This window comes from Oncorhynchus keta, chromosome 23 (genome assembly GCF_023373465.1).
Source record: "Oncorhynchus keta strain PuntledgeMale-10-30-2019 chromosome 23, Oket_V2, whole genome shotgun sequence".
In the NCBI taxonomy this organism is placed as follows: domain Eukaryota; kingdom Metazoa; phylum Chordata; class Actinopteri; order Salmoniformes; family Salmonidae; genus Oncorhynchus; species Oncorhynchus keta.
Genome location: NC_068443.1, coordinates 18,609,150 through 18,722,219, shown reverse-complemented (window position 1 = coordinate 18,722,219; position 113,070 = coordinate 18,609,150). Strand labels below are relative to the sequence as shown.

Genomic DNA, 113,070 nt, shown 5'->3' with positions numbered 1-113,070 from the left:
GCCCGTTCCTGTAGGTTCATGCTCTACAACATCCGCAGAGTACGACCCTGCCTCACACAGGAAGCGGCGCAGGTCCTAATCCAGGAACTTGTCATCTCCCGTCTGGACTACTGCAACTCGCTGTTGGCTGGGCTCCCTGCCTGTGCCATTAAACCCCTACAACTCATCCAGAACGCCGCAGCCCGTCTGGTGTTCAACCTTCCCAAGTTCTCTCACGTCACCCCGCTCCTCCGCTCTCTCCACTGGCTTCCAGTTGAAGCTCGCATCCGCTACAAGACCATGGTGCTTGCCTACGGAGCTGTGAGGGGAACGGCACCTCAGTACCTCCAGGCTCTGATCAGGCCCTACACCCAAACAAGGGCACTGCGTTCATCCACCTCTGGCCTGCTCGCCTCCCTACCACTGAGGAAGTACAGTTCCCGCTCAGCCCAGTCAAAACTGTTCGCTGCTCTGGCCCCCAATGGTGGAACAAACTCCCTCACGACGCCAGGACAGCGGAGTCAATCACCACCTTCCGGAGACTCCTGAAACCCCACCTCTTTAAGGAATACCTAGGATAGGATAAGTAATCCCTCTCACCCCCCTTTAAGATTTAGATGCACTATTGTAAAGCGACTATTCTACTGGATGTCATAAGGTGAATGCACCAATTTGTAAGTCGCTCTGGATAAGAGCGTCTGCTAAATGACTTAAATAAAATAAATGAAATAAATGCTGTCCGTCTGTGAATCGATATATTCTATATAAAAGTGGATCTCCGTGATTGTATTTTCCTTCCTTTTAGAACACATAATAGGTCTAATAAAATACTTCAAATGGTAGGCAAACCGAGTCTCTCTCTCGCTCGGTGGTAACTTACAAGTCTAAAGTTAAGGCCTCAACATCTTGCTGAATTTATCTGAACTAACATCTGAATTTCTGTCGGTGTCCATTTTGAAAGTACTGAAAGACTAGGCCTACCTCGACACAGCACGTTTGCTTATACTTAGAGCTAAGTGTTAATGATATAAGAATAAGCATTGTGAATTTACTGAACATAACTGTAATAATGTTTGTCTATGGTTCAAATGTCAAAACTCATTTTGGCGTTTGTTATTATTGAAAGAGAATGCGGTTCTTATCGACTTACACAGATTCACAAGGAGTCAGTCGTAATGGAATACAAGTCAGCCATATCAGCTATGGTTTTAAAAAAAGCAGTAAATGAGACTGAATGAACAGTTTTGCTGCCAGACAAGGCTCCGTTGATAACCAGGTGTAGCAGTGGTAAGGATTCACTCCATGGTGCTGAAAGTTTGTGGGAACCGTTTGTCACCGTTATAGTGCAATTAATGCATTGTTTAGTGTTGTGTTGTGTAGTGGCTTTTCTGGCATACATCAACAACAACAAAATGAGTTTGCCCCAACAAGATTTACATGCTAAAATCGCCACTGGGTATTATACATTTTGTATTGTTATCAGGTTTCAGGACAAGACCCAGATGCAGACAGTGTCGAAGTAACAAAAGTTTATTACTAGAACAGGGGGCAGGCAAAACAACAGGTCAAGGGCAGACAGAGGTCAGTAATCCAGATCAGAGTCCATAAAATACAAAACGGCAGGCAGTCTCGGGGTCAGGGCAGGCAGAGGTCAATAATCCAGGGTGGTGTGACAAGGTACAGAACAGCAGGCAGGCAGGCTCTGGTCAGGCAGAATGGTCAAAACCGGGAAAACTAGAAAACAGGAACTAGAAAAAGACAGGCGCAAGGGGAAAACCGGTAGTTTTGACAAACAAAACAAACTGGTAACAGATGAACAGAGAACACAGGTATAAATACACTGGGGATAATGGGGAAGATGGGCGACACCTGGAGGGGGGTGAAGACAAACACAAAGACAGGTGAAACAGATCAGGGTGTGACAATTGTAGGTATGTAGTGGTGTAATCATGTTGTATGATGTACTGTTTTATCTTTTGTCATATGTGTAATGTAATTGCCTTAATGTGTTTAGACCCCAGGAAGAGTAGCTGCCTTGGCAGAAGCTAATGGAAATCCTTAATAAATATATCTGGATAATCCATTAACATTTAGGAGATCCTTTAGTCCAGTAAGTCTTTACAGTCAATGAATTAGATTTAATCAGTATGCACATAGTCTGCCTAATGCACCTTCACATTCAGTCTAAATCCCTGATCTTATCACAATCATTCAGATCAGAGATATCTTAGAGAGAAAGAAAGGAAGGATACTTTAAATAAGGGCCACAGGATCCTCAATGAAAACCAGTGACTATAAGTTGTTTTCCTAAATAGGTTGTGAGTACATTATCCCAGGGAAGCAAATATATGGAGATGTATCATAGGCTACAGGTCACTGGAATATAATAGAATATAATACAATAGAAAAGATGCTGCTCAAAACACCAAAAACAACCAAACAATAGGCCTATGATCAATGTTTTACAATAGGATATGTGTTTCTGCACACATAGCAGTGTCACGCCCTGGCCATAGAGAGCCCTTGTTTCTCTACGGTGTAGTAGGTCAGGGCGTGACTAGGGGGTATTCTAGTTTAAAATGTCTATGTTGTGTTCTAGTTTATATTTTCTATGTTGGTGTTTTTTATGATTCCAATTAGAGGCAGCTGGTAATCGTTGTCTCTAATTGGGGATCATATTTAAGTAGATATTTCTCCCACCTGTGTTTGTGGGATATTGTTTTGTGTATTTGCAACACACAGTCACATTTAGTTGTTTTATTGTTTTTGCTTTAAGTTTCACTTTACAATAAATATGTGGGACTCAACATCTGCTGTGCCGTAGTCCCGTTCTTTCGACAAGCAGCCTAAAGTAGCTTGTGGGCTTACATTTCTTTGCTTGTTCCCTATGCACCTGCTTCCACTTCACACACACACAATATATAGGCCTAAATGAATGCAAACCCCAAATCATCAAGGGCTAGTCTATTTGCATGTGCATATCATAGGTCCATGGAATGTAGACTATAGTCCATATGCCTAGGATGTGTACTTGCAAATAGCCCTTGATGATTTGGGTAGGGTAACCACAAGTCCCACATTTTGGCCCTTTGCCCCACGTCCTACAACCAAAACAATTAGCTTATGCATTTTATCAATAAATTCAAACACCACCAATTTAGAAAAAAAGGGTTGATTTGTCCCCTAACCCTACTGCAGCCACGTTGCACTAATGAATATATATAATATGAAGCTGACTGGTTTTCTGATCCACGCTCCTAACTTTTTTAAAGGTATCTGTGACCAACAGATGCATATCTGTATTCCCAGTTATGTGAAATTCATAGATTAGAGCCTATTAAATTAATTTCAATTGACTGATTTCCTTATATGAATTGTAAATCAGTAAACGCTTTGAAATTGCATGTTCAGTATATTTACAAAAGCATGCATCTGTCGAAGAGGTCCAAAAGTAAGTAAATATCCATATTATATTAGACTGAAAGATATTACATAATTTCGTCAAATTTGTGAGGCTCTCCATGTTCATTAGTTGCTCATTCAACGAGTTTGCTGTTACTTCACTCAATCCCGTTTTAAAAGTATCCCATCCTAACTGGTGTACACTCATTCATTCCCTGAGACCAACCAGAAATGTTTCCTTGGCCAAATATTCCCCGATTTTCATAAAACAGCCACATATGTGATATCTCGTTTCTGCGTCGCCAAATGTTGCGCAATACAAAATAGTTGTGTACGCTGTAATTGCTCGTTCAGTGCAGCGTCGTTCCGACTCTTCTCACAATGGTGATTGTCTTGTCAAGTTAGATAAAAGCTGAATCGATGTCCTGGAAGATCACATAATGATTCATTAGTATTCTTCATAAAATAACCAATTATAATATCATAATAAAACGTTACTGTTGCACCAAAAAGAACAACCTAATTTCTTATGAGATGGCTATCTGAATAGTTTTTTAAAAAACTCACCGCGCACGACGTTAGGCAGAATATACTTTGATTGAAACAAAAATACAGGAAGGCTATATAGATTGTTGACACTATCTGCTCTAACTGGCTCACGAAACAGTAACTCAATAAGATCTAAATGCATATTCACATGAATCTGATGGAGATCAAATGATTGGCATGCAGACAGACGAGGATCGGACATTTCACTGGCTAAATCTTTAGAATTATCATTCGCGATTGACAGTAACGATGCCATGGCCTATTTCTAAATGAGGTATGCCTCACTTGGTATTTGAGGGTATTAAACATTTTAAATGTTATTGAGACTACTGCAGACGCTCCAATTTTATGCATATTCTATAATTAAATTATATTTCTGTCGGTACAAACCTTGTTTGCTCTCCGGCCCTTAAAATGTTTGCACTTTACCATGAACAGGAGGGGGATTTGTGTGTGTGTGTGTAGCTATTTTAAACGTTGTCCCCTAGATTTGGTGTTTGCATATGGGAGCAGGTTGGGAAGACATTATATTTGAATTATCATAGTAAACTGTGAAAATCGGTGCTTGAAACCAACATCAACTGTGCAGTCTTTTGGCCAGGCCTATGCTGCTTCAAAAAGTGCAACAAAATTTGGCAAAAAAAAGTTAATTTCGCAAGGAATTATATGTATTCAATTCAAGAAACAAAATACTTATAAAACCAGTCATTTTGCATTGAAAACCTTTTGTTTAGCCTCGCCTTATTGCTTTATTTGTCAAATGACGCTACGAGCTAGCCAAACCCTCATTTTCCAAATATCTTCATTGACCGCTGGTCCACCTCCGTCTGCTTGATGATTTACAATAATGGCGACGCTTTTATTCTGAGTGCACTTCTGCAAGCCATTTGACAAAATAAATACATTTGAGGAGAACAATCAAATACATATGATAATAAACGTAGCAGGAAACAATTATTCCAACAAAAAAAGGACTAAGCTACACTACCTGGCTAATGTGTTACTTAAGTTGTAGAGGTGGCATTCTTGCGGAGGCACAAGCGCTAACGTTAGCTAGCAGCTAACAAAGGTCTACAATTTCGTGACGATGTGGCTACTTTACAAGCTCTTGGGGTGACACTTTCTTGTGGTCTTGGGACGAAAAACAACTTAAAGGGGATACTGAGACGTATCAGTTATTTCCACAACGTTACAGAACAGCTTGTGGAGTGAAAAGTGCGTTTCATTCAACAGCTTACTTTGTCAGTTAACGTTAGCCTAAATGCTAGCTAGCGAGTTATCTTGGCTTTGCTTCCCAGTTCACTGCGTTGTTGTTTTTAGTTGGTTAACTTAACGTATAACATTCACATTACGATACATTTGACTAATACCTTTGTCGCTAGGGTGTTTCTGCTATCTTGTTTTTGAACGTTACGGTAAGCAGGCTAGCCACACAGTTCGTCGTGCTACTTGCAAACTAACAAGATATTGCTGAATTGTGTTCATCTGGACAACAGACCGATTTTGCATCGCAAAAATATCCTGCCGAACACAGATAACGTTAGTTAGCAATCTAACATTCTGCTAGCTGGCAATTTGCGAGACCGTTTCGTAAATGACTACCGGCAGGAATAACCGTGTGATGATGGAAGGAGTTGGTGCAAGAGTGATCCGCGGACCCGATTGGAAATGGGGGAAACAGGATGGTGGAGAGGGACATGTCGGCACCGTCAGGAGTTTTGAAAGTCCGGAAGAAGTGGTTGTTGTCTGGGATAACGGGACTGCAGCCAACTACCGGTGCTCTGGTGCATACGACGTGAGGATATTTGATAGTGCTCCCACAGGTAATGTGTGCCTTCAGGTACTGCGATCCAAAACATCTTGTTTTCTGTTTTCGTGTTACATTTAGCTTATGTATTTGAGTGTTGATGTGATGTGTACGCTACACAGTTATTTCGCAACCGCATTTCAAGCATTTGCAATGCACCAAGCGTTAGCGACATGGAAGAGCCTAACATGGTAAACTGAACTCCATACAGATCATGTGGCATGTTCACTTTTTTACTGAACAAAAATATAAATGCAATATCCAACAATTTCAAAGATTTTTCTGAATTAGACTGTTAGATAATACAGTTCATATAAGGAAATCAGTCAATTGAAATACATTAATTAGGCCCTAAACTGTGGATCTTATATAATCACTTTGTGTCCCCAGCACAAGATGCACCTGTGTAATGATCATCCTGTTTCATCGGTTTCTTGATATGCCAAACCTGTCAGGTTGTCTTGTCTTGGCAAAGGAGAAATGCTCACTAACTGGGATGTTAACAAATTTGTGTCCAAAATTTGGGAGAAGGAACATTCCGTGAATCTTTTATTTCAGCTCATGAAACATGAGACTTTACACGTTTATATTTTTGTTCTGTGTATTACCTGTTGTTCACCTAACACATTTTTTGCACTATTGGTTAGAGCCTGTAAGTAAACATTTCACTAAGGTGAATTCGGCGCACGTGACAAATGAACTTTGATTTGATTTAGTTTGTGAATGATGGTATGAAGATGGCAAGTTGAGCAACCCCAGAGCCTCGGGTCCTCTTACCATTTCCTAACTGCCTTATTAACACTCCCTCTCAGGTATCAAGCATGACGGCACCATGTGCGACACCTGTCGTCAGCAGCCTATCATCGGGATCCGCTGGAAGTGTGCTGAATGCAACAACTATGACCTCTGCACCACCTGTTACCATGGAGACAAGCACCACCTGCGACATCGCTTCTACAGGATCACTACCCCTGGTAGCGAGAGGTGAGTACTGTCCACTGCCCCGTGAAGCCAATGGTTGCATTCCAGGACCTCTTTAATGCAGTCACATTACGCGTTGTGAGATCTGGGGTGTATTCCTTATACAGATTCAGTTGTAAAATGTTTTGCAACCAAGAGTTTACTCCAAACAGAAAACATTTTGCAACAAAAATGTGAGTCCCTCGATGTTTCATTCTATTTGCTGTTTGCTTCCGTTTGGTTTTTAAACGGTAAACGACTTCCATTGCAATATGTAATAAATGCACCTCTGATTATCTTCACAGTATGATGGCAACAAAGGTAACATGGAACACAAGCCCTATGCGTAGGGGTGCTTCGTCAACTAAGCCCCACCTCTATGACAAAATCTATGGTTTAGTGATGCGTTTAATGATAGCAGTTCCTATCTACATCCATTGGTTGGTTATGTTGAGGAACCACCAATTTGACTCTCCCTTCTGTTTTCTGTTGCTACCTGGCTGTCTCTCTGTGATATTTGAGTTGTAATTCCTGAGCCCAGCCTGATAGGCAGACTCAACATGTGGCAACCGATCCTGGCTCTTTGTTGCCAGGCGACCACTCAGCCTCTCTTTCAGAAGCAGTGATGTTGTAGGGGCCTCAGCCAATCCCATGTTACTGGCTATGTCTGTTTTTTTCTGCTTCCGTTGAAGATTTACAAGTAAAAGACCAAGCACAATTGAAAAATCAACACAACCAACCTATCTTGAGAATGTTATGATGGGAAAGGAATGTAATAGTTTGAAATAATAATAAAAGTTGCTGAGAATAAGTTACATTTAAGAGGTTTTCAAAATGAACCAACTGACTGAAACAACCAAGACATCTTATTGCGTTAGGGCTGACCCCAATTAGTCGACTGGTCGATTGTTTGGTCATAGGCGGTTGGTTGACCAAGATTTTGTTTTAGTCGAGCATTAACAACACATGTATACACGGCCATCTCGGTGAACTAATCCATTGCAGAGGCCTAGACTAAAAGCCAATTTATGCTTGATCCGAGAAATGTGGTCAGAGGCTCCATATGGAGGGGAGGGTGTGATGCAATTGCGGAGCCTCCAGAGGCCAAATCGAGCTCCGCACTGCATCGCCATGCACCTCCCAAATGTTTTAACAATGTGGAGGGCTCTGTATAGCTCCTCATTGACATGATTTGTTGAAGGTAGGTGGTTCCTTGACAACTTCCTTCACAACAGCACTGCTCAGCGAAGCGCAAGAAGTATGAATCCCTTGATTTCTGCTGAGGCTGAATCACTGAAAATCCTTAAGATTGACCATGCACCCACATACGTAATGCACTTCTTATCTCCAGAATACTCTCCCTCGTGCCAATGTGTGCACATTCATTGTTTCATCATTTAATTACATAATGTTACTTGCCCTACATTATTCATCTCATATGCATACGTATATACTGTACTCTACATCATCGACTGCATCCTTATGTAATACATGTATCACTAGCCACTTTAACTATGCCACTTTGTTTACTTTGTCTACATACTCATCTCATATGTATATACTGTACTCGATACCATCTACTGTATGCTGCTCTGTACCATCACTCATTCATATATCCTTATGTACATATTCTTTATCCCCTTACACTGTGTATAAGACAGTAGTTTTGGAATTGTTAGTTAGATTACTTGTTGGTTATCACTGCATTGTCGGAACTAGAAGCACAAGCATTTCGCTACACTCGCATTAACATCTGCTAACCATGTGTATGTGACAAATAAAATTTGATTTGATTTAATTGTGTAAATTGTTAGTGTATATCAATTCCAGTATTTTACATATATCACAAGTACTACATTTACTGTTAATGCCTATAATTTCTAATCTATGTTACTTTGGTTACGGTAATTTCTGTTAATGCATTCAATATAATTTTTCCAGTCTTACCGTTCTCATTGTCAGAGTGGACAGATTGTTTGCGGTGCGCAAAACCTATGCTACACTTGTGAATAACACAATTTGGTTTCTTTCAATCCATTTACAAGTTGACTATTTAGACATTGTCATTTATTTGGAGTGCCCCTGTCAATGTTGAGTAAGTATGCATAGAAGTAGGCTTATAGGCTACTTGGCCTGCGCACAAATGTAGGCATATAATTGTGCCCATTTGGGGATCTGATAGTATTTCTGATTGGCTTAACGCACAACCACTAATGTGGAGCTGTGGAGCTTCTCAAAATACATTTTTCTTCACCTCAAACAGCAAGCAAACAGTCTGTTTTTACATCCATTGAGAATTACAAGAGTTCATGAATGTATTTGAAAGCATCTTTCCAGCTCTCTCCCGTTTGATAACCACTTGAAAGGGAAAAATGTAATTCTCTGATCCAATGGAAATGTCATAAAATAGGCCTACCTGATTACTTCTCATCAGTGCTTGACTTGGAGTGAAATTGGTTCCAGTACTTATTTTGGGTGCTGGTACTGTTTTATATTTAGGTGCAAGAGCTCCACAATACTTGAGTTAATACTCTATAAGAGGAATATAACATTTTGAGTCTCTGGTACTCTGCTACGGTGAGCTCCTGCCCAAGTCAAGCGCTGCTTCTTATCCCTTGCGTAAATAGCCTACAGCTGTTTGTACTGAGCTCACTGGCACAGGAAACTTTCAGTGCCCAGAATATTTAATACAATGTTGCAAGTTCGCTAGCAACTAAGTTAATAGTTTATACAATGTTTCAAGTTCCTTGCAGACAGGCCATGCATAGCCAGCCATATGATTTATAACATATTTATTTTTATCAGGATATTTTCTACCTGCAGGCTGTAATGTTTTTATTTGTTTGCTTTCTGTAGGCTATTTTTACATAGTTGGCAATATTCCTTTTTAGGTTTGTCTCATTTCAGATTTGGATAGAATTTGGATTACCCACATGACAATGAATTTGAGATATGAAAACGTTATTCTAAATTAAACAGTTCCACAAAAATGTGCATATGAAAACCCTAACTGGCACGCAAATCGGTAGAAATGGTAAGATAAATTGGCATTCCACATGAGAAAGTTTGCCGAGGCAGAATCTGCAAAAGCCAGCAGGAGAGGGGGGGGGGGGAATGGTTGGTCAGGTTTTCTTCTTCTGGTTATCGAGATCTCTGGCTCCCTTGAGGCATTTGTGTCTTTCATCAAACAGTAAGCTTAAAGTGTCAGAAGCTCAATGCATATAGTTGATTTTATTAAAACATGGAAAGAAATGGAATAATACACGTTTAAAAACGTTGACCAATTGATTGGTCGAAAGAACAAACGACTTTCAAACAATTTTTTTGCGTGTGTCGGGGACAGCCCTATATTGCAAACAATATGTTTGCTTGCTAAAGCAGTCACTCCATCCGCTTCAAGCCCTTTGTGAGATTCAAAGGGACAAACAAAACGCATGGCGCAACAGCTGGCACCTTTTCAAGTACATATGACCTCAGTTCCCCTGAGACAGTTATTTCATGACTGCAAACAAAGGCAGCAGGGGGGTCCCTGTCCTCCCTCAGACACTGCTCTGAACTGAGGGCATGGTGGACTGTTTTTTGTTATGCCACATTAGATTATTTCACTGACTGTGGGAGGGGATGGGGGGGGAGTGTCCCCAAGACAGCAGTCTGTTTACATTGGTTAGGCCTACAGTGTCCAGCTGCTCTGTCTAGCCTCTAGGGCTCTACTGTGGTTAGTTAGACCACTGCCATGAGGCTTTGGCCTCTCTCTTGACCAATTACCAGTAAAGGAGCATGGATGCATGCGTCGTCGGTCAAGTAATGGCAGTGCTATGGAACAAACAATAGGATAGGATGCCATCTTTCCAAGTCAGTTCCACTCATTTCTGCCCTGCTAGAGCTGCCCCGGTCAACTGTGCGTGCTGTTGTTGTGAAGTGGAAATGTCTAGGAGCAACAACGGCTCAGCCGCCAAGTGGTAGGCCACACAAGCTAACAGAACGGGACCGCCGAGTGCTGAAGCATGTAAAGATCGCCTGTCCTCGGTTGCAACACACACGATAGAGTTCCAAATTGTCTCTGGAAGCAACAAACTGTTCATCGGGAGCTTCATGAAATGGGTTTCCACGGCTGAGCATCATGCGCAATGTCTAGCGTCGGCTGGAGTGGTATAAGGCTTGCCTCCATTGGACTCTGGAGTAGTGGAAATGCGTTCTCTAGAGTGATGAATCACGCTTCACCATCTGGCAGTTTGATGGACGAATCTGGGTTTGGCGGATGCCAGGAGAACGCTGCCAGCCCCGACTGCATAGTGCCAAATGTAAAGTTTGGTGGAAGAGGAATAATGGTCTGGGGCTGTTTTTCATGGTTCGGTATAGGCCACTTAGTTTCAGTGAAGGGAATTCTTAATGCTACAGCATACAATAATATTCTAGATGATTCTGTGGTTCCAACTTTGTGGCAACAGTTTGGGGAAGGCTCTTTCCTGTTCCAGCATGACAATACCACAGTGCACAAAGCGAGGTCCATACAGAAATGGTTTGTCGATCGGTGTGGAAGAACTTGACTGGCCTGCACAGAGCCCTGACCTCAACCCCACCGAACACCTTTTGGGATTAATTGGAACGCCAACTGCGAGCCAGGCCTAATCCCTCAACATCAGTGCCCAACCTCACTAATGCTCTTGGGGCTGAATGGAAGCAAGTCCCTGCAGTAAGTTTCCAACTTCTAGTGGAGAACCTTCCTAGAAGAGTGGAGACTTTTATAGCAGAAAAGGGGGGACCATATAGAGTTGGATGTTAGACGAGCAGGTGTTGTCATACTTTTGGTTCTGTAATGTATGAGGACACCTGCTTGTGTAACGGATGTGAAACGGCTAGCTTAGTTAGCGGTGGTGCGAGCTAAATAGCTTTTCAATCGGTGACGTCACCTGCTCTGAGACCTTGAAGTAGTAGTTCCCCTTGCTCTGCGAGGGCTGCGGCTGTTGTGGAGCGATGGGTAACGATGCTTCGTGGGTGTCAGTTGTTGATGTGTGCAGAGGGTCCCTGGTTCGCGCCCGGGTATGGGCGAGGGGACGGTCTAAAGTTATCATGTTACACTTGACCAAGTAGACAAGCATCCCTATATGAGACAAGGAGCCACAGCCTATTTATTATTTTGAAGTGCTGGTGATATTCCGGTCAAAGAAGACCAGACACGTTTACCTGGTGGAATTTGGCACAGATGACGTTTGACACAAATTATTTTATATACAGTTGAAGTCTGAAGTTCACATACACCTTAGCCAAATACATTTAAACTGTTTTTCACAATTCCTGACATTTAATCCTAGTAAAAATCCCCCGTTTTAGGTTAGGTAGGATCCCCACTTTATTTTAAGAATGTGAAATGTCAGAATAATAGTAGAGAAAATGAATTATTTCAGCTTTTATTTCTTTTCATCACATACCGGGTGGGTCAGAAGTTTACATACACTCAATTAGTATTTGGTAGCATTGCCTTTAAATTGTTAAACTTTGGTCAAATAAATAATTTACGGATTGTGGCCGGACGATATTTCACAATTGGTTTGAACGTCGTCATAAACAAGACGTGTTCGTATTTATTTATTTTTCGGACTAATTATTCAGTTGAAAAATAACGGACTTGGCGAGATAGGGCCTTTACTGAAAATAGGCCTTTTACAAGATTAAATCATGACATGAGCATTAAATTCTAATTAGAGATCATCCAGACAGGCTACTTTAAGAAACATTCTGAATGGTTTTATCGGCCTGTAGAGAGAATCAGCGAACTCATACCTGCTCACCCCTGTAAAAGGACCTGTCAATCAAGGCCACCAGCATACATTGAGTGTATAGAACATTAAGAACACCTTCCTAATATTGAGTTGCACCATTCTTGATACACACGGGAAACTGTTGAGCGTGAAAAACCCAGCAGCTTTGCAGATCTTGACACAAACCGATGCGCCTGGCACGGACTACCATACCCCATTTACCCCCTGAATGGAACCCAATCCATGTCTCAATTGTGGATTTAATCGGTGATTTCACCTGGTCGGGCCACCATGGAAATAGCTGGTGTCCTTAATGTTTTGTACATTGTGTCAGACACAAGACTATTTGTCCTTACAAAAACCTAGGCCTACCTTAGGCTTTCCGAAAGTAGGCTACAAGATAATGAATTGATGGGGAGAGAGACAGCTAATATGAAATTGACAATCATTAAAATAGAAACGAATACAAGCAACATGTCCATATACTATTTATCAGTGTTGATTTAGTCTATAAATTAAGAAAATATTTTATCAAATTATACCATGGCTGGTTGGATAGAATTGGCTCTTTGTTCATTTGACACATTTTTCATCGGAGCCAGAAGAACCTTGTCGATGGCTGGTGAATAATTGAGGTCAGACACATCCAACCTGTTTTAAAATAATTTATTTACTAGCAAGCAATGAAAACGTGCATAGCCTATAGACGAGTGCTTCTACACCCCCTGCACCTGTACCGGATTAGCTGCTCCAACGTCAAAAGACTGTTGGAAAGAAGAGATGTAGACAGCAAAACAAGGCCCATTTAATCAGGGTTTCTTACGATTATTTTATTTTCAATGCAGTCTTAATCCATAATGTCAGTTACAGGGTTATTCTATTACCGTCACAGCCCTATTTCAGAGTACCCAATTGTTGTGCTGGCAATGGCCTGTAGAGTTTAAAAAAAACATTATTTCACCTTTTAATTTAACCAGGTAGGCCAGTTGAGAATAAGTTCGCATTTACAACTGTGACCAGGCCAAGATAAAGCAAAGCAATGCGACAAAAACAACAACACAGAGTTACACATAAAGAAACGTACAGTCAATGACATAGTAGAAAAATCTATGTACAGTGTGTGCAAAAGAAGTAAGGAGGTAAGGAAATAAATGGACCATAGAGGTGAAATAATGACTATTTAGCATTAATACTGGAGTGATAGATGTGCAGATGATGATGTGTAAGTAGAGATACTGGGGTGCAAAAGAGCAAGAGGGTAAGTAACAATATGGGGATGAGGTAGTTCGGGGTGCTATTTACAGATTGGCTGTGAACAATCGGTAAGATGCTCTGACAGCTGATGCTTAAAGTTAGTGAGGGAGATATAGTCTCCAGCTTCAGTGATTTTCCAATTCTGTTATGTTTACCGATGTATCGTGTATCCCTAGTCCAGTTCTTGAAAAGGTCTAAAATGGCATGTCAACATTGATTTTTGGCTAATAACAGTGAATTAACATTTCAATGACTGATATAGATTGACTAACACATCAACTGCATGATTTGCTCGTAGGTCTTTCAATACCACAAAAAATAAATGGCCAACTTTATCCAGTATTGGTTATATATTTCCAAACTTCACATCCATAAAATGACAACTACTATTATTCACCCACTAAGTCAGTAAAATAAACGTAGATGTGCATGTGTCTTTTTTGACAGAGTCCTGTTGGAGTCTCGCCGTAAGTCGAAGAAGATCACAGCCCGAGGCATCTTCACCGGTGGCCGGGTGGTGAGAGGAGTGGACTGGCAGTGGGAGGATCAGGATGGAGGCAACGGAAGGAGAGGAAAGGTACTCGTTCTGTTGCAACACATATAACATGTGAAAAAAATATTTATATATAATTTGCTACGGTGTGACCATTTAATCATGACCCTGTACCTTGTTCAGTAGGGCATGCTGAAGGGAAATGTTTTGCAATTTAAGATGGAAATCTGTGTTCTTATTGGACCGCCAATAAGATTTTTGCTAAATTTAGCTGCCTGTTGTAGATGACACAGGCTTCTCATCAAATATGAAATGTATTACTATGTCTATTTGGGATTTAATTAGGTTCCCCATTAGCTGTTGGGTAAGTCACAGATACTCTTCCTGTGGTGCACACAGAACATGAAACATGACATAATACAGAACATTAATGAACAGACAAGACAAGAACAGCTCAAGGACAGAACTATATATATTGAAAAATGGCACAGAGCCTAAATATCAAAACATACTGTATGTATTGCTGTATCTGATGTTAGAAACCAGGTTTCCTGATCATTTGAGCAATGTGAGATGGGAGTTCCAAGCAATTATGGCTCTATTTAATAATGTACCCGTGCGTGAATTTGTTCTGGATTTATGGATTGTGACAAGACTCCTGGTGGGGTAAGTGTGTGTCAGCTGTGCGTAAGTTGACTTCGCAAACAATTTTGAATTTTCAACACCTTGACTGCATCACTTCTTTTTTATAAGAAACAGTCTCTCCAAACTCTTAGCCAAGAGAGACTTGCATGCATGGCATGCATGGCATGCATATTAGCCCTCTGATTATAATGTAGAGCAAGACGTGCAGCTCTGTTCTGGGCCAGCTGCAGCTTAACTGTCTTTATTAGCAGCACTTGACCACACGGCAGGACAATTATCTAGATAAGACAACTAGAGCGTGCAGGACATGCTTTGTGGGGTGTCAAAAAACACATTTCTTTATTACGGACAGACCTCTGCCCGTCTTTACAACCATTGAATCTATATGGTTTGACCATGACAGTTTGCAATCTAAGGTAACACAAAGTAAATTAATCTCAACTTGTTCAACAGCCACACCATTCATTACAAGAGTCAGCTGAGGTCTAGAGCTTAGAATATGGGAATGATGATTTTCTGATTTCATCATTGGATCCAGGAAGGTGATAAACATTTGTGTGCATGCCTGCATTTATGGGTGAGATTTAAGTGTGGAGAATGTGGGGACCAGCCTATAAGTTGGAAAAGTTCATTTGTTCTAAAGAGTACAAAGGACCCCAGTATTCAATTTTAAGATTCCCCATACAACATTTTAAAGTAGTGATGCACCGATATGACATTATTGGGCGATGCCGGTTTCCGGTATTTTCCTTGCCGACAAAAACCTGATACTGATAACCGATATTTACAATTTTAGTGACCTTTTTAAGCATTCTAGTACAGTTAAATAGTTAACACACATAAGGATGCTCCGGTCTAAGGCACTGCATCTAAGTGCAAGAGGCGTCGCTACAGTCCCTAATTCGACTCCAGGCTGTATCACATCTGGTTGTGATTGGGAGTCCCATAGTGCGACGCACAACTGGCCCAGCGTCGTCCGGGCCGTCATTGTAAATAAGATTTTGTTCTTAAAACTTGAGGTTAGGGGGCAGTATTTTCACTTTGGATGAATTGCGTGCCCATAGTGAACTGCATCCTACTCTGTCTTAGATTGCTAATATATGCATATTATTATTACTATTGGATAGAAAACACTCTGCAGTTTCTCAAACTGTTTGAATTATGTCTGTGAGTATAACAGAACTCATAGGGCAGGCAATCCTCCAAACAAGAAGTGAAATTCTGAATGTGGGGCAACTTTGACCTCATCGCCCCTTTTTCCAACAAGATATGGATCTGTTAGCACTTCCTACGCCTTCCACTGATGTCCTCATTCAGTATAACGTGGAATTGAGCTTTTGGTGTGAACTTTGACCGAATGGGAGGGGAAATAGTCACGGTCTTGGCTGAATGCAATTTCCCTGTGGTGCATTTCTCTGTGGGTGCCACCGTCGTTCCATTTGGCTGCAGCTGAAAACGTATGATCTGGTTGGAACGTTATTGGATATATATTAAAATAACATCCTGAAGATTGATTCTCTACTTATTTTGACCAGTTTGTTTATTCGACCTGGAATATAACTTTTTGAAGTTTTCGTGCGAGTTGTCCTGGACCAGCGTCAGCTTTTGGGCACGTGAGCTGAAAGTGCTAGCAAATGCAACTATTTGGTCACTAGTATTGGGACATTATGGAACAAAACAATGATTTATTGTGGAAGTTTATGATGAGTATTTCTGTTATCTGGCGTAGCTTTCTATAATTCCTCCGGATATTTTGGAGGCATTTCTGAACATTGCGTCAATGTAAACCGAGATTTGTGGATATAAATATGCATATTATCGAACAAAACATAAATGTATTGTGTAACATGTCATATGAATGTCATCTGATGAAGATTTTCAAAAGGTTTGTGATTCATTTATATCTCTAATCCTGCTTTTTTGACTATCTTTGGCTGGAAAAAGTGGCTGTGTTTTTCCTTTGATTTGGTGGTGGTCTAACATAAATATATGTTGTGTTTTCGCTGTAGAACATTTTTAAAAATCGGACATGATGGGTAGATGAACAAGATGTTTATCTTTCATTTGCTGTATTGGACTTGTTAATGTGTGAAAGTTAAATATTTCTAAAGAATATTTTTTAATTTCCTGTGCCACCTTTTCAGCTGAATTGGGGGTGGAGTTCCCCTCCAGTTATTGCTTTGCCATAACAGGTATTAACTGACTTGGTTACACACACACACCACACTGACCAAAAAGTTATTTTGTTGGCATTTAAGTATGTTCCCATTACCAGTAAAACATAATTAAAACCTTTTTTTTTTCACCCTCTTGCTGTGCTGCTTCGTTGTTCATTTGTTCAGTTTCATTCTCAACCAGGATTTCTATGGAACGCCGTTCACTAGCCAGATGAAGCTACCTGGCTGCTTATAATGTTAGCTTTGGGCAACAGGTTTAAGTAGCTGGATAGCTATTTTTTTCATGAACTGAAGTTCAATTTCAATAGGCGAACAACAAGTGGCAACTTAACTAATATTTACTCAAAATCATTGCTAAGAATAATTCAAATTACTTCAGGTTGTTTTGGTCATTGTTTTCAGGCTGGTTGTTTTGGTGCTAGCTACCCCAGAAGTTGCGGTCGATCACATTATGTGCAATTAGGGCAACATCTGAAAAATAGCACACTTGGTAGTGTGTACCAGTGCTCGACCAGTCGGCGAAAGCCAACATCACCCACGACAGAGAACGGTTGATTGTCATGAATTCCATTATCTTGGCTTTAATGGACTTCGCCTTTATGTTGTCTTGCTGAAATGTTCTTACTCTTTCAAATGACTGCTCAATCCACACAGCAGACATTGTGGGCTAGTTTAGGAATGCTGTGTTGGATGTATAGTGCAACATTTTATGTGACGTCAGGTACTTACGTTATACAGGTTTTGCATGTCAGCTTTGACTCTATTTTGTACATTGGCGTTAAACTAGACATCGGCCGAAATTCCGTTGTTGGCGATTTTAGCTTATATCGTCTGATTCCCATATGTTCTCCCATACATGGTGCATCCCTATTCTGGTGCTAGGGGGCAGTATTTTCATTTTTGGGAGAAAGAAAACGTTCCTGTTTTTAAACAAGATATTTTGTCAGGAAAAGATGCTAGAATATGCATATAATTGACAGCTTTGGATAGAAAACACTCTAACGTTTCCAAAACTGTAAAGATATTGTCTTTGAGTATAACAGAACTGATGTTGCAGGCGAAAGCCTGAGAGAAATCCAGTCCGGAAGTGCCCCAGGTTTTGAAAGCGCTGCGTTCCAATGACTCCCTATTCAGCTGTGAATGTACCATCAACGAGCTTACGCTTTCTACGTATTCCCCAAGGTGTCTACAGCATTGTGACGTAGTTTTACGCATTTCTGTTGAAGAATAGCCGTAGGCGGTCACATTGCGTAAGTGGTCACATGGTGGCTCCGACAGAGATTCTCGCGTAAAATACAGAGGTAGCCATTACTCCAATCGGTCCTAGTGAAAAACGAATCGTCCCGACGGATATATTATCGAATATATATTAGAAAAACACCTTGAGGATGGATTCTAAACAATGTTTGCCATGTTTCTGTCAATATTATGGAGCTAATTTGGAATATTTTTCAGCGTTGTGGTGACCGCAATGTCCAAGCGATTTCTCAGCCAAACGTGAAGAACAAACGGAGCTATTTCGCCTACAAAAATAATCTTTTGGGAAAAAAATTAACTTTGGCTGTCTACCTGGGAGTCTCGTGAGTGAAAACATCCGAAGTTAATCAAAGGTAAACAATTGAATGTGATTGCTTTTCTGATTTCTGTGACAAGGTTGCCTGCTGCTAGCAAGGCATAATGCTATGCTAGGCTATGATAAACTTACACAAATGCTTGTCTAGCGTTGGCTGTAAAGCATATTTTGAAAATCTGAGATGACAGGGTGATTAACAAAATGCTAAACTGTGTTCCAATATATTTCACTTGTGATTTTCATGAATAGGAAGATTTTCTAGGAAGATTTATGTCCGTTGCGTTATGCTAATTCGTGTCAGGCGACGCTCCCGGATCCGGGTTTGAGAGTCACAAGAAGTAAAGGGTTCATTTGCTGTGTTATTTAAATGTCCAGTGCACTAAAATGTTTTTTTTTCTGTGTTTTGAATCATATTGTAAAAGCTGATGAAATGAACACTGTAAAAATGTGGAATACATTTGATCAGTGTTATTTCCTGATAGTTGCTGGTTGAAAATACTATCTATAAATTGATGAAAATTACAGGCCTCATCTTTTTAAGTGGGAGAACTTGCACAATTGGTGGCTGACTAAATATTTTTTGCCCCACTATAAGTGCAGAGAGGATATGTATTTTTCCTCCTGCCTCTGTTTCGAGACCGGGACATGATAATGGTCCATTCTAAATCAAAATTAATTTCACACTCAGATTTAGTATATTTTAAAACAGATTAAATCAAGAATAGTCTGGGTGACAATATTGGCCTTTCACTTGTGAATTATACAGTATATTATCACTTAAGCTTAAGGCAAACAATGGCATTTTTGTGACTTTTTTAAATCAGTCACACGCCTCATGAGGCCTAGGCCATAGGCCTATATGTTTTGATAAAGTTCATCTTAACTAAAGTGGCCAAATAACTTCTTAAAGTGAAGCACATTAATTCTCTTTACAACAGGTGTAGCGCCTAACACATCTCTTTACAACAGGTGTAGTGCCTAACACACCTCTTTACAACAGGTGTAGTGCCTAACACACCTCTTTACAACAGGTGTAGCGCCTAACTGGCATGCAAAACTGTATGCAACGCCTTAGTTTCATGCTTGGGAAGAATTTTCCCTGTAAAAATTTACGTTTTTTAAAATAATAAAAGCGTTACAACCTAAACCTAAGACAACCTAATTGTTAAACAAAATGTTAAGCTCAATGTTCTGACCTCTTGCGTCAGCCTCATTGCGTAACATTTTAACTTTTTATGCTAGTGGTTGTATAATTTGTTGTTGTATAACAACGGTCCCAGACTATGTTTGGAATATTTATTTAGCTAATAGAATAGGTCAACTTTTGTGCTATGGGGGATAGCAGATTGACATAGGCTAGTGCTTTTGCTGTTCGTTAGGCCTACTCATCTTGTTGGCTGACAAAGTAAATGTGGACAGTTCCTGTATCTTCAATACGCACCTCGGAATTGGATAAGGACACTCGCAGTTGCATCCCCGATGTGTCTGTCTTCACTTGTTGACTGTGAGAAAGACCCGATCATGTGATGGAGAGCCATGTGAGTGAAAGGTGCTTCGGAGCAGGAAGCACTCAGGGAGAAGGGCTGCACAAGGCATGGAGTTTTTTAGGGTGCACGATGGCCACCAAAGGGGGTGCCACTGGGAAATTCAAGGCATTTATCAAGTGCTTTTCAAATTGTGAATGAAAGACTGACGAAGTGTTTACAGCCTGCGCAAGAAAACTAAGCAGAGTTCATGCCTTTTCAAGCAACCCTTTTCAAGCAACCCTTTTCAAGTAATCATTAGTTGCATCATGCAGCCTTACAATGTATTAAAAATCTAAACATGTAGCTCAACGTTTGTAGAACAACTAAAGTTACATTAATAACTCTAAGCATATAGGAGGACCTATTTCTTTGTGAACCGCTCAACACAGAATAGCCGCATGTGCGCACTACCTCACAGTTTGGAGAAAATATCCTTGCTTTTTTTCCAGCTTTGTTTAATTGTAATCTTCATACTATAAAATAATGCCACAGAATTCTAAGTCTGCTTAAGGAACTAGTGTAGCCCACAGCCCTATGACAGCCTGATCAGGACCTAACATAAGGATAACTCAAGAGTATGCTTTTATTTTCTTCTGAAATAGATGAAATTTTCTTCATATCATGTTTCTTTAGACCTGTCTAAAATAATGGATTTATTGTGAATTTGTAGGCTATATTACATGGACTTATTAGTCTTTTTAAAATGTAGATGTTCCAAAGGTCAGCATCAGTGGCTTGTAGGCCATTTGTGGAAGCCAGGAGGTGCTAAATGTGTTTGTTAATAAATGGTCAATTACCGTGAGACTGACTGTTATTTGCTTGACAATCACAGCTGTCAAAATTTCCTGGCCGCCACAGCCCTAACTATAGCCTGTATTAGAGATACTAGACAGCATAATTCGAATCCCTGTATTATTAGGAAGATACAGGATGACTTGTACTTTTCTGAACTTTCCTCCAAGTGTATATCAGACCCTGAATTAGCTCTTGAGCATTTCTCATCTTTTTATATCACAGATAAACACGCTCCTTTTAAGTGCTATAGAGACTTTAAAATAGATACAATTCTTGGTTTTCTTCAGAACTTCAGCACATATTTGGAATCATTGATTATACTCAGCAAGAAATACTCAGCTTAGATCACTTTCAACTGCTACATATTTTCTGAATATATAACTTTCAGGGTTCAGACCATAGTACCATCTCTGCTACTTCTATGGTTTTAAATGTCATTAATTGTTTAGATACAAAGAAACGGTGCTGCCCTCATTTATTTTATTTCTTCACTTACCTATTGTTCACCTAATACCTTTTATTTTTTAGAAATTGCACTGTTGGTCAGAGCCTGTAAGTAAGCATTTCACTGTAAGGTCTGTAATACCTGTTGTATTCGGCGCACGTGACAAATAAACTTTGATTTGATTTCCTTGACCTGTCCAAGGTATTCAACACTGCATCACAACCGTACTTATTCAGAAACTCTATGATTGCCTTAGATCGGGCTGTTTGTACCTTGTTTGAGAATTATTTAAAACAGAACAGTGTGTACTTAATGATGGTGTTAAATCAGGATTTCTAGAAATAACGAAAGGTGTCCCACAGGGTTTGGTTCTTGGTCCAGTTCTTTTCACTATTTATATTAATAGCATTGGTCTATCTGTTCAAAACTGTAACTGTCATCTGCGTACAGATGAAGTTCCTTACTCAATATGCTACTGCCCCTACGGCAGCTCAGGCTCTGACTCTTCAATCTGCTTTTACTACCTTGCAGGAAGCCTTGGATGACATGAAATTGTTAGTAAATGCTGGTAAAACCAAGTACATGTTTTTTGCCAAATAATGTAACTGATGATTTGTGCATAAGTACGTTAGATGGTCCATCCATTGATCATGTCCCGCCTCTAAATATCTGGGCATCTGGATTGACGAAAAGCTATCTTTTTAAAAGCATGTTGACGAGTTCGTCAAGAAATTAAGAATTAATTTGGGATGCTTCTATATATTTTACCACCCCTGTGACCTAGTGTTGTAATCAGAGTTTCTATATTTCAACAATAATGTTAAGTAAATTGGTAGTTTATTGAGTAAGGCTTTAGAAACAAAAACAGAATAATGAAGTGACCTGTGTGTTTTTAGCGAGGGCCAACCAACTTTATGATAAAGGATGCAGTGGTGGATGTCAAAACTGTCAGGTTATATAAAATGATGTGTGCTATGATAAATTGCATCCAAGGGTTTCAAAACACTGGTAGCTGCATTCATGTATATAATATCACCATAATCTATAACAGGAATAAATGTAGACTGAATTATCTGTAATCTACTATTTAATTAAAGGCAAGACCTATTCCTATATATATATATTTTTAAATGTATAAATAATTTAAAAAATATATATATTCAAATATCATTGAAGCTTTATACAGAGGGTACCTCTACCGAGTCAGTGTGCAGGGTTACAGGTTAATCAAGGTAATTTACATGTAGGTAGGGGTAAAGTGACTTTGCTTAGATAATAAACCTCAAGTAGCAGCAGTGTAAAAACTAATGTGATGTCAATGTAAATAGTCCCATGGCCATATTATTAAATGACATATGATATTTGTGACATTATTTGTTGATGTGCCAGAAACACACAGAATACATTTCGCATTATAGCCAACAGATTGTTAACCAAGAGGCATGCCTTTTAGAATTATTCTTAGATGGGAATGCCTTGGCTAAGTTCTCGACTCTTCATCTCTCCTCTTCTCTACTTCTTCCTCTCCAGGTGACAGAGATCCAGGACTGGAGTGCAGCCAGCCCCCACAGTGCAGCCTACGTCCTCTGGGATAATGGGGCCAAGAACCTCTACAGAGTGGGCTTCGAGGGGATGGTGAGTAAAGCAACACACACACAAAATATCAGGTGTTCTTTGTTTGACCACTGAGCTGGGGGTCTTTCTTGTGCTGCCAGGCCTTTGTAGTGGAGAGCCGCGCAGCCAGCCAGTAGCCAGAGCCCCATTGTGGCAGGCAGCTGGAAGGAGGGAGGGAATCTACATGAGAAATGCAATCTGGTCCCTTCTTTCTTTATGTGGAAGAGGGTGAACACAGAGGTCAGCTTCAGGGGGAGGAGGAGGAGTCTTAAAGTCCCAAAGAGCTACAAATGACAGGCAGTGTGCTGATTGGTGGAGAAGACTCCTGCTTTTTTATGAACGCTGACAATCAGAGAGCTGGTTTATGTAACAGATTTGTCCTTTGTTATTTTAATATGTCTGGTAGGATTGAGGGGTTGAGGTAGACGACATCTGCTTCTGGATGAAGTAAAGCATGGATTATATATGCTGCTCCCCCAAAAATAATGAAAAACCACAGCCTTTGTGGCAAACAGACCAAATCCATCTGTTATATGGTATATATTGATGTCCTGGTCATTGGCCAACCTGGTTGTTATGTAATCTGTTACTTTGTATGCTTTGTAACATTTAATATTATTATTGAAAATCAAAGACTACAAACAAGTACTGTGGACATGGTGAAAGACACTGCATTTTTGTGCACAGTATCAACTAACTTTTTGTTACTGGGTAGTTTGGTTCAAATACAGTTGAAGTCGGAAGTTTACGTACACTTAGTTTGGAGTCATAAACTCGTTTTTCAACCACTCCACAAATTTCTTGTTAACAAATTATAGTTTTGGCAAGTCGGTTAGGGTATCTACTTTGTGCATGACTAGTCATTTTCCAACAATTGTTTACAGACAGATTATTGAATGCACCAATTTGTAAGTCGCTCTGGATAAGAGCGTCTGCTGAATGACTTAAATGTAATGTAATAATTCACTATCACAATTCCAGTGGGTCACAAAGTTGACTGTGCCTTTAACCTCTCTGGGGTAGGGGGCGGTATTTTGACATCCGGATGAAAAGCGCGCCCAAAGTAAAAGGCCTGATACTCAGGCCAGTTTCTAAAACTGTTAAAACTATGTCTGTGAGTATAACAAAACTGATATAGCAGGCGAAACCCCGAGGACAAACCCCCCCCCCCCCCAAAAAAAAAAAAAAAATCAGCTTACCACTATTTTCAAGGGCTAGTACTATAATTATAAGCCCAAGTCCTCCCAAATTTGAGTTCCTATGGCTTCCAATGTAAACAGACTTTAGAAAGAGTTTCAGGCTGGTTTTTGGAAAAATGACCCAGAAATTGTACTTTTTCTAGGTGGCTCTCATTTTGGCTGTAGTGTTTCCAAGCGCGTGGAGGAAAGCGCATTCTTTCTTATTTATCTCCAGTAATGAACATACTATTCTCAGTCTTAAATTTGATAGGTATCCTAATACGCAAATAAACTAAGGTTTGATTATATACGTTTGACTTGTTTAGAAAAGTTTATTAGTAACGTTTGAGATTCATTTTGTATGCATTTTGCTGGAGGGAAACTGGGTGCATTATTGGCTGAAGCGCGCCAGCTAAATTGAGTTTTTATGGATATAAAGAAGGACATTATCAAACAAAGGGACCATTTATGATGTAACTGGGACGTTTTGGAGTGCCAACAGAAGATCATTAACCTCTCTAGGGTAGGTGGCAGCATTCTGAATTTTGGATGAAAAGCATGCCCAAATTAAACGGTCTGCTACTCAGGCCCAGAAGATATGATATGCATATAACTGGTAGATTTGGATAGAAAACTCAACTCAAGTTTCCAAAACTGTTAAAATAGTGTCTGAGTATAACAACTTATTTGGCAGGTGAAAACCTGAGAAAAATCCATTCAGGATGTATTTTTTTGTGGGTTTTGTAGTTTTCTATTCAATGCCATTTCAGTATCCATTGACTTAGGACTCAATTTGCAGTTCCTATGCCTTCCACTAGACGTCAACAGTATTTAGAAATTGTTTCAGGCTTGTATTCTTATAAATGAGGGAGTAAGGCCAGTCTGAACGAGTGGACCCTGACATGTCACAGGGCTTTTTCATGCGCAATCCAGAGAGAGTGCATTTCTTGTTTACCTTTTATATTGACAACGTTATTGTCCGGTTGAAATATTATTGATCATTTAGGCTAAAAACAACCTGAGGATTGAATATAAACATCGTTTGACATGTTTCTATGAACTTTACAGATACAAGTTGGAATTTTTGTCTATATGTTTTGACTGCGTTTGAGCCCGTGGATTACTGAAGAAAATGCGCAAACAAAAGAGGTTTTTTGATATAAAGAGACTTTATCGAACAAAAGGAACATTTATTGCGTAAATTCTTCTGAGTGCCACCATATGAAGATCATCAAAGGTAAGGGATTAATTTTATCTCTATTTCTGAGTTTTGTAATGCTTCTACTTGGCTGGTTACTGTTTGTAATAATTTGTCAACTGGGCTATGTTCTGGGCTAGGTATGCTTTCGCCGAAAAGCATTTTATAAATCTGACACCGTGGTTGGATTAACAAGAATTTAATCTTTAAACCTATGTAAAATAAGTTTTGTTTTCTGAATTTTTATAATGAGCATTTCTGTATTTGAATTTGGTGCTCTGCAATCTCACTGGATGTTGGCCAGATGGGATGCTAGCATCCCACGTACCCTAGAGAGGTTAAATATTTTAATTTAGTAATTTTGATTTTCGTGCTCTGCAATTTCACTGGATGTTGGCCAGGTGGGACACTACTGTCCCACGTACCTGTAAGAAGTTAAACAGCTTGGAAATTCCAGAAAATTATGTCATGCTTTAGAAGCTTCTGATAGGCTAATTGATATCATTTGAGTCAATTGGAGGTGTACCTGTAGATGTATTTCAAGGCCTACCTTCAAACTATGTCTCTTTGCTTGACATCATGGGACTGGTGCACTTCACAAAATAGATGGCATCATGAGGGAGGAGAATGATAAATATATATTGAAGCAACATCTCAAGACATCATCACCACACTGGATGATTCCGACCTTGAATATGTGGACACCTATAAGTACCTAGGTGTCTGGCTAGACTGCAAACTCTCCTTCCAGACTCATATCAAACATCTCCAATCGAAAATCAAATCAAGAGTCTGCTTTCTATTCCGCAACAAAGCCTCCTTCACTCACGCTGCCAAGCTTACCCTAGTAAAACTGACTATCGTACCGATCCTCGACTTTGGCGATGTCATCTACAAAATTGCTTCCAACACTCTACTCAGTAAACTGGATGCAATTTATCACAGTGCCATCCGTTTTGTCACTAAAGCACCTTATACTACCCACCACTGCGACTTGTATGCTCTAGTCGGCCGGCCCTCGCTACATATTCGTCGCCAGACCCACTGGCTCCAGGTCATCTACAAGGCCATGTCAGGTAAAGATCCGCCTTATCTCAGTTCACTGGTCACGATGGCAACACCCATCCGTAGCACGGGCTCCAGCAGGTGTATCTCACTGATCATCCCTAACGCCAACACCTCATCCGGCCGCCTTTCGTTCCAGTACTCTGCTGCCTGTGACTGGAACGAATTGCAAAAATCGCTGAAGTTGGAGACTTGTCTCCCTCACCAACTTCAAACATCCGCTATCTGAGCAGCTAACCGATCGCTGCAGTTGTACATAATCTATTGGTAAATAGCCCACCCATTTTCACCTACCTCATCCCCACAGTTTTTATTTATTTACTTTTCTGCTCTTTTGCACACCAATATCTCTACCTGTACATGATCATCTGATCATTTATCACTCCAGTGTTAATCTGCAATATTGTAATTATTCGCCTACCTCCTCATGCCTTTTGCACACATTGTATATAGACTCCCCTTTTTTTCCTACTGTGTTATTGACTTGTTAATTGTTTACTCCATGTGTAACTCTGTGTTGTCTGTTCACACTGCTATCCTTTATCTTGGCCAGGTCGCAGTTGCAAATGAGAACTTGTTCTCAACTTGCCTACCTGGTTAAATAAAGGTGAAATAAAAAAATTAAAAAATCAGTCAGGAAGTTAAAGCTAGGTCCAAATGGACAATGACCCCAAGCATACTTCCAACGTTGTGGCAAAATGGCTTAAGGACAACAAAGTCAAGGTATTGGAGTGGCCATCACAAAGCCCTGACCTGAATCCTATGGAAAATGTGTGGGCAGAACTGAAAAAGCATGAGCGCACGAGGAGGCCTACAAACCTGACCGTTACACCAGCTCTGTCAGGAGGAATGGGCCAAAATTCCCCCAACTTATTGTGGGGCGCTTGTGGAAGGCTAACTGAAATGTTTGACCCACGTTAAACAATTTAATGGCAATGCTACCAAATACTAATTGAGTGTATGTACTCTGACCCACTGGGAATGCGATGAAATAAATCAAATCTGAAATAAATCATTCTCTCTACTATTATTCTTACATTTCACAGTTTTGTGGTGATCCTAACTGACCTAAGACAGGGATTTTTTTTCACGGATTAAATGTCAGGAATTGTGGAAAACTGAGTTTAAATGTAGTTTGTTAACCTTCCGACTTTGACTGTAGCACCAAAAGGCCACCATCTGGTCTCTTGACTTTCCTTTCCTCAATGTGTTTTCTTTTTTCCTTTGCTTTTTACACATCTGTTTTGTACAAAATGACATCAAAAAGCCAATATCCCAAATTGCACCCTATTCCCATTATGATGCACTTATGGTGCGCTACGTTGAACAAAAGTAGGGCATTATGTAGGGAATAGGGTCCAATTTGGGGGCGCAACCACTGTTAGTGAACCCTGCTCTGTCAGAGGAGCAGTATGCCTTTTAGTCAACATGGCTGCCCTCTGTCTGACAGTGGATGCCCATCTGCATCTGTTATCATTTCAAATGATATGATGCGGTTCCTTCCCTGCTGAGCCAGAGTCCTTAAGGTAATGCCATTGTTGCCACCCCGCCCTAACTTTAACACAATGTCACACGGCATGTCACTGCAGTGTGAATTTACTCTTACGTCGTTGTTAATCTACTGTACTTCTAATAGATTGAATTAAGTAGATCATTAGCTGATGCTTTTTTCCCTGTCTCTCCCTTTCAGTCGGATTTGAAATGTGTCCAGGATGCCAAAGGAGGCTCTTTCTACAGAGACCACTGCCCTGTTCTCGGTGAGTACAGTACTCGTGATCCATTGCACTACGCCGTAATTATTGCACCAATACTTCCCCAGCACAGTGTTCTGCAGTTGAGTCCAAGGGCATCAGGAGCACGTCTCTGCCTGCCTGCTGTTACTGGTACTGTCCACTAGGTGGCACCACCACACCAATACAGGCAATATCAGGCTGCATGGAGACAGCCAGAGTGCAGTCACAGGCCACACTGGCACAGCATTTCCGCAATCTCAAGGATCGTGTCATCTCTCAGATATTCCTGGCCAGTGATACCTGGGTTTTGTTTAGCAGCACTGCAGCAACCAAATGAACTCGTCAAGTTTAATACAAGTAATCAAAGAAGACTATCCGTGATCTGATTTGTCCACCCTATTTTATCTTAGTGAGACTAACCTACATAAATAAAGGTGAAATAAAGTAAATAAATAAGAATGTGTTACCAGTATGTATTCCACCTGCCCTCTCCCCGCAGGTGAGCAGAATGGCAACAGAAACCCAGGCGGTTTGCAGATCGGAGACCTGGTCAACATCGACTTGGACCTGGAAATAGTCCAGTCCCTGCAGCACGGCCACGGAGGCTGGACAGACGGTATGTTCGAGACTCTCACCACCACCGGTACCGTGTGTGGCATCGACGAGGACCACGACATTGTGGTGCAGTACCCCAGTGGGAACAGGTAAGCTCTATCAGGTCTTAATTCAGGCCTAGTTAAATTAAGGTTCAATAAAAAAATAAAGACCAGTACACAAGCAGAGTCCTGTCATAACACCACAACTTCTGTCATAACAAGAATAGGACATGGACTTAACCTATTGGTCCTAATGAAAGATATTTATGACACTGTAATTTCGATGATGTTGGTGCCACCTCAAAGTGTGTGTGTGTCCAGGTGGACATTCAACCCTGCAGTGCTGACCAAGGCCAACGTGGTGCGTAGTGGGGAAGGTGTTGCGGCGGGAGCAGAGGGAGGCAGCTCCCAGTTCCTGGTGGGAGACCTGGTCCAGATCTGCTACGACATCGACCGAATCAAGCTGCTGCAGAGAGGCCATGGGGAGTGGGCTGAGGCCATGCTGCCTGTAAGACACACATGGGGAGTGGGCTGAGGCCATGCTGCCTGTAAGACACACATGGGGAGTGGGCTGAGGCCATGCTGCCTGTAAGACACACATGGGGAGTGGGCTGAGGCCATGCTGCCTGTAAGACACACATGGGGAGTGGGCTGAGGCCATGCTGCCTGTAAGACAGCATGGCGTCAGGGTAGCCTAGTGGTTAGAGCGTTGGACTAGTAACTGGAAGGTTGCAAGTTCAAACCCCCGAGCTGTCGTTCTGCCCCTGAACAGGCAGTTAACCCACTGTTCTTAGGCGGTCATTGAAAATAAGAATTTGTTCTTAACTGACTTGCCTAGTAAAATAAAGGTTAAAAAAATTAATTACAAATAAATGGCTGAGGCCATGCTGCCTGTAAGACACGCATGGGGAGTGGGCTGAGGCCATGCTGCCTGTAAGACACGCATGGGGAGTGGGCTGAGGCCATGCTGCCTGTAAGACACACATGGGTAGTGGGCTGAGGCCATGCTGCCTGTAAGACACGCATGGGGAGTGGGCTGAGGCCATGCTGCCTGTAAGACACGCATGGGGAGTGGGCTGAGGCCATGCTGCCTGTAAGACACGCATGGGGAGTGGGCTGAGGCCATGCTGCCTGTAAGACACGCATGGGGAGTGGGCTGAGGCCATGCTGCCTGTAAGACACACATGGGGAGTGGGCTGAGGCCATGCTGCCTGTAAGACACGCATGGGGAGTGGGCTGAGGCCATGCTGCCTGTAAGACACACATGGGTAGTGGGCTGAGGCCATGCTGCCTGTAAGACACACATGGGGAGTGGGCTGAGGCCATGCTGCCTGTAAGACACGCATGGGGAGTGGGCTGAGGCCATGCTGCCTGTAAGACACGCATGGGGAGTGGGCTGAGGCCATGCTGCCTGTAAGACACACATGGGTAGTGGGCTGAGGCCATGCTGCCTGTAAGACACGCATGGGGAGTGGGCTGAGGCCATGCTGCCTGTAAGACACGCATGGGGAGTGGGCTGAGGCCATGCTGCCTGTAAGACACGCATGGGGAGTGGGCTGAGGCCATGCTGCCTGTAAGACACGCATGGGGAGTGGGCTGAGGCCATGCTGCCTGTAAGACACGCATGGGGAGTGGGCTGAGGCCATGCTGCCTGTAAGACACGCATGGGGAGTGGGCTGAGGCCATGCTGCCTGTAAGACACGCATGGGGAGTGGGCTGAGGCCATGCTGCCTGTAAGACACGCATGGGGAGTGGGCTGAGGCCATGCTGCCTGTAAGACACGCATGGGGAGTGGGCTGAGGCCATGCTGCCTGTAAGACACACATGAGGAGTGGGCTGAGACACACATGCGTTTCCTTTGTAACATAACATCCTTTTTCTTCCACATCTCATCTTCCACGTAACAAGGACCGTATGTCATGACTACTAAGCCCTAAAACCTGTTCATCGGTACCTACTGTTGCTGCTGCTCCCCTCCTCCCGTTGCCCTTAGCCCTCCCCCTCAGTTTTGAGTGTTCACGAAAGGCTCCTTGAGTCAGACTGATGTCCCGATTCAACTTTAAGCTAGGTGTAGTGCCTTTTCAGCTCTTTAGTTGACTCTCCAAACAGAGTGAATCAAGTTGCAGACTTGCTAGTGAATGGTATTCAAATTACGCATGACGCTCTGCGACACTCTGCTGGAAAAGTTTGTGTAGGAAAGATGGCTTCCAATGAAGCAATGTATTGGTCATGCATTCTAATTGGTAAACTAGTGTTTACATATTGTAACGACGTGTTAGTCTGTTTCAATATCCACGTTGGCATAGTACTCAGAATGCATTCCTGATTAGAGTAAATGTATGTATCTAGTATGCTGGAGACCGTGGATGTTGCAACGTAGCCTCAGTCTTATCAAAGAACAGGGAGACGGCCACAAAACGCCTTTCCTTTCCTCGCTCAAAAACTTGACATCAACAAGGCCCCAGATAATTGGCTGTGTAGATGAGAAATGTCTGGCTCTCACTCAGCCCTTCAACTGCCCTTTGAATGAATAATCAGAACAGTGCTATAGACTCATCTACTCTTTCCTGTCATGTTTTTGGAAAGGAAGGGCCGTGTCTGTTTCTGAAATGGGAACGAATGGCTTTGTAGAAATTAAATACACAGATGCGCATCTCTTTTAGGTTTGTTCCCTCTCAAATTGTATTTGTTTTTTATACCTTGGTTATATCTCAGATCATTTAACTTCCCTGTGTAAGAGACACTAGAATTCTGAAAGGAGGTTCAGAATTCCCTTAATAATATTTGGTACTTAACAGATTGTAACAGAATCTCTTAACAGTATGGCATGTTTATGCTCTTTTGAGGTTGTAATAAAAAATACTATAGTAAAGAATGTATTGTATTCCTCAGACCCTGGGCAAGGTGGGCCGCGTGCAGCAGATCTACTCTGACAGCGACCTGAAGGTGGAGGTGTGTGGAACGTCATGGACCTATAACCCTGCTGCCGTCACCAAGGTGGCCCCCACTGGCTCTGCTGTCACCAACGCCTCCGGAGGTAGTCAGAACACACACATTTACAGCGTGTACACACCGATACACAAACCATAAACCAATATTTTTTTCCATATCTACTACTAGCCTGTTTATAAGTGGGCATACACATACACTGACCCCTCTTACACACCACACACAATCTTCACTCCTTGGACCTAGAAGATGACCCCCATGTAACGTTGTGTGTAGAGCGTCTGTCTCAGCTGCTGAAGAAGCTGTTTGAGACCCAGGAGTCGGGTGATGTCAATGAGGAACTGGTCAAAGCAGCAGCCAATGGAGACCTGGCCAAGGTGGAGGACATCCTCAAGAGACCTGACGTGGACGTAAGTGATCTCTTCATTCAACACAGCTTCAAGCTTGGTAGGTGTCTATCATAGTTTAGTTCCATGACGCATCCCCCCCCTCGAGGATATATTTATTGGTAATTGAGATGGCAAAATGATGATATGAAGACAGGGGCTCAGTTAATCCTTAACTGTCCATTGACGCAGCGGTGCTGCCATCTATACTGAACAAAAATATAAATGCAACAATTTCAACTATTTTATTGGAGACTTCTCATTCAAAGGTTTTTCTTTATTTTTTATATTTTCTACATTGTAGAATAATAGTGAAGACATCAACACTTTGAAATAACACATAGAATCATGTGTTATGTGCCTATCGATGACAGCTTTGCACATTCTTGGCATTCTTTCAACCAGCTTCATGAGTTAGTCACCTGGAATGCATTTCAATTACCAGGTGTGCCTTGTTAAAAATTAAATAGTAGAATGTCTTTCCTTAATGCGTTTGAGCAAATTAGTTGTGTTGTGACAAGGTAGGGGTGGTATACAGAAGATAGCCCTATTTGGGAGAAGACCAAGTCCATAATATGGCAAGAACAGCTCAAATAAGCAAAGAGAAACGACATTCCATCCTTACTTTAAGACACGAAGGTCAGTAAATCTGGAACATTTCAAGAACTTTGAAAGTTTCAAGTGCAGTCGCAAAAACCATCAAGTGCTGTGATGAAACTGGCTCTCATGCCACAGGAAAGGAAGACCCGGAGTTACCTCTGCTGCAGAAGATAAGTTCATTAGAGTTGACTGCATCTCAGATTGTTCCCACCGTGAAGCATGGAGGAGGATGGGGGTGCTTTGCTGGTGACACTGTCAGTGATTTATTTAGTATTCAAGGCACACTTAACCAGCATGGCTACCACGGCATTCTGCAGCGATACGCCATTCCATCTGGTTTGCACTTATTTGCACTCAATTGTTTTTCAACAGGACAATAGCCCAACACACCTCCAGGCTGTTTAAGGGCTATTTGACCAAGGAGAGTGATGGAGTGTTGTGTCAGATGACCTGGCCTCCACAATCATCCGACCTCAACCCAATTGATATGGTTTGGGATGAGATGTACCGCAGAGTGAAAAGCAGCCAACAAGTGCTCAACATATGTGGGAACTTCAGGTGAAGCTGGTTGAGAGAATGCCAATAGTTTTTAAAGCTGTCATCAAGGCAAAGGGTGGCTACTTTGAAGAATCTAAAATATATTTGGATTTGTTTAACAATTTTTTTGGTTACTACGTGTTATTTCGTACTTTTGATGTCTTCACTATTATGTAGAAAATAGTAGGAAATAAAGAACAACCCTTGAATGAGTAGGTGTCCAAATTTAGACTGGTACTGTACATTCATTAAGCCCTAATCTATGGATTTCACATGACTGGGCAGGGGCGCAGCCATGGGTGGACCTGGGAGGGCATAGGCCCTCCCAAATCAGAATTATTTTTTCCCCCCACAAAGGGGCTTTATTAGAGAAAGAAATGCTCCTCAGTTTCATCAGCTGTCTGGGTGGATGGTCTCAGATGATCCCGCAGGTAACGAAGCCGGATGTGGTGTTCCTGGGCTGGCGTGGTTACATGTGATTTGCGGTTGGGAGGACAGTTGGACGTACAGCCAAATTCTCTAAAACGACTTTGTAGGCAGTAGAGAAATGAACAATACATTCTCTGGTGGACAGTCTTGCAGTCAGCATGCCAATTGCGCTCTCCCTGAAAATTGAGACATCTGTTTTGTTGTGACAAAATTGCAAATTTTAGTAGCCTTTTATTGTCCCCAGCACAATGTGCACCTGTGTAATGACCGTGATGTTTAATCAGCTTCTTGATAAACCATCCACCTGTCAGGTGTGGCATATCTTGGCAAAGAATCTAGCAGGGATATAAACAAATTTGTGCACAACATTTTAGAGAAGTAAGCTTTTTGTGCATGTTTAACATTTTTGGGATCTTTTATTTCAGCTCATTAAATGTGGGACCAACACTTTACATGTTGCATTTATATTTGTGTTCAGTATATTTAATAATAAACACAAAATCCCAATCAATTTCCATCAATTTAAGCTCAAATCAGGTTGTTTTACATGGGTTGCTTTCCTCCAGACCCGATACTTGGCATTCAGGCCAAAGAGTTCAATCTTTGTTTCATCAGACCAGAGAATATTGTTAAGTACCTTTTGAGTACCTTTTGGGAAACTCCAAGCGGGCTGTTGTGCCTTTTACTGAGGAGTGGCTTTCGTCTGGCCACTCTACCATAAAGGCTTTATTTGGTGGAGTGTTGCAGAGATGGTTGTCCTTCTGGAAAGTTCTCCAGAGCTCTGTCAGAGTGACCATTTGGGTTCTTGGTCACCTTCTTGAACAAGGCCCTTCTCCCCCGATTGCTCAGTTTGGCCAGGTGGCCAGATCTAGGAAGATTTTGGTGGTTCCAAACTTTTTCCATTTAATAATGATGTAGGCCGCTGTGTTCTTGGAGACCTTCAATGCTGCGGAAGTTTTCTGGTAAACTTCCCCAGATCTGTGCCTCGACATAATCGTGTCTCGGAGCTCTACGGACAATTCCTTTGATCTCATTGCTTGGTTTTTGCTCTGACATGCACTGTCAACTGTGGGAACCTTGAGTCGCCCGATCTAATATCCCTGGAGATACCTGAAAATAGCCGTGCAGCAAAGCTCCCCATCCAACCTGACAGAGCCTGAGAGGATCTACAGATAAGAATAGGAGAAACTCTCCAAATACAGGTGTGCCAAGCTTATAGCGTCATACCCAAGAAGACTCAAGGCTGTAATCGCTGCCAAAGGTGCTTCAACAAAGTACTGAGAAAAAAGGTCTGAATACATATGTAACTGTTATATTTCAGTATTTTTGCAAAAAATTATTTATAAAAAGCAGTTTTTGCTTTGTCATTATGGGTTATTGTGTGTAGATTGATGAGGGGGGAAACGATTTAATTAATTTTAGAATAAGGCTGTAACGTAACAATGTAGACAAAGTCAAGGGGTCTGAATACTTTCTGAATGCTCTGTAGATAGCAAGTTAAACTTGGGTCTTGTTAACGCAGAGTTTTTCTCCCAGGAAAAATAAATAAACTGCATAGTCCTAAACATTAGAAATATGATGGCCATGTGTCGTTTTTGAAAAAAATACCCTTTTCATTGTAAGCTCATTTACTTTCCTCATCTGATGAAAATTAAGCAAATTTCTGCCGACTGTGTTGAACTAATGTATTTTCTTGCTTAGGAAAACTATAATTGCTTGTCCCTGATCATTCTATTGAAGCAAAAAAACACTGACATTCAATATAAAACGAGACCCCTGTCAATACACACAGCTGGACTCCCCTGATCCCCATTTTTCCCATTGTGCTATTTACAAACAATCACGTGGCTGGCTCAACTGTTCAGGGGAACTACTTAAGCTTCCTAATGTAAAATAATTTGACAGGTGAAATGAAGTTGCACAAGTCGACTGCAGGTATTTACTTAAATAAGAGCTACAAATAAGGTTGCAAGTTTTGGGGAATATTCTGAGGTGGTACATTTCTGTGGGAATTACAACATCTACAACATCCGCAGAGTACGACCCTGCCTCACACAGGAAGCGGCGCAGGTCCTAATCCAGGCACTTGTCATCTCCCGTCTGGATTACTGCAACTCGCTGTTGGCTGGGCTCCCTGCCTGTGCCATTAAACCCCTACAACTCATCCAGAACGCCGCAGCCCGTCTGGTGTTCAACCTTCCCAAGTTCTCTCACGTCACCCCGCTCCTCCGCTCTCTCCACTGGCTTCCAGTTGAAGCTCGCATCCGCTACAAGACCATGGTGCTTGCCTACGGAGCTGTGAGGGGAACGGCACCTCAGTACCTCCAGGCTCTGATCAGTCCCTACACCCAAACAAGGGCACTGCGTTCATCCACCTCTGGCCTGCTCGCCTCCCTACCACTGAGGAAGTACAGTTCCCGCTCAGCCCAGTCAAAACTGTTCGCTGCTCTGGCTCCCCAATGGTGGAACACACTCCCTCACGACGCCAGGACAGCGGAGTCAATCACCACCTTCCGGAGACACCTGAAACCCCACCTCTTTAAGGAATACCTAGGATAGGATAAAGTAATCCCCCCCCCCCCTTAAAAGATTTAGATGCACTATTGTAAAGTGGCTGTTCCACTGGATGTCATAAGGTGAATGCACCAATTTGTAAGTCGCTCTGGATAAGAGCGTCTGCTAAATGACTTAAATGTAAATGTAAATGGAATTAATGGGAATATATGCAAATTATTAATACCATTTTAAATGTAGATGTTTTTTTGCATTGGATATAATTACCATATCATATGGAGACAGAAACATTAACCTTTTACCTTATCATAAGTAGACCTAATTGTAAATTATTAAATCCATCCAAAAGAAATAAAAGAAACATTTAGTTTCGAATTGAACTTTAATTAAATGAGTTGACTCATTGATTTCACTGAACAACAAAAGAAAGGGAATATTGAATGATTCCCGATGATCCATCGCATTTCCCAAAAACGTTTTCAACGTACATCTGTAAAATGATAGTCTAGAAACTAAAGCTTTGGTTGTCTTCCTCTCAGGCTTCCATGTCTTCTCCCTGGACCTCCTCAATGTCCACATCTTGAATATCAGACTCTGAGGCTTCATCTTCACTGTCACTTTACAACCTTCAAATTGTATTAGTCACATGCGCCCAATACAACAGGTGTCTCTACCTTAGTGAAACGCTTACTTACGAGCCCCTCACCAACATTGCAGTTTAAAAAAAATATGGGTAAGAATAAGAAATAAAAGTAACAAGTAATTAAAGAGCAGCAGTAAAATAACAATAGCGAGACTATATACAGGGGCGAACCGGTACAGAGGGGAGGGGGTACCAGTTAGTTGAGGTAATATGTACATATAGGTAGAGTTATTAAAGTGACTATGCATAGATGATAACAGAGAAGCAGCGATGTAAAAGAGGTGGGGGTGGGCAATGCAATTAGTGTGGGTAGCCATTTGATTAGGTGTTCAGGAGTCTTATGGCTTGCGGGTAGAAGCTCTTTAGAAGCGTCTTGGACCTAGACACCGCGCTCCGGGTACCACTTGCCGTGCGGTAGCAGAGTGAACAGTCTATGACTAGGGTGGCTGGAGTCTTTAACAATTTTTAGGGCCTTCCTCTGACACCATAACCCTGTTGAGGTTGGCTCGTTGTCAGCCTCAAAAAGCCTCAAATTTGACCGGATGGTCACCAATTCTTCAGCCCTTGTATTGGTCAGCCTGTTGCGTGCTTTGGTGTGTGTGTTCCTCAACAAGGACCAGTTGCGCTCTGAGGCGGCTGATGTTGGTGGGATTTGGAGAATGATGTAGGCAACAGGGGAAACAGCCTCGGGTCCACAAAGTCCCTTAATCCAGTTGGCTTATGAGATATGTTGGCACGACTGCCATATTGCATCTCCATCCCAAAGCCCTTGCTTGGAAGTGTACTTCGCCAGACTGCCAAGAACCTTGCCCTCATCCAGGCCAAGTTTGCGAGACACGGTAGTGATGACACCATAGGCCTGGTTGATCTCTGCACTAGACACGATGCTCTTGCCAGCATACTTGGGGTCTAACATGTACGCTGCGGCATGTGTGGGCTTCAGGCAGAAGTCTTCCAGAACTGCATAACTGCTTGGAGCAACAGTGAAGTGGGCAAGGCAGTATGGATTTCTTCTCTTACATCTGCAAGCTGAGTCTGAACATCAGACAGGATGGCATTGTTTCCCTCAATATGTGCAATTGCTACTGCTATATGTTTCACGAGTTTCAATTGCTTACCACTCTCTCCCAAAATGCATCATCCAGGAGGATCCTCTTGATAGGGCAGTCCATATGGGTAGACAGATATGGCCATTTCTTGGAGAGACTCCTTCCCCTCCAGGAGACTGTCAAACATGATGACAGCACCATCCCAACAGGTGTTGTTGGGCGGCTTCAATGTGGTGCTCTTATTCTTCTCACTTTGCTTGGTGAGGTAGATTGCTGCTATAACTTGATGACCCGTCACATACCTAACCATTTCCTTGGCTCTCTTGCAGAGTGTATCCATTGTTTTTAGTGCCATGATGTCCTTGAGGAGCAGATTCGATGCATGAGCAGCACAGCGAATGTGTGTGATGTGAGGGTAGGATTCCTCCACTTTGAACCAAGCCCCGTTCATGTTCGCAGCATTATCTGTCACCAGTGGAAATACCTTCTGTGGTCCAAGGTCATTGATGACTGCCTTCAGCTCATCTGCAATGTAGAGACCAGTGTGTCCGTTGTCTGTGCTCTTGTAGAATACTGGTTGAGGGGTGGAGATGATTTAGTTAATTATTCCTTGCCCATGAGCATTCGACCATCCATCAGAGATGATTGCAATGCAGTCTGCTTTCTCTATGATTTGCTTGACCTTCACTTGAGCTCTGTTGAACTCTGCATCCCCAGCAAATTAGTAGATAAAGCATGTCTGGTTGGAGGGGTGTATGGTGGGCAAAGAACATTCAGAAATCTCTTCCAATACACATTGCCTGTGAGCTTCAGAGGTGAACCAGTTGCACACACAGCTCGAACAAGACGTTCATCAGCATTTCTCTGACATATGTTACTCCATTGAGTCAAAAAACCTTTTGATTCCAGGAGGACTGTGAGCTGCTGCTATCGATAAGGTGTCTGATTCATCATTTTCACCTCAGAATAGAGACTTTTGTCAGAGGTTGTTTGTTGTGAGCACTGAGGGAACTTTATTCACTTCACCAGATGATTCTGCATCTTTGTTGACTTCTTCACATTTGATTTTGCACATTATTTGCAAATGTACACAGCTTTTCCTTCTACATTAGCTGCAGTGGAATGTCTCCACACATCAGATAGTGACCATGGCATTTTCCTGTAAAGATTATGAAAAATGAGTTTTAAAAAACCAAATACATTTCCATGTACAGATAAATAGTTAAGCAGTTAGATTAAACAACTCCTTTGTAAAATAAATGTTTTAAAATTAAACATGTATGGAAACAGGTGAATTAACACCTTAGTTAGCAGGCTCAAGCAAGTTAAAACCCACCTGGTAGCAAAAACTAGCAGAATAGTTTACAAGTAAGAAATGATTTAAACACACTTTGCTGTAGGCTACTATTTACTAGTTAACAAAAAATCACGTGTCATATAAAATGTATTCACCCCAACCAGTATTGTAATCAAAACTTACCAGAAAGCATATTGTCCTTGGCTCAGACCGTGTAGTAGTGTGGGCTCAATAGCATCTCATTAGTGTGCAAGATCTTGAGAATCAGCTGAATATGTGAAGGAAGAGTGCACTGCACATGTGATGGAAAAATGCACTGTGCATGCAGAGTAGAGGTCGACCGAGTAATCGGAATGGCCGATTAATTGGGGCCGATTTCAAGTTTTCATAACAATCGGAAATCTGTATTTTTGGGCACCGATTACATTTGAAAAATTATACCTTTTTATTTAACTAGGCAAGTCAGTTAAGAACACATTCTTATTTTCAATGACGGCCTAGGAACGGGGAGTTAACTGCCTCGTTCAGGGGAAGAACGACAGATTTTCATCTTGTCAGCTCAGGGGATCCAATCTTGCAACCTTATAGTTAACTAGTCCAATGCAATAACGACCTGCCTCTCTCTCGTTGCACTTCACAAGGAGACTGCCTTTCACGCGAATGCAGTAAGCCAAGGTAAGTTGCTAGCTAGCATTAAACTTATCTTATAAAAAACTATCAATCATAATCACTAGTTAACTACACATGGTTGATGATATTACTAGATATTATCTAGCGTGTCCTGCGTTGCGTATAATCTGACTGAGCATACAAGAAGTATCTGACTGAGCGCTGGTAGGCAGAAGCAGGCGCGTAAACATTCATTCAAACAGCACTTTCGTGCATTTTGCCAGCAGCTCTTCGTTGTGCGTCAAGCATTGCGCTGTTTATGACTTCAAGCCTATCAACTCCCGAGATTAGGCTGGTGTAGCCGAAGTGAAATGGCTAGCTAGTTAGCGCGCCTAATAGCGTTTCAAACGTCATTCGCTCTGAGCCTTCTAGGAGTTGTTCCCCTTGCTCTGCATGGGTAAGGCTGCTTCAATGGTGGCTGTTGTCATTGTGTTGCTGGTTCGAGCCCAGGGAGGAGCGAGGAGAGAGACGGAAGCTGTACTGTTACACTGGCAATACTAAAGTGCCTATAAGAACATCTAATAGTTAAAGGTTAATGAAATACAAATGGTATAGAGAGAGAGTCCTATAACTACAACCTAAAACTTCTTATCTGGGAATATTGAAGACTCGTGTTAAAAGGAACCACCAGCTTTCATATGTTCTCATGTTCTGAGCAAGGAACTGAAACGTTAGCTTTCTTACATACCACATAATGCACTTTTACTTTCTTCTCCAACACGTTGTTTTTGCATTATTTAAACCAAATTGAACATGTTTCATTATTTACTTGAGACTAAATTGATTTTATTGATGCATTATATTAAGTTAAAATAACTGTTAATTCAGTATTGTTGTAATTGTCATTATTACAAATACATTTCTAAAAATCGGCCGACTAATCAGTATCGGCTTTTTTGGTCCTCCAATAATCGGTATCGGTGTTGAAAAATCATAATCGGTCAACCTTTAATGCAGAGGTTTGCTATTCCATTGAATTGGGGATAGTCAACCAAAATATGCCACAAGACCTAGAAATACCTTGTGTCTATCTCACAAAAAAGGTTCACTGTTAATAGCTAACTTTTTAAAATGAATTTAAGCGAAAGTGCCCAAATTCCAGGGCTGAACTCCCCATGGGAAATTTTCCGGAACGTTTCCGACACTTTACAACCCATGCTACAAATATTACAATGTTTGGAAAAATGTGAAATAAATAGTTTTGATGGTATTGAAAAAAACATACTGTGGCTATTTCCAAATATTCTGGTATGCGGTATATACGGTATACCGCCCAAGCCGAGTGAATATACCCCATTTTATGGTCTAGAGCCAATTTTCCACATGACTAGGAAAACTCTGCTGCCTAGTTATAGGTGGGGCACAGAGTTTTTCCTTGTCAGGTTGTTAGTCAGGAATAACTCTTGTCCTTCCATCAACCAGGCCAACAACCTGCCCCTAAAGGGAGCTGTCTGCTGTCTGCGCTCTCCTATTTCCTTAGAGAGCTGCTTAGAATAGAGAGTAGAGCGTCTTAGCCTCCCCCCCTCATTGTAAGCGTTCTGCAGCATTGTCTCTGCGACCGTGTGTGTGAGCACGCGTGTCTCAGTGCGGTGAGGGTTGGCCAGGTTCCTCGGTGTCTTTCAGTGGAATTATTACTTAAAGGCCCAGTGCAGTCGCACTTGATTTTCCTGTGTTACTGTGAAATTGTGACGATGATAATTCCCTTTCAGTGTAAGAGCTGCTTGAAAAAGAAATGCCTGACATTTCAGCTGGTTTTGCATGAGTGGAATTTTTGCCTGCCTGGCAGTATAAGTTAATAGACCAATAAGTGTCAAACTTCTCTGCCAATAATAGCTACTTTTCAGTTTACATGTCCCTCCCATTAGGCTCCTCCAGTTAGGCCACCCACTCCGACTGCTCCCAGACAGTTCTGGCATAATTCTTCCTTGAGAAATCACTTTGCCAAGAAGCATTTTTTGTTTCTTTTTGACCATTTGTAATTTAAACAATCACATTAAGGTACATAATTGTTACCCAGAATTGATTTGATATTGTAATAAAAATGGCTGCATTGGACCTTTTTAAAGCACAGTGAGCTGGGCAATGTGATCCTCCCACCAGGGCAAGATATGCTCTGTGACTCCCAAAGTACCACACATGAATATTTATGCCCCAAGTATTCCAGTACCTCCAGTTGGCGATGAAACACACACACAACCCCTTCTTGTGTATGCGGGTGACGAGGCAGTGCACTGGATGGACTCAAAATACAAGAATACACCTAACAGTGCTACATTGTGTGTTTGTAGGTGAACGGGCAGTGTGCTGGACACACAGCCATGCAGGCGGCCAGTCAGAACGGACACGTGGACGTCCTCAAGCTGCTGTTGAAACACAACGTGGACCTGGAGGCTGAGGTTTGTACAGGCAACAGTTCTTCCTCAATAATAACGTCTATCCTATAGCCCCATCTCAATACTTATATATTTAAATCCTCCCCAAGACCAACAGTGCCACAAATGATATCCCTTTGACACTATATCAGGGCTGTTTAAATTCCAGTCCTGGAGTGCCAAAACACTTCTGTTTTTCTTCTACCTGGTAGTTAATTGCACTCACCTGGTGTCCCAGGTCTGAATTAGTTCCTTATTAGGAGAGGATGAAAACCTGGAGTGTTTCTTTCCAGGATTGACATTGAACAGCTGTGCTCTAGTGAAACTAATCCCTTTTTTCTTTTCAGTCTTCCTATACTGGTCTCAATTCATACTCTTAAAAAGCTGACTGTATCAGTCATAGTTGGATGCTCGCTGAGGTGTAAACAGTGGAGACATTGGGTCAGTCTGTGTATAATATCCCTCCCAGGACAAGGATGGAGACCGGGCGGTGCACCACGCGTCCTTCGGAGACGAGGGCTCTGTGATCGAGGTGCTGCAGAGGGGTGGTGCTGACCTGAACGCCAGGAACAAGCGCAGACAGACCCCACTGCACATTGCTGTCAACAAAGGCCATCTGCAGGTGGTCAAGACCCTGCTGGACTTTGGCTGCCACCCCAGCCTCCAGGTAACCACACACACTTCCATTTCACACATGCAAATAATACACACTTGTACATTTGTGAAACAGGACAAATAAAATATAAGCATCCACTCTAACCAAAATATTTGGGTGGCTCTCTTTGCACTCAAGTGTTTGTGAAATGTAAACATCTCCTTCACATAACCAGTATAGGCCTTTATTGTTAGTGATAGGATTTTGATTTGATAATGATGGTTCCTGCTAGATATTGTGGTAACGGTATGTATGTCGCCCCCGTACAGGACTCCGAGGGAGACACGCCCCTGCATGACGCCATTAGTAAGAAGAGGGACGACATGCTCTCTGTGCTGCTGGAGGCAGGAGCTGACGTCACCATCACCAACAACAATGGATTCAACGCCCTGCACCACGCAGCCCTGCGAGGGAACCCAAGGTACGACCCTGACCCTAACTGCCAAACCAGGGCTAGTGATGAAAAAGAGGATTACTTCATTGTTCACACAATGTTGAAATCTGCCTTTGGCTTCACAGGAAACTGGCCTCCATACAGTTAGACTTGTGGCTTGCAAAGTTGTAGATGTGTTTCAAACTGGTTTTATTCTCATTGAGTACAAGTTAACTAATTGAATGGTACTGCTGATAAATGGTTCATGACAACACTGAACCCTATTGCTTTTGAGGTTGATGGGTTTGGTCCTTTCTATCCAAGGCTAGCCTACATCCTAGCCTACATCCTAGCCTACATCCTAGCCTACATCCTAGCCTACATCCTAGCCTACATCCTAGCCTGCAGCCTAGCCTGCATCCTAGCCTGCATCCTAGCCTACATCCTAGCCTACATCCTAGCCTACATCCCAGCCTGCATCCTAGCCTGCATCCTAGCCTACATCCTAGCCTACATCCTAGCCTACAGCCCAGCCTGCATCCTAGCCTACAGCCTACATCAGTTCTGTCGGCGTCCTCATCCTTGGCCACAGCTATTTCTAGCTCCACCTGGCTGCTACTGCTCCACTCTTGCGATGGGCTATTCTAGTCTCTCATACATACATGAGGCACACAGTAAGGCTAGTAGCTTAGAGAGACTATACTATACCCATCAGCATGAAAATCCTGGGGTTATAGAGGCCACAGTCTCTCTGGAGTGTACGCCACACACATTAGCAGCTGCCTTTTGGCTGGACTGTAGGTCTGGCTTGTGGTGTTGTCTGGTCAGAGCCGGCTAGGGGACATTAGTATCATTTCACCTTAGCTTACACACATTCCATTGGCATGAGGACAGAGAGAATTGGGGTCAGAGGGCTCTGGAGCACCTGCTATTTCAGCTACCCTGTCCCGGCCTGGTCCACTGGCAGTGGCACGCACTGACGGTAGCAGCACAGTGGAATAACACTGGAACACCCCTCAGTCTTCATCGCTACTCTATGGCACTGCCTGCCACTGATAGATAGCCAGTTTGAACAATAATCTGGATTGCAATCTGCTTGCCTTGCTGTGCCGGCCTGACAGTCTATTACTGAACAAGCCCTATGGCCTCGGTCAGAGATGCATTGAAGTCATTTGTCATCATAATGCAGTGATTTCACCAGTTAATGGCATCAAAAGATGGGGGGCGAATGTTTCTGCTTTTGTTATTAATGTTATTATTTTTAAATATTGTCAGTCTATTTATTGTATAGGAAATTTGCTTTAAAACGGAAACATTTTCTCTCTGAGATTGTCAGCGAAGAATGTGTGGAATTATGGGAAATTAGCTTTAAAACATCAACATTTTGTCGCTGAGGTCAAATGTTCAGTCTGCAACCGCACTATTTGCCACGCCCATGGCAACGTCCCCACCACCTAAGCCTCATTTTGATATCAGAAAAACCCTGGTACTGTACATTGCATTCCCTCCCTCCATTTCGCTACACCTGCAATAACATCTGCTAAATATGTGTATGCCACCAATAAAATTTGATTTGATCACCAGTGTGCAACAGTGGGAACTGTTAGTTTCATATTGACTACAGTAAAGGTGAAAAGTGCTGGAGTCTGCCTTGCTTTCCGCCATCACTCTGCACCCCTCGTCTTTCGAGAACTCTGTTGTCCCACTCTTCAATCTAGCCATTTACTGTTATTTCACACTCAAGCTCATCCACAATATTGTAGAGAAAGAGAGCGGGAGATGGACATCTGTACTCGACCAAGTCTTAAACCCCTTGAAAATGACGTTTCCCTGGTTTGGCGGGAAAGTACTTATTTTAGTAGTGTTTTATTAGAGTGACGTTTGCGTCCCCACTGAGTGCTTGGGACAGGGAGTAGGTTCTGACTGCAGTAGTGAGTCATATTCCTGCAAAGCACCCTAGGTGGTTGTCAGAAGGACAGAGTTAAGTGGCAGTTGTACTTCTAAATGGTACAATACGACTCAAGATTCTCTTCAAACTATTTATGTTCAGCTATGGATGAAAACTGACTGTCACATGATGTTTTATTGATTGTACACAAATGCAAGTTGCAAGTGTTGTGCGTCATCTGGGATCAAATGATCACTCGGACGATCCCTCCATATACAGTAGGCTACCCCTCAGCTATATGATCTGCAGTGTTGTCTCTTGCAGTGAGCTTAAGACATCAGACGTCACGGCAGCCACACTGATCAGTCAGAGGGGTTCTGTGTGGTAGGGCCCTCCAGGGGTAATAGGTGTTGAGGGTGAAGGGGGAAACGGAGGAGGATCTGAGGTGACCGATGAGTCTGGCTGTGTGTGTGGTGGGGGGGCAGGCAAGCAATGCAAATTGTCTGGGTAGCCATTTGACTAATGTTCAGGAGTCTTATTGCTTTGAGAATTTTTAGGACCTTCCTCTGACACCACATGGTATAGAGGTCCTGGATGGCAGGAAGCTTGGCCCCAGTGATGTACTGGGTCGTTCGCACTACCCTCTGTAGTGCCTTGCGGTCGGAGGCCGAGCAGTTGCCATACCAAGCAGTGATGCAACCAGTCAGGATGATCTCGATGGTGCAGCTGTAGAACCTTTTGAGGATCTGAGGACCCATGCCAAATCTTTTCAGTCTCCTGAGGGGGAATAGGTTTTGTCGTGCCTGCTTCATGACTGTCATGGTGTGCTTGGACCATGTAGTTTGTTGATGTGGACACCAGGGAAATTGGTGTGGACACCAAGGAAGTTGGTGTGGACACCAAGGAACTTGAATCTCTCAACCTACTCTTGGTCCAAGAGACTTCTAAACAGCTTATACCCCAAGCCCCGTCGATGAGAATGGGGGCGTGCTCGGTCCTCTTTTTCCTGCAGTCCACAATCATCTCCTTTGTCTTGATCAAGTTGAGGGAGAGGTTGTTATCCCGGCACCACACATCCAGGTCTCTGATCTTCTCCCTACAGGCGGTCTCGTTGTTGTCGGTGATCAAGCCTACCACTGTTGTGTCATCGGCAAATGTAATTATGGTGTTGGAGTTGTGCCTAGCTGTGCTATCAGGCATGAACAGTGAGTATAGGAGGGGGCTGAGCATGCACCCCTGAGGGGCCCCTGTGTTGAGGATCAGCGTGGCAGATGTGTTGTTACCTACCATTACCACCTGGGGGCGGCCCTTCAGGATGTCCAGTATCCAGTTGCAGAGGGAGGTGTTTAGTCCCAGGTTCCTTAGTTTATTGATGAACTTGGAGGGCACTATGGTGTTGAATGCTGAGCTGTAGTCAAAGAATAGAATTCTCACATAGGTGTTCCTTTTGTCCAGGTGGGAAAGGGCAGTGTGGAGTGCAATAGAGATTGTATCATCTGTGGATCTGTTGGGGCGGTATGCAAATTGGAGTGGGTCTAGGGTTTCCGGGATGGTGGTGTTGATGTGAGCCATGGCCAGCCTTTCAAAGCACTTCGTGGCTACAGACGTGAGTGCTACAGGTCAGTAGTCATTTAGGCAGGTTACTTTAGTGTTCTTGGGAACTGGAACTATGGTGGTCTGCTTTTAACATGTTGGCATTACAGACTCGGACAGGGAAAGGTTGAACATGTCAGTGAAGACACTTGCTAGTTGGTCAGTGCATGCTCGCAGTACACATACTGGTAATCCATCTGGCCTTGTGAATGTTGACCTGTTTAAAGGTCTTACTCACATTTGCTGCGGAGAGCGTGATCACATAGTCTTCTGGTACAGCTAGTGCTCTCATACATGTTTGTTATTTGCCTCGAAGCGAGCATAGAAGTAGTTTAGCTCGTTTGGTAGGCTTGTGTTGCTGGGCAGCTCTTGGCTGTGCTTCCCTTTGTAGTCTGTAATGGTTTGCAGTCCCTGCCACATCCTACGAGCTTCAGCCGGTGTAGTATGACTCAGTCTTAGTCCTGTATTGACGCTTTGCCTGTTTGATGGTTCGTTGGAGGGCATAGCAAGATTTCTTATAAGCTTCTTGGTTAGAGTCCCGCTCCTTGAAAGCAGCAGCTCTAGCCTTTAGCTCAGTGTGGATGTTGCCTGTATTCTTTGGCTTCTGGTTGGGGTATGTACGTACTGTCACTGTGGGGACGACGTCCTCGATGCACTTACTGATGAAGCCAATGACCGATGTGGTGTACTCCTCAATGCCATTGGAGGAATCCCAGAACATATTCCAGTCTGTGCTAGCAAAACAGTCCTGTAGCTTAGCATCTGCTTCATCTGACCACTTTTTTTATTGATCTGGACACTGGTGCTTCCTGCTTTAATTTTTGCTTGTAAGCAGGAATCAGGAGGATGGAATTATGGTCAGATTTGCCAAGTGGAGGGCGAGGGAGAGCTTTGTATGCATCTCTGTGTGTGGAGTACAGGCGCTACAGAGTTATTTTTCCTTTGGTTGCACATTTAACATGCTGATACATTTAAAAAAAAAATGATTTAAGTTTCCCTGCATTAAATTCCCCGGCTACTAGGAGCGTTGCCTCTGGATGAGCATTTTCTTTTTTGCTTATGGCGGAATACAGCTCATTCAATGCTGTCTTAGTGCCAGCCTCAGTCTGTGGTGGTATGTAATATAATAATAATAATATATGCCATTTAGCAGACGCTTTTATCCAAAGCGACTTACAGTCATGTGTGCATACATTCTACGTATGGGTGGTCCCGGGGATCGAACCCACTACCCTGGCGTTACAAGCGCCATGCTCTACCAACTGAGCTACAGAAGGAGCAGCTACAAATGTAAACAGCTACAAAGAATATAGATTAAAATTATCTCGGTAGTTAGTGTGGTCTGCAACTTATCATGAGAAACTCTATCTCAGGCGAGCAATAGCTCAAGACTTCCTTAGATATCGTGCACCAGCTGTTGTTTACAAAAATATTTGGACCTCCGCCCCTCTATCCTGCCGCTGTTCTATTCTGCCGGTACATCATATAACCAGCCAGCTGTATTATATTATAATACATTATATATTGTCGTCGTTCAGCCACGACTTCGTGAAGCATAAGATGTTACAGTTTTTAATGTCCCATTGGTAGTTTAATATTCCAAGTAACTTGTCCATTTTATTGTCCAAAGATTGCATGTTTGAGAGAAGGGCCTGCTGTGTCAGACTGCACCGCCACTTTTTAACATGCCTCTCACCCCTTTTAATACAGTTTTCAATATCCGCTTTAACTTCTTGGTGACGGGGAAGTATTTTCACTTCCGGATGAAATGCATGCCCATATTCAACTGCCTGCTACTCATCCCCAGAAGATATGATATGCATATTATTAGTAGATTCTGACTAATGTTGACTCCACAACATGGTGGATATCTCTTTGGCTGTTTTGGTCTCTGAGTGCCATACTCAGATTATTGCATGGTATGCTTTTTCCATAAAGTTTTTTTGAAATCTGACACAGCGGTTGCATTAAGGAGAAATGTATCTAAAGTTCCATGTATAATAGTGTTATCTTTTATCAATGTTAATGAGTATTTCTGTAAATTGATGTGGCTCTCTGCAAAATCACCGGATGTTTTGGAACTACTGAACATAACACGCCAATGTAAAATGAGATTTCTGGATATAAATATGCACTTTATCGAACAAAACATACATGTATTGTGTAACGTGAAGTCCTATGAGTGTCATCTGATGAAGGTCATCAAAGGTTAGTGATTAATTTTTATCTCTATTTGTGCTTTTTGTGACTCCTCTCTTTGGCTGGAAAAATAGCTGATTTTTCTGTGAGTTGGTGGTGACCTAACATAATCGTTTGTGGTGCTTTCTATGTAAAGCCTATTTGAAATCGGATTGGTGGGATTAACAACAAGATTACCTTTAAAATGGTATAAAATACATGTATGTTTGAGGAATTTGAATGATGAGATTTCTGTTTTGAATTTGGCGCCCTGCACTTTCACTGGCTGTTGTCATATCGATCCCGTTAACGGGATTGCAGCCCTAAGAAGCCAACTTTCACATGACTGCGCGTCACGAGCTCGTGGCAATCTGCCAGGCAACTGGCTCAATCCCCTCTCATTCGGCCCCTCTTCACAGTAGAAGCATCAAACAAGGTTCTAAAGACTGTTAACAGTTAGTGGAAGCCTTAAGAAGTGCAAAATGACCCCACAGACACTGTATATTGGAATGACAATGAGTTTTCCCACTTCCTGGTTGGGTTTTTCTCAGGTTTTCGCCTGTCATATGAGTTATGTTATACTCATAGACATCATTCAAACAGTTTTAGAAACGTGTGTTTTCTATCCAAATATACTAATTATATGCATATTCTAGCTTTTCTGGCTGAGTAGCAGGCAGTCTACTCTGGGCACCTTATTCATCCAAGCTACTCAATACTGCCCCCGTCACCAAGACGTTAACACACCAACAAACAGTTAGGACACCCTATATAGTAGTAATTACTTCACCTGCTGGGTTACAAGGCGTGCACACACCATTGTGAAAAACAGCCTTCAAGGAATCCTCTCCATCTAATGTATGGTTCACTCTGCCAGAACTAATGGAGACTGGAGGGAGGAGAAGTGGCTTTATTGTTGGTCGTCGTAACGGGGGTTGTAATCACTGACAACCTAATGTTATGGGGGACTGTATAGAAGACTACTGTGAAATGGTTGTGTTGGATGGTTTTGGGGTTTCTGGGATGGCTGCTGCAGGGCAGACATTGCTGCAATTAGTGAGGGTTTTACCACCCTGCCCTGACTGAAGTAGTACTACTACTAAAAAGTGACTGTATACTTTTGAATGATCTGTTTTATAGAACATTCTTCAATGAGTCTTGATGATCGTCGCTGTGCTTTTTGGCTAACTCTTGGACTTGTCTTAATAGAAGGAACCATGAATTCTGGTCTGTATCAGAGAATTCTACAGGAGAATGTCAGGCCATCTGTCGGTTTGCTGAAGCACAGCTGGGTCATGCAGCAAGACAATGATCCCAAACACACAATCAAGTCTACATGAAAATGTCTAAAAAAACAACACATTTAAAGTTTTGAAATGTCCTAGTCAAAGTCCAAACCTAATCCCAATTGCGATGTTGTGGCAGGACTTGAAAAGAGCAGTTCATGCTTGAAAACCCACAAATGCCGCTGAGTTAAAGCAGTTCTGCATGCAAGAGTGGGCCAAAATTCCTCCACATCGATGTGAGACTAATCAACAACTACAGGAAGCATTTGGTTCCTGTCATTACAGCTGAAGGTGGCACAACCAGTTGAGTGTAAAGGGGCAATTACTTTTTCACACAGGGGAATTGGATGTTGCATAACTTTGTTAATTAAATAAATAAGAGAATCAGAAACGGTATACCGCCCAAGCCTAGTGCCTTACTTCCAGACTAGGTTACTAGTGGGCCTTGTTCAAGGAAAAAGGATCACTGTCAATTAATTACATCTGTATAGTCCTTGGAAGAAGAATTGACAGACTGTTGCAGCTGAAAACTTGACCATAGGTTTTTAAAAAAACATTTTTTTATACAAGCTAATGAAACACTTGACTTGTGGTTATAATAGTATTCTACATTAGCACAGTTGTTATAACCCCTCAATTACACCTGCAACACTTCAGGTTCTTGATAAGCTTGTATTTTTAACCTTATGTCCCCTTTTAGATCTCTGTTTCAACCAGAATTTGGCTCATTTGAGTAATTTATATCCATGTTTTTAGTAGTGTTGCACCGATATTACAATTTTGGCCGATGCCGATAACCGATATGAAACATTTTAGCTGCCTTTTAAGCATTCTAGTACAGTTAAATACACACACATATGGACACAGCAGTCTAAGGGACTGCATCTCAGTGCAAGAGGCAATACAGTTCCTGGTTCGAATCCAGGCTGTATAACATCCGGCCGTGATTGGTAGTCCCATGGTGCAGCGCAAAACTGTCCCAGCGTCGTCCGGGTTTGGCCGCAGTAGGCAGTCATTGTAAATAAGAAGTTTTTTCTTAACTGACTTGCCTAGTTAAATAAAGGTAACACACACACCACACTGACCAAAAAGTTATTTTGTTGCCATTTACGTACGTCCCCATTACCAGTAAAACATAATCAAAACCTATTTCTTTCACTTACTTGCTGTGCTGTTTCGTTGTTCATTTGTTCAGTCGTTTCATTCTCAACCAGGATTTCATCATACATGTCAAGCAGTGAAGTTTCAGCTGTCTGTCCATGGCTTCTTTTCCTCTGTGTGCACTGTCACTGTGTCTGTTTCCATCTGGTCCAGCTGTGTATGTAACCTTTCACATAAACCCTGTTTCTTGTCTGCATCTAAGTAGCGGTCCTTGTACATAGCATCCAGCATGGTGGTGACACAGGAGAGAGGCGCAGAGTGCCACCGAATCATTCGCTTGTTCACAAGCCTCAAGTACTTTTGTAAGTTTTAACCTCACGGTCTGCGTCTGCAGTTTTGTTGACAGGCGTTTCAATGCCATGACAGAGGGAATCACGTCTGCTGCAGGTGCAGTTGATGAGCTTATTTCTCCAGTCAGTTGTTTGAATGGAGCTAGCTAGTGTGTTCACGTTTCAAACATGTTGTCAAATGCCATTGAAATGGCAGCAGCTGTATGACAACCAGCACATTCATGAGCATGCAATACAGCTTTCCTCAGTAGGAAGTCCTCGTCAACCCACTGTGCTGTCAGACTCAGCATGCTCATGGGGCTGACATCGCTGGTCCAAATGTCAGTCATGAAGCTAATAGCAGTGACACTCATGGATGTGAAAATATTGTGTACCGGGGCTCAACCAGTCGGTTAAAGCCAACATCATCCACGACAGAGGACAGTTGATTGTCAAGGGCAATGAATACCATTATCATGGCGTTAATTGATTTCGCCTTTGAGTTGTCTCGCTGAAATGTTCTTACTCTTTCAAATGATTTGAACTCTACTTGAACCTGTTTAGTTGTTTGAAGTGTGTGCTTAGTATTTTTCTGCTTTTCTGTGTAGCGCTGTATTTTTCATGGTGTCATTACGCCATATACCTACGTTTATATAGGTATGCACATCAGCTTTGACATCGGTTTTGCACATCGGTGTTAACTAGACATCTGGCCGATGCTGGCATTTTTAGCTAATATCGGACGTTTCCTGTATACTCACCAATATATCGTGCATCTCTAGTATTTAGGGTGTGTGTAGTCTCAGCTAGAGTACAGGGCAGATTGGCATTAAGCATGAGACAAATTGGGAAGGCGAAGTGTGATGCATGTGAGAGACTGGAGAAAGAGGGAGGGAAAGATGCAGCGACAAAGGGGTTTGGTTTGATCTGCCTGCATGTACTGCGGCAGCGTATGTGTGGTGTGTGTCAGTCTGCGAGGGCTCTGCGCCTTGTGATTTGTGTGTTCAGCTCCCATCCTCTGGAGCATTTGGCCTCTCACCGCCTCATGCACACAAGGCTACTTGACACTATCACACTGTGTAGTAGTTATTCTACTCCTCCCCTCTCCTCAAAACCTTCCCTTAGATCTGAACTTTCAAACCTTTTTATGTGGCCCCACTGTGCTGCGTTGGCTTGCCTCCCCACATCTCAACCCCTCCACACTGTAATTGTCTGTTGTTATATCACCCTGTGCTAGTCGGTTGGAGTTAGTTGTCGTGTGGCCCCTGGTCTTCTGCTGCATTCTTTCCACAGCCATTGAGATAAAGATGGTGCTGGAGGGGGAGGGCTGCCATCTTATCGGCTCTTTGCCAACCATGCTTTTTTTTTTCTTTTTTTTTTTCGTAACTTGTTTTGTACATAATGTTGCTGCTACTGTCTCTTATTACCGAAAATAGCTTCTGGACATCACAACTGGGATTACTCACCTCAAATTGGACGAGGAGTTCTTCTTCACTGAGTCGGACACGAGGGATATACTACAGACACTCGACCAGGCCCAGATCCCCGTGATTCGCTGGAAAAGGATGCAGGGAAACTAAAATCTGTTTTACCTCATTTCTATCGGCATGTGCAACAAGAGGGGGGAAAAAATCTAGACCACCTTTACTCCACACACAGAGCCACGTACAAAGGTCTTCCTCGCCCTCTATTTGCTAAATCTGACCATAACTCTATCCTCCTGATTCCTGCTTACAAGCTAAAATTAATGCAGGACGCACCAGTGACTCGGTCTATAAACAAGTGGTCAGATGAAGCAGATGCTAACATACATAACTGTTTTGCTAGCACAGACTGGAATATGTTCCAGGATTCTTCCGATGGCATTGAGGAGTACACCACATCAGTCACTGGCTTCATCAATAAGTGCATCGAGGACGTCGTCCCCAACCAGAAGCCAGGGATTATAGCAAACATTCACAATGAGCTCAAGTGTAGAGCTGCCGCTTTCAAGGAGCGGGACTCTAACCCGGAAGCTTATAAGAAATCCCGCTTTGCCCTCTGACAAACCATCAAACAGGCAAAGCGTCAATACAGGACTAAGATCGAATCGTACTATACTGACTCCCGATGCGCGTCAGATGTGGCAGGGCTTGCAAACTATTACAGACTACAAAGGGAAGCACAGCCGAGAGCTGCCCAGTGATGCAAGCCGACCAGACGAGCTAAATAACTTCTATGCTTGCTTTGTGGCAAGTAACACTGAAACATGCATGAGAGCATCAGGTGTTCCAGATGACTGGGATCATGCTTTCCGCAGCCAATGTAAGACCTTTAAACAGGTCAACATTGACAAGGCCACTGGGCCAGTATGATTACCAGGACCTGTACTGCGAGCATGCGCAGTCCAACTGGCAAGTGTTTTCACTGACATTTTCAACCTCTCCCTGTCCGAGTCTGTAATACCGACATGTTTCAAGCAGACCACCATAGTACCTGTGTCCATGAACACTAAGGTAACCTGCCTAAATGACTACCAACCCGTAGCACTCACGTCTGTAGCCATGAAATGCTGTGAAAGGTTGGTCATGGCTCACATGAACACCATTATCCCAGAAACCCTAGACCCACTCTAATTTGAATACCACACCAACAGATCCACAGATGATGCAATCTCTATTGCACTCTACACTGCCCTTTCCCACCTGGACAAAGGGAACACCTATGTGAGAATGCTATTCTTTGACTACAGCTCAGCATTCAACACCACAGTGCCCTCAAAGCTCATCACTAAACTAAGGACCTTGGGACTAAACACTTCCCTCTGCAACTGTATCCTGGACTTCCTGAAGGACCGCCCCCAGGTGGTAAGGTTACGTATCATCACATATGCAACGCTGATCCTCAAAATGGGGGGCCTCTCGGGTGTGTGCTCAGTCCCGTGCTGTACTCCCTGTTCACTGATGACTGCACGACTCCAACACCATCATTAAGTTCGCTGATGACACAACAGTGGTAGGCCTGATCACCAACAGCAATGAGACAGCCTATAGAGAGGTCAGTGACCTGACCGTGTGGTGCAAGGACAACAACCTCTCCCTCAATGTGATCAAGACAAAGGAGATGATTGTGGACTGCAGGAAAAAGAGGACCGATCACTCCCCCATTCTCATCGATGGGGCTGTAGTGGAGCAGGTTGAGAGCTTCAAGTTCCTTTGCGTCCACCAACAGACTAACATGGTCCAAACACACCATGACAGTCATGAAGCAGGCACGACAAAACCTATTCCCCCTCAGGAAACTGAAAAGATTTGGCATGGGTCCTCAGATCCTCAGTTCCACAGCTGCACCATCGAGAGCATCCTGAGTGGTTGCATCACTGCCTGTTATGGCAACTGCTTGGCCTCCAACCGCAGGGCACTACAGAGGGTAGTGTGTATGGACCAGTACATCACCGGAGCCAAGCTTCCTGCCATCCAGGACCTCTATACTAAGTAGTGTCAGAGGAAGGCCTTAAAAATGGTCAGACTCCAGTCACTCTAGTCATAGACTGTTTTCTCTGCTACCTGTGCTAGGTCCAAGAGGCTTCTAAACAGCTTCTACCCCCAAGCCATAAGACTCCTGAACATCTAATCAAATGGCTACCCAGACTATTTGCATTATCCCCCCCCAAACTGCTGCTACTCTCTTTACCTATGCATATATATTTTCTTAATACTGCATTGTTGGTTAAGGACTTGTAAGTAAGCAGTTCACTGTAAAGTCTACCTATACCTGTTGTATTTGGTGCACGTGAAAAATACAATTTGATTTGAGTGAGCTCAGGCCCGCATGGTGTGTGTGTGTGTCTGAAGTGCCCTGCATATGTCTCCTGCTATTTTTAAAACAGCCGTTGAGTATCTGGTTGGAATATCAATCTTGTGTATATATATGCATTCAATGGTAACGGAACGATTGAGTCAGAGTCCGGGAGAAAGGGACGCTACGCCGTTTTGTTGTAAACTATGTTGGGATCCTTTTTATTAGTCATGATGGAAGAGCAACAATTTTAGCAGCAATGAAACATGACACTCAATCAATAATCACTTACTGGAGATGTAGAGAGCAGATGTGAATGATATGTCTTAAGTCACCAAGGTACGGCGCTACAGCTGATCATTGACACAGGTCATCCAGTCAGTCAGAACACTTTGGAAGAGAGAGAAGCTCCAGTAGGACAGTATGTAGTCATCAAAGCATAGCTACAGCTGGTTGAAGGGGACCAAATCCATTCAAGAGGTGATTTGGTTCCTTTTTACCAGCTTTAGCAAAGCATTGGGGGTTCACTGTGTCAGGGTCAAGGACTGGAGTGGAGCCGACCCAGATGGAACAAGCTGGAAACATGAACATATACAGTACAATCGTATAGGGAAGTGTGCAGTGTACACTCGCTCTCTCACCCACCACAGTCATTGATGCCTAACCCCGCCCCCCATCTCCCCTATGCTCTGCCCTCCAGCCGGTCTATTTATCCTCATTGACATTTTTAAGTTGCGTTTCCAACCTCTGAGTGAAAAAAATGGTTCCCTAAGAAAAGGATAATAATCTGTTGAGGTGCACTTGAGTCAAATGTCCCAGAGTCATGTAGCAATTACAGCCTGTGACAGATGGGACCGTGTGTGTGTGTGTGTGTGTGTGTGTGTGTACCAGCCAGGTAACAGAGAGGGAGATGTGGAGCGCAAGAGGGAGCTGTAGAGCGGGAGAGTTCAGTACAGGGGCAGGTCGATATGGCACAGGAGAGAGGCTATTTGCAATACACGCACACACTCGTCAATTTCGATGGTTGGGCGGGTGGCAGCCAGTTGCACCATCCTGTCCACTGTCTATAACAGAGCAAAAGCAGGGGGGCTGCGGGCAGACAGACAGGCACTGAGCATTTGATAATGTCAGCATCTGCTGTGTAGTGTCAGTCAAGCAGCAGGTCACGGCCAGAGGGAGGGAACGGTGGGAGGAGGAGAGAAAGCCATGCCCCCATAGACAGTTAGTGAAATAGCTGCTATAGGTCTTTACAGGGAGAGAAAGAGAGACATATGGAGATGTGAAAGACTGAGCAAGGTTAGAGACTGACTGTAAAAAGGACTAGGACACAGCAAGGGGGTAATGAAAGCGCAAGACAGGCATGTTGTAGCCTAAATCTTCTGTCCAGATAATGTCTCTTGAAGTGAAATTTGAGCTTGATCTTTTTACCCTGCTCTCATTGACCTTTTCTTAGTCATAAACCCCCTCTAAGCACTAATAGCTTAGCTTACCCTAAAGCATAGCTGCACCCTGAGCTAGCGTGGACTTCATTGAAAAGCATTGCAGGTCTGTCTGTCTGCAAGCCTACTTGCGTCTAAGAGGAGTTTAGCAGCACAGAGAATCCGAGTGCCTCTACTACCAGTTTTATCTTCATGCATCAAATATGACTGCACTGAGGTAAAAAGATAAACCTGAATGTATTAAAAGGGGACAAGTAGGTTACAAATTCAATTTCTCTCTTTCTGAAGTCTAAAAACTCTGGTGATTTTAATTTTTTTTTTCTGTCTTGATGTCACTGGAATGACACTGGTGCAGATTGTCGAAGACCGCATTAAGAATTTAGCTTCTGCTCTACCTTGTTTCTCTCATGGATAGAAAATGGAATGTCTTCGCAGCACCATCCTCCTTAGCATATTAGTCCAACCATAATGTCTTTGTTGTATTTCATTAGAATAGTGCCATCACAGAGCTGTCCCATAGGGAGTACTAGACTTTTCCAATGCTTAACTGCTACTCTCTGCACTAGCATGGTGCTAGTGCTGAGAGCACCATGCTTGTGGTATGAGCTGTTCTGCTGTTAGCATACCACTCAGTTCAGCTCTTCTACAACAACTTCCACAAGCCTTTGTTTTCCACTGCAGAAAAACAAAACAATGAATGCTTTCTTAGTTTTGTTAGACCTTTTTGGGCAGCCACCCCCATCTCTCTCCCTTTCATTTGTTGGAAGCAGTGATACAATTGGAATCAGCTGACCGGTCCGAAGCAGGCCCTGATCCTACATGGTCACTTTCCCATGGTCCTAAGCTGCACTGCCGACTGCCGTGCTGCGCAGCAAAGCATTTGGCGAGCATAGCAAACTGAACAATGAGGCCAGGAATCAGCGGGGGAGGCAGGCAGAGGGGTTTTCAGAGGGGTGGGGTTATGTTGGGGGAGACTGTGTGTCCTGTCCAGCTACAGCACTAGCAAAGTAGGGTTAACACCACACCAGCCATATGATATAGCATTGGGGCAGAGCCAGCCAGCAGCCTTTTAAACAGCGATGTTGTTGCCTCCCTCAATCTCTCTGTGCACCTGCCTTTCTGATCTGCCTCCTTAGCAACTATTTTGCTGGCCTTCCATCCCATTTGGCTGCTTTGATAAAGCAAAGATGGTAGCAGTTTGCCACAATTCACCTTCCTTATTTTCCTATCCCGAGCCGGGAGACCTTTAGAAAATATTATAGTATTAATTGTGGAGCTCTGGCCTGGCTCTCTCTGGCATGGCTCTCTCTGGCATACCGCTCACTCGCTGCCTCTCTCCCCTCTCTCGCTCGCTGCCCTTTTCTCCTGAACTGAAGTGGAGAGCTATGTTGCAGCTGACTGTGATTGAGAAGGCCATAATGCAGTAAAACCCAGTAATGATGTAAGGAGGCCCTGTCGTATGGCGATGTCCCAGGGTGATTAATTCCTCCTGAGTTTGTTGAGGTGACGGAACTAACTCATGCCTTCCTGACTAGAACCAACTCATTCCTAACTCATACCTAATAAATAGAACTAACGCATTCCTTAACTGACTAGAACTGACAGAACCAACTCATTCTGTTACACAGGAGAGTAATACAAGCCAAGCACACTAACCCTACATCTCACCTCTGGTAGACACCGGCTTAACCAACTGGCAATAATAATATTTGTTAAGTCAGCCATTTGGAGAAAGCAGCGTTAACGACGTATTTGCAACGGTTATATTGCTGCAGTGAGACTGCCCAGAAACAGTATAGCTAATGTATTACCCCCTACACCACTCACTCGCTCTCCACTCCGCCCGCTATTCTCATTTACATCCTGGCATTGTTCACAATCATCTCCACACAGACACAGATTGTCAAAAAAACCTGACTCATCAATCAGAAAACATTCCCCGTCGCCCTGCACCTCACCAAGAATACATACTTCTTTACATTCCATAGCTATCATATGTTCATATGGGTACATAAAGAAGTATGTACACCAAGTCGGCAATCCCAGTGAATTCACAAGGTCGCACGTAGCCGTTAGTAGTAGTACTAGAAGCACAGAAAATTCATTTTTTTCCTCACCGTTTTCCCCTTAAGAATGCAGTGAGAGTCTGCACCGTAAGGTGACTTTGAGCGTGATTTCAGTTCGGATCAACAGTCAAGGCCGCTTTCCTTTAGCTACCAGGTGACGTTAAACTGCCGCCCCCCCAGTAAGTGAAGGTTGTCCTTGTATTCTTCCAGAACAAGAAGGAAGGGGAGAGATGTAGAGGGGTTGGGTCAAAGTTCGAAAGCAGTAGTGGACTTGTTCCTGGTTGGTGAAGCGTCTTTGGTAGATGGTTACCCTCGGTACATCTGGTCTTGAATAAGGCTTGATCCTACTCTCCTCGGAATAGGGGCGCATTTTGAAGCTACATAAGGTACACAGTTACACATTCCTGATCCTCCCCCTTCTCTCTTTCTCGCTTGCTCTCTCTCTCTCACTCCCACCCTCTTTATCATATCCCTTACCCGTTTTGCACATTGCTCTTGTCCAATGCATGTCTCTGGTGTCACTGTCAGTCCCCCAGTGTCCACCCAGCCCTCTACTGCTCCGGTGTCGCCGCTGATGTTTCACAACGAGGGTGGTATCTATCCAAGTGGAACAGGAAGCTATTGTGAGCAGGATTTGGGTTTTAGGCTCATGCACAGGCAGGCAGACCAGAGGTCACATGCTAGCGCTAATACTGCTAGCCTGCCCACTCAGCACTTGTATGTGGATTGGCCCTGGGTGGTGCTCTTTTCTCCACCTCCATCTCCCTCTGTTCCTGTGTTCTGTGGGGGGTTCTCTTTGTCATTCTTTTTAAAAATCAAATCACTCTCTTCCTCCTTGTCCCATGTTTAAGGCGGCAGCAGCTGTTCTGTTGGAGGGGGTGAGGCAGCAGGAGGCGATAGATAGATGGCCATTTATGTGGCAGTGTGAAATGTTCAGTGAGTCTCTAATGAATCTTTACCCCAGCCCAACACATTCCACAAGTCAACACTGCCTGGTGGCAGCTTGTCCCCCTAACCCGCTAGCTTGGTGCTGCCTGATTGACCTGACACAGACCAACCGAGGCTATGGCTTGGTAGGGGGACATTTGTCTTTGTGTTACCACTAGGACATTTTGGAATGTTTGTTAATATGTGTGTTAATGCCAAATATAGTGAAATGTATTTGGGGGTTATGGTTCTGGAAATATGAATTAATGAATATTTGGACAGAGAGAGAATTGGAGGTGTCCTACCCAGTTGTTCTCGGCATAAAGATAGTGCTGGCTAGCTGGCTGGGTGGATGAGCCAGCGCTTCTGTGTTGGAGGTGTCACGTCCCATTTAGGAAATGTCACGGCCGCCCGAGAGGGGGTTGGAATTCCTTCTGGTGGACTAGCTAGCAACTGACTGACTGGCGTGAAGGGAGTGAATTAGCTGAGTGGGTGGCTGTCATCTGGCCCTGGTCTGGTCTGAGCTGAGAGATACAGTAGCACCGCAGTACCTTGTGCCCTGCCTGCCTGCCCCTAGCAAGCATTCAGAGAAAGGGAAATTGTGAGGGAGAGAAACTGGGTTACTACCACCAGTGCTATGGGTTCAGTGACACATATCCACTCAGTCAGCCATAACCCCCATCCTCCTCCCCCATCCTCACCCCTCCACCTCCCCCTATCCTCACCCCTCCACCTCAGTGTTAAGCGATGTGCCGTCAATCTGCGCTCTTCCATACTCCCATGTTCTGTTTAAAACTCATGTCTCGTTCGTTCACCACACAAACTGCCGCTGTTCTTTATTGCTGCTAAAGCCTCGTTATCATTCACCACCACAACCCTGACGACATCATCCACATTCCAACCGTCCATCCAGAAGTCATCCTCGGGACTTTGATGTTGACATGTCCTCAAAACGTACCCCTCGATTAAATAAATGATGACGTTGATGACCTCCATTTATAAAATGCAGTCTTCTCTCTTATCTTGCAGTGAATGAAAAGGCAAGAGGGTACACTCAAAAGTGGGCGGTAAAAACAGAGTTTCCAGTAAGGTAGGACAGTGTGAAAAAGAAAATTAAATGGTTGTCTTTGGCTCAGTCTCAGGCAGTCTCCAAGCCGGTGCGGGTTTGAGTTAATAAGTCCGTCATTAGATAGCGACAGGGCTGCAACTGCGATGCCTAATGAGCCAGGCAGAGAGAGACCTCTGCTGCAGCATGTCCAGCCACAGCACAGCGGGGAGAGAGAGGAGAAGAGGGAGAAAGCAGAGAGAGGAGAAGAGGGAGTTAAGAGGAGGAGGAGAAGAGTTAAGAGGAGAAGAGAGGGAGAAAGCAGAGAGAGGATAGAATAAGGCAAAAACAAAAGATCCATGTGTACAACTGAACAGACAGCAACTTTCTCCCCTCGTTCATTCCACCTTCCCTTGCTTTACTCCTTTTTAGTTTTTGTTCCACACTCCTCCCCGGCCGGTGTTCCCTTTCTCTTCCCTCCTGGTGGTCTATCCAGGCAACCCCAGCAGAGAGGGAGAGAGAAAGAGAGAAGCCCCAAGGTGTTGGTTAAGTTCTCTTCTGTCCTACTGGCTGGCTGCTACTGTGTGCTGCTTCTGCAGAATAGTAAATTCCACTCCCCCTCCCGACTGACGACACTACTCACGGCCAAGCCATGCTCCTCTGCTAGAGGAGGAGCGAAAGAGGACGGAGGAGAGAGACGTCAGGGCCCATCAGGGGTGAACTCCTCATCCAAATGAAGAAGAGGGAGCATATATTACCTGTCAGATCAGTTTCTTATCTGGGGCTGCTACTGTTCTCCCCCTCTCCTTTCTTCCTCCTCCTCTTTCCTAGTGAGGAGAACCATAATGACCTAGAGCTTGCGCTGCTACTGCAGCCATCGTGTGCTGGGTGCACGCCTGACTCGCTGATTCAGCTCTCTGGTTGGGGGAGGGGGTGAGTGGGGATTGCCATAGTCACCGAGGGGGAGAGTCACACACGCTCACACACACATACTCACCCCCTACCTTTAGGAGGGGAAAGACATTGCGCTGACATGAGGAGCTTGCTGCCGTTTGAAAAAGGCAGAGGAAGAGAAACTGCAGCACTCCTTTCCTTTACACCGTGTGCATTCTGAGGGAGAGAGATGGATGGGAGGATGGCCTGGTCTTCAGGAGCACCCATTCTCCCTCCCACACTCGCTCCCTCCCCCTCTTGCTCCCTCCTTCCCCGCTCCCTCCCTCTCGCTCCCTCCTTCCCCGCTCGCTCGCTCCCTCGCCCTCCTTCCCCCCTCCCTCCTTCCCCGCTCGCTCGCTCCCTCGCCCTCATTCCCCGCTCCCTCGCCCTCATTCCCCCTCCCTCGCCCTCCTTCCCCCCTCCCTCGCCCTCATTCCCCCTCCCTCGCCCTCCTTCCCCCTCCCTCGCCCTCCTTCCCCCTCCCTCGCCCTCCTTCCCCCTCTCTCTCCCTCCTTCCCCCCTCTCTCTCCCTCCTTCCCCACTCTCTCTCCCTCCTTCCCCACTCTCTCTCCCTCCTTCCCCACTCGCTCTCCCTCCTTCCCCACTCTCTCTCCCTCCTTCCCCACTCTCTCTCCCTCCTTCCCCCTTTCTCTCCCTCCTTCCCCCTTTCTCTCCCTCCTTCCCCCCTCTCTCTCCCCCTCTCTCTCTCCCTCCCTCCCCCTCTCTCTCTCCCTCTCTCCCTCCCTCTCTCTCCCTCCCTCCCCCTCTCTCTCCCTCCCTCCCCCCTCTCTCTCTCTCTCTCTCCCCCTCTCTCTCCCTCCCTCCCCCCTCTCTCTCTCTCTCTCTCCCCCTCTCTCTCCCTCCCTCCCTCCCTTCCCCCTCTCTCTCTCCCTCCCTTCCCCCTCTCTCTCTCCCTCCCTTCCCCCTCTCTCCCTCCCTCCCTCCCCCTCTCCCTCCCTCCCCCTCTCTCTCTCTCTCCCTCCCTCCCTCTCTCCCTCCCTCACTCCCTCTCTCTCTCCCTCCCTCACTCCCCTCTCTCTCTCTCCCTCCCTCCCTCCCTCCCTCCCTCCCTCCCTCCCTCCCTCCCCCTCTCTCTCTCCCTCTCTCTCTCCCTCCCTCTCTCTCTCTCCCTCCCTCTCTCTCTCTCTCCCTCCCTCCCTCCCTCCCTCTCTCTCCCTCGCTCTCGCTCTATCCCGCTCCTTCCGCCCTCACACTCTTTCGCCCTCCCGCTCCTTCCGCTCCCTCCCCTCCCGCTCCCGCTCCTTCCCCTCCCGCTCCTTCCCCTCCCGCTCCTTCCCCTCCCGCTCCTTCCCCTCCCGTTCCTCCCCTCCTTCCCCTCCCGTTCCTCCCCCTCCCCTCCCGCTCCTTTCCTTCCCCTCCCGCTCCTTTCCTTCCCCTCCCGCTCCTTTCCTTCCCCTCCCGCTCCTTTCCTTCCCCTCCCGCTCCTTTCCTTCCCCTCCCGCTCCTTTCCTTCCCCTCCCGCTCCTTCCCCTCCCGCTCCTTCCCCTCCCCTCCCGCTCCTTCCCCTCCCATCCCGCTCCTTCCCCTCCCATCCCGCTCCTTCCCCTCCCATCCCGCTCCTTCCCCTCCCATCCCGCTCATTCCCCTCCCTTCCGCTCCTTCCCCTCCCATCCCGCTCCTTCCCCTCCCATCCCGCTCCTTCCCCTCCCATCCCGCTCCTTCCCCTCCCATCCCGCTCCTTCCCCTCCCATCCCGCTCCTTCCCATCCCGCTCCTTCCCATCCCGCTCCTTCCCATCCCGCTCCTTCCCATCCCGCTCCTTCCCATCCCGCTCCTTCCCATCCCGCTCCTTCCCCTCCCGCTCCTTCCCATCCCGCTCCTTCCCATCCCGCTCCTTCCCATCCCGCTCCTTCCCCTCCCGCTCCTTCCCCTCCCGTTTCTTCCCCTCCCGCTCCTTCCCCTCCCGCTCCTTCCCCTCCCGCTCCTTCCCCTCCCGTTTCTTCCCCTCCCGTTTCTTCCCCTCCCGCTCCTTCCCCTCCCGCTCCTTCCCCTCCCGTTTCTTCCCCTCCCGTTTCTTCCCCTCCCGCTCCTTCCCCTCCCGCTTCTTCCCCTCCTGCTTCTTCCCCTCCCGTTTCTTCCCCTCCTGTTTCTTCCCCTCCCGTTTCTTCCCCTCCCGTTTCTTCCCCTCCCGTTTCTTCCCCTCCCGTTTCTTCCCCTCCCGTTTCTTCCCCTCCCGTTCCTTCCCCTCCCGTTCCTTCCCCTCCCGTTCCTTCCCCTCCCGCTCCTTCCCCTCCCGTTTCTTCCCCTCCCGTTTCTTCCCCTCCCGCTCCTTCCCCTCCCGCTCCTTCCCCTCCCGTTTCTTCCCCTCCCGCTCCTTCCCCTCCCGCTCCTTCCCCTCCGCTCCTTCCCCTCCCGCTCCTTCCCCTCCCGTTTCTTCCCCTCCCGTTTCTTCCCCTCCCGTTTCTTCCCCTCCCGCTCCTTCCCCTCTCGCTCCCTCCCGTTCCTACCCCTCTCGCTCATTCCCCCTAGCTCCCTCCCGCTCCTACCCCTCTCGCTCCCTCCCGTTCCTTCCCCTCCCGCTCCTTCCCCTCTCGCTCCCTCCCGCTCCTTCTCCTCTTTGTAAACTACTTCATAATGCAGCTCGAGAGAGGGAGTCCGCCAAATAATGGGGACGTCTTTGAGTTTTGCATGTTACACTTACTTCACACAGTCAAAGGTAAACTAAACTTTAACCAGGTAAAACTGTAAGGTTAAAAAAACAACTTTTGCTAGGGTGACCTGGAGCTATTGATGCCATTCATAGTTCATGGCTGGTCTTTACAGTAGAAGGGACCACACCTCTTTAGGCCAAACCAACCCAGCAGGGTTTCTCTCTTCAGAGGGTGAAGGTCACGGTCTAGAGAGGATGAGGGATGGTCGTCTCCCCACAGTTCAGAAAGTGAAGCTACCATTCGTTAGCTAGCTCTTCGTTTATGGCTAGCCAAGCATTTGAAACACTCATTCAGAATCAGTCCTGGCTTGTGGAGCTGCTCCGGTGTGTCTCACACACCACCTCTCTGACCATATTTAGTCAAGTAGTGCAAAATCTAGTCCACCCCCCTCTCCGCTTCACTCCCCTCTTCCCTTCATAACTATTCTCAGCAGCTATTGGCCACAGCCTCTGGTAAGCCTCCATCCAGTTCCCCTGCCTAGCGATTGCATCTCCTGTCCATCGGTCCGTCCTGCGAGGTGTATCGTTTGGTTCGGCCCGGGAGGCGAGGCCCACACTGCCAGCTGCTGCCATTTTCTGCTCTCTTTTTAGTACCACCAAATAAACTGATATCCCTTTTATGGTTCTTCATGTATATTCCTGATTATTTTCTTTCCCATCCCGTTTTACAACTCAACCCCCCCCCCTTTTCTCTCTCCCTCTTTTTGAACTCCCTTCACTCTCCCTGGAGAATGCTGCTTACGGTAGAGCTGATGTCTGCTCAAACTCTATACTTAGAAACGCTGTGTGTTGGAGAAATGGAGTAGGAGGAGTCGGGTAAAGAGTGATGGTGAGAAGTGGAAAGGGTACTGGAGAGCAACTGATATAATTACGCTTCCAAAGTGCTAGTGTGTCCTTTTTGGCAATGCACACACATGCGCGTCAGACAGCCAGCCTCAAGGCACAGTGCAACGTTTTCCCCACAAGGGTTTTCTCTTCTCTCCTTTTGAGCTGTGGCTTTTTCTATCTTTCCCGAGGCACGGTGGCCACTGAGGAATATCTGTTTAATTAGTTGGTCTCATCACGGGGCACATCTACTGTACTGCCTGGAATGTCCTCTGCTCCCTCCACTCTCTCTCTCTCTCTCTCCCCTTGTCCCCCTCTCTTCCTATCTCTCTCTCAGTACCTGTCTTTGACTGTTTCTGCTACTGCCCGTAGTGACTGTGCAACCCCTCCTCTCACATTGTAACTTTATTGCCTGAGGATGTGTATTTCATTATTCCAAGTCCATGTTTTTTCACACTATTAACTGTCATGTCCCCTTTAAGTAATCATATATAAATGTCTCTGAGGTATTTGTCATCATAAAAGAGAATGGAACCTCTGAGACACAGTTGCTGAGATGGAAAGGGGCTCATGTGAGGAAAGTGTGTTGTCATCAAAAAGACTTGTCTAGCATCGTGCGTTAGCCTAATGTGCTTCGTTCCACATATCTGCTGCTGATTGATTTATATATTGTCACTAACAAGCTCACTTGCATCACTTCCTCAACTCCACAATAGCAAAATTATATCCCTTGCTTTTTATGTGGCGGTTGAGAGCAATCCTTGCGTAGATTTTAAGTATGCAATTCAATTTATGTATTGTCAGTGCAATTTATAGCCATTCAATTACATTAACTTTATGGCTGTTACAAGAATTGACCGTTTGCCAGGTTGGAATGGATTCATTCCAGGCTAATGTGTCTGCTCAAAGCTTGACCTTACCTGGCCAATGAAAGTGCAGAATTGCAACTGTATAAATGGCAGACCCGGAATGTCACATGTTATTGGGCTCTAAAAAGTAGTTCTGCTGCAGTCTGTCTCTCCACTTTCCTTTAGCACACAGGCAGGGCCCTCTTTAAATCAAACCAGCCATAACTCCACAGCTCACAGCCATAATTTATTCCCAGTGGTGATCTCACTTAGTGTCATCAGATCCGAGAGAAGGAGGGCTATATGTGTGGGGGATAGTTTTGTTTTAGTTCTGTTCTGCTCTCGACTGGTTTTGTCTCAAATCACCTTCCCTTGAAGTCATATGTTTATTGTGTGTGTCCCAAATGGCACCCTATTCCCTATGTATTGCACTACTTTTGACCAAGGCCCATTTATGTTGGGATTAGACTACATGACCTTCACTTCTTACTTAACTAACTCCACTCAACCTCTGTAGTTACATCCCTCCACAGTCAGTCTCAGCAACCCCTACACACTCAAAATCTATTAATTTCCTTCATTAAGGGTGGCAGGTAGCCTAGCGGTTAAGAGCGTTGGGCCAGTAACTGAAAGGTTGCTGGTTGAAATCCCCGAGCTGTTCAAGTCAGCTTATCATTCGGGGACATGGAGGAAATTCTGTCGACGTGCCCTTGAACAAGGTAATTCACCCTAATTGCTCCAGGGTCTCTGTTGATAATGGCAGATCCTGGACTTGACCTCACAATCTGAGGGTTTCTCAGGGAGAGTTGGGATATTCAAAAAAACGCATTTCCAATTCACACATGCATATTAATACACACTTGTGAAATAGGACAAATACAATGCATTCGGAAAGTATTCAGAAACCTTGACTTTCAAAATGTTACGTTACAGCCTTATTCTAAAATTGATTAAATCTGCACACAAAACCCCATTTGTGTAAAACATACACTATCACATTTACATAAGTATTCAGACTTTTTACTCAGTACTTTGTTGAAGCATCTTTGGCAGCGATTACAGCCTCTAGTCTTTTTGGATATGACGCTATAAGCTTGGCACACCTGTATTTGGGGAGTTTCTCCCATTCTCTGCAGATCCTCTTGAGCTCTCCCAGGTTGGATGGGGAGCGTCGCTGCTCAGCTATTTTCAGGTCTCTCCAGAGATGTTCAATTGGGTTTAAGTCCGGGCTCAGGCTGGGCCTCTCAATGACATTGAGATTTGTCCTGAAGCCATTCCTTTGTTGTCTTGACTGTGTGCTTAGGGTTGTTGTCCTGTTGGAAGGTGAACCTTCACCCCAGTCTGAGGTCCTGAATGCTCTTGAGCAAGTTTTCATCAAGGAAACTCTGTACTCTGTGCTCCGTTCATCTTTGCCTCGATCCTAACTAGTCTCCCAGTCCCTGCTGCTGAAAAACATCCCCACAGCATGATGTTGCCAACACTATGCTTCACGTTGGGCTGGTGCCAGGTTTCCTCCAGATAATCTTGTTTCTCATTGTCAGAGTCCTTTAGGAGCCTTTTGGCAAACGCCCGGGCTGTCATGTGCCTTTTTACTGAGGAGTGGCTTCCGTTTGAACCCTCTACCATAAAGGCCTGATTGGTGGAGTGCTGCAGAAATGGTTGTCCTTCTGGAAAGTTCTCCCATCTCCACAGAGGAACTCCAGAGCTCTGTCAAAGTGACCATTGGGTTCTTGGTCACCTCCCGACCAAGGCCCTTCTCCATCGATTGCTCAGTTTGGCCGGGCGGCCACATCTAGGAAGAGTCTTGGAGGTTCCAAACTACTTCCATTTAAGAATGATGGAGGCCATTGTGTTCTTGGGGACCTTCAATGCTGCATAAATGTTGGTTACTCTTCCCCAGATCTGTGCCTCGACACAATCCTGTCTCTGAGCTCTACGGACAATTCCTTAAACCTCATGGCTTTGTTTTTTGCTCTGACATGCACTGTCCACTGGTGAGGCCTTATATAGACAGGTGTGTGCCTTACCAAATCATGTCCAATCAATTGAATTTACCCCAGGTGGACTCAAATCAAGTTGTAGAAACATCTCAAGGATGGTCAATATAAAAAATGATGCACCTGAGCTCAGTTTGGAGTCTCATAGCAAAGAATCTGAATAGTGAATATGTGAATAAGGCATTTCTAAAAACCCGTATTTTCTTTGTCATTATGGGGTGTTGTGTATAGATTTTTATTTTTTTTATTTTTATGTAATCATTTTTTAATCAGGCTGTAACGTAACAAAATGTGGAAGAAGTCTAGGGGTCTAAAAACATTCTGAATGCGCTGTGTAAGCACCCACCAGATAAATTATCATTTCCACAGTCCTCCAGTCAGGCACGTGGCATGGTACTGCATCCCACAGTCACTACTGCGTGTGAGGTAGGTAGGTATACTGTGCAGTAAATATCAGGAGAGAGGAGGCTGCTGTCCCAGTACCCTGTAGGGAGGCTTCAAGCATGACCCCACTTCACCTGTTAAACTAAAGGTGCCCCTCTGAATTAACTCGAGAATCAGCACAGGCCAGCTCTTTCTTCTTAGCAAACGTTGTACATCAGCCTTATTCTTTCATTACTCTGTCTTTACCTTGATGTGATGCTAACTGTGTTTACTATGATGTGATGCTTGTTTAGCTCCTACTCCCACTTTAGGTCCCCTTGACGTTTGGCTTGACATCATCTGTGTGTTGATTGACTGAATTAAGATGGAGTGGTCTACACACTTTACCATGTGTGTGTGTGGGGGTGATGGGTTTTGATGCTGCGGGGTTGTTAACTCCTTAATAACTCCAGGCCGTACTTATTAGCTATAGGGATTTTTGTTTTTTCTTGGTTAGGTCACATTGTCAGGAGGAGAAACTCGATGTCATGTGGTCAAGAGAAACTCCTGTCCCTTAATGATAAGGGAAACACTTTTCACGCCACTTCGATACCGAAGTGACTTTTTTGTAGCATGTTAAGAGAATTAACGTAGCAGGTTAGGAGACTGAGGTTAGGGTTAGCGAAAATATTCTCCTAACCTGCTATGAAAATCACTTCCTGTCGAAGTGGCGTGAAAGTGTCCCCTAATGATCAACACTCTGTGTTGTCTGACTGGTCCCTCTAGTCTTCACCCTGCCCAGCCCAACCTGAACCAAGCCCAGCAGTTTAATCAGCGGACAGGCATCCGCCTCTGCAGCCCCACCACAGCATCACCCAGCAGCCTCACATGCATCCTGCCTGCCTGGGTGATGAATAGTATGGGCTGGATGTGTAGCTGAACAGATAATCAATAAGAGAAGGAAGGGGCTGGAGATGGATGAGTTTGGTTTCAGCTAGATAAAGGTTTCCCTCTACTGTCTTAATTAAAGGGGCAATCCACAGTTGAAACAATAACATCTTTCCCCGCCACTGTTTTGGTAACAAGGTTAGGGATGCGTCTGGAGAAATGTATCCACACTCAAATTCATACACAGAACTTTAGATGTTCTCTCTATATAGTGTTGTTTTGTTGTGATGTGTTTTGTCCTCTATTTATATTGTATTTTTTTATCTCTGTCCCCGCAGGAGACCTTTTGGTAGGCTGTCATTGTACAGAATAATTTGTTCTTGCCTAGTTAAACAAAGGTAAAATAAAAATGAATAAAAAATGCATGGACTGACCATGTTTTGAGGCAATACAGTGTTAGGTTGCATTTATTTTGTTTCCGAACATTGGAGTAAAACAATCATATATTTTGGGTTCTGATGGGGTATGACAGTTGAACTAAGCTTATGAAGCATTTTCATGAAGCACACCCCTTCAAATTAGTGGATTCGGCTATTTCAGCCACACCTGTTGCTGACAGGTGTATAAAATTGAGCACATAGCCATGCAATCTCCATAGACAAATGTTGGAAGTAGAATACTAAAGAGCTCAGTGACTTTCAATGTGGCCCCGTCACAGGACACCACCTTACCAACAAGTCAGTTTGTCAAATTTCTGCCCTGCTAGAGCTTCCCCGGTCAACTGTAAATGCTGTTATTTTGAAGTGGAAAAGTCTAGAAGCTACACCGGCTCAGCCGCTATGTGGCAGGCCACAAGCTTACAGAACAGGACTGCCGAGTGCTGAAGCGCGACAAATTTTGTCTGTCCTCAGTTGCAACACTCACCACCAAGTTCCAAACTGCCTCTGGAAGCAATGTCAACACAAGAACCTTTTTGTCTGGAGCTTCATGAAATTAGTTTCCATGGCCGAGCAGCCGCACACAAGCCTAAGATCACCATGTGCAATGCCAAGCGTCGGATGGACGGTGTAAAGCTCGCCGCCGTTGGACTCAGGAGCTGTGGAAACTCGTTCTCATCCTTCCCCATCTGTAAGTCTGATGGACAAAACTGGGTTTATTCAAGAAAAACACTGCCCGCCCTAATGCATAGTGCAACAGTAAAGTTTGGTGGAGGAGGAATAATGGTCTGGGGCTGTTACTCATGGCTCGGACCAATCCCCTTAGTTCCAGTGAAGGGATATCTTAACGCTACAGCATACAATAACATTCTAGACGATTCTGTGCTTCCAACTTTGTGACAACAGTTTGGGGAATGCTGTTTCCGGTTTCAGCATGACAATTGTGACGGCCCTGAATTTTTCTGAACCGTCTCAGTGCAGCTCCTTCCAATAGGGCGCTTTCCCTTTAATTCCCAATTAAATAGCCAGCATCAGCTGCCCAAAAGTGGGGTTGTGATGGAGACGTGACTGCGGATGTGTTCAACCCTCAGTTCCCGAAGCTTCTCTATTCCGTTGTTTTGTTGCCGTTAAACGTGTGTTTTGTTGCCTAATAGAGTTTAACCAGGATGGGATCCACTCTTTGCGTCCGTGGACTACCCCTCTCCGTTCTTCGTGGCCTTTCTCCGCTGGAGACCTATTGGCGGATTGGATTGTCTGACTGACCGACTGACTACAACCTTTTTGTATACGTTATTTCATTTGTTTTGATGTGAGGTATACTGTGATGATTTATGTAGTTAGTTGTAGTTGAGGACTTAGTAAGAGTTGATACGCTTTAAGTTCTATGGTAAAATAATTGTTATATTGATGGTATGTTTAATACTGGGTTTGCGCTACACTGAATGAACGGACAAACATTGAGTGACAAAAGTCGCTTGAGTTCACTGAACTCCTTTACCGGGCTGGACTCTTTTTAGGCCTGAGGTACAGGACATTTCTGGAGGAACCAGAACTCATTGTGATATTATTATATATGTGTGTGTGTAATCATTGTTGTTGCTAATACGACCCACGCAAAATAATATAGTTGTTTTTGAAGTTCTTTCCAATGTTTTAAGGGTTTATGAAAAGTTTATTTCCATCCTGACTTTTACATAAGTCCTTTGTATTGGTGTAGACTTGACGGACCAGATGGGACTCATTCCCACCCAAACTAAAAGGAGAAACCAATGTTTTCTCTGGTAGGCACAACCTACCTGGCACCCCTATAAATAATAACCTCAAGTCAAAACCGTTACACAATGCCCACATGCACAAAGCGAGGTCTATACAGAAATGGTTTGTTGAGATCGGTGGGGAAGAACTTGACTGGCCTGCACAGAGCCCTGACCTCAACTCCATCAAACACCTTTGGGATGAATTGGAATGCTGACTGTGAGCCAGGCCTAATCACCCAACATCAGTGCCTGACCTCACTAATGCTCTTGTGGCTGAATGGAAGCAAGTCCCTGCAGCAACGTTCCAACATCTAGTGGAAAGTCTTCCCAGAAGAGTGGAGGCTGTTGTAGCAGCAAAGGGGGGACCAACTCCATATTAATGCCCATGATTTTGGAATGAGATGTTTGACGAGCAGGTGTCCACATACCTTTGGTCATGTAGTGTATATCATTAATTTCAAGTCCAAAAATCAATGTAGCAACTACAGATTTCCCCTTTTAGAATCCCTCGACTACATTCAAACAAGAGCTCCAATTAGACGGGCGATTTTATAAGAGATCAAGGCGGGTTTTGGTTTGTCTCTCAATGTGGTTCCTTTCTGGAACCAAACATTTCAAAGGGGCAGAAACATAACCTTTAACTCTCTAGTCATGATCTTGGGTTTAGACTTTGGATTTACCATTAGATATTTGTAGTTAGTGGATGACTTTCAGTGATGTGCTCATCATTCACGTATTTCAGTGTGTCAGGTTGGACTGATTTCTGCCCTACTTTTGACCACAGCTTCAGTCACACGTCTCTGGACTGAAAGAGATCCTCTCACACTTAAAGGAATGCGTGAGCTTTCAGATCGTGATCTTGATGCTTTTTCAACGTCTGACTTCAGATCCTGGCTGTTGAAGTCTGACATGTGAGGCTTCTTTCAGCGGTCTAACTTTCCTCTGTACATCCCAACCTATCAGCTAACACCATAAAGGGCTAAGAGTCTCTTATTTCTAATGAGTCCAGTTTGGAGTGTGGTTCCAGATCTGTTTGTGCTATTTTACCAACTCTGTTGGTGACAACCACGTCACAAACATAACTGGCACCAGGCTATGCAGTTAATGCTTTTGATGTAAATCTGAGAATGACGAGTGTGCAAAGCTGTCATGAAGGAAAAGGGTGGCTACTTTGAAAAATCTGAAATATAAAATATATTTTTTATTTGTTGAACACTTTTTTTTTTTTTGGTTACTTCATGATTTCATACGTGTTATTGCATTTTTTTAATGTCTTTGCTATTCTACAATGTAGAAAATAGTACAAATAAAGAAAAACCTTTGAATGAGAAGGTGTGTCCAAACTTTTGACTGGTACTGTAGTTACAAACAGGCATGGTTTGTGTGTTTTTATGATAGGTTTGTTGTTTATCTGCAGTGTGTATGATCGGTCCCTCTTTACCCAGTTGATGTGGTCTAATTCCAGGATACTGAGGATGATACGGTGGCTGGAGGAGGAACGGGATAAGTGCTCTGGTGTATTTCATTAAAAGAGAAGTGATCTCACAGAGATGCGTAACTCCAGTTAAGCTTTGGAATGTAGATGAGATGAGATGTACTCAAGGAACACCTTTCAGTGTGTGTTCATGTCCAGATCCTAATCTGAAATATCAATCTATTCCCTTTATAACCGCGGCGGGTAGCCTTGCGCTTGAAAGCGTTGCAGGCCAGAAGTAGTGCGTAAAATAGGGAATCGGCCAGGGTACTGTTTCGGCCAAGTACTAGTTTGAAACTTCTTTGCTGTATCATATTAGACATTTACCATACAGCTAAATGACATCCACGTCCAACCTCTGAGGTAACCCATGTGGCGTGCAGAGAAGACTTAAATTCCAACATCTCTAACCAAACCCAGCCAACCACAGTGTCCAGACTCTCTGTCATCCTCGCTGTCGGTCTCAGCGCTGGGATCTTTCCAACAGATCAGTCAGAGGACAAGCCGATACAAGCCTGAATCCCCCTCTGTCAAATCAGAATGCCCACACCACCTCCGCGGGCCGGGCCAATTGTGGCTCTGGGCCAATAGATAAGCTTGGCCGTGCTGTATATATATATATATATATATATATATATATATATATATATATATATATATATATATATATATATATATCTCTCTCTCTCTCTCTCTCTCTCTCTCTCTCTCTCTCTCTCTCTCTCTCTCTCTCTCTCTCTCTCTCTCTCTCTCTCTCTCTCTCTCTCTCTCTCTCTCTCTCTCTCTCTCTCTCTCTCTCTCTCTCTCTCTCTCTCTCTCTCTCTCTCTCTCTCTCTCTCTCTCTCTCTCTCTCTCTCTCTCTCTCTCTCTCTCTCTCTCTCTCTCTCTCTCTCTCTCTCTCTCTCTCTCTCTCTCTCTCTCTCTCTCTCTCTCTCTCTCTCTCTCTCTCTCTCTCTCTCTCTCTCTCTCTCTCTCTCTCTCTCTCTCTCTCTCTCTCTCTCTCTCTCTCTCTCTCTCTCTCTCTCTCTCTCTCTCTCTCTCTCTCTCTCTCTCTCTCTCTCTCTCTATTATGTAGCACTACTGTACAGTATATATGAAACGGTGGTAGGGTCTGTGCTGATCTGACAAACCTAGAAGGAGCGGGATTTATTTGTGTTAGTTCCCTTTAAGTGCTTCAGCGATGCATGTGATAAATATGGGAGCTGAAAGTGATGTATTTCCACTACACGGCTGACAGGGGTCTATGAATATTTTCTCACTCCATTTAAAAACAAATGTTTATATATTCATTTGATGTATTGGAACGGCTGTCGGGATTTATTAGCATGCGCAACTTGATGGTGCTTTATCGTCAATGATGGTGTTTCAGCGCGTGGTGTTGTGGTGCGTGTCCTCTTGTCTGAGGTGGAAGGACACTGTTGAGTGTTATCATTGGTATTTTATTCATGATTATTGTAGGTAATACAATTCTGACTTAATGACTTTGTAGCTAGGTTAAGAAGTTTTGTGCTCAAAGCTTCATAATGGGGATTGAGCTTATATCATGTTGTGCACATGAACCCAAATTCACCACACTGTTTTAGTAGTCCATGTTACATGCACGCAGACACATACTAGATCTGAATGGATGAATGTCACCCCCAGGGCTCTCATCCATCCCTGCAATACGGCAGCCTTTTACTGCACGGTGCACATTCAGATCTAATACAGAATGATCTCGTGTGTTTAGAATCTGACCGCCGCTGAATAATTCAGTGGGTTGCCATGGTAAGTGTAATTATTCCGTGGGTTACCATGGTAAGTTTAATTATTCATTGGGTTGCCATGTAAAGTGTAATTATTCAGTGGGTTACCATGGTAAGTGTAATTATTCAGTGGGTTGCCATGGTAAGTAATTATTCAGTGGGTTACAGCTAAGTATAAATTCAGTGTGACAGGTGAAGGAAGTAAAAGGCGTGTGTTGCATTGCTTATAAGTAGGGCAGTCTCCCCATCTAAGGCCCATCTTATTATATTGGGACACATGTAGCCTCCACACCAGTGAAAACTTTGCTGATACACTTTGAGGAAACGTGTACTTAATAGGATTGTGATATGTGGTTGTCTCCACTAGCTATCTTAATATGAATGCACTTAACTGTAAGTCGCTCTGGATAAGAGAGTCTGCTAAATGACTCAAATATAAATAAGAAACATGAATAAGGAAAACGTTTTATACAGAACTAATCTAACAACAAAAAGTCCATTATTTGGCCTGTGGTTTGGATACATTGGAAAACGTGAGAAACATGTTGTAGTCGTTCTTTATCTCCAAACCACATGGATCTGGTGGGCTGTAGTCGTTCTTTATCTCCAAACCACATGGATCTGGTGGGCTGTAGTCGTTCTTTATCTCCACACCACATGGATCTGGTGGGCTACAGTCGTTCTTTATCTCCACACCACATGGATCTGGTGGGCTGTAGTCGTTCTTTATCTCCAAACCACATGGATCTGGTGGGCTACAGTCGTTCTTTATCTCCAAACCACATGGATCTGGTCGGCTACAGTCGTTCTTTATCTCCAAACCACATGGATCTGGTGGGCTACAGTCGTTCTTTATCTCCAAACCACATGGATCTGGTGGGCTACAGTCGTTCTTTATCTCCAAACCACATGGATCTGGTCGGCTACAGTCGTTCTTTATCTCCAAACCACATGGATCTGGTCGGCTACAGTCGTTCTTTATCTCCAAACCACATGGATCTGGTGGGCTACAGTCGTTCTTTATCTCCAAACCACATGGATCTGGTGGGCTACAGTCGTTCTTTATCTCCAAACCACATGGATCTGGTGGGCTACAGTCGTTCTTTATCTCCAAACCACATGGATCTGGTGGGCTACAGTCGTTCTTTATCTCCAAACCACATGGATCTGGTGGGCTACAGTCGTTCTTTATCTCCAAACCACATGGATCTGGTGGGCTACAGTCGTTCTTTATCTCCAAACCACATGGATCTGGTGGGCTACAGTCGTTCTTTATCTCCGAACCACATGGATCTGGTCGGCTACAGTTGGAATTGTTTAATCTTGCTTATATGGGCACTCTTGTCTTTACTACAATGTACATTTAAACGATCCCGCTCCCTTGAGAGTCACAACTAAGCCATTATACTACACCCATATACATTCTACTGCTCTGGGCCATGTGGCCCCATTTTTTTCAGAGCTTAAGGGGGAGACGATGGCTGATACACAGCCCTTTACTCCCCATCATTCCTCTGCAAACAATGGATTCATTTTACTATGCTAAATGGGCTGTCTTCCACCCGTGTATCTTCCTTCCCTGTGTATTTGTAGTGGGTAAGAGGGCGAGTAGACCTTATCCATCCCCGCAATACTGCAGCAGCCTCTTTAATCTCATGTTAGGAGCTTCTTCCTACAGTTACTGCACTTTACTTCAGTATGGACTCTGATGAAGGGTTGACCTATGTTATTGGTTTAAAGTTGTTGGATTATTATGGTGTAGTGTAACAGGTACCCCTACAGCTCATCTACTACAGACTAAACTCTGACATCTGTTAGAGTGTGAACGGTGTGTGTGTGGCCTGGGGCCGAGGCAGCCAGCGGTCGGTGATTTAGAGAGGTAGATTTACAAGCATGCTGTAGATCATTGGTGTCTCAGATGCTCACCCCATATGGTGACAGTGTAGCAGGCAGGGAGGAGGAAGGCTGCCTGGTCTACCTGGCCGTCGATCGAAGGCCCTCGCTTCGAGCATCTGAATTCTCAATCACCACTCTGTTCTGCTCTGATAACCCCCAACAATCCCTCTCGAAACCTGGCTTCTTTACCTCGGTGTGAGACAATAGCATGAAAAATCCCCACAGGCAAGAGTAGGTTCTTATCTTGTACTGTATATGTTGTTCATGCCATGTTTGATGCACAGAGTCATGGATATTGTGGTGAGGAAATCAATCAGTCATGATGGTAAGGCTTGTGGTGAAAGAAAGCGTAGTCATATCACTAGGCAGGGACAGAGTAGTGAATGCATGTTTCTGTTGACGTTGTGTTGTCATCGACATACACACGCCCTTGTATTTCCCCTCTTCATGGCTGGGTGTGTATAACGGCTATCGTGGCTGGGTGTGTATAATGGCTATCGTGGCTGGGTGTGTATAACGGCTATCGTGGCTGGGTGTGTATAACGGCTATCGTGGCTGGGTGTGTATAATGGCTATCGTGGCTGGGTGTGTATTACGGCTATCGTGGCTGGGTGTGTATTACGGCTATCGTGGCTGGGTGTGTATTACGGCTATCGTGGCTGGGTGTGTATTACGGCTATCGTGGCTGGGTGTGTATTACGGCTATCGTGGCTGGGTGTGTATTACGGCTATCGTGGCTGGGTGTGTATTACGGCTATCGTGGCTGGGTGTGTATTACGGCTATCGTGGCTGGGTGTGTATTACGGCTATCGTGGCTGGGTGTGTATTACGGCTATCGTGGCTGGGTGTGTATTACGGCTATCGTGGCTGGGTGTGTATTACGGCTATCGTGGCTGGGCGTGTAGTACGGCTATTGTGGCAGGGCGTGTATCGGCTATCGTGGCTAGTGAATGAGAGGAGTTGGTAAGATGAGAATTTGTTTTTTTCAAGGCGCTGAAGAGAGTAATGTGCAAGGGGAAGAGGAGCATTGTGGGCAAATAATTGGGTCATCTAGAACCAATGGGACATTAATGTGCCATTCAGCACTATCACTGCCTGCCTGTGTCTTCATAAATCCCTATGTGTCAGGACGTTCCACAATGCAAGGTGATTTAAGGATAATTTAGGCTAATTCAAAACGAGGCATTAGTATGCCTACTTCACAGATGAACAAAACCAGACATGGCCGGCTGGATTGCTTTAAAAATGCACCTGCTTTAGAAATGTCACCACAAACAACTACACGCTATATGCATTGTGATTTATTATCTAACCAAAACATAATATAAATGCTTCTGTCAAGTCACTTTCTTCCCATCTTGGTTAATGAAAATGCGCACAAACAGCCTACTCTGTTAGACAAAGGCAGCGAAGGTCACATTTCAGGGAGAAATATTCTAGCCACGACAGCCTAATCAAAGGCTTTAATATGAAGCTGGAGCCTGGGTCATCTGATGTGCTTCTTTACCCTCCTCTGGTTTATTTACCCTGTCAGTCCTCATTGGGATGTGCCCAACCTTCTAGTCCCCTAAAATTAACATCTGGACCTCAAAGCCAGTTCAACTGCTTAAAAAAAAGTACTTTCATTTTCCACCTTTTTATTAGGCACTGCTTTAGACCTGGGAGACCAGGTGGGCACAATTAATGGTCAGGTAGAACAGAAAAGCAGCTGGCTCTGGACCTCGTAGGGTCAGAGTCGAATACCCCTTCTCTGGTCCATCTTAATGGTGAGACTCGGTCAGTGGGCGCATCCATCCCCCTTTTGATAGCCAAGACCAATATGTGGGGCTCTATTTACTTATTTAGGCTACATCATCATATATTTACATCCTCTGGCTTAGCTGTGACTGAACACTGTCACCCCCCAGTCCACATACCAGATAAAAGGACACTGAAGCCAAGGGCTAAAACAGACTGGCCTTTCACGGTAGGGCTAAAACAGACTGGCCTTTCACGGTAGGGCTAAAACAGACTGGCCTTTCACGGTAGGGCTAAAACAGACTGGCCTTTCACGGTAGGGCTAAAACAGACTGGCCTTTCACGGTAGGGCTAAAACAGACTGGCCTTTCACGGTAGGGCTAAAACAGACTGGCCTTTCACGGTAGGGCTAAAACAGACTGGCCTTTCACGGTAGGGCTAAAACAGACTGGCCTTTCACGGTAGGGCTAAAACAGACTGGCCTTTTACGGTAGGGCTAAAACAGACTGGCCTTTTACGGTAGGGCTAAAACAGACTGGCCTTTTACGGTAGGGCTAAAACAGACTGGCCTTTTACGGTAGGGCTAAAACAGACTGGCCTTTTACGGTAGGGCTAAAACAGACTGGCCTTTTACGGTAGGGCTAAAACAGACTGGCCTTTTACGGTAGGGCTAAAACAGACTGGCCTTTTACGGTAGGGCTAAAACAGACTGGCCTTTTACGGTAGGGCTAAAACAGACTGGCCTTTTACGGTAGGGCTAAAACAGACTGGCCTTTTACGGTAGGGCTAAAACAGACTGGCCTTTTACGGTAGGGCTAAAACAGACTGGCCTTTTACGGTAGGGCTAAAACAGACTGGCCTTTTACGGTAGGGCTAAAACAGACTGGCCTTTTACGGTAGGGCTAAAACAGACTGGCCTTTTACGGTAGGGCTAAAACAGACTGGCCTTTTACGGTAGGGCTAAAACAGTCATCAGTAATCAGTGCATTAGGAGTCTGGCTTGGTGGCTTTTGGAATGATTGGTTGGGAACGGGTCATTATTTCAAAGAATGATCCTGTCTCCCTGTCCTGATGAGTTTGACTCAGCCATGTTTCTTCTGAGGAAGCCTCATCTGAGACCGGTGTTCTGATAGGGCTTGGCTTCACCTCCTCCATGCATCACAAATACTACATGACTAGTACAGTCCACATTGATGTAGTCAGTAGCCATGTTTCCTTCTAATCATTTTTATTCAGTGAAATGGCATGCCTGTCACAGAAAAAAACTCACGACAGACATGTTGGAAATGGCAAATTGTCTGTTTACTTTCCCAAATATCGACAACCCAAAATATGCTCAAACGTGGAAGAAATGTTGTCAGTGAAACATTATGGGACACTTCATATTTAGCTTTGTCCTAGTAAAGTTATTTGCCCCCTGCCCTCCCGTTGAATGGTTGGTACCAGGTACTGACCACCACACAGATGGCTGTCAGCTAGGCCGGGGCAGCAGAAGGGCCCTGTCGACCCTTCCCCAAACACATAGTATACAGGTTCCTGGTCAAGGACAAACTGGTGGAGTGCTCCTGAGGGACTCCTGGCATCTCTCTCAGGGTGACCCAGTTCATCACGTCTCTGTCTTCACTTCCTCTCTTCCTCCCTCTTTCTTGCTCTCTCTCTTCTGATCTATCTTTCTCTCTCCCACCTGTTCTCCTTCCTCCGCTATGTGCCCTTCCTTCTGCATTGAGGCACTCTCTCTAGCGACCTGCAAGCTTTAACACCAATCGTAACAAGAGGAGCTCCCATTTTATTTCTCCAGTTCCCTCATCGTTGTAACTTGCTCTCTCTCCCTCTTCCTCTACTTGCCCCAGAATCTCCTGCCAAGCCTCCCTGGTTTTAATGCCCATGACAAGTTTATTACCTGTTACTACTTGAGGGCTGGAGCCTGACCTGCCCATCCCCACTCTCTCCCCCTATGCCTTCACCCCCTCCCCACTTTCCCACAGAGCCCCTTTATTGCAGTAAAAATCCACTCGTACACGGACAGGAAAAAGTATTTTCTTCTTTCGTTTTCCCCTTTTTTTCATTGTATATTTCTGTCAAATAGCTAACTGCATTGCAGCAGTGCCTGCCAGGCAGGCCGTGTGGCTGGGGCATTAATATTAATGTCCGCCCATTTCACCCAGCGTGGCATGGAGCATGTCAATTTAGTCAGAAAGAGAGAACACCTTTCTTTGCCTTGATGGCTTCCTTGAAAGCTCTCAATGGCGCTGCCCATGCAGTGTTCAAGTGCGTCCTCTATCCATCTCTATGGTCAGATTTCTTCTTACTGGAGAGGCTCTCCTCTCTCCATCCCAACCAGCACAGTGCCGGAGTATCACCTAGGAAACAGCAGAGGGCGCCAGTCTATCAGTCCCGAGTCACTATAGGGGACTCAGGACTGGGGACACAAGCAGGGCTGTCATTGGCTAGGTTGTCTGTTGAGGGTGTTTCTCGATCCAGTGGGTCTGTGCGGTGAAAGAGAGACTGGGGTTCAGTGTTTACTGCAGCACTGTAGTAGTAGTACTGCAGCCAGCCCCAGCTCTGTACATCTAGGAGGGTATGTTATTACTCTAAAGACAGAGGGAGAGAGAGACTGGGTTTATCACAATCCACAATGCAGCTATCCAGTACTCCAGAGAGCTGCAGCTATCCAGTACTCCAGAGAGCTGCAGCTATCCAGTACTCCAGAGAGCTACAGCTAGCCAGTACTCCAGAGAGCTGCAGCTAGCCAGTACTCCAGAGAGCTGCAGCTAGCCAGTACTCCAGAGAGCTGCAGCTAGCCAGTACTCCAGAGAGCTGCAGCTAGCCAGTACTCCAGAGAGCTGCAGCTAGCCAGTATTCCAGAGTGTTTTTTTCCCACTACTACATGTGTATAAGTGCCTAACATCTACCTAGCAACTACTGCACTCTTTTCCTGTGTGCTCGTGTGTGCTCGCTCCAGTGCCTTGCCAGAGCTCTTCAGCAGTGTCCAAACCCTTGTGAAATTGGCTGCTGCTTTTCTGTCGCAGTTCAAAGATGCACCCTACGGCTACGCCATTACATTGTGCCGGCTAAGTCTCCCCACAGAAAGTCAGAAGACATTAACCTACATATTGCCGTTTTTAGTCTTTTTTTTTTACAAAAGTAACCTGGTTGACTGTGTAGTAGGTAGGTTACAGTGTTGCCTCACTACATGCAGTGTGTGTTGGGATGAGACCCACTGGTCTGCTCAGGGGCTGTTCACCTCTATCCCAGGCTGCTTACCCAGGGCTGGGATGGGGGAGAGGAGACAGAGATAATGGATGAGTGTTGGCTAGCTGAGGAAGTTGCCATGATGGGACAGGATGGAAGACCAAGTCTGCTCAGCACGGAGATTGTTGTATGCATGTTTTCCTCCTCCTATCCCCCTCTCTCTCCTTCCACCGCTCTCTTTCCTTCCACCGCTCTCTTTCCTTCCACCGCTCTCTTTCCTTCCACCGCTCTCTCTCCTTCCACCGCTCTCTCTCCTTCCACCGCTCTCTCTCCTTCCACCGCTCTCTCTCCTTCCACCGCTCTCTTTCCTTCCACCGCTCTCTTTCCTTCCACCGCTCTCTTTCCTTCCACCGCTCTCTTTCCTTCCACCGCTCTCTTTCCTTCCACCGCTCTCTTTCCTTCCACCGCTCTCTTTCCTTCCACCGCTCTCTTTCCTTCCACCGCTCTCTCTCCTTCCACCGCTCTCTCTCCTTCCACCGCTCTCTCTCCTTCCACCGCTCTCTCTCCTTCCACCGCTCTCTCTCCTTCCACCGCTCTCTCTCCTTCCACCGCTCTCTCTCCTTCCACCGCTCTCTCTCCTTCCACCGCTCTCTCTCCTTCCACCGCTCTCTCTCCTTCCACCGCTCTCTCTCCTTCCACCGCTCTCTCTCCTTCCACCGCTCTCTCTCCTTCCACCGCTCTTTCTTTCTCTTGCGCTCTCTTTCAGTCTCTCGCTCTCTTCTCGCTCTTTCTCTTTTCTGCTCTCTCGCTCTCTTTTTCTCTTGCTCTTTTTTCTCTTTCTCGCTCTCCAGCCATTTACCTCTCTACCCCTCCTTCTCCTCCTCCCACGTTCACATACGGTCTGCCCATGTACTACGGGGGTAGTTTACATGATAATTGTTCTCTCTCCCATGCTCTCCCTCCCATTTTGGTGTGGCATCATAGTCAGTCAGTTGTCCTTTGCAAGTGCTGTGCAGATTGTCAATTGGTTTTATTCTAGTCCAGAGTCAGACACTGTACTCCTTGCGTTCTTCTCATACCATGCAGTTTCCTATGCAGCAGCCATCTCTCTATAAGGCATGTAGCCTCCAAATGACCTTCAAACAGGAACACAACCAGTCGCTGCTGCCTCTCATCACAGCACTCTTAAACAACCCTGTTTAAACAATATCACACAGTTCATGAGAGCTGACTGAATGCAGCGATCTGTGGTGTTATTACCAGTTTGTCTCCATAACTGGGGCTTTTGTGCTGCTTCTTTTAACTGGGTTTCTAAAATTGCACAACGCTTGTATCATTAACCTACTACTCCGGGTTATGCTACCAGCCCATCCCTTGGTTTATTTAGTATGCGAGTCATTTACGTGTCAGAATAAATGTGCTGTTTCAGCACCATTCTGTATCTGTCCTCAGTGTAGTGATGCCTTGCAATTGGACTTTTAGATATAGAATCTAAAGATGCATTGAGATGGATGTTATATCATATAAAATAGATTCTGACCTTGACTATAGGAGTCTAGTCAAACTTAGTGCACTAGATAGGGGCACAGCTGCCATGTGTGGTGCATCCCTCCTCAAATCCAACAATGATTAATTGATTGCGCCACCTTCCTTCCATCATAGGTTCCTGTTGTCATGCACCTGCAGTCACCTTCCAGTCATCCCTCTGTCCCTCTCTTCCTCCCTCTCTGATCAGTGCCATGCGTGTGTTGCTGGCCAAGCTGCCGAGGCCCTGGATCGTAGATGAGAAGAAAGATGACGGTTACACCGCCCTGCACCTGGCGGCGCTCAACAACCACGTAGAGGTGGCCGAGCTGCTGGTTCACCAGGTAGGACACGCTAGCATTAACCTAACCACTGACACCCCTGGTTTCATACTGATGGTCCATAGCAGCCCTAGTGTCTCCATCTTGGCTCGCACGCACACAGTAAGTGCTGGCCTTATTCTTAATTGTATAATGCTGTATAGGTTTGTGCCTGTGTAGGGTAGCAGTAACTGCTTTCATTGTTTATTGAATCCATATTATCCTTTGGGTTCCTAGTGGTGCACAAGCACTGTTAGCCTATAACCTGCTTCCTCAGGATCATGCTCTGCCTATCTGAGATATCTGAGACAGTATTGGTGCAGACCTCTATCTAACAGGACCACAGTGTAGTAAGTAGCGTCCCACCAAGCAGAGCAGGAATTGGGCTAATGAGGCTGCTGTATTTCAATGGCGTGAGAGATGTTATTGTAACATTCCAGAAATGTTGTCAAAATACACGAGGTGGTACATTGCAGAAGGAATGTGTTATAGCCTACTGCAGAGTTCAAACAGGTCTTTTTGAATGCCAACGCCGTCTTTCTTTTCTCGATCTGTTCCCTCGCTTTCCTCCTCTCAGGGCAGTGCCAGCCTGGACATCCAGAATGTAAACCAGCAGACAGCCCTGCACCTGGCTGTGGAGAGACAGCACACACAGATAGTCAGGGTCAGTCTCCTCTCCTCACTTCCTCTCTCCTACAGCTACATGAAGATGCTATCTGCAGTTATCTCCCCATCTGTCTGTCACTCCTGACGGTGCACTAAAGGCTGGTGAGAAGATGAAGACAACAAAGTTGTTACGTCGCCATCTTTTGGAGTGGTTTGGAAGTGCAGCTTCAGTGGTGCAGGAACACAGTCAATATGCAGGATCTCTAGCTGTGATGACATGCTAGACTTATTTGGATGATTATCATTTTTTTTTAAATGTACTGGACTGTTATGCAAATAAATGCTCATTTTAAATGATTACCATGTTAATTTGGAATGCTCTGTGTGTGTCTCTCTACCTGTCTGTCTCCAGCTGCTGGTGCGAGCAGAGGCAAAGCTGGACGTGCAGGACAAGGATGGGGACACTCCTCTCCACGAGGCGCTGCGTCACCACACGCTGTCCCAGCTCCGCCAGCTGCAGGACATGCAAGACGTCAGCAAGGTGGAGCCCTGGGAACCCTCCAAAAACACGGTACAGAATACACCTAACATATACCTGTAAAACCATCCTAAATCAACTAATATACCTCTAGAACCCTCCACAAACACCTAACACATACCTCTAGAACCCTCCAAAAATACTGTAGGGGATTGAGCATTTGAGTGCCTCACTCGGCTGGCTGGGCCATTTTCAAAGCCCCTGTCTCCCCAGTCATTTATTCTGAAATGTCTTCTACTCTTTCTAACTTTCTAAAGTGATGCTATGGGAGAGCTCTACTCCAAGGCTGGGCGATATGGCCTGAAAATCATATCTAAATATTTTCAACCGTCATTCACAATATATCTGTTTTCTCTGAATAAACTTTGTTGCACAATTAAAGGTCAATACACCAAGTCAGGAATAATCTGATGAATCCAGAGCTTGGATAAATAGAAGCCTTCCACAACCATAATACCCACTGGTATATATTATTTATCAAAATAGTTGAACCTGCTTTTTGTTGTTGCAATAATCACTGATCTAGCTTTGGTCTATCTATGAAAACGCCCTTTTTAACCAGAACAATGCACATCCACCAGTAATGACTAACTTCTGGTAAGTCATTATAGAAATGTAACACAGGTCTCAGAAACAATCTCTCAAGCCAAGCCCACGTGCCAGTGAGTAGCCAACTTAACTTTATATTCCATGTGTCGCCAACGTGGATCTATTTACTCTCCAACATTAGAACAGTTGAACTGTTATGAAGACACCTTCCTGTCTGTCTCCAACTGTTTGAACAGCAGCCGGTTCACCTTTACATATTGAAATCGCGTGGCCTACCTGGAGAAGATGCTTATTTCTCAGAATAAGAACAAGTTGCCAATTCCTTATTTAAGTGCCTTTTTTAATGTTCATTGCACATGTATTAAACACAGACGAGACAGCTTGCACATCAGTCTGTGGCTACCGCAATGCCGTGCGTGACAAACTGAGCATCCATTTTCCACAATCATGTTAATTGATACGGGTTTTAGTAGGGTCTGCTCTGTTCTACATTTTGGGAGATGAGACAATAAAAGGGGGTCGTTAAAAGGTTAAGTTATTGTCTATTACAGTAAAATGTCTAAGCATTTCGGTGTCCATATGACCGATTCTGTTGGACCACACCTCCAATGCAAATGGTGAGTTTAAACTGCTTGTTGTCAGGGAGGAAGAAGTTATCTTTGGTCTTTTGTTGTAAGTGGAAGGGGGAGGGGCTTGGTGTCTCTGAGTGGGAAGGTGCACAGAAGGAGACGAGACCAAAAAGACACAGAACTCTCATAAAAACAGGAAAAAAATAACCAACCTCGATTCTTGCGATACAGGAACATCGCGCTAATCAAATTAATTTGATATATAGCCCAGCCCTACCCAACACACTGCATATGTCCCAAATACACTGTATTCTGCCCTGTGCTCCTCTGTCTGGTGGAGCTGGGGGGAGGGGGAAAGAGAAAGGGAGACAAAGTGTTATTGACTCCTGTGTGTGTTGGTCCTCCACAGCTGATCATGGGCCTGGGCACCCAGGGAGCAGAGAAGAAGAGTGCAGCGTCCATCGCCTGCTTCCTGGCAGCTAACGGAGCAGACCTGACCATGCGCAACAAGAAGGGCCAGTCCCCTCTGGACCTCTGCCCCGACCCCAGCCTCTGTAAGGCCATGGCCAAGTGCCACAAGGAGAAGATCAGGTAAGAAACCCCAGGTCTAGGACATGGTTTACACTCTTTTCGATGAAACAGCTGGTGAGCTTCAACTTGTTTTCTCCCCATCTTCCTTTAATATGTCCCGTCGTCTTTTCTTTCTCACAAACTCCCTTTTCTCTCCGCATCCCTCTCTCTCTTTCTCTCTTCCAGTGGCCAGGTGGGCTCTCGCAGCCCGTCTCTGAACAGTAACGGTGAGACCCTGGAGGAGTGTATGGTGTGTTCTGACATGAAGAGAGACACCCTGTTCGGACCGTGCGGACACATCGCCACCTGCTCTCTCTGCTCCCCCCGCGTCAAGAAGTGTCTCATCTGCAAGGACCAGGTCCAGTCCAGAACCAAGGTATTGTACCAAACCCGGCCTCGTTGGTTTAAATAATAACGTTACCGGACGGTTTCTCAAACAGATTAAGTCTGGTCTTGGACTGAAAACTTGTGAATCTCCATTGAAATAACGTTGTAGTACAGGACTAATCTGTGTCCGGTATTCTGATCTGAATGCTTTTCACTCCCATTTTCGCTCAAGTCTCGCTTTGATGTCAATGAATGATTTAGGCCAACTGTTGGGGTGCTTCGACTTATCAAGTTGTGTAAGTTGACTTAGTACATTAATGGATGCTTTGCATTGGTTTTGGGTGTAACGACATCCTCCAATTAGAGGTATGACTTCCTCTTCTCTTTCTCTTCACTGACATCAGATGTTTGTCTCTCCATACAGATCGAGGAGTGTGTCGTATGTTCTGACAAGAAGGCTGCCGTGCTTTTCGAGCCCTGCGGTCACATGTGCGCTTGTGAAAGTAAGTACACTGAACCAGCTATGGTTGCTTCCTCGTACGGGGAAACCGTTTTGAAGTGGGGAGGTAGCCTACTGAACACTTATTTTTTCTCTCTCTGTTGCAAAATGTTTTGCTATGGTGTGTCCTACCGAAGACCCTGCCTCGCTGCAAGAACGCAACAATTCTCCAGAACCTTTGATGCGTTCTAGTGGGCCATACTGACCTTCCATTCTGTCTTTGTGTTCCCTTCCTCCGTACAGACTGTGCCGGCCTCATGAAGAAGTGCGTACAGTGCCGGGCTGTTGTGGAACGCCGCACGCCCTTTGTCCTTTGTTGTGGAGGGAAAGGTATGGAGGGTGATGCCGCTGATGATGATGATGATGATGATGATGATGATGAGGACCTTAGTGAGTGAATCTTCCACACGTTCCCTTTTATCCCCCTTTCTCTCTCGTTGTCATGACTGTCCATCTTGTTGTTTCCCCCATGATGAACTTGTTGTGTTTTTGTTTGTTTGTGTTGGTTTGTTGATTCACAGCTGTCTTGCTCCTGCATTATTTTAATGTTAATGTTGTCATTGTTTTGTGTGTTTTAGTTGAATGTGTCATTTTCCCAGACTGGAAAATAAACCTCCCTAGTTGAGGTCATTAATGCATAATGCATGATCTTTAACTTAATCAGAAGAGAATGTATTTTAATCATAACATGCAATTCAATCACATGTTATAACATTTCCGCAGCATGCACTAATTTTATTAAAAGAAATTGACCTCCATAACCGGCTATTAATTCTCCCTTAGCTGGCTCCTAAAAGCCCATTTGGCCAACTGATTTAATATCTCCATCAGTCCATTGCTCGATCCAATTTCTCCATCCAATCTGTTAGCTAAGTAGTGACGGTACAGTGTTGGTTATTTCAATGTGTGAGTGTGTATTAAGGCTTATGTTTACCATCGCTAGTGTTGTCTTTAAGTTGCACACACTCTTATCACGTTATTATCTGACCTTTATGACCGCAGTTCCCTTTAGTTTGTTTTCCTTATTATTTTATGTTGTGTTAAAAGGGAAACTGTTGTAAGTTCACAGATTTTATAATGATTTGCCAAAGATTTGCCCGTCGAAAGATCTTTGAGTTGCCACACAAACTCTCACTCACACACACAGAGATCTCTTCAAATACAACGTACATTATTTCAATCTCACACACACACACACACAGAGATCTCTTCAAATACAAAGCACATTATTTCAATATCACACACACACTCATTCCCTTATGTCCCTGGACATTTGGAGACGGATGCCAGTGCCATCCTAGACCACACTGGTAGCACTACGAGTTGGCATGTTACCTGCTGAGTACTGATGACGAAACAGCTTTTGTCCTGGTACCTTTCCTTCTAGTAGTACTACTTAGTGTGTCAGATTTTTAGACTTTGAAGGACGCGGTTGCAGCTCACTCTACCTAGAAGAGACTCCTCCCCCACCTCCCACCTGACGTGTTTTAAATCTAATAACCTCATTGTCCTTCCTCTGTCTCCAGGCCTTTAGTAGTGAGTTGTACCAGGGGCCCCTGTTATAACACTGTGACTGGTTATTCTCAGCAGGTAACTCTAACTCAGCTCTAATGGCAGGGGGCTCGCTGGATCTGCTCCAGCCCAACAATCTGGCACTAAGTTGGTGTAAGTATCACATCCTCTTCCCTGGTTCAAAACTCCCCAAACCAAAAATCCCCAGTGCTGTCTGCCCTGCTTGGCCTATGCCCTGCCTAGCCTATGACCTGCTGCCGAAACACCCTTTGCAATGATCCTTCGCCCACCCCTCAACACAAGACACAGAATCACACACATACAAATGTTTAATGATACTGATTTCCACCATTCAGAAAGGTTGTGCTCTCAAGCACAGGGCCTCAGACCTATTTCAGCCAAATACTGTCTGAGGACGTACATGTCTAACTCTGAAATTGCTGCTTGTTAAAAACGGACTGGGTTAAAGTGTAGCATCTCGCTCGCATTAAATCGTCTCGGGGGCCACTAGTTTGAGAACCAGCATATGTTTGTTAGTTTCTCAACGTTGTGTGTGTGTTCCCCTTCTACAGCCAGCGGTAACATCCCAGCCATGCAGAGAGACAAAGACAACACCAATGTCAACGCTGATGTTCAGAAGCTGCAGCAGCAACTGCAGGACATCAAGGAGCAGGTAAGCGTGGTGGTATGTACTAAAGACGACATGGTTGTATGTACTAAAGACGACATGGTTGTATGTACTAAAGACGACATGGTGGTATGTACTAAAGACGACATGGTTGTATGTACTAAAGACGACGTGGTGGTATGTACTAAAGACGACATGGTTGTATGTACTAAAGACGACATGGTTGTATGTACTAAAGACGACATGGTGGTATGTACTAAAGACGACATGGTGGTATGTACTAAAGACGACATGGTTGTATGTACTAAAGACGACATGGTGGTATGTACTAAAGACGACATGGTGGTATGTACTAAAGACGACATGGTGGTATGTACTAAAGACGACATGGTGGTATGTACTAAAGACGACATGGTGGTATGTACTAAAGACGACGTGGTGGTATGTACTAAAGACGACATGGTGGTATGTACTAAAGACGACATGGTGGTATGTACTAAAGACGACATGGTGGTATGTACTAAAGACGACATGGTGGTATGTACTAAAGACGACATGGTGGTATGTACTAAAGACGACATGGTGGTATGTACTAAAGACGACATGGTGGTATGTACTAAAGACGACATGGTGGTATGTACTAAAGACGACATGGTGGTATGTACTAAAGACGACATGGTGGTATGTACTAAAGACGACATGGTGGTATGTACTAAAGACGACATGGTGGTATGTACTAAAGACGACATGGTTGTATGTACTAAAGACGACATGGTGGTATGTACTAAAGACGACGTGGTGGTATGTACTAAAGACGACGTGGTGGTATGTACTAAAGACGACGTGGTGGTATGTACTAAAGACGACGTGGTGGTATGTACTAAAGACGACGTGGTGGTATGTACTAAAGACGACGTGGTGGTATGTACTAAAGACGACATGGTGGTATGTACTAAAGACGACATGGTGGTATGTACTAAAGACGACATGGTGGTATGTACTAAAGACGACATGGTGGTATGTACTAAAGACGACATGGTGGTATGTACTAAAGACGACATGGTGGTATGTACTAAAGACGACATGGTGGTATGTACTAAAGACGACATGGTGGTATGTACTAAAGACGACATGGTGGTATGTACTAAAGACGACATGGTGGTATGTACTAAAGACGACATGGTGGTATGTACTAAAGACGACATGGTGGTATGTACTAAAGACGACATGGTTGTATGTACTAAAGACGACATGGTGGTATGTACTAAAGACGACATGGTGGTATGTACTAAAGACGACATGGTGGTATGTACTAAAGACGACATGGTGGTATGTACTAAAGACGACATGGTTGTATGTACTAAAGACGACATGGTGGTATGTACTAAAGACGACATGGTTGTATGTACTAAAGACGACATGGTGGTATGTACTAAAGACGACATGGTGGTATGTACTAAAGACGACATGGTGGTATGTACTAAAGACGACATGGTTGTATGTACTAAAGACGACATGGTGGTATGTACTAAAGACGACATGGTGGTATGTACTAAAGACGACATGGTTGTATGTACTAAAGACGACATGGTTGTATGTACTAAAGACGACATGGTGGTATGTACTAAAGACGACATGGTGGTATGTACTAAAGACGACATGGTGGTATGTACTAAAGACGACATGGTGGTATGTACTAAAGACGACATGGTGGTATGTACTAAAGACGACATGGTGGTATGTACTAAAGACGACATGGTTGTATGTACTAAAGACGACATGGTTGTATGTACTAAAGACGACGTGGTGGTATGTACTAAAGACGACGTGGTTGTATGTACTAAAGACGACGTGGTTGTATGTACTAAAGACGACGTGGTTGTATGTACTAAAGACGACATGGTGGTATGTACTAAAGACGACATGGTGGTATGTACTAAAGACGACATGGTGGTATGTACTAAAGACGACATGGTGGTATGTACTAAAGACGACATGGTGGTATGTACTAAAGACGACATGGTTGTATGTACTAAAGACGACGTGGTGGTATGTACTAGACGACATGGTGGTATGTACGAGACGACATGGTGGTATGTACGAGACGGCATGGTGGTATGTACTAAAGACGACATGGTGGTATGTACTAAAGACGACATGGTGGTATGTACTAAAGACGACGTGGTGGTATGTACTAAAGACGACGTGGTGGTATGTACTAGAGACGACGTGGTGGTATGTACTAGAGACGACGTGGTGGTATGTACTAGAGACGACGTGGTGGTATGTACTAGAGACGACGTGGTGGTATGTACTAGAGACGACGTGGTGGTATGTACTAGAGACGACGTGGTGGTATGTACTAGAGACGACGTGGTGGTATGTACTAGAGACGACGTGGTGGTATGTACTAGAGACGACGTGGTGGTATGTACTAGAGACGACGTGGTGGTATGTACTAGACGACGACATGGTGGTATGTACTAGACGACGACATGGTGGTATGTACTAGCGACGACATGGTGGTATGTACTAGCGACGACATGGTGGTATGTACTAGACGACATGGTGGGTGTGTGATGAAGACACCATGGTGGGTGTGTGCTAAAGACAACATGGTGGATGTGTGATGAAGACAACATGGTGGATGTGTGATGAAGACAACATGGTGGATGTGTGATGAAGACAACATGGTGGATGTGTGATGAAGACAACATGGTGGGTGTGTGATGAAGACAACATGGTGGGTGTGTGATGAAGACAACATGGTGGATGTGTGATGAAGACAACATGGTGGATGTGTGATGAAGACAACATGGTGGATGTGTGATGAAGACAACATGGTGGATGTGTGATGAAGACAACATGGTGGATGTGTGCTGAAGCGGCATGGTGGGTGTGTACTGAAGACTGCATGGTGGGTGTGTGCTGAAGGCGGCATGGTGGGTGTGTGCTGAAGGCGGCATGGTGGATGTGTGCTGAAGGCGGCATGGTGGGTGTGTGCTGAAGGCGGCATGGTGGGTGTGTGCTGAAGGCGGCATGGTGGGTGTGTGCTGAAGGCGGCATGGTGGGTGTGTGCTGAAGGCGGCATGGTGGGTGTGTGCTGAAGGCGGCATGGTGGGTGTGTGCTGAAGGCGGCATGGTGGGTGTGTGCTGAAGGCGGCATGGTGGGTGTGTGCTGAAGGCGGCATGGTGGGTGTGTGCTGAAGGCGGCATGGTGGGTGTGTGCTGAAGGCGGCATGGTGGGTGTGTGCTGAAGGCGGCATGGTGGGTGTGTGCTGAAGGCGGCATGGTGGGTGTGTGCTGAAGGCGGCATGGTGGGTGTGTGCTGAAGGCGGCATGGTGGGTGTGTGCTGAAGGCTGCATGGTGGTATGTTCAGATTAAATTGTAATAACCAACGTTAACTGTGTGTGTGTGTGTGTGCGTGCTAGACACATCAATAAACATTAAAGTTCCAATGCAGCTGATTTTATCTCAATATCAAATCATTTCTGGTTAACAATTATGTCCTGTGATTTTGACCATTTTTTAAATGAAAACAAAGAAACAAATAGCTTGTTAGCAAAGAGCAATTTCTCAAGCAAGAATATAATTAGGACCGTCTGGGAGTGGTCTGAGTGGGGAGGGGAAAACTGAAAATCTGCTAGAGATTTGGAACTCTCTCGCTTATTGGTCTATGAACTAATGTACTGCATGGTGATGTTACCAGGCAGGCCTGAACTCCATCCCACCAAAACAGGCAGAAATGTAATGCAGTATTTTCAAACAGCTCTTACACTGAAAGGGCATAATTTGTCATAACATAATTTTAGCAATTTCACAGTATCATTCCAACCACTAGTGTAAAAATATGTATAAAATATTTTATAAAGGCCCCCCGAATGGCACAGTGGTCTAAGGCACTGCATCGCTGTGCCACTAGAGATTCTGGGTTCGAGTCCAGGCTCTGTCGCAGCCGGCCGCGACCGGGAGACCCATGGGGTGGCGCATAATTTGGCCCAGCGTCGTCCAGGTTAGGGGAGGGTTTGGCTGACAGGGATGTCCTTTTCCCATCGCGCACTAATGACTCCTGTGGCGGGCTGGACACAGTGCACACTGACACGGTCACCAGGTGTACGGTGTTTCCTCCGACACATTGGTGCGCCTGGCTTCCGGGTTAAGTGGGCATTGTGTCAAGAAGCAGTGCGGCTTGGTTGGTTTGTGTTTCGGAGGACACACTGCTCTCGACCTTCGCCTCTCCTGAGTTGTCTGTATGGGAGTTGCAGCGATGAGACAAGACTATAACTACCAATTGGATACCACGAAAACAGGTTTTAAAAAATGAACATAATGTTTAATAACAGTGTGTGGATATGAGACACCTTTTCCTTGCCCTAAGACAAGCTGTAGACCATTTTGGAATCTATAGCCATGTCTCAAAGCAACCATTTCTCCAATGCAATGTGTTTATATCAGAACTGGGATGACTCCACTAAGATGAGTACTAAGTGTTGTTTTGTGTGTCTCTCCAGACCATGTGTCCGGTGTGCCTGGACCGGCTGAAGAACATGATCTTCATATGTGGCCACGGCACCTGCCAGCTGTGTGGCGACCGCATGAGCGAGTGCCCCATCTGCCGCAAGGCCATCGAGAGGCGCATCCTTCTGTACTAGAGTCCCAGGCTTCAGTCTGAGCCTTCTACACCCCCACCACCTCCCATGTCAAGGCCCTTCGAGAGGCGCATCCTCCTGTACTAGAGTCTCAGGCAGGTCTAGGCCTAATCCCCCATCTACAACCAGCCACACCAGCTGCTGCTCTCCCATCTATCTCGGCGTCTTTACACCAGAAAAACAAAAACATCAGAATTGCCAATGTTGCTTCTTTTAAAAATTGAAACTTTGTTTTATAACAATCAAACATTGTACTGAAAGAGGTCTTTGGTGTTGTAGCTCAGCTGAAAGCATGTAGCAGCCTGATTCTTTGCTTTTCTCCTCAGAATGCCCTTTCTCCTCTCTCTCTCGTATCTCTCTCTCGCTCTTCTCCCCCTCCTCTCTGTTGTTTTCCTGTTTGTGTGAGAAGGCCTCTTCCTGTTGTTATTGTAGTGGGGTTATTGGCACACATCCCAACACTGCCCTATGTTGGCCTTGGGATATGGACTGAGGGATATGGTCAGAGCCACTTAGTCCCATTTACAACGTCCTATTCATTAGGGCACACTCTGCCTCTCCTGTCGAAGGGCTGCCTCTCCTGTCGAAGGGCTGCCTCTCCTGTCGAAGGGCTGCCTCTCCTGTCGAAGGGCTGCCTCTCCTGTCGAAGGGCTGCCTCTCCTGTCGAAGGGCTGCCTCTCCTGTCGAAGGGCTGCCTCTCCTGTCGAAGGGCTGCCTCTCCTGTCGAAGGGCTGCCTCTCCTGTCGAAGGGCTGCCTCTCCTGTCGCTAAACTTAAAACCCATTTATCATTGATTCTATTTGTATTTCTTATGCAAGAGTATTGGTAATAGAAGCTGCTGACATGGATATTCACTACTTTTGTAGTTTACGCAACATTTCATGATAGCTACAATATGATGACATATTTTTGTACATGCAAAAAAAATGCGATGTCCAGCACTTTTACAAGTTCAACCAGTCTTCTGCTACATGTGCATATTTGAGATGGGTTGTTGTGACATGTTGGCGATTTTGGCAATGAGGCCCTTTATTTCCCCAGTCAGATGAACTTGTGGATACCATTTTTATGTCTCTGTGGAGTTTGAAGGAAGTTGCTAACTAGCGCAATTGCTTACTAGCGTTAGCGCAATGACCTGAAGTCTGCATACTATTCTAGCAGATACAATAGACTTCAGTCATTGTGCTAATGCTAGTTAGCAATGGATCGCTAAAACTACCTCTAACTTCCTTCATACTGGACACTGACATAAAAATGGTACCCACAAGTTCATTGGACTCTGGGGCAGTAGACAAAGGTCATTGCCAAAATCCCAAAGTATGCCTTTAAGACCTGCACAGGGCAGGTTAGCACAAAAACTGCTGATTGAACAAAAGCAAAATTGCTGTTCTGTTTGTCTAGACTTTGGAGGTCCAAATCCACCTTCACTCTGACTGACTGATAAGGTGGTGATACCGCTGCAGTCCAATCGTCTGCTAACACCTCATCACCTGTACCTTGTTTACCAACCTCTCTCTCTGGAGAAACACAGACCGGCCAGGCAGTACAACTTCAGCATTACAACACCCTTGGTCTGCAATTGTTAATACTTAAGTACAGTAGACCCAGTATAGATGCAAGTGAAGACAGTGTTTCATTCAGCCTACTTATAAGTGAATACTATCATGTACCTGCTGGACATTTCTGAGGATAAATTAACTTTATTGAGCATTTGTACAAACAGAGTATGTCATCATGAATGACACAAGTTGTTTTAGAGCTGTTCCAAGACTATAGATTGTATTACCTGTCTGGTATACAACCATCCTATGATTCTTATAAGCATCGCTAATAACCATTGATTATTCATGTGCCATTGCTTCCAAAAAATGATTTACCTGTTAAATGTTGTTTGGGGATACGGTGCTCTTAATCTGGTATTGCTTTTATTTAAATGTATTTTGCAGAATGTTTTGTAATAAACACATTTATTGAGCTAGAGAATACAATCTAATAGAAAGCCAAGATGATAAAATGTAGAGTAACTTATTTTGTATTGCTGCCCACAAATAGGATTTAGAAGTGTATCTCTATAGGGCCTTAGCTATAATGTAATGTAGCCGTCCACTCTTACCCACACATCCTGCTTCAATATCAATGTTGAAATGTGTCTTTTAGTTCGATAGACATCAAGCAAAAAAACACTTAAGCATTATTTGATCTTGTTTTGTCTGCAGGTCTAACATGTTCAGAGTCAATAATGAGACTGGTGATGAGGGAGACAATGTTGTCAGGTTCTACATGTATTCTTCTGCCAGTGTTTTGGGGGATAGAAAGAAAATGGTTCCACTGGTCCAGTTGACACTAATAAGGCAGATCCGTCTGTGTGGAGCTGTTCACCTCGGTATAAGATGACCAGCTTGACCACGCAAATAAGCAATTTTATAGGAAAGAACGAAAAGTAGCTTCATACTTTTTACTCTTCATTTTTATTTCACGGATGGCGTTAACATTCTAAAAGCACTAATGTTGCTTTATGGTAGTATTGTCTTGTTAGTTGTTATAAAGGCCTATTTTGTACCTTGTGTTCAAAACTTATTATACCCGTCAAGATTTAAAGGTTTCAATAGTATTCTTTCCCTTTTTAGGCATGAATATTTTATTTATGCAGTATGACATGTATTATAGAAGCTGGTCACTCTGTATTGCTTAAGTGCTTTTCAAAGCACCATGTAACTGAAATAAAGTTCTGAATGAATCTTGATACCTCTACCCACACTCTTGTTTTTATTCCTTTGTTTCTTGTGAAAGTAAACAAACTGAAGAATGACATTGTAAACTTGTTTGTTTAACGTGTTTGGGCAATTAGCATGTTGTTGACTTGCCCCCTGCAGTGTAGGCTGGCATCGTATTTACAAACATTTAAATGTATTTTGCTGACTGAGCATATGTAACCGATGTGAAATGGCTAGCTAGTTAGCTGGGTGCGCACCAATAGCATTTCAATCTGTGACGTCACTCGCTCTGAGACCTTGAAGTAATTGCGATGGGTCACGATGCTTCGAGGGTGGCTGTTGTCGATGTGTGCGGAGGGTCCCTGGTTCGAGCCCAGGTAGGGGCGAGGACAGGTACGGAAGCTAAACTGTTACACATACCAATATTAAAAACATTCAGTCAGAAGAAAACCCTGAAGGGCTGCAAACCAAGGTACAGTGCCTTCAGAAAGTATTTGTAGTCCTGGACTTTTATTTCACATTTTGTGTTTCAGACTGCATTCAATATCATATACATAATGCCCCATAATGACAGTGAAAACATGTTTTTGGACATTTTTGCAAATTTATTGAACATGAAATATGGGACACTCCGGAGCATTCAATGTTGTCTTGGTATGCAACTCCAGTATATATTTGGCCTTGTGTTTTAGGCTATTGTCCTGCTGAAATATGAATTTGTCTCCCGATGTCTGTTGGAATGCAGACTGATCCAGGTTTTCCTTTAGGATTTTTCCTGTGCTTAGTTCTATTGTTTCTTTTTATCCTAAAAAAAACTCTAGTCCTTGTCGAAGACAAGCATTCCCATAACATGATGCAGCCACCACAATGCAAGAAAAAAAGAATGGTACTCTGTGATGTGATGTGTTGTGATGGATTTGCCCCAAAACAGCACTTTGTATTCAGGGCATAAAGTTAATTTCTTCACCATTTTTCCAGTTTTACTTTTGTACCTTATTGCAAACAGGATGCATGTTTTGTAATATTTGTATTCTGTATAAAGCCTCCTTTTCACTCTGTCATTTAGGTTCGTATTGTGGAGGAACTACAATGTTGTTGATCCATCCTCAGTTTTCTATCACAGCCATTAAACTAACTGTTTTTAAGTCACCATTGGCCTCCTGGTGAAATCCCTAAGCGGTTTGTATCTCTGTAGTGACTGGGTGTTTTGATACACCATCCAAAGTGTAATTAATAACTTCACCATGTTCAAAGGTATATTCAATGTCTGCTTTTTTTATTTACCAATAGGTGCCCTTTGCGAGACGTATGAAAACCTCCCTGGTCTTTGTGGTTGAACTGCTTGACTGATCTGTATGTGTGGGGCACAGAGATGAGGTAGTCATTCAAAAACCTTGTTAAACACTACTAGCGTGTGTGAGTCCATGCAACTTATGTGACCTATTTAGCAAATGTTTACCCATTAACTTATTTAGGTTAGGCATAACAAAGGGGTTGAATAATTATTGAGAAGACATTTCAGCTTTTCATTTTAAATTAATTGAACACAATTCCTACTTTGACATAATGGGGTATTATTTGTAGGCCAGTGACACAAAATGTATGGCTGAAAAACAACATGCTTATTGTCCTGCCAGAACATTATGAAGGGAAATCAATTGCAACAATCTTTGAAAATAGTATTTCCCCTAGATATGTTCAGAATAAGTGCTATTTATGTGTTAGTTTCAATTCAAACCTGCCATGTTGGAAATCATTTGTAGGCCAGTGAGACAAAATCTCTGGCTGAAAAACAGCAAAATGGGGAAAAAGGCAATGGGTGTGAATACCTTCTGAAGGCGCTGTAAATCATAAGACACTAGGGATGGTCACAGCACAGTCATGAGGGGTCAAAGTCAGTGTCCTGGGGTGACGCACGTCTCCATTCTTCTCCCCAGGCTGAACTGATGGGCTGCTGTCACTCATACCCAGCATGGGTTAACTGACAAATTGACCACCTGGTGGGGGAGTAACAGCCCCTAACCCCTCATGGCCCAGTCAGCAAACAGCCCTCCCTAGGCAGCTTAGCCAGCCTCCCCAGGCCAGAGGAGATAGTGCTGTCTCCAACACCCTGACGGGACAGCAGGGCTGTAGCCAATCAGTCAGGGTGATGGATGTCTGGCTGGGTCTGAGCCATGGTAGGTGATCAGCAGACTGCCTGTTTGGGAGCCTATCTGCTGCTGATCAGCCATCCATGGATCAGGGGGGTATACTACAAAGCAACATGCCTAAATATTCTGAAATATATATTTTGCTTCTTCTGATGTGAATGAAATGGGCATGGTTTGATTGACAACAACCACATACACATATCTAGGTTTAGCTTTTTTTTATGAGCCAGAATATCAGTAGTTATTTCTGGTTGTTTATCACAGTTAGCTGGCTAACTCGCTAACCCTGCTTGGTAGTATATACCCCTCTGGTTGTTTATCACAGTTAGCTGGCTAACTCACTAACCCTGCTTGGTAGTATACCCCTCTGGTTGTTTATCACAGTTAGCTGGCTAACTCACTAACCCTGCTTGGTAGTATACCCCTCTGGTTGTTTATCACAGTTAGCTGGCTAACTCACTAACCCTGCTTGGTAGTATACCCCTCTGGTTGTTTATCACAGTTAGCTGGCTAACTCACTAACCCTGCTTGGTAGTATACCCCTCTGGTTGTTTATCACAGTTAGCTGGCTAACTCACTAACCCTGCTTGGTAGTATACCCCTCTGGTTGTCTAGGGCTTGTCACATAACATAGAACATAACCTACTGTATAACACAATAGAAACACCAAAGCTATGTTTAAAAGGTAGTTCATCCAACTGCGAACTATCCCTTTAACCTCACGGTGGTCTGTTTTACCCGCCACACAGACGGTCTGTATATATAACTAACTGGTGTCCTTCCCTCCTATCGTCTGAGTACTGAGCTGTCTGCTCTGATCGAGAAGCTGCAGAAGAAGGCTGACACTGGTGGAAAAGAACCTCAAGGTACAGAACCTCATAGAACATTACAGCGCCTCACCGTTTCCCTTTAAGAAAATGTAGACGTTAGGGTGAACTTTATTTTTTGTAAATATAGATTTCCCTTCTAAGTTAGTGTAAGGAGCATGATGAAGGCTTACCTGTCTAAACTCATATCCTGAATAGAATGTGTTTTGGGGTTTTGTGTAGAAAATAAATCTGAAGTTTTCATTATCCCATCACTTTAAAATGATGGATTCTATTTTTCTAAACTAAAGAAGGGTGAGAAGAACAATATACACAGTGTACAAAAGATTAGGAACACCTTCCTAATATTGAGTTGCAGGCCCCCTATTGCCCTCAGAACAGCCTCAATTTGTACGGCCACGGACTCTACAAGGTGTCAAGCGTTCCACATGGAGGCCGGCACGTTGACTCCAATGCTTCCCACAGTTGTGTCAAGTTGGCTGGATGTCCTTTGGGTGGTGAACCATTCTTGATACACACGGAAAACTGTTGAGCCCAGCAGCGTAGCAGTTCTTGACACAAACCGGTGTGCCTGGTACCTACCACCATACTCCGTTCAAAGGCACTTAAATCTTTTGTCTTGCCCATTCACCCTCTGAATGGCACATATACACAATCTATGACTCAATTGTCTCAAGGCTTAAAAATCCTTCTTAGACCTGTTTCTTCCCATTCATCTATACTGGATTAAATGGATTTAACAAGTGACATCAATGAGGGATAATAGCTTTTACCTGGATTCACCTGGTCAGTCTATGTCATGGAAAGAGCAGATGTTCCTAATGTTTTGAATCTTTACTGTAGTTGACGTGCATATTCTTGAACAAACCACAATGTGGCAGTATATCCAATGCCCAGTAAGCATTTAGGCCTCTTGGACATAGCTTTCTGAGCTGCTTCTTGCATATTGTCCTGCCAGAACATTATGAAGGGAACTCAATCGCAACCATCTTTGAAAATAGTATTTCCCCTAGATATGTTCAGAATAAGTGCTATTTATGTGTTAGTTTCAATTCAAACCTGCCATGTTGGAAATCATTTTTTCCTTCCTCTTTATTTGGGAGGTCAACCCATGTCATCCCAATTCCAGGTAAGAGTAATGTTTTTTCATAACTGTATGTGCGTGTTCAGCATTTGTCAGTGTATGTGCCTGTCTTGAATCTGAGTGCTGTGTTGGAGGCATTGATCTCTCTCGGTCTGAAGGTCCTCTCACGTCATCCAGTTCATAAGCAGAGCTGTATTTATGGTCGGGTTTATGGCTGGCCTGGGCAAAGTGCACTCTGTCTGGAAAGGCACATCTTGGATCAGAGAGTGCCTTATACTGGGTTGGGGGCTGTGTGTGTTCATGGAGTTCAGCCTGGAACCACCGCCAGTCCCACCTCCAAAAAGTCGGTGTGTGTGTGTGTTCATGGAGTTTGGCCGCCCCACCTCCACAGTAAAGTCATAAAGGAGCTATATTCTCTTCCTCACCGACCCCACCTCTATACTAACTGACACACTGATTGCTTTAATGATCAGGGCAAAGATTCCCGGCCCTCTCATGTGGGAAGCATATTACACATGTAACATGGAGGGGGAATAAAGGACTGAACAACTCAATGATGTGGTGACTTGTGTCCCCAAGTTGTTGTTTGAATGCTAAAGTAACATTTTATTAGTTTACACCTATGGTTGTATGTGCAAGGAGATCGTTCAATATTGACGTCGAAATTGGACATCTGTCCATGTCCTGAGGACATTGGGAAATGCCTTCAAAAACCGGCCACTAGGGGCAACAGTGAGTGCTATTACCATCAAGTAGGTTTGGGTTTTGCTAGGGTGTTGTGGACTGGGGTGGTGGATGGGCATAATCCCATGATCCAGTGACTCTTGATCAGAAAACTGCGTGTTTGTTCCCAGTTGTGGAGACTGTTTTATTTTTATTTTTTAACCCTATCCCAAACCTTAACCCTTACCTTAACAATTCAGAATGAGAGCAACAAAAACACCTCTAAACTTGGCGTTTGCAGAACGTGAATGAACATCTAATTCTGCAATGAGACTGTGAGAGCTTGTTGGCATGTGTCTCCATTGCAACACAATTTAAAAAGTTACTATACATTTACATAATTTAGCAGAATCTCTCTTCTCCAGAGAGAGCAAGTGCCTTGCTCAAGGGCACTGTCACGTTCTGACCTTTTTGTTATGTCTTTGTTTTATTATGCTCATGGCGTGAGTTGGGTGTGTTGTCTATGTTTGTTTTTCTGTGTTTGGCCTGGTATGGTTCTCAATCAGAGGCAGCTGTCAATCGTTGTCCCTGATTGAGAACCATACTTAGGCAGCCTGTTTTCACCCTTGATTTGTGGGTGATCCTTCCTACTACTCCTCGTCAGAGGATGAAGAAGACCGTTACAGGCACAGACAGATTTTTCACCTAGTCGGCCCAGGGATTCGAACCAGCAACCTTTCAGTTACTGGCCCAACGCTAACCGCGTTAGCGCTGTGCAATACTGCACAGTGTCTACAGTTTATATCATACTACAGTATTATTAATACTTATCTTTTTGGGGGACTGATATTGTTGCATGATGTATTTATTCATGATTCGTTATCCATGACAGATAGCCTGTATTGTTGTCAAAGGGTGTGTGTGAAAATTGGCCAATCAGAATCTTTCTATAGGTTTCTACATTTAATAATGAAATCCCAGTAACCCTCATTAAATGTTCATGATTCCCCATCTTTCAGCGAAGATGTCAACATAATTGGTAACTACCTGGTACTAAATGGTACATATTGACGCTTGTGTCAATGAATCTCAAAGAAAGCAAAGTGTAATTGCTATGCACTTATTAGGTAGCTACTGTTTCAACAAGTCATTTCTAAGTAACTGCCTTGTAAATACCAGGCTTTAAAATAAAGGGTTACCTTTCTCTCTTTTCTCTTCAACTTGTTGTAGCTTTATAATCATTTTTAATGATTTTTACATATAATATTTCTCACCACATTATTTATATATTTTTTGCAGAACTCATGTTGTGAGACAAATAAATGATAAACATTTTGCGATGAATTGACATAGAGAATCCACATTGCATCACAAGCTCCCATGCAGCCTCCCAAGCTATATATATAAATCCCCACAAAAGGTTGTGTAACTTTTGACCTTATTGATGTGTATGGCTGTGGCCCACTACACGCACCATGCTTATCACCACCACAGACTGATTGGAGTACTGAGAGCCCAAGCCTGTAGGGTCACATTTACAGTGCAAATGTTATCGTTCAGATGACACTTTAAACAGTCTTTATCAATATATAGTCATTCAAGGTTTATGAGCTCTGATAAAATGCCACAGGCACTAGCTAAGCGGGGTCATTACAAAGTGTGGATGGCAGAGGTTTTTACCGTGCCTCTATCGGGGGACATTTTATACTCAACAGAAATGAAAACAAACACTCGACCTGAAAGAGGAGAGGACAGTATGGCCTCTGTAGAGGGAAAACAGTGTTATAGAGTAAACTACTCTACAGTGGGACTTTGGCAGAACCTTATCATTGTATTATCTTTGAAACAGTGGGTTATCATAATTGCTTACTTAATAATTCTATAAAGCTCTGGAAGTGCAACCTTTGGCTGGGCAGTAAACTAAAGAGCCTCAAGTGTTTTTGATGCAGAGAGAGATTGAAGAGAGACTTCTGAGAATAGAGAGAGGCTATAAATGCTGTACCACCATGTTATAACCATATTTATACACTGTGTGTACAAAACGTTAGGAACACCTTGCTAATATTGAGTTGCACACACTTTTGCCCTCAGAACAGCCTCAAATCGTTGAAAGATTTCCTCAGGGATGCTGGCCCATGTTGACTCCGATGCTTCCTCAGGGATGCTGGCCCATGTTGACTCCAATGCTTCCCACAGTTGTGTCAAGTTGGCTGGATGTCTTTTGGGTGGTGGACGATTCATGAAAAACACAGGAAACTGTTGAGTGTGAAAAAGTTAGCAACGTTGCAGCTCTTGGCACACTCAAACCGGTGCGCCTAGCACCTTCTACTATACCCAGTTTCCAAGGCATTTAAATCTTTTGTCTTGTCCATTCACTCTCTGCTCCAAGCTTTCACTTGGATTCACCTGGTCAGTCTGTCATGGAAAGCGCACATGTTCCAATGTTTTGTACCCATTTTTATGTAAATAAGTATTTGAGAAAATATAGTTTATTAAGAAAGAGAATGTAGTTCAATAAAAAAGTTAGAGGTGTGTGAAGTAGGGGAATAGGTGTGTGAAGTAGGGGAATATGTGTGTGAAGTAGGGGAATAGGTGTGTGAAGTAGGGGAATAGGTGTGTGAAGTAGGGGAATATGTGTGTGAAGTAGGGGAATATGTGTGTGAAGTAGGGGAATAGGTGTGTGAAGTAGGGGAATAGGTGTGTGAAGTAGGGAATAGGTGTGTGAAGTAGGGGAATAGGTGTGTGAAGTAGGGGAATAGGTGTGTGAAGTAGGGGAATAGGTGTGTGAAGTAGGGGAATAGGTGTGTGAAGTAGGGGAATAGGTGTGTGAAGTAGGGGAATAGGTGTGTGAAGTAGGGGAATAGGTGTGTGAAGTAGGGGAATAGGTGTGTGAAGTAGGGGAATAGGTGTGTGAAGTAGGGGAATAGGTGTGTGAAGTAGGGGAATAGGTGTGTGAAGTAGGGGAATATGTGTGTGAAGTAGGGGAATAGGTGTGTGAAGTAGGGGAATAGGTGTGTGAAGTAGGGGAATAGGTGTGTGAAGTAGGGGAATATGTGTGTGAAGTAGGGGAATAGGTGTGTGAAGTAGGGAATAGGTGTGTGAAGTAGGGGAATAGGTGTGTGAAGTAGGGGAATAGGTGTGTGAAGTAGGGAATAGGGGTGTGAAGTAGGGGAATATGTGTGTGAAGTAGGGGAATAGGTGTGTGAAGTAGGGGAATAGGTGTGTGAAGTAGGGGAATAGGTGTGTGAAGTAGGGGAATAGGTGTGTGAAGTAGGGGAATAGGTGTGTGAAGTAGGGGAATAGGTGTGTGAAGTAGGGGAATAGGTGTGTGAAGTAGGGGAATATGTGTGAAGTAGGGGAATAGGTGTGTGAAGTAGGGGAATAGGTGTGTGAAGTAGGGGAATAGGTGTGTGAAGTAGGGAATAGGTGTGTGAAGTAGGGGAATAGGTGTGTGAAGTAGGGGAATAGGTGTGTGAAGTAGGGGAATAGGTGTGTGAAGTAGGGAATAGGTGTGTGAAGTAGGGGAATAGGTGTGTGAAGTAGGGGAATAGGTGTGTGAAGTAGGGGAATAGGTGTGTGAAGTAGGGGAATAGGTGTGTGAAGTAGGGGAATAGGTGTGTGAAGTAGGGAATAGGTGTGTGAAGTAGGGGAATAGGTGTGTGAAGTAGGGGAATAGGTGTGTGAAGTAGGGGAATAGGTGTGTGAAGTAGGGGAATAGGTGTGTGAAGTAGGGGAATAGGTGTGTGAAGTAGGGGATTCGGTGTTTCAACACTGCATTTCTCCGGCAAGAGCAGTAACAGAGCAGGTGGAGGAGTACTGTTGTTAGTAAACACATCCCACAGAGGGAAAACAACAAAGGAAACTTTTAAAAAACAATCACATTATATTGCAGAACATTTCAGCACAATCAAATTTTTGTGTCGTAATGTAAATAGAAGCCAGAACAAATAGCTGTGGTGTAATCGGGTGACACTGAGACAGAGAGAGTAGCCATCACACAAACTGTCGCTCTATCTTCTCCATCGTGGTGATTAGATCCACTCTGCAAGTCATGTAGAACAATGGAGAAGTTGTGATTCATCAACAGTTGGCTTGAACCAATCATGGTGTGCCTCTCAAACAACACATACAGGTTATTAGCACAGTGGTGGTACCAGTACATTGTGAATAAGAGCAGTTTCATCACACTCCACTTTTAACCCAGAGAAAAGCATTAGAAGGTTAGATAGAATGCACCACATTGTATGTAGCTATGGTCTGTTGTTGCATGCAAGATCCATACCTGCACTGTGTTACATCGCAACAAAAACTAAATACTTTTGAGTGAGCATCTTTGCATTTATGATGTGTTTATTTTGTGTATTCTTTCTCTGTATAACATCGGATGTTTTTCATTTATTATGTGTTTATTTTGTGTATTATTTCTCTGTATAACATAGGATGTTTTTCATTTATGATGTGTTTATTTTGTGTATTCTTTCTCTGTATAACATAGGATGTTTTTCATTTATGATGTGTTTATTTTGTGTATTTTTTCTCTGTATAACAGGATGTTTTTCATTTATGATGTGTTTATTTTGTGTATTCTTTCTCTGTATAACAGGATGTTTTTAATTTATTATGTGTTTATTTTGTGTATTCTTTCTCTGTATAACATAGGATGTTTTTAATTTATTATGTGTTTATTTTGTGTATTCTTTCTCTGTATAACATAGGATGTTTTTAATTTATTATGTGTTTATTTTGTGTATTCTTTCTCTGTATAACATAGGATGTTTTTAATTTATTATGTGTTTATTTTGTGTATTCTTTCTCTGTATAACATAGGATGTTTTTAATTTATTATGTGTTTATTTTGTGTATTCTTTCTCTGTATAACATAGGATGTTTTTAATTTATTATGTGTTTTTTGTTGTTGTGAATTTTACCCCCAAAAGTAGAAATGATCATGATGTATATGGCTTCACATAATCTTGCTCAACATATATTAGAAACAATTCCTGCATTTAATGCTGTCAACTCACTGTGGTGTGATAATGTAAAGTTTGTTTTGTTTTACTTTATTTTATAGAGTAAGACTATGAATATTTCAACATATCTGAATCCAATGTTCATTGCTTTAAGGTTACGTTTCACAATGAATAGTGTCTGTTGCACTGACTTATTTTTCAGTCAAACCGTATAACAATGAAACGCAGCCTGCACATGGGGAAATCATAACTCTACTGCCTGCTTGGCCTTTTAGGAACTTCTGCTTTCCTACTCTTTTTCAACTCGGAGTTAAACGGTCTGACCTTAATCTGCATTCACATTGTATCATAGGTCTGTTCTACATGAGCCTTTTTTCCAGGTGGTCTACGGATGGGGAAATCTCAGGCTCTCGTCATCACCTACCTCTCTATCTCTCTGTTCAGAACACTGAACTCTGAGATATTTGTGCATCGTGTATTGATTCGGGGTACAACCCTTGGCTGTAAAAGAGAGATAAAGAAGTTAGACATTAACTTTTTTTTTCAGGGGTCACAGTGTGGTTTCACATAGACCTACCGACACACACACAAAAACCTGGTTCCTCTGATGGACTCTGGAATATTGACTAGTCCTCTCTCTCTCTCTCTCTCTCTCTCTCTCTCTCTCTCTCTCTCTCTCTCTCTCTCTCTCTCTCTCTCTCTCTCTCTCTCTCTCTCTCTCTCTCTCTCTCTCTCTCTCTCTCTCTCTCGCCCCCCTCTCTCTCTGTCTCGCCCCCCTCTCTCTCACACCCACAGAAAAAAAGCCTTTGCTGTCAGTATTTCTCTCCTCAGATAGCGCGGCCAGCAGGCAGCATTCCTGTCTATTCCCTTCAAGGTTACAGCGTGGTGGAGGGGAGGACTCTGAGCACCTGCTGCTGCTGCAGCTGCCTGAGAGGAACTGTTGTTTGTTTCACACTCAACTGACTGAGTGTCTTTGTTGCATTTTCTTTCTCCATTGTTCCTTTCCCAGTTCTGAAACTGAACGGGGCTCCACTGTCTGTGTGACATGTCGAAAAGTGTATACAGTTCTATTTTCCAGCACTGAAGGCCAGATTGCCCCATACCCTGAGAATACACCACCTGGTTTGGACAGCAGCGCACGTCAGTAGTGCACATTTCCATTGGTGTAATTTTTCACCCTTGGTGCTTTATAGTTCACGGGTTATTTGTGGGGGAAATGACCCCAAACAATCAAGCTAGGTTGCCCTTACTTGCTCCCCTTTCTTTCAGTGTCGGAACTGGCTTCCCAAATTGTAGTTATCCCGAGATACGTCAGAATCTGTCTGGTAAACTGTGTGTCTGTATGTTTGTCAACCTAAAGAAAAATAGATATGTTATTTTCTCTTCCAGACAGATAACTGGTTGGCAACAACGCTTTAGCTGCTTTAAAACGAGAGAGAGAGAGAGAGAGAGAGAGAGAGAGAGAGAGAGAGAGAGAGAGAGAGAGAGAGAGAGAGAGAGAGAGAGAGAGAGAGAGAGAGAGAGAGAGAGAGAGAGAGAGAGAGAGAGAGAGAGAGAGAGAGAGAGAGAGAGAGAGAGAGAGAGAGAGAGAGAGAGAGAGAGAGAGAGCATCCACTTAAAATAGGCATCCCCACTGATAGGGCCTGGCTGTTATCCGCCCAGGTTTCCCTGCCCATCGGACGGATGACGTGAGCCCCTGATAGGCTGTCTCCATGGAGGAGACGGAGAGGCGACGAGACGCCAGGCTAGATTCAGACCAGGCCATGCTGGCTAGGACACAGAGCAGGCCAGGCTAGGGTCCTGAATGACTGGGGCTGGGTGACTGGTGGTGTGGGTCTCTGGCTAATGCTGGCTGACTGGCTGGAACTGACTGGTGGAGGGGGCCCCTTCCCGTTACTGAACCCTGTTTGGGTGGGGGGGACGAGACCCATGATGATCACAGACAGACAGCTCTCTCTCTGTTGGAGGTCACTATGACAGACAGTTTACTTTACACAAAGCCCCTGGATAGTACAGGTTAGGGGGCAGCCAGGGGGCAGGGGAGAGACCAGTCCACTGCTCTTCAGTCTACAGTAATGCTTAGCATTAGGTCACTGTTTACTGGCATAACTCTAAACCTGCAGACCCACAGACAAAACATTTGCCTTTGGTAATACTCATATTCCTGTAATCTATGTAATAATATATATACTCCTGTAACTGTTATATACAGAGCCTTTAAACTATTCACACCCCTTTGCCTTTTCCACATTTTGTTGTGTTCCAAAGTAGGATTTAATTGTATTTTTTTCTACACAAAATACTCTGTGGAATAAAAATTAATTTTTGTAAAGGGAACGTTATGGAACATAAAATACTAATATACAGTGCAGGTTTTTCGTCATTTTAGCAAATGTATTAAAAATAAAAAGAGAAATAACTAATTTTCATAAATATTCAAACCCTTTGCTATGAGACTTGAAATTGAGCTCAGGTGCATCCTGTTTCCATTGATCTTCCTTGCAATGATTGGAGTCCACCTGTGGTAAATTCAATTGATTGGACATGATTTGGAAAGGCACACACCTGTCTATATGAGGTCCCACAGTTGACAGTGGACGTCAGACCAAAAACCAAACCATGAGGTTGAAGGAATTGTCCGTAGAGCTCCGAGACAGGGTTGTGTCGAGGCACAGATCTGGGGAAGGGTACCAAAAAATGTCTGCAGCATTGAAGGTCCCTCAAGAACACAGTGGCCTCCATCATTATTAAATGGAAGACGTTTAGAACCACCAAGGCACCTACAGACTCTCAGACCATGAGGAACAAGATTCTCTGGTCTGATGAATGCAAGAATTGAACTCTTTGGCCTGAATGCCAAGCGTCACGTCTGGAAGAAACCTAGGACCATCCCTACCGTAAAGCATAGTGGTGACAGCATCATGCTGTGGGGATGTTTTTCAGCAGCAGGGACTGGGAGACTCGTCAGGATTGAGGGAAAGATGAATCCTTGATCCTTGATGGAAACCTGCTCCAGAGCACTCAGGATCTCAGACTGGGGCAAGGGTTCACCTTCCAAGAAGACAACAACCATTAACACACAGCCAAGACAACTAAGGAGAGGTTTCGGGACAAGTCTCTGAATGTCCTTAAGTGTCCCAACCAGAGCCCGGTTGAACCTGATCGAACATCTCTGGAGAGACCTGAAAATAGCTGTGCAGTGACGCTCCCCATCCAACCTGACAGAGCTTGATTGGATCTGCAGAGAATAATGGGAGAATAATGGGAGAAACTCCCCAAATACCGGTGTGCCAAGCTTGTAGCGTCATACCCAAGAAGGCTCGAGGCTGTAGTCAGTGCTTCAAGAAAGTACTGAGTAAATGGTCTGAATACTTATGTAAATGTTATGTAAGTTTTTTATTTGTAATAAATTTGCCAACATTTCTAAAATCCTGTTTTTGCTTTGTCATTACAGGGTATTGTGTGTAGATTGATGAAGAAAAAAAACTATTTTGAGATAAGGCTGTAACGTAACAGAATGTGGGAAAAGTCGAGGGGTGTGAATACTTTCCAGGTGCACTGTATCTTGATTAGATAAGTATTCTACCCGGAGTCAATACATGTTAGGATCACCTTTGGCAGTGATTACAGCTGTGAGTATTTCTAGGTGATTCTCTAAGATCTTTACAAACCTGGATAGTACAATATTTGCCCATTATTCTTTAAACAATTCTTCAACCTCTATGAAGTTGGTTGTTGATCTTTTCTAGACAACCATTTTCATGTCTTGCCATATATTTTCATGCCGATTTAAGTTAAAACTGTAACTAGGCCACTCAGGAACATTCAATGTCATCTTGGTTAGTAACTCCAGTGTATATTTGATCTTGTGTTTTAGATTATTGTCCTGATGAAAGGTGGATATGTCTCCCGGTGTCTGGTGGAAAGCAGACTGAACCAGGTTTTCCTCTAGGACTCTGCTTAGCTCTATTCCTTTTCTTTTTATCCTACAAAAACTCCCATGTCCTTGCCGATGATAACAATACCCATAACATGACGCAGTCACCACCATGCTTGAACATTTGAAAAGTGGTACTCAGTGATGTGTTGTGTTGAATTTCTGTACAGGTTTCCTTCTTTTGACTCTGTCAATTAGGTTAGTAGTGTGGAGTAACTACAATGTTGTTGTTCCATTCTCAGTTCTCTCCTATCACAGCCATTTAATAGTGTAACTGGTTTAAAATCACCATTGACCTAATGGTGAAATCACTTAGCGTTTTCCTTCCTCTCCATCAACTGAGTTAGGAAGGATGCCTGTATCTTTGATTTGACTGAGTGTATTGATACGCCATCCAAAGTGTAATTAATAGTTATATTTAACTAGGCAAATCAGTTAAGAACAAATTCTTGTTTTACAATGATGGCCTACCCTGGCCAAACCCTGCCCTAACCCGGACAACGCTGGGCCAATTGTGCGCCGCCCTATGGGACACCTGATTACGGCCGGTTGTGATACAGCCCAGGATTGAACCAGGGTCTGTAGTGAAGCCTCTAGCACTGAAACGCAGTGCCTTAGACCGCTGCGCCCCTCGGGAGCATGCAACCTACTACTTGACTTGTTAAGCAAATTTGTACTCCTGACGTTATTTAGCCTTGCCATAACAACAGGGTTGAATACTTATTGAATGAAGACATTTCAGATTTTAGTTTTTTTTATTAATTTGTAAAAATGTGTCAAAAACGTAATTCCACTTTGACATAATGGGTAATGTGTGTAGATCAGTCACACAAAACTGAAATTGCATCCATTTTAAATTCAGGTTGTAACGCAATAAAATGTGGAAAAAGTCATGGAGTGTGAATACTTTCTGAAGGCACTATAACTAAGGGCATGTTGTACATATTCAACCAGGTAAGGAGATCTGCAGTGAGGGAGAAAAGTATTTGATCCCCTGCTGATTTTGTATGTTTGCTCACTGACAAAGAAATTATCAGTCTATCATTTTAATGGTAGGTTTATTTGAACAGTGAGAGACAGCACAAAAACTAAAAAATCCAGAAAAACGCATGTCAAAAATGTTTGAAATTGATTTGCATTTTAATGAAGGAAATAATTATTTGACCCCTCTGCAAAACATGACTTAGTACTTGGTGGCAAAACCCTTGTTGGCAATCACAGAGGTCAGATGTTTCTTGTAGTTGGCCACCAGGTTTGCACACATCTCAGGAGGGATTTTGTCCCACTCCTCTTTGCAGATCTTCTCCAAGTCATTAAGGTTTTGAGGCTGACGTTTGGCAACTCGAACCTTCAGCTCCCTCCACAGATTTTCTATGGGATTAAGGTCTGGAGACTGGCTAGGCCACTCCACGACCTTAATGTGCTTCTTCTTGAGCCACTCCTTTGTTGCCTTGGCCCGTGTGTTTTGGGTCATTGTCATGCTGGAATACCCATCCACGACCCATGTTCAATGCCCTGGCTGAGGGAAGGAGGTTTTCACCCAAGATTTGATGGTACATGGCCCCGTCCATCGTCTCTTTGATGCGGTGAAGTTGTCCTGTCCCCTTAGCAGAAAAACACCCCCAAAGCATAATGTTTCCACCTCCATGTTTGACGGTGGAGATGGTGTTCTTGGGGTCATAGGCAGCATTCCTCCTCCTCCAAACACGACGAGTTGAGTTGATGCCAAGGAGCTCCATTTTGGTCTCATCTGACCACAACACTTTCACCCAGTTGTCCTCTGAATCATTCAGATGTTCATTGGCAAACTTCAGACGGGCATGTATATGTGCTTTCTTGAGCAAGGGGACCTTGCGGGCGCTGCAGGATTTCAGTCCTTCACGGCGTAGTGTGTTACCAATTGTTTTCTTGGTGACTATGGTCCCAGCTGCCTTGAGATCATTGACAAGATCCTCCCGTGTAGTTCTGGGCTGATTCCTCACCGTTCTCATGATCATTGCAACTCCACGGGTTGAGATCTTGCATGGAGCCCAGGCCGAGGGAGATTGACCGTTCTTTTGTGTTTCTTCCATTTGCGAGTAATCTCACCAACTGTAGTCACCTTCTCACTAAACTGCTTGGCGATGGTCTAATAGCCCATTCCAGCCTTGTGTAGGTCTACAATCTTGTCCCTGACATCTTTGGAGAGCTCTTTGGACTTGGCCATGGTGGAGAGTTTGGAATCTGAGTGATGGATTGTTTCTGTGGACAGGTGTCTTTTATACAGGTAACAAGCTGAGATTAGGAGCACTCCCTTTAAGAGTGTGCTCCTAATCTCAGCTCGTTACCTGTATAAAAGACACCTGGGAGACAGAAATCTTTCAGATTGAGAGGGGGTCAAATACTTATTTCCTTCACTGTACATGTATTATATCCATCTCATTGTGGCAGCACTGTAGAGAGCATTCTAGTCTAAATGCTGGTTTAGTGGGATCCATGCAGTCATTGGATCCATGGTCCACAGTCACCCAGGCTCTCTAATAGGTTTTTTTTCCACTTCAGCAGCAGTGTGTTTGTTGCCAGTGATTATTTGAATGTAAGCTCTGATGTTATTTTGTGGGAGCTGTGTTTCCATTGCACGGGCTGACACAGAGGAAGAGCCCTGTCCCCATTCCATAGACTGTCTGTTTGGGTCTAAATTATGTGCTACATTCTGTAGACTGGGCCAACCAGCTCTATACCAGGTGGTCCTATCATGATGCCGCTCTCGCTGTTTCTGTCGCTCTCGCTCACTCGCCCTCTATCTCACACTGTCTGGTACAACGAGGCCTTGTTCTACATATCTA

The 113,070-nt window shown here is 44.1% G+C and overlaps 1 protein-coding gene across 3 annotated transcripts; it reads left to right on the top strand.

The window, feature by feature from the left end:
* The first annotated feature begins 4,718 nt into the window (after positions 1–4,718).
* LOC118401942 (E3 ubiquitin-protein ligase mib1) lies at positions 4,719–96,643 on the top strand. 3 transcript variants are annotated; one of them, XM_035799647.2, is made up of 22 exons: positions 4,719–5,753; positions 6,550–6,721; positions 14,158–14,287; positions 22,895–22,999; positions 28,110–28,176; positions 28,652–28,856; positions 29,070–29,256; positions 31,641–31,785; positions 31,974–32,107; positions 42,110–42,217; positions 42,663–42,860; positions 43,118–43,269; positions 83,348–83,480; positions 84,034–84,120; positions 84,475–84,633; positions 86,128–86,309; positions 86,475–86,664; positions 87,040–87,118; positions 87,358–87,444; positions 88,702–88,779; positions 89,199–89,299; positions 93,767–96,643. In XM_035799647.2, the coding sequence occupies exons 1-22, from the start codon at positions 5,525–5,527 to the stop codon at positions 93,905–93,907; spliced, it is 3,069 nt and encodes a 1,022-aa protein (XP_035655540.1). In that variant the 5' UTR covers positions 4,719–5,524; the 3' UTR covers positions 93,908–96,643. The 3 variants fall into 3 exon arrangements, with proteins under 3 accessions (XP_035655540.1, XP_035655539.1, XP_035655538.1); XM_035799646.2 differs by having other exon boundaries at positions 87,358–87,504; positions 88,705–88,779; XM_035799645.2 differs by having other exon boundaries at positions 4,720–5,753; positions 87,358–87,504.
* The last annotated feature ends 16,427 nt before the right edge of the window (positions 96,644–113,070 follow it).

Bases quoted from the DNA above. Each gene is read 5' to 3' on its own strand.
- LOC118401942 (XM_035799645.2), top strand. From the start codon at position 5,525: ATGACTACCGGCAGGAATAACCGTGTGATGATGGAAGGAGTTGGTGCA. The intron at 84,634-86,127 runs GTACAGAATACA...GGTCCTCCACAG, and splicing joins GGGAACCCTCCAAAAACACG to CTGATCATGGGCCTGGGCAC. The intron at 87,505-88,701 runs GTGAGTGAATCT...GGTTATTCTCAG, and splicing joins TGATGATGATGAGGACCTTA to CAGGTAACTCTAACTCAGCT.